Raw genomic sequence first — 144179 nt, forward strand, 5'->3', positions numbered from 1 at the left:
GTTGGGCTTAGGGTTAGGGGGTTAGGGTTACCCTAACCCTAACCTGTCCAGTTCTGCGACTAGGGTGAAAGGTGCGACACTTGTTGTTCACGCGCTTAATAGTGATTGTTTTTAAAAAACAAACATGGATTATTGTAATGTGAGTCCAAGATGTGATACTGAGCTACTTTTTTGGCATATACATAAAATCTAGCCAACGCTATCCACAAACACACGTGAAGAAAACCCTAACCCATTTGACCAGTTCTGCGACTAAGGTGCCTCAAGGGTTAAATGAATGGGTGGGGTGCTGCCGGACTAGATGTGTCAATTCACGCTGTAGTTTAGTAAAGCATTACATCACGCGCAGGAGTGGGTTATGAGAATTAGACCATGCCTAGGGGTGGTTGTTAGGCCCGAGGCGCAGCTGAGGGTCGTTAGACCCCCCTAGGCATGGTCTAATTCTCATAACCCACGACTGCACGTGGTGTAATGGCTTTTATACAATGGCAGATGTCATCCAACCTTATTGCTATACAATAAACACACATTAATTGAAGTTTTATTGAAAAAACCATCCGCAGAAAAAGTAGTTCCCAAAAAAAATAAAGAGAAGTTGCCTCCATGTGGAAGCAGCTCGGAAGTGCATCCAACTGTTCGTAGTAAGACATCCAACAAACTAACACATCCAACTGTCTCTCAACTAAGACATCCAACAAACTAACACATCCAACTGTCTTTCAACTAAGACATCCAACAAACTAACACATCCAACTGTCTTTCAACTAAGACATCCAACAAACTAACACATCCAACTTTTTTTTTTACCTACTTTCTATAGAACTTCATTCTTAGATGCTTCTATAGAAAGTAGGTAAAACAAAAAAAAGTTTTCTTTGCCCTATAGGGGAAAAAAGGAAGTTTTCTTTGCCCTATAGGAGGGCATATTTTTTAAACCTACTTTCTATAGAAGCAGCTGGGAGGTGCGCTGTTTTAAGTGAGCGTGGATTATTGAATTGATTGATTGATTGATTGCTAATTTTATTACTGTCTGCCTTGTTTCCAACTGGTTAACACATTCGGGGCCAACCACGTATATATACGTGTTTCTGCGCCATGCTTAAAGGGACAACCACGTATACGTGGCAAGGTTGTTTTGGCTTAATATCCTACTCAATGTCACCGAGCGGCACTGCAGATTTACCCTACTCTTGGAATTCGGAAAAGTGTATTACCGACCAGATCCTCGTAGGGGCGCTGTCTCGATAATGCAGTGTTCCCTGTTACAGACCGTGTTTTTTAAATTCTTATTATGAATGGACTTTTCTGTTAGCCTAAAGCTATGCGTGTAGCCGATGGCCTGGAATAGTTTTTGGGACGCTGAATTCAGTATGCAGTAAAGAAATAAATCATCAGCAAATGGACATATGGATCTACCAGATGGCGATCGATAACTGGGAAATCCTTTTTGCAGTCCAACCGGCCACAGGTAAGAGCGATTTGACGTCAATTACAGCCCGATCGGGCCTTGCTCTCATAGCCATCCACCCGGTCAGCGAATGAAGCTACTGAGGCTAATGCCGTTATTGGTAATCAATAATCAGAAACAACGTCCCCCGCCCCCCCCCCCCCTTTCATGCATTCATAGTGGACCATGATACCGACAATATGCATTTTGAGTTTTAACTCTAGCTTGTCTATAGCCGAAACGCCATTCGATTTAACGTTATTAGCTTAGCACCCTATATCTCGCGTTCCAGGAAATACCCCAGAACATTCTGCTATAACGTTCATATTCAAGACGCTATAAAATGGGAACGTATTGATGAAAAAAATATTTATTTAAGGCATATTGAAGGGATGGTTTATAGTGTCAATTGACAATGAGAATGGACAGATAGCAATAATATAAAGTATAGATTTAGCTCTACAAACAGCCTCACGCACAATGAAAGGTTGTTATGATATGCTGGCCGTATAGAGTGGGCCCCGTCTAATCCCAATGGCCCCGAATGTGTTAAGCTTGGCGACTCTTTCGAAGTCGCTCTCTTTCGAAGTTGGTTAAGGTTAGAGTTTGGAATCAGGGCTGGTGGTCTATCGCCCTGCTCTAAAGACAAACTCTAACCATAACCAACTTCGAAAGAGAGCGACTTCGAAAGAGTCGCCAAGCTTAACCAGTTGGAAACAAGGCGGACAGTAATACAATTTGCAATCAATCAATCAATCAATCAATCAATCAATCAATCAATCAATTCATGCGATTTTTATTTTGTTCCACAATGACTCATGACCCACTAATTACATAATCCAACATTGTGTAAGAAACTAACACATTCGCCGTGACAGAATCGTTTTTGATTTAGTCTTTATGACCCTATCAACATATCCATTTGTAACGTTTACTGTCCGCCATCTTGCTTGCATTTCTAAAAACTCGCACGGCGGAGTGATAGTAATTCGGTTGTGGGCGGGTCCTGGGACCAAGAGCGTGGGGTTATGACAAATAACCATGTGTAACTTGACTGTTTCAGCCAATCAGAATCGAGAAATTTGCATGCCATTGTATAACGTCCCGTACATTCTCAACAATGGTGTCACCAATGACCATGTCTGGGTTTGGAACACCCCGTGGATCTTTGCTTTTAAGCAAATCCAATAACTCCAACAGTGCCTGGGCAAATTCACGAATGGATTCATTTTGTCGTTGCTGCCGCTGAAAGAACTGTTTTTGCAGCGTCACGTATGTCTGATCACAGCCAAAATGATCCAACAGCATAGTAAAGATTGCCTCCTCCGGGTTAGCTCCATCTGTAGCAGAGCTAAACTTAACCTCCCTCTTAGCCTCTCCATCACAGAGGAATGCTGTCTGTAAACTCGTTGTTGGCGGGAATGAGTTAATGTGTAACATAAACACAAATGTATGGTGAATTGTCCGGAGGAGAATGGCGAGGACGGAGACGATGATCTCTGGAGTCCTGGTCCAGAGGCTGATGTAGGAAGACCGTCAGGTAGTCGCTGCTGGATAGGAGGGTCTCATACGGACCGGGTTCTTATTGTCCAAAAACGCCCGAGCTTCAGGTACGATAGCTTGTTAGCCCTTTATACTGGGGCTAACTAGCATACAGTCCATTGGTGGCTAGCTGAGTTCAGCCACAACCGAACTCAGTCCAACATCTCCTCTGTCTCCGCTATCCTCAGCCCGTCGGCAGATCGATGCTGGAGTATGGTACTCCACCTCTCCCTTGGTGACACCGTCACACCACAACACCATTTCCAACTAATAACCCACCAATGTTACCACCACAGCGCTGTAGCAAAACCAATGCTCTCCTTATACACTTTTCTTCCCCAACTAACGGTAACACTTCTCCGTCCCAATATGCAGGTGCGTGGGCTCGCACTGTATACAGTGCACGATACAAGGAGCATGTGAAAAGGGCGAATAATAAAATACTATAAGGTCTATAAACAGAGTAAATATATCTTATACAAATAAACAATATATAAGGTATAGAAAATAATAAATGTGGACTTTAGGTGATAGCCTAATCTACCTTTTTGTTGAACTAATTCTAATCATTAATCTGGACCTTCAGAACAGGCGCCATGGATCTGCTTCATGCCATCTTCAGTCTGACCACAACGTCTAACCATTCCCGCTCTACTTCAACTTATTCTGAGTGGTTCTCCTGCCCCTCTGGGGAAATGGCCTTGAGCCATCATCTTGTGTTCCATCCTGTATACCTATGCTTCTTTGTTCTTAGTTCTATTTATTACTTTAACTTTCAAATGTTTTAATATACTTTAATACTATTGCTACTATGTATGTGTATCCCTACTTTATGAGAGTAGATGTACACTGTCACCAGGTAGTGGGAACGCAGCAGATCTGAGTCCGGCTGAGTCCCCGACTGTAGTGCAGGAGTATTAGAGTGGAGCTTTAGCAGAGGGAGTGGATGGGGCCTAGGATTTACTAACCTAGGGGTGGTGTGCTGGTCCTTCTTGCCCTTCAGGGTGACTCGCAGTAATTCCCCACACACCCACACTTCTCCCAATACTTCCCGCACCCTCCCACACCCGGTGGCAGTAGTGATAGATGATATACTTTCTCCCCAAAGCAGTACCTTTCCTTGCTGATGAGCAGAGACCTGTCCCAATGATGTATAGGCCGTGGGTAAGAAGGGGTTAAACAATAAAATGCATTACCCGGACAGGAAGGGGTTACGACCACAGACACAGTAACAGACACACACACAGTGCTCCCATTTAGTTCTCTTTACTGAAGGATTTATCCTGTTATTAACACAAGGCACAATAAGTAAAGCTCTTCCCACCCCGGTCACTATACAGTAATGCAGGGGTCGGCAATAGGCGGCCCGCGGGCCGACATTGGCCCGCTAGCAATCATTTCTGGCCCGTCAGATTATTTTGAGAATATGATATTTATTTTACGCACAGGAAATATTCACTCGGGACGCCAGGGTGTCTTTGTGAAGCTGTATCTACCGGTAGTCATCAAAAGCATGTCTGTCACTATAGCCAATTGAAATACTAGAAATGGTCACGTGGACTGGGAGAACCAACTCTGCGGCATACTCACCATCAAGCTGGAGAATAGAATCTGTAAGGTCTTGCAACCGCTTTCTCTGGGTTCTGTTCGCATGGGCTACATGGGAAATAATTTCACCACGCAGAACCACTTTTAAAGTCCCCCACAACAGTGAGTGAGATATTGAATCCGATCTATTGATGAGTAAGAAGTCATCAATTGACTTTGAAATGTTGTCGCAGAACCCCTTGTCGGAAAGTAGCAAGGTATCGAATCTCCAGGGAGGGTGATCTTTTCTATTCGTAGTAAAGGAGATGTCCATTTGTATGGGCGCATGGTCCGAAATTACAATGGCTAAATAGTCAACTGAGCGGACAGAGTCTAACAGGGTTTTATCAATAAAAAAATAATCTATCCTGGTATAAGAGTGGTGTACATGTGGCTTCCGGTGGAGCTCCTGGTCAAATTAGTGAAAAAACTGATAAATAAGGACCCGAAAAGAAGTTAAAAATAACGATGCACACGAGAAGCAAGGAGGAAACAACAAATGCGAAGGAGAGAGAAATGGAGGAATCACGAGAAGAGGTGAATTTGAAGGAACAGAGACCCCGAAACGAGGACGGGAAGGGACAGGTGGAGGAAGGGGGAGGATCGGCTGCGCCCGACACGGGAATGCCAGGCTGGGCCGTGATCATGCAGGCCGGAATATTGGCGACTATACAAATGAACATGAAAATTAACACGGACTCGATAAGAAACGATATTGGGAGGCTAAGGGAGGAATTGAGGAAGGAACAGGAGGATTTCAGAGGGGAAATAAATACAAGACTCAAAGCGGTTGATGAGAAGATGACGGAGCAGGGTGAGAGTGTAACCGCGCTGGAAAGAAGAATGGCGGAAGCAGAGGAATGGAACACAGAGATACACGAGGTATTAACGATAGAGATTCAACAACAAAAGATGAAGACAAAGATGTCGGACATGGAAGGGAGATCACAGAGAAATAACATCAGGCTATGGGGACTGAAGGAAGGAATCGAACGGGAATCGATGGCCCAATATGTGGAAACGCTTATCAAGAAGGAATTGAGAGACACAGGACTGGATAAAATGGAGATACAGAGGGCTCACAGGGCGCTTGCTTCGAGACCACAAGCGGGCAGACCCCGAGAGCGGTGATTATTAACTTTCTGAGATTCGAGGTAAAGGAACTGGTACTTAGAACCGCGTGGAGCAAGAAAATAGAAATCGAGGGGAAAAGGCTGTCGTTTGACCACGACTACTCAACAGCGGTGGCAATAACACGCTGGTGATACGCGGGGCTTAAGAGAACTCTGAAGGAAAGCGGAATAAAGTTCCAATCGCCCATGACCTCGCTACGGATTCACTGGAAGGAGGGGACGTGACATACGCGACGGCGCAGGAAGCGGCGAAGGAGATGAGACGGAGGGGGATGGAGGCAGCGGAGGAAGGAGACGGGAGGGACGAGATGGAGCAGCCGCTGAGCCTACAACGGAGATTGGAGAAAGCATGCGTGTGGACCAGGGTAGGCGACCGGGGTCCTGGAGCGGAGAAAGGAGCGAGAGGAGGGCCGGAGTGAACCGAGGCAGACCGAGGGCGGAGACAGACGAGGAGGCGAGAGATGGAGTCGGAGAGGAGACACGGGGAAACGAACGGGATGAGTACACACACAAGGAATAGAATAAGCAGCCCAGATAGAGACAATGTATAGGAACTGACATAACATATGCATGAACACACATTACAAACGCTGAAGGAGGAAATAAATAGGAATATAATTAGACGATGACACGTGAAATGAAGGTAAACCGACAGTGGCCAGTAGAGGGAGCCATCGCTCCAGCGAAAGCCTAGGAGGGATGCCATAGAAGAGACACACAATCACAATGAGAAACTACAGGGTCGAACAGACATGTCCTGACTATAGGCAATGCATAAAGCATACTGAAACAAATACATAAACGCACATTGCGAGTATCACAGATAGAAGTAATTAAGAAGATAAATAAGCAGCACATAAAAAATAGAAGGGGAAAAAAAATACATGGGTGCACACAGAGGATACCACACGTTTGACTGGGTGGAAGGAGGGGCAATGGAACATGTGAATCACATTAAGAAAGACCTAGGAAGTGGGGATCTTTAGACAGGAAGAAGGACACATAGAGCACTTTTGACCAGGAGCTCGAAAGCACTAAAAACAGCAAGAAGGCTGGTGGAGAGCTTCGTGGGGTGGAGCGACAGCAACCACCTCCAACTCAACACCAGTAAGACCAAGGAGCTGGTGGTGGACTTCCGGAGGGGCAAGAAGAGGCCCCCCCCGATTCCCATCTCCATCCGAGGGGTGGATGTGGAGATGGTGGACTCATACAAGTTCCTTGGGGTACACCTGAACAATAAACTGGACTGGTCGGACAACACAGAGGCCCTCTACAGGAAGGGACAGAGCAGGCTGTTCTTCCTGAGGAGACTCAGGTCCTTCAATGTGTGCAACAAACTGCTGCAGTCTTTTTACCAGACTGTTGTGGCCAGCATCCTCTTCTATGCGGTGGCATGCTGGGGAGGCTACATCAACTCAAGGGACACCAACAAGCTCAACAAGCTGGTGAGGAAGGCTAGCTCCGTGGTGGGAGTCGAGCTACCTAGACTTGAGGTGATGGTAGAGAGGGGGATGATAAGGAAGCTGGATGCCATCATGGAGAACCCCTACCACCCCCTCTACGACGAGCTAGTCAAGATGAGAAGCTCGTTCAGCCACAGACTCATCCCCCCCCGACACTCAACTAACCGCCTCGGACAGTCCTTCATACCAGCGGCCATCAGGCTCCACAACAGTGGGCAGCGACTAGCAGCCTCCAGGCCCCACAACAGGGGGCAGCGACAGCGACTGCTACCAGACATTGACCTGGGACTTATAGGAACCCAAGGGGGACAAAGTAGACTACCCTGGTACTTTGATTAATGTATACTCAGTAGATAGTAAATTATAACACTACCTCATGCATACTGCACCTTATGTGACACTGTGAATAATGTGAATATTCCTCAGCTAGTCAGATAGTAAATTATATTGACCATATTGATCAAATTGTTTACACTGCCTGTGTTGTCTTTTACTACCTGTATACTGTGTTGTTTTACTACCTGTACCCCTCCCCCCTCCCCCCCATGCTGCTATGATGCCTGAATTTCCCCAAGGGGATCAATAAAGGAATATCTTATCTTATCTTATCTTATCTTAATTATGGCGAGAAGATGGGGGCCAAGGCCAGGGGGGGACACAGGGACCCCTTGGGAGCACTTTATGTAGAGTTTATGTTTTTTCTTTTTGTTAACTATTATGGGTATTCGGTAAAGAGAGCGGAGGCTACGACCGAAGGTAAAACTGTATGTGACATGGGGGGGACTGACAGACGAGCAAAGAAGAAAGATGACAAAGGTTAAAGGTATAAAAATGATGTTGTTAAACGTTAATGGAATGAATAATCCGATAAAGAGGGGTAAAGTGATGCTGAAATGTAGAAAGAGTGAGATGCAAGTGATATTTTTGCAGGAGACGCATCTGATAGCACAGGAACACGAGAAACTGAAAAGATTTGGATATGAGAATGCATATTATAGTTCCTTTAAATGGACCCTGAGGAGAGGAGTAGCCATATTAATCAAGAACACGGTAAAATTTGAATTGGTCAAAGAAATAAGAGACAAGGAAGGGAGGTTTTTTCTGGTAAAGGGGAAAATGGAGGGTCAGATGGTTACGTTAGTGAATGTATATGCCCCCCCAGAGAGTGAGAGGTGTTTATATGAGACCATTTATGACATGATAGCGATGGAATTGGAAGGGATATTGATATGTGCGGGGGATTTTAATGTGGTATTGAATCATGACTTGGACACTACGAGTACTAGAAAAGGGAGACCACAAATCAGTAGGTATATGAATATACAGATGACAGAAATGGGAATTACAGACGTTTGGAGGGGGATGCACGCCTTGGACAGGGAATACACGCATTACACACATCCACACGCGACATATGCGAGAATAGACTATTTTCTTATGACGACGGGGGACAGCTACAGGGTTCGGGAGAGCAGAATAGGGGTAGCGGACATATCGGACCACAGTGCCACATATCTGACAGTAGATCTGGAGGGGAGACGGAGGAACACGATCTGGAGACTGAATGTGGGAATATTAAATAACAAGGGGGTGGTGAGTGAGATTAAGGAGGAAATAGCCAGGTATAAGGAGGAAAATGACAACGGGGAGGTCGACCCGAACATTCTATGGGACACACTGAAGGTGGTGATAAGGGGGAAATTGATGGAGAAAACAGCACTACTGAAGAGAGCCAGAACGGAGACATATCACAATCTGATAGGGAAGCTGAAGGATTTAGAGAGGAAGCACCAGATCTCGAAAGAACAGGAAATGCTCAGAGAAATCAAAGAAGTAAGGGCCAGGATAAATAGGGAATTATTGACGGAAATAGAAAAGAAAGCGAGGTTTATGAAACAGACGTACTATGAGGGGGGACCAAAGGCGACTAGACTGTTAGCCAGGAGAATCAGGACGCAACAGAAGTTAAACACGATACACACAATAAGAGATACAAAGACTAATGAAATATTGAGAGACCCAGCTGAAATAGAGAGGACATTTAGAGAATACTATAAGACACTATACACACAGCCAATGGCAGCGGGAGAAGAGGAAATAGACACTTTTCTGGAGAAGCTGGAGTTACCATCGATAGGGAGAGAACAGAATGAAGAATTAAATCAAATAATTACAGAACGGGAACTGGAAGAGGCAATTAGTAGAGCGAAAAACAACAAATCTCCGGGGAGCGACGGATTCCCATCGGAATTCTACAAGACATTTAGAGTAGAATTAGCGCCCATGTTAGGAGCGGCATTCAGGCACACGATGGAGGAGGGCAAAATGCCTCCCTCATGGAAGGAAGCCATAATCACCACGATACCAAAAGAAGGAAAGGATAGAGAATTATGTAGTAGTTTCAGACCTGTGTCCATACTCAACGTGGATTATAAGATGTATACATCAATAATATCAAAGAGATTCGAGACGTTTATGCCAGACATTATAGATGAAGATCAGACTGGATTCATTAAGGGGAGACAGACGCAGGATAACGTAAGAAAGACATTACACATAGTGGAGGAGATACAAAAACAGGGTGGGAGTGCGGTACTGATTAGCCTAGATGCAGAAAAGGCATTCGACAGTGTTAGATGGGTATTTTTATATAAGGCGCTAGAGAAATTCGGACTAAACGAGAGGGCAATGAAGACGATCAAGGCACTATATCAAGAGCCGACAGCGAGAATTAAGGTGAATGGCAGCCTGACGGATAGAATCAGATTGGAGAGGGCTACCAGACAGGGATGTTGTCTCTCGCCGACGCTCTTCGACGTTTTCATAGAACCACTGGCACAACTGATCAGACAGACCGATGACATCAAGGGGGTAGAAATAAAGGGGACGGAACACAAATTAGGCCTATTTGCGGACGACGTGATAGTGTACATGAGACAACCAGATAAGAGCTTCCCGGCACTGATGGATCTACTGAAAGAATATAGCCACTACTCCGGATACAAACTGAACGTGACAAAGACACAGACCTTAGCGTGGAACTATACTCCAACAACAGAAATTAGGGAGGAGTACGGGATAAGGTGGGACATGGACAAGATTAAATACCTAGGGGTGAACATTACGAGAGGGGTGGGGAAGTTGTATGAGGCGAATTATACACAGATTAATAAGAACATCAAGAGAGACATAGAGAGATGGACAGTAATGCCCCTGGACTTCAACTCAAGGATAGAGGTTATTAAGATGAACATACTGTTAGATTCTGATCAATCGGCCAGTATCACGTCTTCATCTGTTTGGCTTGTGTAATCATCTCCCCATCTGCGTTGTGTACTTTTAATGGTCCTGACGTCTCATATACTGGCTGATACAATCCTTATCTCTCCCCGTTAGTGCGATCCGCAAACCATAATAATCATCCACCTTCATAAGAATTCGACACTTTGACCCAGCGTAATACCTTTCTTGGAAGAGCGTTGTTTATTGATATAAACAGTGGCCTCAGCCCAGATGTTATCAGATTGTATTTCCATTGCTATCGTCTCTGCTGTTATTCAGTCCAATAGTGGTCAGGCCTGGTCGTTAGCCTGAACCATCCTCGTGTTAGCCGAAGCTAATTATGATATGGCATTCCCCCCCCCCCCCTCTCCGTGATGAGAGGAGAGAGTCTCTTCTGGTTTCTTCCCTCTTAGTCTCAGTCAGATCTTAGTCTGCCCTTAGCCGCTCTTGGTCTGGCTTACACCCGGAACCACTGTCCGCTTTATAGGATCTTCGCCATAGCAACGATGGCCCGCCCCTCTTCTGGTTGTCATGCGCTGTCATGACAACTGCTAATAACCTTTCACACATTTCAAAACATTTCATTACTGTCAAAACCTCCATCGCGCTCTGCCTCTGTGCCCTGCCACGGTATCAGCTTGTTGTGTCTTAGATCGGAATTCAAAACATTCTGCTGGCTGCTAAACATTCTGCTGGCTATGCCTCTGAACCGCTTCTTCTATCACCGTCTGCATGCACTTCGACCTCACCGTTACATGCTACCATCTCCCCCCAATCTATACATCACATACATTGAAAAACACCCCAGAACCCTGTTTTCTCTCAATACTATCAAGGCTACTATACTTGTTTCAGTCACTACCCATACAGATACCACAGAACCAATTCAGGGAGTGGGACAGAATGATATCAAGGTTCATATGGGCAGGGAGAAGACCACGGGTCAGATATAAAACGCTGCAACTACCAAAGGAAAAGGGGGGAATGGCAGTACCCAGCCTACAAGACTATTATTATGCAGCACAGCTGAGAGCAGTGACGTGTTGGTGCAACGACAACTATGAGGCTAGATGGAAGGACATTGAAAAAGAAGGGGGGGGGTACAAAGTACAGGCTCTGGTAGGGGACAGGGAACTATTCAAGGAAAAAGAGGAACTGTTAGATCCAATCACCAAGTGCACCTTGATTATATGGAACAGAGTAGTAAAAACACACAAATTGGAGAAGCAGTCAGGGGTTCTGAGATGGGTAGCACATGACAAGAGGTTCAAGCCAGGGAGGTTGGACCATGGATTCAGAAGGTGGGAAAGGGGTGGGGCAACAGCGATATGCAAAATGATAGATAAGGGGGAAATGCAGACCCTACATAAATTAAAGGAGAAATTTGGATTAGAGAACAGGGACCACTTCAGATATCTACAGATTAGGGATTACTATAACAAAGAAATAAGAGGGGACAAAGATGAAGAACAGAATGGGATAATCAGGATAATAGTAAGGGCGTACAAAGGGGGGAAAGGAAGGGTAATATCAGCACTGTACCGGGCTATAATGGCCAGCAAGGGACACACGACCGATTATATAAGGGAGAAATGGGAGAGAGAACTAGAGATAGGAATAACAGAGAAGGAATGGGGTAACATATGCGAGGTGCAACACTCAACAACAGGTTCAAGGGTATGGAAGGAATTTGGATGGAAGAACATAATCAGGTTCTTTATAACCCCGGAATTGAAGGGAAAGTATGCACCAACACAAAAGACATGCTGGAGGATGTGTGGGAAGGAGGGGGCAAATCACACACATGTATTCTGGGGATGTCAGAAGCTGAAGGAGTATTGGGAGGAGATAGGGGAGGCAATAACCAGAATAATAGGATACAGGTTACCCCAAATGGGCCTGGGGCTATACTTAGGGGACCTGACGCATGAGGGTATACAAGGGGGGGACAAATATCTAATAAAGATAATGCTGATATCGGCCAGAAAAGCAATAACGAGACTGTGGTACGAGGAAGATCCACCAACAATAGCACAATGGGTAGAAATAGTTGAGGAGATACAGGATAGATAGAGGATAACACACATGCTGAGGCTGCAGGAGGAGAAATTTGAGGAAAGATGGGGAAAGTGGGAGGATTATAAGGGGAACGAGGACGACATCACAGAGGAAGATACGAATGCAACACAAGAAGGCAAAGGGTAAAGGAGGAAAGAGGTTCAAGGAGGGTCTCTGAACCCATGTCGCACATTTTTGCTTTAGTTAGTATTTTCTATTTTTATTTTTTGGGTATGACAATTGTTTTATGTTTTTTCACTTTATTAATTATGTCTGTGGAATTTTTGCTTAAGTCAGTATTTTCTATTTTTGTTTTTGGGTATTAACATTTTTTCTTTATTGTTTATGTCTGTTTAACGGTGTTGTACATTATGTCTTTGTATTATGTACCTGGAAGACCGACTGATATGTAAATAATATTCAAGGATGATGTTGTTTGTATGCTTGTAAACCAAAAATGCAAATAAAAATTTAGTTTAAAAAAAAAAAAGTGGTGTACATGTGAAAAAAAAGAGAATGCTTTTAATAGTGGGTTAGCAGATCTCCATGGGTCCACACATCCATTTTCCCTCATAAAGGCTGATAAGGACCTGGACATTTTAGAGAGTGTTGAGGGTCTTAGAGAAGAGCGATCCAAAACCGGGTCCACAACACAATTCAAATCTCCCCCCAAAATAAGTTGGTGTGTGTTTAAGTTTGGGAGGGAGGAGAGGATCTTGTTCATAAAACCAACATTATCCCAGTTGGGCGCGTAAATATTGACTAAGAGCACTGGGGTTTGGAATAGAGTGCCTGTTACTATTATATATCTGCCATCCGGGTCAGAGATAACGTTAGAGGATGTGAATTGAACTTTTTTGTTTACCAGTATCGCAACACCTCTTGCCCGAATATTAAAATTGGAGTGAAATACCTGGCTGATCCAAGGCTTGTGTAGTCTAATTTGATCTGCTTTCAATAAGTGAGTTTCTTGCAAAAACATGATATCTGCCTTCAAGTTTCTTAGGTGAGCAAAAACCCTTGAACGTTTGACTGGCCCGTTCATAGATTTGACATTCCACGTGATCAGTCTAACAGAGTTGTCCCTCCCATTATTAGATGAAGTCATGATTCAGTTCAAGATTTGAGTGGTCTGATTGTCCCATATACAGGCCCCCTGTACAGGGGTATTGTAGACTCCACAAAGTGATAAAGAAAAACAAATAACAAATAAGTAACTATAAACATATGTAGAAGGGTGGATTATCCCTGCTTGTGGGAGTAGTATTACACAGCCACTGGGTAGCAGGATACTATAGAATTGGATCTATATGTACCCCCATCTTTGGCCCGGAACGTCGTTCTGGAGGGCTTGCAGCAGGAGTGGATGGGGCCCAGGATTTACTAACCTGGGGAATGGTACTCTGGTCTCCCTCGCCTTCCAAGGCGATCAGCAGTAGCTCCCCACACACTCTCACTTCCCCCAGTACCTCCGACAGCCCTCCCACACCCGGTGACTGTCAGTTCAATAGTATTATTGGGCTTCCCTGTAAGCAGTACCCTTCCTTGACCACCTGTATAGACCCTTCAAATGCTATTCTGTGAATGGGGTGTAAGGGTTAAATAATTATGCAGTCACAGTATTTACCCAGGGGTTAGGTTAGCAAATGGAAGAAACAGACACACACACAGTGCTCCCAATTATATCTACTTTGTATTTAAGCCTGGGCAGGTTATCAGTTACAGGTTGTACTTCAGATTTATTCAGATAGCACTTATTCATGAATGGCACCGGGTGCTCTCACTGATAATGTAGGGGAACACTATTCCCACCATAGGCACCGCATGCTCAATACATTAATAACACCCCGCTTGTACTAGGGGAGAGTTCGAGTTCACGGTCGAGTTCACTGCCGAAGAGAGCTTCCTGGTCCTCTCGCCCCCAGGTAATTCCCTCTTCCTCGTTGCTTCCCTCTCTCCTCCGCTCTACCTGCCACCACTGCCACTCCGCCCCCTGCTGGCAACCGCCACTGATCCCACTCTAGGACCACTCCAGAAAGGGAGAAAGGTGCTTCAATGTTATTGTTAGTGATCCATACTGAAGCCGGAGAAGAGTAGCACCTCACCTCGTTATTAGACCGGGCGAGATATCAAAAGGAACACTGTTTATCACACTTTATACACACACAGGGAAAGTAACAGTTAGTCAGCACTTCTGAATACAGTAGAATATTCAGGCTGCTACATTTCCCCCCACTTTAAACTTGCCAAGTCCTCTGCAAGTTACTCAATGAAACCAGTTTAATGACATGAAAACGGTCCTTAGACCAACAGTTTCACACATTGTTTCATTAGTTTCACACACTGTTCTACAACCACACTCTTCAGCACGTAGTCCTGGCGATACCGAGCGGGTAGCCGACCTCTGGTGCTCCTCTGGGGCCGGGTTCGTTCAACCTCCCCTGCGTCTGATTCTGTGTCAGATTCGTCCGTCTCTGTTGGTAGGCCCTCGGCCACGGCTTCGCCCTCCGAGGCCTCTGAGGGGCCGCCCGCGGCACCCTCCTCGCCCCTGTCTCCGCCGTCTTCTCCATCCTCGTCGGAGGGAACTGACTCTACCTCTCCTCCCTCGTTCGGCACTGCTTCAGCGACGACCCGCGGGACCCTGGGTGGGTTACACGCCCTAGGGTGCGGTTCTCGAGAGTAAACGAAGGCACCCCCCACGTCTGATTCGGATGAGCTCCGCGCTCTCCTCGGGATCCTTCAGGGAGTTCTCATCCGCTCTTCCGGGTCGGAGGCCGGGAAGGAGCAGATTTTGAGTTGATCCCTATGCACGGTTCTTTCGGGGGCCCCCTCCTTCGGGGCGAACCGTGAACACTGCCGTCCCCTCATGGCTCTGCTCAACCACCATGTAGGGCGTGGGCTCCCACTTGTCTTGTATCCTGTTGCGACCCTTGGGTCGGTGGTCGCGGATCAGGACTCGATCCCCCGCTCTCAAGAGTGCGCCCCTGGACTTCCGGTCCTATATCCGCTTGCGTCGGTGCGACGCATGTTTGGCGGTGACATTCGCGGCCTCCGCAGCGGCCTTCAGTCGCTCGTGATGTCCCTGAACCCATTCATCTAGGTTCTCCGCACCGTCGACGACGACATCCCTGCCCCCCCGGACGTCTCGGGGCATCCTGGCATCCCTCCCGAACAGCAGGTAGAAGGGGGAGTACCCCGTGGAGGAATGTATGTGGCAGTTGTAAGTGAGTACCAACTCCGGCAAGTGCTCTTTCCAATCCCTTTTCTTGTCGGCGGGCAGACTCCTTAGCATGTCGTGCATGGTTCTGTTGAATCGTTCGCACTGCCCATTCCCTTGGAATAGAGCTTACAGAGCTCCTTAATCACGCTGGACTCGAAGTTTCGCCCCTGGTCGGCATGGAGCCGAGCGGGGCAGCCGTAATAGACGAACCAGTGTTTGATAATTGCGACGGCGGTGGTCTTGGCGGTCTGGTCCTTGGTCGGGATGGCGAAACGAGTGAACATATCTGTTAGCACCAATACGTTCTCGTACCCGCCCGCCGACATTTCCAGTAGGGTGAAGTCCATGGCTAGGACTTCCATGGGCGCTGTTACGTTGGTGCAGGTCATCTGGGCCTGCGCCTTCGGGAATACGTCCCGGGCCAGTGCACACCGCTTGCACCGCTGCACCCAGCTCTTCACCTCTTCGGCCATCCCGACCCAGTAATAGCTCCGCCGCATCAGCTCCACGGTCCCCCTTCCACCGAAGTGTCCCCCGTCTTCATGCTGAGTCTCATATATCCGCCGCCGCAGGACTGCCGGCACTACCAGCTACAGGACCTCCTCTCCGTCTCGGGGGTCGCTGACAACACCTGTTGGTGCAGACGGAACCTCTCCCACTGTCCGTATATTTTACGGAGTCCTGCGTCCATCTCCTGTAACTGGGCCTTAGAGGGCTGGACTCCCCCAGTCACCGCACGCCACACCGGTCCCAGTTCGGGATCGTCTGCCTGGAATTGCCGTAACTCCGCCCAGCTGTATCCGCTGTTCCCCTTCTGGGTCACGATCTGCCTCGCCACGACAGTCGGAACCCCTCCTGGTTCGGTCCGTCCCTCCGGACTTAGCAGGGCCCAGACTTCGTCCGCTGGGATCACCACATAGCCTTTGTGTGCGAGTGGGGCGGGGGCCCTCAAGGGGACGACCCGTTCCTCGGGGACCAGCCGAGTAGGAGTGCTCTTCGAGCACGGTATTGGTGCCGTTATCGTGAGGAAGTCCTTCTCAGTATCCTCCACTTCTGGTTCTGGCCTCATCGGCCTGCATGACAGGGCGTCTGCGTTCTGATTGAGCTGGCCGGGCTTGTAGTGGACCACGAAGTCGTACTCAGCCAGCTGACCACGGTGAACTGTGCGTACAGCAGGAGGTCCCTGAACTTCTCTGCGATCGCCCACTTCAGGGCGAGGAGCTCCAGCTTGAACGCGCTGTAGTTCTGGTCGTTCCTCTCCGACCCTCGTAAGCCTCGGCTGGCGAAAGCAATGACGCGCTTTACGCCCTCTTGTTTCTGGCTCAACACTGCCCCCAGCCCCAAGTAGCTACCGTCAGTAGTCACGATGAAGGGAAGGCGGAGGTCCGGGTAGGCCAACACCGGGGGCTTCATGAGGCACTCCCGCAGGTGATCGAAAGCCTCTTGGCACTGGGGAGTCCACTTGAATGCCTCGGTTCGTCCCTTAACGAACCCCTTTTTTCTTTCCCCATCAGGGCATGCAGGGGCTGGGCTACTTGAGCGAAACGGGGCACGAACCGCCGTTAGTAGGACAGGAACCTGATCACCTGTCGTACCTCCTTCGTTGAGCGTGGCACCGGCCAGTCTTCCAGTGCCTTGACCTTGTCAGTGTCGACCTGGTCTCCGGCCGCTGACACGATGTGTCCCAGGAATTTCACCTCTGTCTTGAGGAGAAAACACTTCCTGGGCTTGAGCTTGAGCCCATGTTCCCGGAGACGCCCGAACACCAGGTCCAGTTTCTGGCAGTGACTCTCAAAGTCGCGGGCGAACACCAGCACATCGTCCAGGTATACTAGCAGGACATCAAAGGCCAGGTCCCCTAGTACTGCGGTCATCAACCGCTGAAACGTCGCCGGGGCGTTGCACAGCCCAAAGGGCATACGGGTCCACTGATAGAGGCCGAAGGGCGTCGTGACGGCCGTCTTCTCCTGGTCTTCCTCCTTCACCGCCACTTGGAAGTAACCTGCCGTGAGGTCGAGGGAAGAGAAGATCCGGGCCTGCCCCAGGGCGTCTAGGGACTCCTCTATCCGGGGTAGAGGGTACGCGTCCCGGTGCGTCACATTGTTCAAGCGACGGTAGTCGCAACAGAACCGCACGGAGCCGTCCTTCTTGATGACGATCACGGCCGGGGACGCCCATGGACTACAGCTTTCCACGAGTACGCCTTGGTCCACCAGGTCCTGCACGTGCCGTTTCACCTCCTGGAAGACGTGGGGCGGTATCCGGCGGTGCCGTTGCTTGACGGGGTGTGCGTCTCCGGTGGGGACGTAATGTGTGACCGTGGTTGTGTATCCGTAATCCCCGTCGTCAACAGAGAACACCGTCTTATGTTTCTCGAGTACCTCGTTCAATCTGCGTACTTGGGCCGGGGTGAGGTCTTCAAGATTCGCCTGAACGGGCACGACGAGCTTCCGGGTCCTCTCATCGGCCGCCGCCGGTGTCGGTTGGTCTCGGGTGTCGATCGCCGTCACCCTATATCCCCCGGTGACCTCCTCCACAGTCGCCCTCTCCTTGGACCGCACTTGTTTGGGGCAGTGGAGTTCCGCCAGTCGGGACCGGGGCTGGAGTACGATCTCAGCGTCTGTCGGGTTCATTAGACACATGGGTACTCTTCCATTCCGGGCGTACGCCACTACGTTTGCTACCAGGAGGCCGGGGGGCAGGTTGGCGCTCGGAGTGTTCTCGACCATCACGGGACGCCGCATCCCCGCCGACGTCTCGCAGCGGCCCGAGACGATCATCTCGCTGTGCGGGGGGACGACCACCGGGTCTCGGCCGGCCACCTTCACATAGCCCATTTTTCCCGGGGCCGTTCTCTCTGCTCCAGGGCCGCCACCACCCGATGTAGTGCGACACTTCCGGCGTCGCGCCGGCGGCTACTGGCGGGACGCATCCCCTTAATCCCCTTGAAGAGGCCGTCTACTCCGCCGAGCACGTTCATCCCCAGGAGTCCCGGAATGGCGTCTCTCTCGGGTCCTCGGAAGTGGTCGTCCTTCATCACAAATATGCACTTCCCGGGGAACGTCAGGTCCAAGCACTTCACCTCTGCATACAGGCACCCCACCACAGGGATCTCCAAACCGTTGGTGGCGGTGAGGGTGATCCAGTTGGCGGCGGTCAGCTTCTGTTTTGAGAAGTTCCGCTTGAAGTGGCTCTCCGTCATCGTCGTCACCTCGGCTCCAGTGTCAAATAGGCAGCGGGTGTCCACGCCATCTATCTGCACGTCCAGGGTGAAGCATCCCCCGTATACCTGGTGCTCCTCTGGGCTCTCGGCGACCGGGTCGGCGGCTCCGGTCGCGACAGCGTCAATTGCCCGTTCCGGTCGGAGTCGAGGCCTCAACGGGCTCGGCGCTTCGGGAGCGGGAGAAGGGGCGGGGCGTGTCCTGCTTGCGGGGCAGGGGCAATCTCTGGCGATATGGCCTGGTTGTTGACAGGCGGAGCATATCCGCCTCCCGTCCTCCTCTCGCCTGGGCATTCCCCGCGAGGTTGTGGGCACGTCTCGCCTGGGTCGCCGTCCAGCGGCGCCTCTCTGGGGCGTGTCTCGCTCTTGGTGTAAGGCCTGGAATAACTGTTCCTGGCGCGCGCTCAACCGCTCTTGGCTGGCGAACAGCTGTCGGATCGACTCCTGGAGGGGGTCGGTGAGGGGAGGGGTCTTGCGTCCCTCTGCGGCGGCGGCGTGAATCATGCCTCGGGCGGGACTCTTCGTGGGGCCCAGGACCATCTCTTCCTCGGACCAGTCTATCGCCTCCTTCATCAGGTCGATAAACGTCCGTTCCCCGTCCTCTCTCCCGCGCCTCCTCATCTCCCGTCTCAGCGCCTCGTCCCTCAGGCCGAGCGCGAACTGCTCCCGCAGCCGGGCTGCAGGGTCGGGGACCTGTCCGGGGTCTCTGTCCTGAATGCGCCGCATCCGCTCTTGCAGGTCATATGCAAACTACCGTATTCTCTCCCCGTCCGATTGTCGGCGGTCGAGGAACTCCCTCAGGCGGACACTGACTAGGGTCTTGTCTCCGTACATCCCCTGCAGCAGGTGGAACAGGGCATCTGGCTCTGGGCCCGTTCCTTCCATGGCAAAGCGTACCGTCCGCTTAGCTTCGCCCTTTAAGTGCTGCTGTATGAACTCCGCCTGGTCGTCGCCGGGCACTTTGCGGCTTCGGAAATAGGCCTGTATTTCTCGGATCCAATCCTCCACCGGCGACTCCCCTCTCTCCTTTCCCCCGCCGAACTCGCTGCAGTCTCGGTCTCGCTGGACATACACGGTCTGCGAAGGGGCCGGGCAGGGTTCACGGCCTTGGTTCCGTTCCAGTTTCTTCACTGTTTCTTCCAGTGTCTTCAGTCGTGCCATCTGCATCTGGCACTTCTCCTGCAGCTCCTCAATCTTTACCGCCATCTCCTGCGCGGTTCGGGTCCCTTCGTCGGACGTCATGGTCTCTCTACTGGTCTGTCAAGGAAGTGGAGTAGGATGTTGATCCTGTTCGTGACGCCAAATGTAGAAGGGTGGATTATCCCTGCTTGTGGGAGTAGTAGTACACAGCCACTGGGTAGCAGGATACTATAGAATTGGATCTATATGTACCCCCGTCTTTGGCCCGGAACGTCGTTCTGGAGGGCTTGCAGCAGGAGTGGATGGGGCCCAGGATTTACTAACCTGGGGAATGGTACTCTGGTCTCCCTCGCCTTCCAAGGCGATCAGCAGTAGCTCCCCACACACTCTCACTTCCCCCAGTACCTCCGACAGCCCTCCCACACCCGGTGACTGTCAGTTCAATAGTATTATTGGGCTTCCCTGTAAGCAGTACGCTTCCTTGACCACCTGTATAGACCCTTCAAATGCTATTCTGTGAATGGGGTGTAAGGGTTAAATAATTATGCAGTCACAGTATTTACCCAGGGGTTAGGTTAGCAAATGGAAGAAACAGACACACATACAGTGCTCCCAATTATATCTACTTTGTATTTAAGCCTGGGCAGGTTATCAGTTACAGGTTGTACTTATTTATTCAGATAGCACTTATTCATGAATGGCACCGGGTGCTCTCACTGATAATGTAGGGGAACACTATTCCCACCATAGGCACCGCATGCTCAATACATTATATCATATAACACCCCGCTTGTACTAGGGGAGACCCAGGCATAAAGTAGAGAAACATTGGGAATTCAAACAACAAGAATAATAATAAAAATATAAAAGAAACCAAGCAAATGTGGGCCCACGTTACCAAAATAAAACCTACACTAAAGCCGGCTTATATTGTTTGGGGTACCCCTTAGACACTGGTTGTTAGCGTTCACTTGAATGAACGTTGATGTGGATACACGAGGTACCGTTCGTACTTAGCCAAGATGGCGGACCCACTCTTATCACCTCTCGTCCAGGTGAGCACAGCCAGCAGGCTGGGTGAACAGCATGGGCAGTGGTGAACTGGAGGAGCGGGCTGTGATGGCGACCTCTGCTGGTGGGAAGAGGCGTCCTCTGCGACGTCGGGGAGACGTCCACTGCTGGCTGTTGCTTGCTGCTGTTGGCTACCCTAAACACAGCTAAACTTTGGGTCTGGATGCACCCTCCTGCTATATCGGTTGTACTACTAACGCAACGTGGCTGACTGTACCACCGGTCTTCAGTGCCGCGCGCCCGGTAGTCCACTGGAGTCAGACGGAGCCGTTAGCAGCATGCTAATACACTGCACACTTACTACTATAACCCGTTAACTATAGACGTTAGTCCCGTTAACTATGGACGTTAGTCCTTCGTTCTGTATCGCTTACTCACACACTATCGCTGGTACTTCTAGGATAACACGTCAACTAGCAAGTACTTCTTATCACCCGTCGCTCTCCAACGGGGCTCTTCCACATAACTTCTGCAACGGGGCTCTTCCAGAGCACACGCCCGCCGCAACTGTTCACGGTCGAGTTCACTGCCGAAGAGAGCTTCCTGGTCCTCTCGCCCCCAGGTAATTCCCTCTTCCTCGTTGCTTCCCTCTCTCCTCCGCTCCACCTGCCACCACTGCCACTCCGCCACCTGCTGGCAACCGCCACTGATCCCACTCTAGGACCACTCCAGAAAGGGAGAAAGGTGCTTCAATGTTATTGTTAGTGATCCATACTGAAGCCGGAGAAGAGTAGCACCTCACCTCGTTATTAGACCGGGCGAGATATCAAAAGGAACACTGTTTATCACACTTTATACACACACAGGGAAAGTAACATGTATGTGTAACCACAACATCTGCAAAAACAACAATAACACCAGAAAATACAGACCTTTCCCGGACCGCATATGGTGTAAGTAACCCCCAAAATAATCCCCTCCCCATTCCCATCCTAGGTTCCCTTCTCTTCTTCCCACATCTAGAGAACCGCAGGTAATCGCTACTAAACTTCCGGTGCATCCACAGACCTTAACCTAACCTATAACCTAACCTAGAACCTAACGTAACCTAGAGCGTGAGCTCCCAATTTACTAAGAGTGTAGAGAGAAAAAAATTATATATCAAAGAGCATTTCGCTGTGACAAGCGACACATTATAGAAATAGAAATAACTGTAAGATACAGAACTTGAATAACAACTCGAGATTTGTCAAGTAAAGAAAAGAGTGGAGGGAACAACAACAAGTAGGCTGGCATGTTAACGTCATACAGTCCAAGCCAGCTGTTAGCCAGCCTACGTTAAAGCTAGTGTGTAAACAAACCCCGACCGTTGTGTAATTACCTCAGTCATGCCAATGAGCGTTGTAGAATGTCTGAGCAGATGCGGGAGAATCAAAGTACAACGTTTGGTCTTCGAAGTCCACGCGGAGGCGAGCTGGGTACATAATTCCAAAACTAATGTTTTTCTTGTACAGTCGGGCTTTCACGTCGTTGTAAGCTGCGCGCTTTCGGGACAGTTCGACGCTGAAGTCAGGGTAGAGTGAGATCTTGTGGCCATGGTACCGCAGATCCTCCCTTCTCTTCCCAAAAACACGCTCCTTGTCTTGATAGTTGTGGAAGAGTACGATGAAAGCTCTGGGTCTGGGGTTCCTTCCTCTGGCTTTATTTTCTTTCCCCAGCCTGTGGGCGCGAGACAGTATGAGCGGCGTGGGGAAAAAATTAGCACCACAAATAACCGAAAACAATTCGGTCATGAATTGGATTAGATCCGCGCCTTCCATTTTTTCAGGGATGCCGATCACTCTCAAGTTGGCTCTACGCGAGCGGTTTTCAAGATCATCCAACTTGTCGGCTAGCAGAGCGTTCTCCGTTTTGAGTTGAGCATATGCGCCCTCCACCTCGACGACTCTGTCGCTGTAGTCAGACAAGCCCGATTTGACGGAGGTGATCCGTTGTCCGTGCATATCCAGCGTGGATTTTATTGCCTCCAGGGTTCCATTCACCGGTGCGAGAGCTGATTCTAGCAGCGAGGTGACCACTGCCGTCGTGTCGGTGAGTATGGCAGTACGGAGGTTCTCCATGTCGCTGGGCAAGGCTGACGCCGTGTTAGCTTTGGCTGGGGAAGCAGGCATGTATTTAGCCCCGCTAGCAAGTTCAGTAGCTGGGAGGCTAGCAGCAGTTGCCTTCGACGTTTTTTCAATTTTCTTTGCTCTTCCCGTCATGTTGTGAAACGTAGTGCAGTATTAGTCTTTTAGTCTTAAAGTTTAGATGGTGAATTGTAGCATGTTGCTTGTCAAATAAATAAATAGCAAGTTGTGCGGGAGCCACTCTAGACACGTCTATCCCGTCGCCATGCTAAACCGGAAGCCTCTCACACAACACATTTAACCAAAAGACAGTGGGCCCACAGTTGAAACAAAAAGTCCTATCTATAGCCGGCTTCCCCAAAATAATAAACGTCGGGCGCCCCTAATCACTGCTACCAGTGTCGGTTCAAAGTACTGATTCTCTTCGCCCTTAAAGGGCACGCTCCGCACAAAGAGAATGTCTACCGATAAAGTTCCAGCACTCGGAGCGCTCACGGTAACTGGCTGGAGGGTACTTAACCAAGGGCTGGCCTTCTCTCACCACCGAACGTCCGTGTGGTGAGATGGCCATCGAGAAGTCCCGTGGTAGCAGGAGGCGGGGCTGGGTTGACGTTAGGCAGGTGACTGCTGGAGGTGCGTGCAGTGCCGCAATGTCCGTTGAGGGGTCCGCTGCTGGGCTGGAGAGGTGGAGTGACACGCGGGCTAAACTGTGGTGCTAGGCCTAACTGAAGCTAAACTGTGGGTCGGGACGACCCCCTGTCCTGTCGCCTATACTTTAACTAAAACGCAACGTGTGCAATATCTACCACACTCTTCGGCAGTAACACGTCTGCTTCTTTGTTCACAATGTCTCTTTAGCATTAACTGGAAGCTAAGCTATCGCATATTCCATTACTAACCCGCCTCGTGCCTGGGTTTATATTCCGCATGCTTAATGTCTGGAGCTCCAGCTCCAAGCGACCTCTTGCTTCTCTGGAAAACGATGAAGAGGAGGTTCCGCCGCGGGCGCCGCGCCCTGAGCCCATCCTTCTTCACCTGTGTCTCCCCTGCCCAACGTCGCCACCAGCTCCCCCTGGCGGTACCTGTATCATGTCCCACTATTAAGTGTCAATGTTAGGATATGGAGGATCAAGAGGTGTCAGCAAGTTACACAACGTCATCGTGAACACAGTAGAATGCAAGGAATTAAAGTTAGACACATTGAATTATTGCTAGACATATTCAGGTGTCTACATTTGCATGCAGATATGCTTATATAACATGTATTTATTGCTCCCAGGTCTGCCTATTGAATGTCTCGAGTGATAGTGTGTAGATATACAAATATAGAGCCAGCCCTGGTCCTGCCCCCGTTAGGCCTGTCAAGGTGGTGTGATGGTCAAAGTGGCGTGATCTTCCTGCGCCATCGTTGATGTGGCAAAAAGCGTCGATTCTACCTAAAACCAGATCCGACTACCACAGGCGCGATGGATCTGCTCTACGTCGCCCTCAGTTGACCGGCATCTAAACATGCTCGCTCTACTTCAACTGGATCTGAGTGGTTCTCCTGCCCCCTGGAGAATATGACTTTAAGCTCAGGGCCTTGACTTTTAGCCTTTATCTTATTTCCATATCAGCGCACGTATTCCTATGTTTTATTTTGTTCTTAGCTCTATTTATTTAAATTTTTATGTACTTAAGATACTATTGCTACCTGTATGTATATGTTTCATTACATGTATATACATACATACCAATTATTCGCCTGTTCTATTCTCCATCCATCTATCATCCATAGCAACACTATATTATCACCGACATCCTGAACATCCCATCTGAGGTTTCTCTCCTCCACGCCGCCTGTGGTGCTTTTCCCCCCTATTGCTAGGTTTTAGTGAGTCGTTCCTCATCTTCATTGAGGAAAGTCTGGGAGTGTTGCATATATGGATTTTATTGTGTTTTTTGTTCTGGATCTATTGTGATGTTTCTGCTTGACTTGACATGTTATAATGGATGGTTCCCTGGATTCTAGCTTTGAGAGTTATTCATGTTCATAAATGTTGATAAGATATTCCTTTATTGATCCCCTTAGAGAAATCCAGGTGTCATGGCAGCACAAGGTAGGTATGGTAAGGGTAATGGGAAGACAATAAATCTATAGGCAATACAAACATTTGAATTACGTGTTAGGCTTTTATTTTAATTCACAAATGAATGTCAGTTGACAGCAACATATTCAATGCACAAGTTGGAAGCTAAGAAACTTGCTGCACAGTTTATGGGATATATGGGTTATTTGTTGTCTAATATGGCTTGTTAATTTCCCTAAAACATGAAAACTGACCTTTGATTTACATTGTCGTGTTATTCTATACAATACCTAAGGTTATTTGCAGCACAAGGAGGTCGCTAACTGGAAGGAGGAAAAGGAGAGCGATGGAAACATGGTCTTCTCCCCTGACTTAGTCAGATGAGAAATAAACGTGCAGTCCAGACAAAAGGAACTATATTTCAACTCAACTGATTTATTTGCCAAAGGGCCAAGGGTGGATAAGGCATCAGTTTACACACAGGAATTATTCAACATAATACATGATTGTACAGAAGGTTTGATGAGGTTAATATAATCAAAATAGCCCAAAACACTGTGGCTGCTTCACATCAAGACAGTTCTGCACATAAATAGTGGTCATGCTTATGTATGAAACGAGAATGTACTAAGCCACACACATGAGCACAACCTGGTCTAAGGTAGGAATTACATGTTACTCTAGCCAACAATAATGAGTCCATGATTCTACTCACATGTATAACAGCACATTTCTCTGGTGGTGTGGTTGGAGGCTCAGCCGGACCCCCCTGGGGACGGGTCGGTGGGCTGGCCTTGTCCTCGTGTGGGGGTTGGTGTCGATGGCCCCCTCCTTTGGGCTGTGGCTTCTCAGTTGGACAGAGGCCTGTGTCTCCTCTGAATGCATCTTCCAACATTCCTTCATGTACCATTTTGATTTTCCCATATATATGGTTTGTGTAATGATCTATAGATCTCTCATATCATCCCAGTACAGTCATTGCTTCTAGGCTGATACCAGACATCATATAGGAGACCACACCAACCTTTATTTACCAGATAATATAACTGTGATAAATATACCAGGATTTATAACAAGAGTGAAATAACACTATTACTTTCATACTCGGGTGACATTCTAAATGGTATTCTTCTTTGTAAGTTACCTTCTACATTGATATGGTTAATGTAATAAGTTACATATTTTAATACCAGATTTCCTATATAAAGTATACTGACTTAATAGTTCCTTGGATGTGTCTGCTAGTTATCTGCTAGACCAGCTGTCCCTCTGCTAGTTAGAGTGAGCCACCGTTTCCTGTGGGGTGTGACTTATTTACATAGTCTTGATTGTCCCCTGCGGGCTTTTATGACCTGCAACTGTTGTTCTCTAATCCAGTCTTACCCTGAGCGGGGGTTGTAGAAATGTCTATTCTAACACCAATAATCACTTTTGGCTAAGCCCTGCTTTTACATGATGGATTCTCTAATTATTCACACATATTAGTTATGAAATTCAATGTCAATATCACCACAACATCATATAAATGCTCTTTTGAGTTTAGATGCAGCAGTGTAATAATTTTAACCCTCCCCCATAATACAAATAAGTAAATGCTCCCCAGTAGGCCTATTGTTACAAATTATATATTTTATTTTCGTGATGTGACCAAATGAGAAATTAGGCAACAACTGTCCTAGACATGTCCTACATATCTCACATTGCCAATCTGTATGATTAAAGAACATGAGCTGATACCCAAGTGAGCATAGATTGATAGGTCATGTAAACATAGTAAATGGATGGACTGCAATTATATAGCACTTTTATCCAAAGCGTTTGTGTGCCAACCTGCTCATTGGAGCAGTTAGGTGTTAAGTGTCTTGCTCAAGGACACTTTGACACACTGCCAGGAGGAGCAGGACTCGAACCGGGAACCTTTACGATTACCTTTACGACTGATCTATACCTCCGAGTCCTGAGCCACTGTTCTCTTATATCAGTCTTATATCTTAAGTTGCCTAAAGCTTTTCCTTAGAATAACCTATCCTGATGTAAACAAGACGAAAGTCTTTATCTGGTCTGATTGATTGATTGATTGATTGATTGAAAACTTTATTAACAGATTGCAGAATGGGTACAATACAGTGCAGCTCAATACACACAATTGTTAAGGGGATGCAGACCAGAGAAAGACTTTCGTCTTGTTTACATCAGGGTCCCCCATTTTCAATTCATCAGGACATATATGACATACATGACATACAGATAGACAGTACTGCTACATCTATACATTTATGACATACCAGATTTGCCAATACAGTACTGGTTGTGATACAAAAAGAGTCCAGAAAAGGGAGTATATACATTTGACGTAAAAACTGTACATTGGAGGAGGTTGGGTGGGGTTGTGTGGGGGGGGTTGGGTACATTGGGATATTGACAACCATACTGGGTAATTTACATTGGAGGGGGTTGGGGGGGGGGGGAGAAACACTGTACAAACAAGCAAAACTGTACATTGGGGGGGGGGGGGGGGGGACACTGTACAAACAAGCAAAACTGTACATTGGAATATTGACAAAACCATACTAGGTAAATTACTGTACATTGGAGGGGGTTGGGTTAGGACATTTACAGGGGCCAGTTTCGAATTGCAGTCTCTGCAGTCTGCATCCCCTTAACAATTGTATGTATTGAGCTGTACTGCACTGTACCACAGTGAATACCACAACCACTACACCAGAGGAAGCTCAACAAATCATGTTAAACCCAGATTCGGCTCAAACAAGGGACTAAACACGTTTCGCAATTATGCCACATCAATGTGGAACGCCCTACCCAAAGCTGTAAAGGAATGTGAATCCCTACCCACATTCAAAACCGCTCTTAACACTTTGGCTGCCGGAGGTTAAATTCATGATATACCATCTGTTGCCAGCTCTATTTGTCTATGGATAAGTTCCCCTTCTTTGCAGGGCTATAACCTTTTAAATCCTATTGCTAGATTGCCATTATTAGGGCCCATTCAAAGTCCTATATGTATTGTTCATTGTGTAGCAACGTTAAACTTTTTCATTCACATATTCATAGTAAAATATGGTCTAAAGTATAAGTATGTTTTTATCGTTTTCTGCAGCTTTCTTCAGAACGTGATTTATAGCTCCAAATGCATTATATTGATGATGAAATACAGTTTGGTAGGAATCTGTGCGAGATGAAAGATTTCAACTGGATGTACTTCTAGAATGATCTACGTATGATCTGATGATGACCGGATGGGCGGGGGATCGTTTATTATTCCGTGGGCAGCGTTAGATGATTCATCCAGAGTGGGTCATATGTTCATCATAGCAGTTTATATGGAACACGTTAGAATAAAACGCTGAATCTTACCGTATGTTCCTCGCGCCGTTGGACGATCAGCGTGGTGTAGACCGTTTTCGATTATGGGATGTTTATCCTGATGAACCATTTCCAGGTTGTATAATACTATATACGTCCAAATAACGTTGTTTATTGAGTTAGGGCGAGCGATTGATCATCCAGTGTGTTGAGATGGAGTCCGGCTACCGATCGCGAGTGCCCGGAGCACATATGGATGAGCACTTCCTGTTTGGCGCGCCCCTCCCTCTTGGCCGATCTGCCGATCTGCCACCAGATGGCGCTCTCGAACCGTTAGACAGTTGATGGGAGTACATCTCAGGGCTCCGGAAAGAAAATATGATTTTGATCACAGATTTTTGAAATATTGATATCAAAGACGAGTTACGGCGTCCTCGGCAACTTGAGCATGGCGGGGAAGGACGCCTAAAAGCGTCTTCCGGCAGTTAAAGTGTTAAAGAGCACCTACGGGAGGCTGCAATTCGAAACTGGCCACCGTAAATGTCCAAAACCCCCACCACCTCCTAATAGACAGTCTCCTCCCCACCGCATGTATATATTCCCTCCCCGCCGTATGTATATTTCTCTCCCACCCACCCACCCACCCCCTCCTAATGTACAGTCCCTTCCCCATTATGTATATACTCTGTCAGGATCTAGGGGTAACAGTACTTTATATTTGAATACCGTTTAAGTCACAAATGTATCAGTACTAAATACCTATATGTCCCTATGCCATAAATGTCATGTATGTTGTGTATGTCATAAATGTCTACATGAATTGAAAATGGGGGACCCTGATGGAAACAAGACAAACGTCTTTCTCAGGTCTGCATCCCCTTAACAATTGTGTGTATTGAGCCGTACTGTATTGTACCCATTCTGCAATCTGTTAAATAAAGTTTTCATTCATTCATTCATTCATTCATAATCATACCCATTCTGTAATATGTTAATAAAGTTTTCAATCAATCAATCAATCTAATAGCAAATTAATTCTATTCGGTTCTCTTTGAGCGTTCACTAAATAATGTAGTCTATATCCTGCACTTAGGTTTTGCTTATTGTCTGTAGCCATACTACAGTAAAAGAGGAAAGATCGACACTTCCTTTAAATAGGCCTATTTGCTTGTGCCTACAACACTCTCGCGATGAGAGCACAATATTGTCCTTACAATCATATCACTACGCGCATAATAAACCTCTTTCTGTTTATTTATTTTTTATTATTTCACCTCAACGAGTGCCATTCGTACGATATAACATCCGTCCGAGTATTTTCCATACTCCATCCACCCAAAAAATACAATGAAAAACGTTGTAGTAAACCATTTTCTCCCTTCTCCCACGAGCTCACCTCATAGTGCAAAATATGTGCAGGAAAGACATTTTGGCTCGGCTCAGTCAATGCGAGCGAAAGACGTGCCCGTCGCTTGCGTAGAGCCAAAATGATGCCAGTTGCACTCATACGCTGCCTTCTAAATGCCGTGGTCGGCGCGCATTGAGAGTCCTGTTGGGATGCGCGTGTCGGCGGAAGGGTTCCTACGAACAGCGCAGCAGAGTGAGTGATTTGGTAGCCGCTGCAGTAGGAGGAAGGACCGCGGTTCTACCCCTTGTAACGTTACCTTTCAGCTTCGCCTCACATTTATATCGGTGGCCCCCTCTAAAGAAGCAATCGGTGATTTGAGTATTCAGTGACTGTATTCTACGATATATATTTCGTAGTATCACCCACCGGGCAGTGACACCAACCGCCATTTTAATCGACTATAGCACGTTTTCCGTGACAGCAGCGCGAGCACAACAATGGCTCTGAAAAGAATTCACAAGGTAAGGAAGTCAACGACAAGGCCCAATATTTCGCAGTTTGGGTAGGGGTTTGTTTTTAACGGGTACGCATCAGATGCTTGACAGTGTGCTTTATTGTATTGTGAATAAGCTAAGAATATTGGCTAAATTGGGAAGCCAACGAAACGGCAAAGTCGAGTGGCGACCGTGAAGGAAGCAATGCGCCGATGTCGGTGTTCACTAGCTAGCCACAAAACGGCCCAATAGAGGCTAACTCCCCAGCTTCCTCATGTTAGCTAACTAGTATTCCGTTGATCACGTTTATACAGTGTTCAGGGATAACCATTAACTTTAAACGGGTAACCTAACGCTACTATTTACAATTCACGATAGCTAGCTTGTCTGGTAAACGGAATGTAACCAACTAGACTACCTGCCACTGCCGCTAGCTAACGTCAATAGCCGAGTTGGCTAACGTTAGCAGCTAGCTAGATGTGTCTCGGTGATATGCTATGTAGTTAAGCTAACGTTAGCGGTTTCCATTCGGCATAGCATACTATTAAATTATCAAGAGCGGCTAGCTTGCTAATAATTATAAACCAAAGTCACTGTTTGCAACTACTAGCGCTCTACTAGCATTAGCTAACTAAATACACCCTCCTTGTAAAAACAGGCCCCACGCGTCGTTAGTCTTTCATGTCATGCTGCTGACAGGGCAGAGACGAATAACAGCTCGCTGTTATTTTGGCCTTTGTTGGACTGAAATCGATTATGCTGCTAGTTAACGTTCGCGTTACCAAAATGTACTCCAGGCCCGCTATTGAACATTCCCCCCGCCTGTCCCTGTCATGGTCATTTGTGACTGGTCATCATCCCGCATGAGGTCCCGCATATTACATTGCAGATCCTAACAAGGTTTAACTCTTATGTATCGCCAGGTTAACATTATGTTTGACTCTGGACTAGGCAGCTAGTTTGTCACGCAATTGGAAAAAGTGATTACGTTCGTGTAAAAGTTATATCATTAGTCATGATCTTAGTCCGGGTGTCGCATGGTGCTACCTGTTACAGTACCTGGGGACACGCCATTTATGTCATGGCTGTCATTACAACTATCAAAGCGCAGTCATGGTTGGTTGTATGTTCTGTTAATGTTGTTGTGTATTGAGTTACTAGTGTAAACTACTAACGAGTCGGTCGCAGTCAACCAGCATTTACAGGTAGTAGAAAATACTAGTAGCCTACCAGACACAGTAGCCAGTAGCCACTACAGCCACATTGGTATTGGAAGTTGTTTACAAACAGTAATGAGTGAAGCGTTTAGCTTCCTAAATTAATATGAAGGCTGCAGCATTTATCGATAAACTCCAAAGGAGAACTGTATATATAGATAATTGTTCAAATGAGTTGTCCATCTTGCTATTTTAGTCCCTGGCGAAATTGTGTCCAGTTTGCAGTTTGACATCGGCTTGAACGAATTGCTGTGAAGACAATTAGCCAGAATCACAATAACTGTGCACAGGAGCTGACATCTTATTATCTGTCTGTCTGTTTCAGGAATTGAATGACTTGGCACGGGACCCTCCAGCCCAGTGTTCTGCAGGTCCCGTAGGAGATGACAGTAAGTGAGCTGACCAGGCCAGCGGACCCTGCTCACATCATGATTAAAGGATGATTCCTCTTTTCAACCGAGACCCTATTTAAATCTTTTTATTTCTATCACCAACCGACACCCGACCAAAACCCTGTCAGTCGGACCGCGATTGAGTGAGTTGTACTGTCCTGTCCTGGTGTTGAAGCTCTTCCTGCTGCTATTCAACCCAGTGGCGACAGACGAAGAATATTACAGAAGATGCTAAATGCTCTTTCAGAGTCATTTCAGAATAATAATAAAAAAGTATAATAGTAATAATTAGAGAATTAATTATAAAAGTACTTGTGCTCTAAAGATAAGGTGAAATCCATCGCCAGAGGACAGTCAAACATGCCTAATAAACAGTTATACTATGGAACTACAAATTACGCCCTTAGAACATAGCCCATAATGTCTCCCAAACAGCATTGAGAGAGAGATGTTGGGCTGCTTTTGAGGATGTTTTTTGGACTGTTGGATTGAAATGCAGGACAACTGTAGGCAACTTTGATTGTACACAACATACACCATTTGCTAATTTGTGGTCCAGTTGATGAGATTTTGGTTGTCTGTATGATGCTAGATGCCACATAAATAGGGTCTATGTTTTAAATATAATAGAATAGAAATACTTTAATCATCCCAAGGGAAATTTGGCACTACAAATCACTCTGTAAACATTTAGGTAGACAAAACGAATCACGAATAAAAATAACAAATTGCCTAAGAATAAGGAATAAAATAAGCCTAAGAATAACATGATAATAATAAACTACGGTCCGGGATTCACATTTCCTCTGTTATGTATGTACAATCTAATATAAAATATACAGTAAAAATACAGAGATCTACATTAAGTGTACAGTAAGTGTAATATTGACAATGTTGTTTTAAATGTAAAAGTCCAGGAAGATGGTACTGTCACTTGTGCTCAGTGATGCAGTGAGGCACAGACTAAAATGATCCATACGGCTTTAATTTACTCTTTCATATGGAGCATTCCTGCTTCTTTGCCATCCACACGTGACTATTCCTTAACGACCTGTGCCCAGTCAAAATTCCAGCTTTTCTTGATTGTCAGTGTTGCGTGGATCAATGGCTAAATGGAACACCACTCGACACCCAGCCTCAGGGGGAAAAAACACATTGAAGGCATCAATAGCACACTCGTAACCAAAACACTTTCATCAAAAGATTAAGCTGGTAAATAGTAGGCTTGTAAGTTATTACACTAGGTATAGTATGGGTGAAGTGTGTTTCCATTTTTAATTTTCCGCAGGTGTGCTTTTCCAGAATACACTCTTGGGTAATTAGTCCGAATTGGATGCTATATTTTGGTTACCTGAACTGGACTCTTTAACACTATGGTACTCCCACTATGTTCGATATGTTTCTGACCATTACCCCAACAGCTGTTGTAAGTTGGAAGCAAAACTCCCCAAATATCGTTGACCGTTTTGAAGGTTGGGAAGTCCAATGTGTTTAAACTAAATTGAGGAAACACTCATGTGATTTTCCACCCAAGTAGATTCAGGAAATGACCTGGCACGGCTTCTTGTGAAATGACAGTGTTGTTATATAAGCCGTCCCACCTCCTTGGCAGTGGATCAGTTTAGCTTTTTGTTTACAGGGTAGGTGTAAAGTTTTCACACAGAACCCCCCCCCCCTCCCCCTCCAGTAATGTGCAAGTAACCAGATTTGTCTATTTCCCAGGAAGTTTTCCTTTTTAGACAACACCATTCATTTCTAATGAACATTCCTGTTTATTAGTTCCTGTGGTCCTGATCCCACCACAGGCTCATCTTCAGGGCATGTGGCTCTGTCTAGGCAGGTCTCTTATCTATTCCTATTTTATTACCAGTGTTCTTGGCCTACTTTCTGTGTACATTGTAGATGTAGCTTATTAAGTAGGGCTGGGTGTTGCATGGGGGTGTCACGTCAAAGTCGAATAAATCGAAATGAGGGTTCAATTTCCACCATTGAAATCACAAGGAGATTCCCATTTCTCTCACAATTTGTATTTCTCTCCACCCCAGCTACTTACTTCAAAGAACACAGTGTACACAGTGTAGCTGCTAGTTGACGTTAGTTTATTCGTAGTTTGCATAATTTTTCGAGACCATGGATGAAGAAACAGAACTGGAGAATCCTCCGGCTTCCCTATCCTATTCTATTTTGCATTGATATTGTGTGTGTACGGGTCAGATGCGGCACAAAAGGAAGCCTTTCCAAACAACTTGCTTTATCATCAAAAATAACTCGTCATTCGGTTAGCGAGGCTCTACACTCTCTACTCTCTTATCAAAACAAACAATCCTGCATGCCGTTTGGCTGGAAACTGGCTAAACAGGAGGTGACAGGTAGGGCTGGGCGATATGACGATATTATATAAATATCGGGTACAGTTCATTAACAATACACTTTTTAAACGTATCGCGGATATCGTGATGTTTTGCCCTCGCGTTAGAGGCCGCCGCGGCTGAGATGAGACTTACAAGCGCAGTGCTAAATGCTTTCCTCTCTCTCTCGCCTCTCCCTCTTGCAGAAAAAAAAAGTCAGTCACACACACACTTGCCAAAATTACGTCATCTACACGCACATACACGCACGCAAGCGCACACACCTAGCCAGAGAGGCGGTGGTGGCTCGGTGCTAGGGATGCCCCCTGAAACCCAGGAGTAAACTCCGGCGTTAACGGTACTGCTATCTGTAAGTTAGTTTATGAGCGGATTAGCTACGGAGCTAACAGAGTGTACCATGCATCTGCGACGCAACAGTGGCAGCAACAGTGGACACGGAGTAATGTTAACGTTATGTGGAGTTCATACTACACTACACGTATGAACTCGACATAACGTTAACGTTACTCCGTTTCCATGAAGTGTTTAATTAGCAGCAATCTGTTGTTGAAAATGTAACGTTAACCGGAAAACCGGAAATGGAATGAGAGGACAGGAAGCCGTCATGAAGTGGGCTTCTGGCCCTTGTAGTCATATATATTGTAGTCTTTTAGTCTTATTAACTAAAATTTTAACAAAATAAAAAGCAGCAGCACTATTGGATAACTGAGTCATGTTTGCTATGTATTTCTTTCTTTAGGGGAGTAGGACATTTGTTTCACAGTTTTAGCATGATGTTTTATAGATGGCTAGGTTAAACACAGGTTTTTGTTTTTAAGAGGGGGGGTTTGATTTGATTGAAGTTTATTTCAAGTATGCAACACAACAAACAAACATCAAGTACAGATATAGCCTTAAGCCGTTCAAATAATAAATGTATACATACATGTAAATAAATAAATAGTTACAATATGTAATCTAATCATCTAAATCTAATCTAATATATAATATAAAAAAACGAAAGGCTAAAATGCTAAATATATAATCTAAGAATCCAATAATCTAAATCTAATATATAATATAAAAATGCTAATTGCATGAGTCTTTGGTCTTTAATGTTCGCTTGCAAACTCAAATACTGTCTTGGTAAGCCTCATAATGAATTGTTTGGGTAAAAAAGGAAAAACATTGTGATGTGTATCGTGTATCGCCGAAAGGTCAGAAAATATCGTGATATCATATTTAGGCCATATCGCCCAGCCCTAGTGACAGGGTTTATGGGAAATGTGGTCTTACGAGATTTGGGCTACCATTTGTTTCAGCAATGGTCAATTTCTTTTTTCACTGTAATTATACCAAGGCATCACAATCAATATAATAATGAAATATTTAGAAGCCTATCTTTTTAAAACAAATTGTGACTGTAAAATCTAAAGTCGAATTGTGACTCGATTGATGATTTCTTTCTCTCATTTTAAGTCAGTTATTTGCATCCCTTGCACTCCAGTTTTTTATTTTTATTTATTCTTGAATGGATGGATATGAGTCAAAGATCATAATGATCTCCTGCCATGTCATGTGAGAACATTTAAAGCCCATTTATTCTTTTGACTGCGTTCTCAGTGGGATCATTCATGAAAGATGTGTTAAAGGGCAACTTGATTAGTTGAGATTCATCCATGTGTTATTAATCTTTGATTAGCAATTAGTAACTTGTTCTCTATTCACTGTCAGTCAGGTCATGGCAGATATATAATTGGACACTGACACTTTTGGCTGGTATTGTCTCAATTTGAGTTATTTTCTTAACACTTTGACTGCCGGAAAACGCTTAAAAGCGTCATTCCCGGCCATGCTCAAGTTGCCGGAGAAAGCGTCCTTATATCAATATTTCAAAAATCTGCGATCGGATTCATATTTCCCCTCCGCTGGCCTGAGATCCACCAGGAGGACCCACTGAGCTCTCTGGCGGTTCAGGAGCGCCATCTGGTGGCCGATCGGCGCAATCGCTTAACAGGAAGTGCTATGGAGGTTGTGCTGATCGGCCGTATTACTTCCGGGCACTCGCTATAGGTTCCGGGACTCGATCTCGACACACTACATAGCGATCGATTGCCAATAACTCGATAAACAACATGATTTGGACGTATATACCATTATACAAGCTGGAAATGGACCGGGTAAATCTACATCCAATAATGATAAAATTTCTACTCTACGATGATCGCCCAACGGCGCACAGAGACTGGGGTGAGTTTTAGCGTGTAAAATTACCGTCTTCGATACTAACTGCTATGATCAACATTTGACCCACATTAGATGATTGGTATAACGCTGCCCACGGAATTATAAACGCCCCCTAGCCCATCCGGTCAACATCAGATGATGTGTAGTAACTTCTAGAAGTCAGTCTAGTTGGAATTTTTTATATCGCGCTGATTGCCATAACTGTATTGCATCATCAATATAATGCATTTGGGGCTATAGATCACGTTCTGGAGAAAGCTGCAGAAAGAGATGAAAACATACTTATACATTAGACCATACTTTACTATGAATATGTGAATGAAAAAGTTTAACGTTGCTACACAATGAACAATACATATAGGACTTTGAATGGGCCCTAATAATGGCAATGTAGCAATATAATTTAAAAAGTTATAGCCATGCAAAGAAGGGGTACTTCTCCATAGACAAATAGAGCCGGCAACCTATGGTATATCATGAATTTAACCCATGGCAACCAAAGTGTTAATATTGGCTAATTGGTGCTTGTTGATAAACACAATGTCATGTTAACTCATTGGACGCCATGCATTAGCCTCATCCTGTAGTAGCTACCGCCAGCGCTGTAAACGGTGGGAGTCGCTCACCTTGTTTGCAGGGCTATAACTATTTATATATTATAGCTATATGCAATACTATGGCCCATTTTACACCAAGTATCTATCGTTCAAGATGTGAAAAAGGAATATTTTTTCCATCCATTCTCGTTTTATACCGTGGTGAATATAAGTATAGTTTTAAAGTGGAAAATCGGTGATCCATGGCGGCTTTGGCACCCCCGGCTGACATTACTGTCAGAGGCCGTAGCTCAGTTTAAAGGCTAGAGAGTAAAGATACTGGTATCATATGAAACTGTCATGCTAGCTTGCCAGGGAAGGGGCTAAACCAGCGCTTCTCAAACTACGGGTCGCGACCCAAAGTGCAAGTAAAACATTTTATTATTATTTCTTTTTATTATCAACACTTTGACTGCCGGAAAACGCTTAAAAGCGTCATTCCCGGCCATGCTCAAGTTGCCGGAGGACGCTTTACAGCGTCCTTATTTCAAAAATCTGCGATCGGATTCATATTTCCCCTCCGCTGGCCTGAGATCCACCAGGAGGACCCACTGAGCTCTGGCGGTTCAGGAGCGCCATCTGGTGGCCGATCGGCGCAATCGCCAAACAGGAAGTGCTATGGAGGTTGTGCTGGTCGGCCGTATTACTTCCGGGCACTCTGTTTGGCTACCGGGACTCGATCTCGACACAATACATAGCGATCGATTGCCAATAACTCGATAAACAACATGATTTGGACATATATACTATTATACAAGCTGGAAATGGACCCGATATTTTTACATACCATAATAGGTAAATGACTGTTCCACGCTCATCGCCCAACGGCGCGAGGAGGATACGGTAAGATTCAGCGTTATTTTTGATCGTATTCCATATAAACTTATGATGAACATATCACCCACACTAGATGAATGATATAACGCTGCCCACGGAATTATAAACGATCCCCCGCCCATCCGGTCATCATCAGATCATACGTAGATCATTCTAGAAGTACGTCCAATTGAAATTTTTTATATCGCCCCGATTGCCATCAAACTGTATTTCATCATCAGTATAATGCATTTGGGGCTATATATCACGTTCTGGAGAAAGCTGCAGAAAGAGATGAAAACATACTTATACATTAGACCAGGGGTTCCCAAACTTTTCAGGCCGGGGCCCAGAAAATAAGGCGTCAGAGAGCCGCGGCCCAATGCACATCGTCAGGCTTTTTTTTTTTTTTTTTTGCCATGCGACCGATTTTTTAAGCCAAATATCACTTCAATCCTATTAAGTTAGTTCAAGTTAGTTATTCATTTATATGTGCTATTTATGAGAGGGCTAACTTGTTGCAAAATAATGATAATAATAATAGCCTCATTAAAATACTATTGTTGCTTCGGTTGTTTTCAGCGTTTTATGTGCATAATCTGTTATTTAGTTTGAAATGTTCGTTGAAATAAGTAGATTTTTCGTTTTTGTTTATTTATTAAGTTAATATAAAACCATATAGTCACATTTTAGAATACAATAGAATAGAATTTTAGAATACAACTAGAAACACTGTCCTGGCCTGCTTCTAAGTTCAGTGGCCTGACAAAAAAAATAAAAAAAAATAAAAAGAAAATAAAAAAATTAAAAATAATAATTTTTTTTTTTTTTTTTTTTTTTTTTTTATCATCTCGCGGCCCACCCGTGGCTGCTCGCGGCCCACCTTTGGGTCGCGACCCCGACTTTGGGAACCACTGCATTAGACCATACTTTACTATGAATATGTGAATGAAAACGTTTAACGTTGCTACACAATGAACAATACATATAGGACTTTGAATGGGCCCTAATAATGGCAATGTAGCAATAGAATTTAAAAAGTTATAGCCCTGCAAAGAAGGGGAATTTCTCCATAGACAAATAGCGCTGGCAATCCACAGTCATTTTCCGGATTTCTGGCCGGCACCCATAGTGTTAATGTTCTGGCAACATTTAGGCTAAATATGCCTTGTTTTATAGATGTGTATTGATAACATATGGCTGTAATAAAATGTTATAATAAATATGCATGATCCAAGTTCAACAACCTTAAAGTCTCCATAATAGAAAATAACTATTTACACTAGATTTCATTCACGGTTCTTGCTGCACGCCTGGTGATACTAAATCCAAAGTGAACTCTGCCATTGGAAAGAGTAGATTGATCCATAGATGTGCAACTTGGCTGTAATAGATGTGCAACTTGGCTGTAATAATGTCATTTATAGGCCTGATATTCTATAATAATATTTCAAATTGCATGTGTCCGGGTGGCAGAATTCAGTACTGTATTTACAAAACCTTCTGTTTAATCATCTTCCCTTTATTCATTTGCTTAGATCTTTTGTACACGTGATCTCAAAAAGGTGCTGAACGAGCTCAGTGACCGTTTTTCATGTCTGCCCATTTTTAGCATGGTGTTATTCACCGTCAAAGATGCAAAGAAAAATCATAATTTATATTATCCTTTGTTTCATCACAATTTACTCAAGCCTAGTAACAGACAATATTTCTGACACTGGGAATACATTCCTTGAGATCCATAGATGTCCCTATATACCAAGAACATGCAAATGGGCCTTGTAGAAGTGGATCAATCTTCCATTTTCTTAGGTATGTATTTTTAGGCAGATTTTCAAAAAAAGTTAACGGGTTAATTCCATGTTCAAATTACGCGATACATTAAGTGTGGGGTTGCCAAAAGAAATCCTAATTAAAATTGTTGTGGTATAAGTTTGAGAACCCCTGGGCTAAATAATGCTCCAAAGCTAGGCAAAAACCTGAATGGCAAATTTAAAGTGCCCTAACCTCTCACCTCAAGATATCAGAATGAAAATGGGTTCTATGGGTAACTAGTAGGGGTGGAACGGTTCACAAAATCAACGGTTCGGTTCGTATCACGGTTTTGTGGTCACGGTCTTCGGTTCGGTTCGATATACGGTGTTTTTTTTATTTAAAAAAAAATTTAACACCGAAAATGTAAACATGTTTCTCATTTATTTGAAAAAATTAAGATTTACAGCGGTTTGCCTTAAATAATGTTTGGCACACAAAGACCGAACTGACTGAAAAATATAGGCTACATTTTTCAAAGTATTATTAACTTAGTGCAAACAAACTAAATAATTAAACCTTTCTATTTTTGTGGCCACATTATAGACTAAGGCCATCAACAAAGTATGCATATGCTCAACCAGCACCAGACTTTCTTATCAAAAAGGAAAATTCACAGAAAAGATTATTAGGGTTTTAAATAAGGACGTTTATGGGGTTTCTTGTATTAATAATAATTTGCACTAAGGAATGTTGTAACTGTTGTTATCAACAAAAAAAGGAGATGTTACAAGGGAATGGGGAATGTTATATAAAGTTGGTACGTCCCAACAGGGACCAGGATGTAAACAGACGCAGTTGACACACACAGCTCTAGTCTCCTGGCTCGTTATTTTACACAGACAGACACAACCTCTGTTGTCAAGCTTCGTCAATATACCCCCTTCCCCAAATGGAACTGGTGTCGTGGAGTCACTTCGCTGTGAGCGTTTGTTTCCACAGTTAGCTTGCAGCTAAAGTTAGTTAACGTTAGCTCGTGGCTAATGTTAGTTAGCTCGTGGCTAATGTTAGTTAGCTCACGGCTAAAGTTAGTTAGCTCGTGGCTAACGTAACGTTAGCCTAGCTCGAGGCTAACCGTTATAACCGAACAAAATACACCCATGCCCTGAACCGTGGAGGTCGTGCCGAACGGTGTATGGTTTGAATGTGTACCGTTCCACCCCTAGTAACTAACATACCACGGCGAAAAAGAGGACACTGGTTACTACAGACTGGTAAAATGACAGCCTGTTCTGATCCTTCCTGTTAAGGACCTCTGTGTTCGCCGTCCAGTTAAGTGTACTCTAAATATCTTGTAGGTGGTGTCCTCTACCATCCCCTGGGATAGTGATGGGAGTCTTGAGACCTCTTCATAGCTCCTTGGTCTTGCTGATGTTGAGTTGGGGGTGGTTGTTATTGCATTACCCTACGAAGCTCTCCACCAGAGCTCTCTACTTAGGGCTGGGCGATATGGCCTCTAAATTATATCGCGATATTATTCAAAAATTATTTACGTTTCTAAAAATCTAAGTAGTCTACTGACGCACTAAAACAAATGTATTAACATCTAAGACAATTTTATATAGAAGCTATTGAGTGCCTAAGACTTTTGCACAGTACTGTGTTTTCTATCCACTTTAGCCAAAAATACACACACACTACTGTGAGAAAAGAATAATAATTTTTATTATCAGCAATGTTATAACACCCTACTGGTAAACAAAACACTAAAGGTGTGTGTGCATCAAATATATATATATATATATATTATGTATATTTACTTTTTAATTGCATGAAACATTATGAAGTATTCTCTTATGCCGCTTTTCCACGGCCTGCATGGTACTACCTACTCGACTCGGTAGTAGCTGGTCGTCATAGCGTGGCCACCGTGACCTCATCTTCAACGCGACAATAGAGGATTTCGACGCTAGCTAGCTATGAAACCAGTGCCTTATTAGCTTATTTACGCTAGCCGCAATGCTAACGGTTAGAACGCGAGGTTATTTTTTGGAACCAGTTCGCCCGCCCCGGCTCCTCCATATTCCATTGCCGTTTCTGAATAAAACACGTAGGGCCCGGCTAACGTTTAAACTCTTCACTGCTCTCGTATCCCCTTTCGCTGTTTCCTCCAAACAATAACAAACATGCTCTCGCTGCCTGTGGCACCGCCTCTCTGGGTGTGTGTGCGTGTAAGTTGGGAGAGTGACTTTTTTTTCTGTGAGGGAGAGAGGAAAGCGCTGCGTTAAAGCAAGTCTCATCTCAGCCGCGGCGGCTTAGAAACTGACGTGACAACAAATACAGGGTTTGTGCAAAACATTGCGATGTCCACGTTTTAAAAGTATCGTTAATAAAACTGTACCCGCTATTTATTTAATATCATCATATCGCCCACCCCTATCTGTACTCCTCCTTATTGTCATCTGATGTAACTGACAATGAAGGAGTCGTATGAGAACTTGGGTAGGGCCTAAAAAAAAATAATGGTTTGTTTCCGGTTGCCGACCCTGCCGATTTAGGTGTGACCCAAGCAGTTTGACGTATTGTGGTCTGTTGGTGAGGTAGTCTGTCATTCAGGCCAGTACATTACATTTACATTTACATTTAGTCATTTAGCTGACTCTTTTATCCAAAGCGACTTACAAGTTCTGTACGACAAGTCATCAGGAAGGGCACAACTCTATCGGCTGAGTAACAATGTTCATCAAAGTGTTGAGTGCTACACTGTAGCTGTGTGTAGGTTAGTTTATTAGGACAAGTGCATGACAGTAAGGTTAGTTAGGGTTAGATATATTTTTATTTTATTTTTTATTTCAGATAATGGTTGAAGTGCGTCTTTAGTTGATGGCGAAAGATTGGACGAGTTTCGGCTGTTCTAACTGGGGTGGGTAGTTCATTCCACCATTGTGGGGCAAGGACTGAGAATAGGCGGCTTCTCCTTGATGACCCTCCCAGAGCTCGGATAGGAGTAGGTCTGAGGCGGCCAGAAGATGCAGAGCGTAGGGGTCTTGAGGGTGTGTAGTTGTAGGCCACCAGGTGTTGCAGGACCAGCCTCTAAGGTCTTCATGATGTGTGATGTAAGAGCAACTGGCCTGTAGTCATTGAGGGCACTTGGGGGTCACTTCTTGGGCACCGGGGCAATTATGTAGGAGGTCTTCCAGACCTAGGGCACCATCTCCAGCCTCAGGTAGGCCTTTTCCACCAACAGGGAACTGGTTCAGTTCCGGTTTGCGCACCTAATTTTGAACTTTTCTGTGCATTTCAGCCAAAAATAAATTGGTTCGGAACTTAAACTTGGTTTGTAGCTGAAACCAAATAATAGCAGGTTTTTCCGCAGCTTTCTTGGGTGTGTCCTACTGGTTGGAAAGAGAATGGAGAAGCAACTTCCAGAACAGAAGTGCTCACCATCCCAAGAAATGTCCCAAGTTTTTCTTAAAGTCAAATTGCAGTATGACTTTTTCATGGTGTTTTTCAAGGTCATCCATGTCTGTGGTATTTTGGAGGGATTTCTTTTTACCATGTTTATAATTTTTTGATTGTGTTCAGAAATTGTTACATTTGCCCCATATCTGTGTAACAAATGGTATCAACCCAAACTTATGGGAATGGTCATCATACACTTCAATCATAATAGTTCTAAGGCTTATACACTAAACCTTCAAAAGCTGAATAAGCACCTAACCAAAACACAATGTTTATTTCAGATTTATGACTAGAACAGTGCTGAGCTGCATCTCACATTAATCTTCAGCCAGGTTCCCAGATCACCACTTCTATGTGGCATCTACTCTTGATGCGCTATCTCTCCCTAATGTTCCCCTGTCACCCCCTGAAAAGACAGAAATGGGTTTATGGTGGTTCTCTTAACACATTGAGCGCCACGCCCCTTCCAGGAAATTAGGCCTAGTACGCCAACGCTTTAATCAATGGGAGGACAGGGATATTTGCGAGTGCTTAACATATATCTTAAATTATGGCTATGGGTCTAATACACCCGTCGCTTATCAATGACTTGCTTGCAGTCAACATGTACGAAACGGATTGTTTTTTCATCTGTACATTTCCGTTTTATACTGTTTTGAATATAGTTTTGGTGATTTCTAGTAATTCCAGAGAAAGACGCGATAATATCCATTTAGTGGAATACACAAAACACGTTGTAATTATTCGGCTGATTTATGAATAGTTTTCGTTAGGCGGCTGTATTTGCCCTTTTGCGAGCTCAGACCCATTCCCAACGATAACATCAGGTTGCATGGATGAAAATGAATGGAGATCGCTAATAAAAGAAATAACGATTAAAACCTGACTATACTCGTGATTGGCGCTCAAGCGATGGCGAGTTAACCCGACTATACTCGGGGTCGGCGCTGAATGTGTTAAGGGTTAAACATTACTGCATTGATGATGCTTCAAAACATTTAATTGGTGGTAGTTCCTAATTGACTACTCTAATGGATATGCAAAACAAGATGCATCATTTCATTCACTAAAAAGACCCTGTTGAAGTGCATCCTTTAGCTTGATTTAAAAACATCCTGTTGAAGTGCATCCTTTAGCTTGATTTAAAAAGACCCTGTTGAAGTGCATCCTTTAGCTTGATTTAAAAATACCCTGTTGAAGTGCATCCTTTAGCTTGATTTAAAAAGACCCTGTTGAAGTGCATCCTTAGCTTGATTTAAAAGACCCTGTTGAAGTGCATCCTTTAGCTTGATTTCAGTGCGGGTTCATGGGAAAAATACAACTCAACTTAAATGTTCAATTATCTGGTATTTTTGGGATGAAAATATAGTTTAGATGCAATGATTAATCAATAAAATAATGATTGGATGAATTGTTTAATTCTTTTTTAGTAGCAGCTCTTTTTAACAAATGTCTTTACTTTCTGTTTCAGTGTTCCACTGGCAAGCCACAATAATGGGACCTGTAAGTATACTCTTAACAGTCTGAAAGGGGAACAACTAAATTAAGAATCAACATAATTATGTTGTCTTCATGGCCTGGGACAGTTCAATCAATATTTGTGAACATGAGCTATTGTTTCCCAAAGCCAGAAACCAGAGAAGTCAATAAGGTGATGATGTCATCAAACTTGTGATGCCATCAGGTATAAAGTCTGGAGCTGCTCCACTGACATTGAATTGGAGACCCACAGAATGCTTGTTTTTCTTTTTATACCCAAATGAGCTTCATTCTCGAATAGTGTTATCTGTTCTAAGACAGAATATGTACCTGTATACTCAGAACATTCCCTTGGGTGCTCTCTGTGTCATCTATAAAAAAGATTGTCCATGGAGCAGCCTCAGACGTTAACAATTAATCGAAGATCGATTGATTGTTAAGGATTTACTTGGAGCATGTGACATTTACTCTTATCAAACAATGATATGTTACAATTTTGTCTGTCTCTTATTACATTATAGCTGTCCGTAGAATGATGTATTTTCAAAGCATGTTTCAATGAACAGATAGAGGGTGCAATATAACTCTGACGAGGAGGCAAGCACCTCTGTCTGGAACATAAGTGTGGAAAAAAACCATGAGCGGGGCAACTTGCAAAATTAAGCAGGCTAAGGGAAGCGTTGTGTGTGACCATTTTGAGCTGGGACCCACAGCGGGTGAAAACATAACTCAAGTCAGTCTGCGCATTTATCGAAAACTACATGATCTGTATGGTTGACGGTGAAGGATTTCGGCAAATGATACTTACTTGAGCCATCGTCCCATATCCCATCCTGAGGCACAATCACCTCGTACACCGATGCAAAGTTCAGAGTTTGTTGCACAGCTAGCCAACGTTACCGCTGCTAGCAAGGTTGCATTGACGACAGCCAGCTGGACTGTCCTGACGACCGGAAGCTATATTACCGTCACTTGCCACTACATCACGAGGACTGGCGAGTCACCACTGCGGTGTTGCTAACTAGAAGTTGCCCGGGTCGGCATATGACGACCACCTCGCCTAATAGTTAAAACAAGCCATTCCCAATCCCTGGATACAAATCCGACTGACAATGCAGGGATATTCCCCAGGCTGGCAAAGCAGCCACACCAGTACCTCTGTATACCAGCGACATCTGTGCCATCTGAAGAAGTGTTTTTGGACTGATTGTGACCAGGCTTCATGAGCTCCCGTCAGACATCCGACCATGTTGATGTGCTGTTTTACCTCAACAAGAACAAATAAATTGGGACGATGCGAGTAAATCTGAGACGGGCTATTTATGTTCTATGTAGGCTGTATATAATAATTATAGCCTCATTAAAATACTTCTTGGTTTTTGCGTTTTATACGCGTAATCTGTTTAGTTCAGCCTTTTTTGTTTAAGTTCATATAAAACTTAAGAAGATTTGAGTTTGTTAAAATACATGCTTTTGTGGACTGAATTTCTTTTTTTGTAGCCACATATGCAGCTCGCCCGCTTAGTCGACACAAATGTTTTTTAATATGTCTAGGCCTCTATATTTCTATGTTTCATATGCCATGCAATGTTGTGAGAATGCAATATGTTGCTGCTGTGGAAATAAACCCTTTGATTGACGAAACAAATACATTTGTTATTGTTTGATACATTTGGTATTTTGTTACAAATAATTGATGGTTAATGTTATCAATGATCGAGTAAGGTGCATGCTTACAATTTGAAACCCTAATCTCGTGACATCACAAATTATAGCACTCTAGTTTTTTTTTAGTTTTTTTGTCTGAACACACATTTTCGACTGTCATAGATCATAGGAATAACATTACTTCATACTCCTAGACTCTACAGTTGGGCGATGTGGGCAAAATATCAATGTTTTGAGTATAACTATTTGTTATGTTTTCCAATTCAAATTACAATGTTATTTTTATTTTATTTGTCAATGCAAAAGAAAACATTTTAACAGGATACAGATGTATTTCATGTAGGATTTCTAGCCAAGGCTTATTTGCAACCCCTGTCTCTGGTTTTCTACTTAAAAGTAGTCATACCATATCATTACCAAAGTACATTAGTTAAAATGAGCACATAATAAATTATATTCTTTACATGATCATACAATAATTAAATCACATTAGTCATATGAAAATAATCTTTTGGTTCTTTCTTTGTAAAACAGTTGTCTCGTCACGTTACCATTACCAATTCTGTATTACTGCTACAAGGTTCAAGTTTTATATAAATATGGAGTAAAATTTTTAAACTATGAATCAAACATGTTTTATTGCACAATGTCGTTCTATTGGATTCTTATTATATATTACTATTGTATTATGCACATCGTTGCGGGCAAGACCCCCCGCATTTCATTGTATACTTGTATGCCGTGACAAATAAAACTCTTGACTTGACTTGAAACATCACCAATTGAAGGGTTCTCTCTCTGATTTCTAGCTTTATGGGAGTGGTGTGTGTTCACATATACTGACTGAACTGTCCTGGGGCACTGGTAAATGGCTGCATTTATATAGCGCTTTTATCCAAAGTGCTTTACAATTTGTTCCTCACATTTTACCCATTCACTCACACATTCACACATCGATGGTGGATGCAACCATGCAAGGCGCCAACCTGCACATCAGGAGCAATTAGCGTTAAAGTGTCTTGCTCAAGGACACTTTGACATACTGCCCGGTAGGAGCGGGAATCAAACCGGCAACCTTCGGATTACCAGACTGCTCTACCTCCCGAGCCACTGTCACTCCATAATGGGTGATATGCACATTTTTAAGGGGAACATCACATAATAAAAAAAGATTCAGGTTATTCCTATGATTGTGGACCGTCTTAGAATCAATATTTGTGACTTAACAACTCTCACAAAGCCAGAAACCAAAGACCTAATGCCAAAAACACACTATTAAACAACTCACCATAAATTACAATGGAGAGCCAGGTAGGTATGGGCATAGTCGGGTCTGTTTTGGAGGGACGGATACAACTTTCACAGACCGTGGAGAAGTGCGATGGACGTGTTTATAAATCGACACAGAAAGCTAGCTTCTGCCCCAAACTGACTGACTGCTGAACCCTATTCAACATGTTGAGTCATCTGTCAATCACTGACCCCCACTAACTCCCCTGGACCATCGCTGCCAGCTGAAACTACGCAAATGTAAACAAATTAATTATTATAATTACAGAAAACAATCAATCGATACAAAACAATACCGTACATTAGGGCTGCACAATTTTGGGAAATCGAATTGCGATTTTTCTGACGGATATTGCGATTGCGATCAAATGTGCGATTAGAATTTTTTTATATATAAAGCAGCCCCACATGGGTTTATTGTAAAATGTGGCTTGCATCTGGCCTACGCAGTGGGTCTGTTCGAGACACCGAGCCTGAAAATTTTTCTTTTTACCTGGGAATCTATACTGGTACCCAACGGTACCTTTTTTCCCCTGTACTTTACTCTCCCTACACAATCTAAAACCCCTTACCTCCCTCTCCCAACTGTTCATACAACAAATTTTTTAATGTTGCATGATCATGTATATTTATATTGTATTTTTTTATGTTTAAAATATCAACATTATCTGGCAATCCTCAGTAAATACTATCAAACTCCTCTGATGTCAGACCAGATATGAGACGCGTGCACACACACACACACACACACACACAGAAAAGAAGAATGGCATAAATTATTTTAGAATACTTCAGCTAATGAAGTTAAATGTTTATCATCAACTATCCAGTTCGTTTTTATAGTGCAACGTTTTTCTACTTAAACATTAATTAAACCAGTAGAGAGAGAGAGACGGGCTTGGAATGGGCTACAGGACCATATCCACTTAGACACCCCGGTCTCTCTTGGTGAATTCAAATCTGTATTACATAACTTCCTACAAGAAGAATGTAGCTGCTTTCTGTAGTCAGTCCCAACTGCAAAACTGCTAAATTACTGTATTATACTGTCATACACTTTTACTATCATGTAGACTATTCTGCTTTGTGTTTTTGTGTTTACATGTGATGTATTGTATACATGCACTTGTATTATGTTCTTGTGTGATGTATTGCACATTTTATTGCTGTGTGATGTATTGCAAATGTTATTGCTGTCATCTTGGCCAGGTCTCCCTTGCAAAGGACGTATTGTATCTCAATGGGACTTCCTGGTTAAATAAATTAAAAAATATTTAAAAAAATAATAATATTTAATTGCAGGATTTGCTAATTGCATCATTTCAAAATTCGATTTAAAATCGATTAATTGTTCAGCCCTACCGTACATGTATTTAAATTACATCCCTCTTGTGCTTCTGTAACGTCTCGGAAACTACTCGAGGGGAGGAGAGTAGCCCCTCCCCGACCCAAATCTTCACTCTCAAACATCCACTGATGCGGTAACGTTAGGCTACTTTATCATCGACTGAGGTGTACATTGCTGATGTAAAATGGGAAGTGGGGGAGTAATAATGAAGCACAAAAAATATTTTAAGTGTTTTTACTGTTTTAAGCAGGTGTACTCAAACTTTTGACTAGCACTGTATATCATAATATAGTGGAGTGCAAGTGATTCATAGAATTATGAAAGAATTACGTGTGCGAGTGGTGTCTTGCAGACTGTCAATGCCACGTGTAGGGAAAAAAATATTAAAAGATTATGGCTGCTACAGATTCAATCCCTAGAATTAACTCATTCTTCCTACAAGCACAGGATTTTAGACCAATTTGGGCAGAAACCCTTTACACTACATTCATTGTAGAACACAACTTGTTCTACAACTTGTAATATGTTGAATTATGGTAATATAGCGGTGAGTGGGGAAATGACGTGATGCGAAAGTGCGTGAAAGTTACACTATATTGTGGTACTCAAAATATTTCCCCAAGGTTGGCAGGTTTATCATCTGGGCAGTGTAAATTCTTGAGCTGCTCTGGATAATTAATTGGGAAAGATGGTAGAAGTGACCTTTCTGGCGATAAAGCCAGTAATTGATAATACTTCCATAGAATAGAGCTCATTTTGACTCCAGTCTCCCATTAATAATTTATGTAGCAGCTCCAGATTTTAACCTCTTGACGCCAATGGAGGTTTGAATGTTTTATATTTCTGGATTCAGGAGATCACAGTTGATGCATATTGTTTGGACATTGGAATATTGATTGAAATTTGATAACCAATTAGAATAACATACAAATTCTGAAATTGAGTGTTATTCCCCTTTTTTTACTTTGATATGTGCAGTTGCACACTGAAAGCCATAACCTACAGGGCATCTCTACTTCTAAATGCAGTTTCCCTTTCATCTCTTTGTATGCACGTGCCCATCTTATGAGTGTTGAGATGAATGGTTTCCTCTCAAACGATACACGTGTCTGTAAAGCACTGCAGCTCTGCACTTTTTGACTGAAGATGCAATCAGCTGCATTCTAACACACTCCTATGTTTTCATTAATTTCTTTTTTAATCTTTGTTCTCTTGGATGCAGGCTACTTGTGAGTTTTATATCTAGTCATTCATCAATTTCTCTCAACAGAATGACAGTCCTTACCAGGGAGGGGTATTCTTCTTGACTATACACTTCCCCACAGACTACCCCTTCAAACCGCCAAAGGTGAGTAGGACACACACCAGGGTACAAAATGTAGAATAATTTAGGGCAGATTTTGTCCGTGACTAATTTCTAGGAACATTTTGGGTAATTCTAAGGAAATGTATTTAAATAACAAGTAATAATTAAGTTCCAGACTTAAACTATGTTCTGCATAACCTCAGTTTTATATGCTATAAACTTGCTATTGGGATATTATTTATGGTACAGGAGATGTTTAATTTAAAACATAACTAAATGTACATCGATCTACAGATATCTGGGAAGAGTGGGGAGTGGGTCACTATTTTCCCCTGTACCTGCTAATTTGGAGCAATATTTGATTCACATGAACAGTTTTTGCCCTTTGCCTACTGTGTATTTCCTACATGGACACACACCCACAAACAAACAGGCACACTCTCATGCACATGCTTTGAAGTGATAGGACTCATAGGAGACATAGTGGCATGTGTCCTGTGACCTCACTGTGAAGTCAGTTTCCTGTCATTCTCACTAACTCCCACTTTGACACATTCTCTCTCTCTCTCTCTCTCTCTCTCTCTCTCTCTCTCTCTCTCTTCCTCCTTTCTTTATGTCTGCAGGTTGCATTTACCACAAGAATCTATCACCCAAATATCAACAGCAACGGCAGCATCTGTCTGGACATCCTGCGATCACAGTGGTCCCCCGCTCTCACCATCTCCAAAGGTAGACTGTCTAGTAGTCTGCAGGGTTCTCCCCACGGTTCTCTCAGGAAAAATAGATTTAGGATTTTTCTTATTAGGCACATCCATACCATATCATATACAGAAGTGACATTCTTAGTGTCTGCCTTGCAGCACCGACATCAATAAAATAGGACAAAAAGAAAGAAATTGCATTACAAAAAAATACGAAAAAGCTACTAGAACAGTAGCCTTCTTTTGCAGATGGAAATAAGTAGGGATGCTCCAATACTCATATGGAATATTGGACTAAAATTTGATGTCATGAAATGTGTGAAATATGTCAAAACAAAATGACTTGATTTGCTGCAATTTCTTTACGTATAGAAACCTGTTGGATTTCTAATGGAGGAGAAATTAGGGGTGGGACGATACAAGTAACTCACGATACTGTGACGATATTTGGCCCTTGATAATGATATCTAACTGAAGAAGAAAAGATGCCCATAAAAAGCTTATCGGAACCATAATCAGATTATTCAGTGTGCATCACAAACTGGCCAATTGTACACTGACTATCTCTAATGAGATAATGTTTTCAGTATGTTCACAAAATGAATATAGAAATTATTTTCAAAATAAGCATCACTGAATCGATATAGCGGCATGCAAAATATTGTGATATATTGCTGTATGTAATTTTTCCCCCACCCCTATTTAACCTCTTAAAGCCTAGCCATATTTTCAGAAAATTCACCTAAAAATACAAAGTAAATGGAAGATTGCGCCACCTCACATTTCCATTTGCATGTTCTTGGTATCTAGGGACATGAGTAAATTGTAATGAACCAAAGGAGAATATACATTTTTAATTGTATTATTTTTGACTGTGAATAACACCATGCTAACATTGACCAGACGTGAATTTCCACTGAACTTATTCAGCACCTTCTTGAGATCAAGTGTACAAAAGATCTAAGCAAATGAATAAAGGGCAGATGATTTACAGGTTTTTTTGTAGATGGTCGTGAATTTTGCCATCCGGACCATGCAATTTTGAAATATGAATATAGAATATCAGGCCTATAAATGACCTTATTATGGCCAAGTCATACATCTATGGATCGCCAAATCTCCTCTTTCCAATGGCAGTTCAATCTGGATTTAGAGATGACTGTTGATTGGACAAGGAGTTGGGTGGCTTCTTTTGTCAGGAAGGGGCGGATCCTTCGTTCTGACGTTGCTCAGGAGGAATCTGCAGGTTCTGGTTGTCGCTGCGATGTGAGCGGAGAAGTTCAACTGGTCGTTGAGGACAACACCAAGGTTCTTGGTGGTCGGGGACCCGGTCGCGTGAATATTAAAGGCAACCAACTTGTGTTCAGCTTTTCTCTGATTGGCCACGACGCCCCGCCCCCTTTTTCCGCGAGCGCGGCAGAGGTCCCAAATGAAATGAATGAAGCGTGGAGCATAATGTATAATGTTATTTCGCGTTTGTAACGTCATAACATCAGTGGAGGCTGCTGACTGATTAATAATAAGCTCTCTTTATTTCGCGGAGCATAATGTATAATGTTATTTCGCGTTTGTAACGCCATAACATCAGTGGAGGCTGCTGACTGATTAACTCGTAACGTAATATAAAATACAATGGTGAGTGAGAAATGTATCTCCAGTGATAAAACCCAGTGCTCTATGATACACAGCGTGGATGGGCTTTCAGGTGGAGGGAGAGGCATGCATGTACATAATTTCACCATAATCAAATACAGACATAATTGTGGATTATTGTACAATGGTCTTCTTACTGGCAGCAGAAAAGCATGATTTGTTTCTATACATATTTTTACTTTCAACTTTTTAGAAAGGTGTTCCACATGGCCCATGGGTGTAAAAAGAGAGCTTATTATTAATCAGTCAGCAGCCTCCACTGATGTTATGACGTTACAAACGCGAAATAACATTATACATTATGCTCCGCGAAATAACATTATATATTATGCTCCGCGCTTCATTCATTTCATTTGGGACCTCTGCCGCGCTCGCGGCAAAAGGGGGCGGGCGGTCACGTGGCCGTGTGGCCAATCAGAGAAACGCTGAACGAAAAGCTGAACACAAGTTGGTTGCCTTTAATATTCACGCGACCCGGTCACAGTTGCATTCTCGACTGATGGAAAGGTCGGTCAGGGGGGAGGATTCGGCCGGCAGGTGGAGCAATTCTGTTTTGCTTAGGTTCAGTTTGAGGTGGTTGGTCGTCATCCAGGCGGAGATGTCGGACTGACAGGCCGAGATCCGCTCAGACGTGGATATCCGAGGGAGGGAAATTTTTTTGTTGTTGAAAATTTAACATTTTTTTCATACATTTTCAGTTGACTTGATACAGTTTTAATTTGGTTGCTGTACGATAACTATGGTATTAATTAACAAAAGTTTATTAAAAAAAAAAAAAAAGGTTAGGAACCGGTTCCTAATTAGAACCGGTTTTCGGTGCCCAACCCTACGCATGTTGTTCAGGGTGTAGCAACGTTATACTTTTTCATTCACATATTCATACTAAAATACGGTCTAAAGTATAAGTATGTTTTTATCGTTTTCTGCAGCTTTCTCCAGAACGTGATTTATAGCCCCAAATGCATTATATTGATGATGAAATACAGTTTGATAGGAATCTGCGCGAGATAAAAAATTTCAAATGGACGTGCTTCTAGAAGTTACTACTGATCATTTGATGTTGACCGGATGGGGGGGGGGGAGGGGGGCGTTTATAATTCCATGGCCAACGTTATATGATTAATCTAGTGTGGGTGATATGATCATTAGAGCAGTTAGTATTGAACACGGTAAAAAATAACGTTGAATCTTACCGTAGCTTCCTCATAGCCTTGGGCGATGAGCGTGGAACAGAAATTTTCCTATTATGGGATGTAGAAATATGCGATCCATTTCCAGGTTGTATAATAGTATATACGTCCAAATCATGTTGTTTATCGAGTTATTTGTAACCGATCGATGTCCAGTGTATCAAGATGGAGTCCCGCTAACGATAGCCAGTGCCCGGACGAAATATGGGAGAGCACCACTTCCGGCGCATCACTTCCTGTTTGGGCGATCCGCCGATCGGCCACCAGATGGCGCTCTTGAACCGTTGGAGAGTTGAGAGGGGATCAACAGTATATCTCAAGTGTCCGGGGGAGAAATATGATTTCGATCACAGATTTTTGAAATATTGATATCAAAGACGTGGTCCAGCGTCTTTGGCAGAATAAGCATGGCGGGGAAAGACGTGTCCCAGCGTTTTTGGCGCTTAAAGTGTTAAAAGAAATCCGGTGTGGGTGGATTGGGATGAAGGGCGGTTGTTTTTACTGTAGGCTCCTCCCGTTTTGCCAGTACTGTGGTACGACTGATGGCGTGTGGTTTAGGAAGAGGGAGTTTTTCACAAATCCAGCACTCCCTTTCTCATGCGTGGCTGTGAGCAGCACAGATGGTAAACAAAGATGGCGTCGTCTGACTTTTTCAAAGTTTCAGAGGAAAACAGTTCCCTTGCTATTTGTAACAAATGCAGAAGTTCCACGAGGAGGGAAAGGGGCAACAAGCTATAACGCATCCAACATAATAAGTCACCTGAAACATCACCACCGCTACGATGGTGTATTAAAATATGACGCCGAGCAGCTAAAGGCTAAGCTAATCCAAAGCCAGCTGCAAAAGGAGCCGGCGGCGTGTAGTCTTTTACCAACAAACTTGCAGTTTGACGAGGCGTTTGCAAAATTAAAGATGTTTGACAGAGATGATTTGTTTGGTTTATTTAATTCTTTTTGAGGCGTGCTGTCCTATAAATGCCAAGTAATAGTTGTTTCATGGACCAAGACCACAACAGTCTCCTCTCCTATAGCGTCAAATGTTTTATCTGCTGACAGTGACAAAGCACAATACCTGTTGGTTTTTAGTTCACTCATTGTTCAGGGAAACACATTGTTAATGACATTGACGGATTGTGAATTTTGTGATTGACTCAAATTATATATTTTTGGAAAAATAAATAGTCACTTAATTTGAAGAGTCAAAACTGTTCTCTTGGCTTTGTTTTGTTCATAGTAGTAACGCTCATGTCATGATAAATCTGGTTAGGTCAAAACTACAGGAATATACATTAAAAAATAAATTATAATACAATAAATATATATATATTATCAGTTATCGACCTTGAGGAGCAGAAAGTTATCGGTATCGGGGTCAAAAAATCAATATTGTGCACCCCTACTAAATACATTATAATGGCTTAGTGCAATGGAAGAGTCATCATCAGATTTTTTTTTAACCATGATGCTGTTATTACTATGACATCTGGATCTTTAAGTAGTCAAATTTTTGATGTTGCAATATACTCTTCACATTTAAATGTATAAAACCCATGCCATTTATTATTATTATTATTATTTTTATTTTTTAAGTACTGGTAAGTGGATTCAGACCGACTGGATTCAGGTGAAATAATTGGCAATTTAGAAGGTGTAGCAACAGATGATTTGCCTAAGTTAGAGATAGTAGCTATACAAATTGTAGTCCGATCCGTTACTAGGCTACTCTGGCGATTAGTGTCTATTAGGGGTGCACCGATGTATCGGTATCGGCCGATAAGTGCCTTGTTGACTGCAATCGGCCTATCGGCCGATAAGCTCAAACGTGCCGATGGCAGTAGCCGATAAATATCCATCAATTTGTGTCGCGTCAAAAGGCAAAAAAAAGTTGACTGACAACGCCGCCCCCACACACACAAGCTACTGCATCAAAGTTACTACTTATGATTAACAAAGGCATTCGTTTTGTGGCATTAACGTTATGTAGTTAGTGTTACACGTTCAATAACATCAGCATATTATTTACCCGAACATAGCAAGTAGCAAGCATTACTCAATTCATAGCTCCGTTCCTTCCGTTGCTCAGAGCCCGTACTGAGTTGTACCCATTCTGCAATCTGTTAATAAAGTTTTCAATCAGACAAATTTATAGAAAAGCTTTGTTTTATTATAACATTCGTTGCAGTAAAATCATTATGCCTCCTTTGGTCATCCTGCAGAGCGCTGGTAATCTACTCGTGGCCAGCGGGGAGCTAACGTTATTAGCGCATTGGTTTGTTGTTGTTCTCTCGCTGCAGATCAATGGCGGCAATCCAGGAAGTAAAAAACGAATACGCGCTTGCTGATTGGTGGTAACAGCAGAGGCGGGTGCAAGCGGTGTGACGTAATTGGCAGAATCGACTGTCAATCAAAATTGTTCTGTTGCATTGCATTGGTTGAGAGCTCTGGTTGAGACAATAGTATCCAGCTGCAGACCATACTGGGAGAGAGATAGTGCTATTTCTTGATGTTTCCTTTTTTTAAGTAAGTAAAGAGGCCTATGTTCATATCGGTGAGCACAATTTGTAACACAAAAAGAGAGACGTGTAGCTTTGTTATTTGGTTATAATAAGGGCTTTTCTATGCATTTGTCTGATTGATTGAAAGCTTTATTGACAGATTGCAGAGTGGGGTACAGTACAGCTCAGTGGACCAGAAAAAGACTTTCGGCTTTTTTACATAAGGGTCCTCCATTTTCAATTCATATATATATATTACAATTTTTTTTTTAAATGATTACAAATATTATAATTTTTTGCCACAAATATCGGTATCGGCCGATTGTGTTAGTTGAACAATCGGTATCGGTGGCAAATTTTCATATCTGTGCATCCCTAGTGTCTATCCCCAAGTTATGGTTTGTAGGTCTATTATTTATGACATGTATATTTGAAACATCATTATTATCATCAATTTTATACGAGTCAACACGGCTCGGACTCACCCCATCTCATGGACAAGAAAGACAGGACTTCATGACAAGGATCATGTTCCTTGCAAGGAGGAGAGAGCCAGTCCTGTTTGCGTCTAGTTTTTTACCAACCGCGATCTGATTGGCCACTGGCGTTTCTGGTCGTGTGACATGTGCGCCCAATCGTGTGACGCCTGTTTCTATCACCGGTTAAGCTTAGGCACTCTTTCGAAGTTGGTTAAGGTTAGAGTTTGTCTTAGAGCAGGGCGATAGAACACCAGCCCTGATTCCAAACTCTAACCTTAACCAACTTCGAAAGAGTCGCCTAAGCTTAACGGGTGATAAACTAGGTGTTAAGGTAGTTTGCAGGCTGTTCGAGGCGGAAATGGGCGCAGGAACAGGCGTCGCACGATTGGGCGCACATGTCGCATGACCAGAAACGTCAGTGGCCAATCAGATCGCACCAGAAACGTCAGTGGCCAATCAGATCGCAGAACGCGAACGCGGAACTGGGTTGGTAAAAAACTATACCCGTCCTGTTTGGATGCTGTCTGTCTGTGGACAATTTTACAACTTGGACAGAAACAAGCTCTTTGCCCCAAACGGGATCCCCAGCGAACAACAGTAGCCTTTCAGCCACACATGGAGGTTTCTTATGCGGCTAAACTTCATGTCCCAGTAGCGAGGGGAAGGGTCCCGACATGATGCATGATCTGTGTCTCCAGAAGAGTGTTTACGAGAGTTTTGAAGTCCGTCTTTAGCTGTTCTGATTCCTGGTTTTTGATGTAATTGGCTCCGATATGCATGACGACTATTGTAGCAGAGGGGAACTCGTTGAGCAGTGGACTGATGGTTTTGTTGAGGTCTAGGACCTTAGCACCAGGGTAGCAGCATGTTTCTGCTTTGGGGATGGCGACATGCCGGACCATGGAGGATCCCACAACTAGTACCAGAGGGGGGCTCAGCGCTTGGAGATGTGGGCCTCTCCCTTGAGGACCTCCTGGAACCCGTCGCTGCGAGGAGACCGCTGAGACCTGAGCTGGAGTGAAGCGGTGGCTGAGGGCTAATGTGTCAGCGGGGGCTGCAGCGAGGAAACTCCATCTTGAGGTCGGAGTGGCAATCCGGGTCGATGCGGGGCAGCTGGAGGGTTGGGCGGAAGGCTCGTCGGGCACCCCTGTATGGAGAGATTTCGCAGGTCTATGGCCTCAGTGTTTCCCCCAGGGCCGGACTGGGGAAATAATTCATACCGGGAGATATAGCGCGAAATATAGCCCCAATCAGGCCACTTTTTAAGTGGGGGGTCTGGGGGTCCCCCACCCGGAAGATTTTTGTTACAAAGACTTAATTTCCTGCATTCTGGTGAATTTTAGTGCATGTGAATCACAAACTAATGAGCCAACAATTGCTTAGTACAATGTACTGTTATGAACCTCAAATAAAACTGTTGTGGCACTAGCAATGGTACTCTCTCCACCTTCAAAAAGAAAAAAGCAAGAGCACAACATATTTTTCTATTTACTATTATAATACAGTTAACCACTCTCCACCTATTCAAACAAGGCAAGAGCACAATACCATATTCACTTTACTGATGCACTACCCATCAACAGTTAAAATAGCCCTTTACACAAACATTAAATAACAGACCTTTGATTACAATACTATAATAACAGTAGCTACTGCCAGAATAGTGACACATGTATCACGTGTGGTGAGCACACGCATGCATGCACAACGAAGACAGAAGATTGCGTTGTCTCAATCATTTTAACTATAAAATGAGCTCAAAGTATGAGCTCACTGACTGAAATTTCCAACAAAAAGCATTAATTGTCAAATAATATTCATCACATTAACTAGACTAGATGTTTTTGAGGAAATTAGAAAGGGAACAACAACTTAACCCTTGTGTCTGATCAGATTCTTATTTTTTTGATAACTTTGCAGTGATTATCTTTGTAGCCAATGTGGCAAAGGTGTGTAATCTTTGAATTATCTTGGAATTATTTTGACTCTCTTTCATAAATTGTTTATTCAACTTCAGCCCCAATCATAACCACCACATTGTTTTTTGTAATGTCAGATTTAACAACTCCTTTTGGGAGTGTGCCATCTGCCATTCCATTCGCCGCCTCCACGGTCAATCAGTTGTATCGCCTGGTCCCGCCTCCACCAATCACAAGCGGCAGCACGGCTCCATTGTGTGTGTGTGTGTGTCCGCGTGAGGGAGAGAGAAGTCAGATAGTTCTCCAACTCTCGCAGACAGTGAAATCCTAGTTGTTCCCCACCCACCTGGTTATCTAAACTATCGCGCCGCGCCGCTGCCACAACTAGAAACAATGGCCTGGCAAAAAATAATAATAATAAATTATAATAAAACGAATATATCATTTTTTTTTTTTTATCTGTGCAGGCCAGGCCACGGGAAAACTCCCGGTGCTCCCGATGGCCAGTCCGGGCCTGGTTTCCCCTATATGCATTCAGCTGCTGCTGAATTAGGACCGCCGCTGCTATGAACTAGACCAGGGGTTCCCAACCTTTTTTCCCCCAGGGACCCCCAAACATCTCTGATGAAATTCCTGGACCCCCCTCCTAATAAAATACCATAAAATACTTTTTTTTGTCATTTTAATAACAAACTGCTTATACACAGGCATATGCATCATAATTAGACCCACTATGCTTCTTTGACTTGTGCCTTCAATCAACAAATCTCATCTTGCACCATATGTATTTCAAAATGTTGGCCAATATTCAAATCCTGTATTCATCCTCTCAAATCAGGCCCTAATGGTGAACGGTTTGCATTTATGTTGAATGAAGTAAGAATCCACTGCAGTAAAAATATCCTCACCTCGAGTGGTGGTAGTAAGGTTGACTGACATGAGAATGTCCTGCTTCAGATCCTCATTTTCGATATACTGCAGTGCACATAAACGATGAGCACAGCCTCGTCTGCGACAGTTGTAGTTTCATCAAGTTGTATGGCAAATGGACCCTTTCTAAGCTTTTCTGACAGCTGCTGCTCGCAATCACTTGACATCTTATCAATTCGGTCTTTCACTACATTGTTCGAGAGTGGTACTGATTTTAGTTTATCCGCCACCTGTGGGCCGCACAGTTTCTAAACCATTTTGATGCAGGCTGGTTTGATGAGCTGCTCGCCAATATTGTGCGGTTTCTTTGCTTTTGCAATTAAAAGCGAACACTCAAAGGAGGCTTCGGTAGCCTTCTGTAAATCACTGCCACTCCTGCTCCACGCTACTCTAACATCAACAGGCTTGTTCGCCTTGAGAGACTGTTCTTTCCTCCGAAAAAAAGTCTGGATCCTTCCCAACGGTTTCTGGGTGCTTAACACTTTGGTTGCCTTGGGTTAAATTAATGATATACCATAGATTGCCAGCGCTATTTGTCTATGGAGAAAGTCCCCTTCTTTGCAGGGCTATAACTTTTTAAATTCTATTGCTACATTGCCATTATTAGGGCCCATTCAAAGTCCTATATGTATTGTTCATTGTGTAGCAACGTTAAACTTTTTCATTCACATATTCATAGTAAAGTATGGTCTAATGTATAAGTATGTTTTCATCTCTTTCTGCAGCTTTCTCCAGAACGTGATATATAGCCCCAAATGCATTATATTGATGATGAAATACAGTTTGATGGCAATCGGCGCGATATAAAAAATTCCAACTAGACGTACTTCTAGAAGTTACTACACGTCATCTGATGTTGACCGGATGGGCGAGGGGGCGTTTATAATTCCGTGGGCAGCGTTATACCAATCATCTAATGTGGGTCAAATGTTGATAAAAGCAGTTAGTATCGAAGATGGTAACGTTACACGCTGAAACTCACCCCAGTCTCCGCGCGCCGTTGGGCGATCATCGTCGAGTAGACATTTTATCATTATGGGATATATTATTACCCGGTCCATCTCCAGCTTGTATAATGGTATATACGTCCAAATCATGTTGTTTATCGAGTTATTGGCAATCGATCGCTATGTAGTGTGACGAGCTAGAGTGCCGGAACCTATACCGAGTGCCCGGAAGTAATATGGCCGACCAGCAAAACCTCTACTGCGCTTCCTGTTAAGCGGTTGCGCCGATCGGCCACCAGATGGCGCTCCTGAACCGCCAGAGAGCTCAGTGGGTCCTGCTGGTGGATCTCAGGCCAGCGGAGGGGGAATATGAATCCGATCGCAGATTTTTGAAATATTGATATAAGGACGCTGTACAGCGTCCCCCGGCAACTTTAGCATGGCCAGCAAAGACGTCTAAAGACGTGTCCCGGCAGTCAAAGTGTTAAGACGCCTGATGTCTCTTCAGCTTGCTGGGCTTCAGACTCGAGTTTGCCAACTTTTTTCCACAAATCACGTTTTGTCTGGGCCCTCAGTGAAGCCCATGGTGATGTAATTTTCGCGATTGCTGTAGGTCCTAACTTTTTTTGCAGATGAGCTGCCGTCATCTCCTTTTCGTTTGCAGTCAGCCGCCAGAGGCGAAAATGTGTGACAGACGAGCCGAGAAAGTTAACTAGCGTGCTAGGCTAGCTACGGAAAGTGATACAGTCAACTGATTCGCGTTTTAGCGGCTACCCGGTTAGCCTACTGTTAACGTTCAAAAATCATGTCTAGATGTTTATTTATTTATCTTAATTTTTTATTGTAGTGGAGACTATTCATGCTTCTGATGATAAAAATATGCTAATTAAATATTTCTCTGAAAGAAAAGAAGAATAAAAAAAAAAAGGACCTCAAATCATCTGTGGTCTGGCGGACCCCCTGCGCCCCCTGGCGGACCCCCAGGGGGTCCGCGGACCCCAGGTTGGGAATCACTGAACTAGACTATTAAAAAAAAATTATATATAAAAAAAAGAATTATAATATATATACCGGTATATATATTTTTTGTATCATTTCATTTGGGCTGTGGGGGGTGCTTAATGTAAAAGACTGACCTGAGGAAAAAGCTGCAGGAAGAAAGCACTGCAGTCTAGTCGATTTTGTGTTTTGAGCACAAGTTCATCATAGATCTAGCCTCTTTATTTTGCTCTCAAAGTGCACCAGATTGATGCATTTAACTTTAAAATGTAAAAAAAAACACTGGGCCTGGAACCTGTTTGAGAGCTGCATGATTTATTTTTTGAGAGGCGGGGTGGAACAGCGCTTGCTTTTCCATACCGGCACCTTTGACCAGACCAACTATTTGTTGTGCTACAATTAAAAATACAATCTAATCAATGGATGTATTGGTCGACACAATCCACAGGATGTTTCGTGCGATTTGAACAATAGTCTAGACTCATGTGTGCCGCTGTCAACCCAGTCCACATGAGAAAATGGGAAATGGCGAGAGATGGAGGAGAAGAAATATGGGTGATGGCATTGGCTATCTCACAGGCTGTCATCGAGATATGAGCTTTGTTTCAGTGATGGTGTGTGTATAGAGATATGAGCTTTGCATCAGTGATGGTGTGTGTATAGAGATGTGTGCTTTGCGTCAGTGATGGTGTGTTTATAGAGATATGTGATTTGATGGACTTTGCCATTTTCCAGTGAGTTTACGCTCTTCTCCCCCTTAATCACTTTCTGTCTGATTACATGGATGAAATGTTCTTACAAGACTGACCTCAGATCCGCATCTGAGCAATGTCACTTCACTCTGAATAGGAATAGTTTTATATAATAATTTTATCACCCGCTCCATCACACCACTCTTCTGTCCATGAAAACATGTTTCCTGATCTCATTTTATTTGTGCCAGACGTTTCAAAAGGCAAACTAGCCAAGTCCTTCCTGTAATTTGTCATGTGAGCTACAAAATGCACAGCATTGGCTGACTTAGTGCCCCCCCCCCTCACACACACAAGGAAACATAGGCTCTATTCACTCCAATAAGAGATGAGAAGTTTTGTGACTATTTTCTTTTTAGAAATCAAGGTAAATATTGGACCTTCTCTTACAAGTTGAAGGCGTTTTTGACACTTTTATACTAAATCAAAAGTTCTGTGCTGTAGACTCAAGAGAGCAATCTGTTAACAATAGCATTTCTAACAATAGTATAGGTCCCACACTGTTCCACTATTCATCCCACTGGTGCTGCTTTGCTTATTACAGGGTTCTCATGGGGTCTTGAAGTGTTTATGAATTTAATAATACAAATTTTAGGCCTACATAGACGAAGGTTCGCCTGGACATAGTGTTATATTGTTGCCAATTATGAGCTTATTCTTTGAGTCTGTATCAAGTGTTATACCTTTTATGATTCAGGGGAACCTACACTTTATTTCAGGTGCAGTGTAAAGTAGGGCTGCAACGATTAGTCGACGAGATATTGTTGCGTCGATTAGTATTTTTTTTTTTTTTTTGCACTACCTATCTTTGTGAAAGTGGCTTCTCAGCTCTGGTCCAGCCAGCTGAAGACTTCTTAGCTTAACATAACAGACCGACAGTAAGTTTGGGGGAACTAATGGGATAACTGGGGATGTTGTTTGGTCCTGACAAGAGTCTCAAAGCAACTCTGAGGTCATGCTCAATGTCCAATCTGTTCCTCTGCTCTGTCTTCAGCTGGACCAGAGCTGAGAAGCCACTTTCACAAAGATAGGTAGTTAAAAAAAAAAAAAAAAAAAAAAAAAAAAAATTTGTTTACATAATTGGTTTTCGATTAGTCGACTAATCGAAAAAATAATCGACAGATTAGTCGACTACCAAAATAGTCATTAGTTGCAGCCCTAGTGTAAAGTAGGGATGGGTACCGAACTCTGTACTTTTAAGCGTATCGACCGAATTACCCGCCCAGTTAGAAGAAAATCTGAATTCCAATGATGAGCAATTGTTATTTCATTATAGACACAGACAGCGTGGACCTTAGGTCGCTTTCACACAGGGGCTGTTTGGTCCGGACTTTCGGACCAGAATTCGATAGTCCGGTTTTTCGGGTCTGTGTGAATGCGCGTCGAACTCGGTCCGCGGACCAAGCAGGCGAACTCTAGTCCGCCTGAAAACGTAGGTCTCGGTTCGGCTTCAGCGGACCAAATGCGAACCAAATATAGGAAGTGATTATTATTATCACTGCTTGCAGCACTCACTGCAAAACAAGCACACTGCATCTAATCTATCTATCTATATCTATCTATCTATCTATCTATCTATCTATCTATCTATCTATCTATCTATCTATAATATATCTATATATCTAACTGTGCATCTTGGGAAGAAGGAAGAAACACGCGGCTTATTATTATTACCGAGGTGCACAGCATTAATAATGGATCAATGCCACGTCAATACTATTATTATTATTATTATATTATTATTATTGGTCTACAAGTTGTTTAGCGAGAGGATGGTGGTAATGTGCTTCAATAGAACAATGGATCAATGCCATGTCAAAACTCGCTCCGCTGATCTGGAGACAGGGCTCGCAGACAGCACACACAGACACACGCGCGCGCGCACACAGGGGCTTGCAGCCACACACATTTCCACTGTCCAATAGACAAGCGCCCTTTTCGACCGCGTGACATTGTTCAGAAGGTCTCGGTCCGCTGACAGATTTCCCTATGTGAACGCAGGCGAACCAAATGAAGAATGCAACAATGTTGCAACTTCACCCCCAGAACCGCACAGAGTCCTCAAACTCTATGTGAAAGCGACCTTAAATGACGCTCAATTATCATTTAATAATAGACAACGACCAGCACGGACCTTCAATGACATGCGATTGTCATTTCATAAGACGCAGACCGCACGAGCAACTGGTCCAATGTGTCTAACATGCTTGGCATCCTCGCCATTCCTGTGTCCACATTGCGTTAAAACCATAACGTTAGCCGCTAGCTAAGCTAACTAGCCTTAGCCGCTAACCCTGGTAATGCTGACAGCAGAGTCACTCCATGACACCAGTTCCATTAGTGAGGAAAGGGAGGGGGGGGGTGTTATATTGACTAGGCTTGACAACCAAGCTTTATCACAAGCGGTTACAAAGATAATTTATGTTTTGCAAAACATGTCTAGTCATGTCTATTCATGTCTAGTGTTGCGTGGACATCACTGTGCTTTAGAGGGTTAAAAAGTCTTTTGATTTTAAAATTGGTTTTGAATTTTGAAGTTACTTCTATGTCGCGATAGCTTCTCTGTCACGTTTAAATGTGTTGCCCCACTCGCCCATAATTTGTATGGGATTACTTCATGCATAGTAATTTTCTGTAATATTTTTTTTCCAGTATGGTTGTGAAATAAGTATTCAATTAACCTGCAGAAACCCTGATTAGAGATCATTTGACCTTTTCCCCACCCCAGTTCTCCTGTCCATCTGCTCTCTGCTGTGTGACCCAAATCCGGACGATCCCTTAGTACCCGAGATCGCCCGCATCTACAAGACGGACAGGGAAAAGTAAGTAACAAAATCGTATTTAATGGGCCCTCTACCTTTTTAAACAAAACACCTGGGCTATAATTGTCCTTGTTTACTAAGTCATGATACAATCCAATTTGATCTCGGCATGAGGACTGTAGATTAGACTACATACAATTACATGGAATAAGTATCTAATTTAAGTTTAAACAAACATGAATCGCATGAATACCACCATGAATACCACCACGCCTCTGATTTATTCTATAATGAGGTGACTGATCACTGATTCTCATCATTCTTTCCACTAAGTGGCAGTAATGCGTTAAGTTCCGTTTTTCCACCGCCATTAAATCTTTAACACTTTAAATGCCCAAAACGGCATAACACGTGTTATCAGCCCGCCCCCTGAATGCCCACCACGACAATTAGCGTGACATTTTTTTATTTATTCTGAATTAATATTTCATCAACCGAGTCTACCGTTGGGAAACCAGCCCCATCAGGAGCTCAGATGTGAAAAAAGCGCCCCCTATCGTCTCCCAGGTGGTAATGCACCCTTTTGGAATGGACTCAATGAAAATGGATGAATGAATGAAAACTTTATTTAACAGATTGCAGAATGGGTACAATACAGTACGGCTCAATACATACAATTGTTAAGGGGATGCAGACCTGAGAAAGACGTTTGTCTTGTTTCCATCAGGGTCCCCCATTTTCAATTCATATAGACATTTATGACATACACAACATACCGTACTTTTCGCACTATAAGCCGCACCTGACTATAAGCCGCAGCAGCTAAATTGAATGATGTGTACATATATAAGCCGCACTGGACTATAAGCCGCAGGTGTTTTAATGTTTAATTACCATATGTAATTAGCATTGGGACACAATACTGTCAGACAAATAACAAGAATGAACTCATTTACAAGTTGTATTAAGTTTAGCAAATAAGGGAACAGATAAATAACATTTCAATGCAGTCAAAAAAGCAATATTTTGATTTTAACATTTTCGGGTTTGGTCACGTTGAGTCACATATAAGCCGCACCGTTATATAAGCCGCAGGGTCGAAAAATGGGGGAAAAAGCCGCGGCTTATAGTCCGAAAAGTACGGTACATGACATTTATGGCATAGGGACATATAGGTATTTAGTACTGATACATTTGCGACATAAACTGTATTCAAATATACAGTACTGTTACCCCTAGATCCTGACAGAGTATATACATATGATGGGGAGGGGACTGTACATTAGGAGGGGGTGGGTGGGTGGGAGAGAAATATACATACGGCGGGGAGGGAATATATACATGCGGTGGGGAGGAGACTTGTCTATTAGGAGGTGGTGGGGGTTTTGGGCATTTACGGTGGCCAGTTTCTAATTGCAGCCTCCCGTAGGTGCTCTTTAAGAGCGGTTTTGAATGTGGGTAGGGATTCACATTCCTTTACAGCTTTGGGTAGGGCGTTCCACATTGTTGTGGCATAATTGCGAAACGTGTTTAGTGTTTAGATGACGGAGATATAAGCTTTTCCCCTATGTTTGATTTGGCTGTGCGAGCGATCAGGAAATATATCAGATCAGATATCAGATCGCCTATATAGCGTGCATACGTACACATATACTATCGATAATCTAGCGTTTATTTGAAAACGATTCATAAATAGGCAGAAAAATTAGAACGTTTTTGTGTATTCTAGAATATTCCGTTTATTATGGAATCTTTTAATTTTCCTTGAACAAGGGCTTTTCAAGATGCTATAAAACGGAAATTAACCGATAAAAAAAACAATCCGCTTCGACAATGTTGACTGGAAAATGAGTCATTGATAAGCGACGGGCAGATTAGAGACACAGCCATAATTTAAAACATAGATTAGGCGATATTAACGCTAACATTGAAGTGGATGGTGGGCATTCAAGCACTAAATTGTGCGCCCCCTGCTGGCACTGAAAGAGTTAATGAAGTAGCAGTTTTCTGAACTGGCCTCTAATTCAGATTCAGATTACTTTATTCGCCATTTCATACAGGTACAAAATGGAACATGTTTTGACATTACAGTGCATACTTTTTTCACAATTAAGAACAATACAACAGTAAATAAATAATTTTAAGTAAAGTGCAAGACAGGACAGAACAGTGAGACAACAATAAGACTGTGAAAGTGCGGTGGTTGGGGACATGGATACAGTGCAACACAAAGTTCAAGTCCAGAAGTCCAGCCCTAGCAGCTCGTGCTATTTGCTATTTGTGAGACCACTTTGGGTCTACTCTATAGATGGGAACTATTTATTGCATTGCTATTCCTTTCACTATTTGGGAAACTTTATACAATTCCTGTGAGTCTATGGAACACATCTGTAAAGTTGTGAAAATTATTGAATGAATTTATTATTTTAATGATTTTTGCGGGTCCAAAATGTATGTTGTTTACATGTTGCAAGCATGTATCACCTCCCTACTTCCCATTTTCTCACGTGGAATACACCTGATTGGATAAATGACATGTTGGTGCTCTAGTGTGACATCTAGTGGCAGAATTATCCATAGCACCTTTTTTAATCAAATAAAAGAAAATAGATTCAGCCTAAATGTATCACATTTTATTACCACCTGGTACGACAATAATAACCTTCATGGAAAGTTGTTATATGCTTTCCCCTGTCTGTTCTTAAAAATATTTGGGTGGTAACATTGATATTCAGATGACTCGTGTGGAGGTTTGAAGACGCCACAAATCGTCTAAGTATTTGGCACAGAAACCCTATGTCGTTTGGAACTGATTCAGAAGTAGTATACATTGAAAATATATGAATTGGCCTGTATTTCATGTTTGAAGATTTCTTCAAATCAGATAAATCACATCCTAAATAGCAGTCGGGAAGAATCTGTATCTATGATGCTGACTATGCAGCCACTCCATGATTTGTGATGACAACCCTGTTACTCAAATGAAAGCTATTAACCTATGTAAAGGCCTACCTGCTCTCTTATACAAAACTCCTCAAATTCAAAGATAAAGGAGAAAAATATTGATAGTAAATTTCATAAATCATTAGGTTATACTAAAACATCGTCTAAAGAAAGTGATTTGTCAACCTATGGATCGTCAAAAACGTATGAGTAGTAGTCTTTGCCTGCCCTTCTGCTCAAATTAATACATAAGCAATTTTACAAGAAAATCTGGCTAAATGAAACATAAGAAGTCACAGCAATCTGAGGGATGAAGTCTATAAGGGATTGATGAGGGAAATGTGCAATATGCCACAATATGGGGGTAATTTTGAAGGATTTGGACATTTTAAGCTTCTTGCTTAATGCGTGTACTTTATATAACTAACTCCTCTCTTTCTCTTCTTGCTCGCAGGTACAACAGAATAGCTCGGGAATGGACACAAAAGTATGCAATGTAGTGTTGGGAGGGGTAGAATCAGGGCCAACCACCTCAAGTTAGGGGAGCTTCAGAAGTAAAGAGAAAACAAAACACAAAAAACAAAACAAATGAAAAAGTTTTAAAACAAGATCTTGTTGGTTTCCATTGGAGTGCTTTCTTTGAGCCACGCCTCCCCTTCACCAGAGTACCTGTAAAAAAAGAAAGAAAAAAAATCCTTCCGTCTCCCCCCTACACCCTCCCCTTCACCAGAGTACCTGTAAAAACTCCCGTCTCCTCTCCACGCCTCTCCTTCACCCGAGTACCTGTAAAGACACCCCCCCCCCCTTCTCCTCCCTCCTCCCCGCGCCTCCCCTTCACCAGAGTACCTGTAAAGACTCTGTCCTCTTCTCTCTCCATCTCTCTTCCCCCTCAACCCATCCCACCCTCGGTGTACATATTTTCAACTTGCTATGGTAACCCACCCTCCTCCTGTTCCTCCCCTGTGACCTCCATATTCCCTTCTTACCCCATATCCCCCCCCCCCCCCCCCGTTCTCTCACCATGCAGTTTGGGCTCTCACCCCCTTCCCCCTGCCCTACATACCTGCATCTTCCTCACCGCATCACTCACTCCAACTCCAACATGTTTATCACTTTAAGCATTCCTTAGTACCTGTAAAGCTAGGGGACCTTCCTTTCTTCCTTTTCTCTTTTTGCTTTTTGACATTATTTTTTTTTGGTGGGGGGAGGGACATGAAATGGAGGTAATTTTACACTCTGTACCCTGTCTTGTTTTGTTTTCCTGATATATTCCAAGCTGTAGAGGACAGGTGACCGTTCAGGAAAGCCATTTTCGCACGTACGAGTCGAGGGGGCACTCTGTATTTTGTACAAGGATTTCTTTTTAAAAAAAAATACATAAATAAAAAAAATCATAGCAGGCTATATGAAATGTTGGGGGGAAGAAAATCGTATATATGGCCTATTTTGGTCTTCTTCTTCTGGATTCTATTAAAGGACTTGAATTTATCCTGTCAACCCATCCCCCCCCCCCCCCCTCCTCCACTATTACCATTAACCAACTCCCCCTCCCCCCACCATATCCCTCTGTACACACACATCAACACACACGCACAAACTCTTAACCCCTGTATCGCCACCAAACATTCACACACAAAGTGGAGGTTATGGACCAGGTATTTAAGCACGTTTTTTTTTTTTTTTTTTTTACCTATGTTTTTATCCCCCCCCCTTCCTATAACTCTTTAGGTTGCATTATTATTATTATTATTATTTTTCTTTTGCTATTGTTGAATTAGAGGCTAACATCTTTAAAAAAAGAAAGAAAGAAAGAAAAAAGGCTATGGGACTGGCTTGGGCTCTGGGTGTCAGGAGTACCCACTCTCCTTACACAAAAACCTGTATATTGAATTACCTGAGAGGCTCGTTGAGCTTTGTGTGTTGATTAAACTGTGTAATAAAAAACCCAAGACTCCGGTGTCCACTTATTACCATGCCCTGCAGCAGGAGACAGAGCTGGGAGGAAGTAACATGAAGCCTGCTTGCTGCCTGTTTATAGTTGAGTTTGACTGAGAAATGCAAAAATATGAGTTCTGTGTAAATTTTAAGGCATACAAATATATTTAAAGGAACATGCTAACATTGGGAAATGCGCTTACTGAGTCGGACAAGAATATGGATACCAATTTCCTCTGCTTTCAGTAGAAAGCTAGCTAGGCTAGTGGTCCATATCCGCTTACATTCATTTGTGCTAGGTTAGCTTGCAGCCGGATAGCTTTAGAGGAAATTGGTATCTATCTTTTTGTCTGACTCTGGCGAAGAGTTGGCACATTTCCCATAATGTTGGCATGTTAATTTTTTTAAGTAAACATTTTGTATAGACTGTTAAACCAGAATTCTCTTGCTAGAGTTGTTTGGACCCAAATGTATTTCCTGTCAGTTATTGCATTGGCAAACATTGCAACAGGACATGAATTTGAGTGTTTAGAATGTTGTCAAGGTGAACATTCCATAACTTTTATTTTGTAATTCTTTGGTTCTTGAGGAAATCAATTGAGCATTGTAATGCAAACTTAATTAATGTTTCACAAAAAATATTTCTCAAATAATTAAATGGGGGTTCTAAAATATTTGTGGTGGGGAATGTTGAGGTAAATCCATTTTTTGGTTTGTGGTGGGGGCAAAGGTCATCTATTTATTTGTGATTAAAGTAATGTCAATGGGCAAAATTAGTCGACATTTTTACATTCAGCCTTTTCAACCTATAGTAGTTGAATGGGCTGTACCTGATCATCTACAATGATTGGGAACATTTCCCCTAGCATTAGGCTCCATAATTACTTAATTGTGTTATATTCTAGTGGGATCTACAGTTTATATTATAACTATGCTAATTAATTGTATCCAACATATTGACTCCCATTTTAATACCATGTACAATTTATGTTGCGTAAATATTTGCAAACTATTGAAATTGTTGCTTTCACATGGTGATGTGAAGGTGTGTAATATGTGGAGCCGATGGTGGTGGAGTGGAAATGTACTATTGGAATCATACCTGCAAACTGCTAGTCACCTCTTATGATGAATTGAAAATGGGGGACCCTGGTGTAAACAAGACTGAAAGTCTTTCTCTGGTCTGCATCCCCTTAACAATTGTGTGTATTGAGCTGTACTGTATTGTACCCATTCTGCAATATGTTAATACAATTTGCAATCAATCAAACCTTTTTTATTCCAAATTAGAGTACTTAAATTAATTAAAGTGGTTTTGTGGGTCTGTCACCTTTTCCACTATGGGTTTGAAGCTATGATGATTATGTTGGTAGACCTATGTGTGGGATTCAAAGGACTAATGACATTACGACGATTTTGTAATGTTTAATTCATCATTAATCAAAATCGTGTGTGTGGTGTTAGAATTTTTTTGGATTTCCAGATATCCTTACAATAGGTTTCCCAGTCGCCCATTGGTTGCTGCGCCACTGACGTTACACGGATCGTGCCTTCCCAGTGGAGTAGGGTATATCTGCAGAGCCGCAAGCCCAACGTCTGGGCCGGACTTCGGGGCTTGTACTCTGTTTGAGGCGGGGCTTCGGGGCTTGTACTCTGTTTTACTGTGCCCGAAGCCCCGCCCAGACGTTGGGCTTGCGGCTCTGCAGATATCCCCTATTGTCCCGGTGCTAGAAAGCGCTGCTGGAGGACAGAGTTCACTTCGGTACAGCAGCAGCTCGCCGGGTCACCTTGTTGCGTCGGTGCACTAACACAGCACAACATCGCCGTCAAAGGAAAATATGATGACCCCAAATCTACCCGCAATCCCACAGCTGTCAATGCCTGAATTGCCTAACTCGGGTTTCAGGATATCAAAAGGTAACGGAATGGTCTCTGCATTGCATTCGTTAACGTTAGCTCGCCTGACACCTCTAATGTTTGCGCTGACTAGTGAAGCCAGTTTCTATGAGCTAAGCTAGTTCTCACATGCTTCGAGTGTTATGTCTGTCTAATACTAACCGATGTATATACACCACCACGTTTATACAGGGTGGTAAAGATAATAACACTGACACACAGCAGGCCATACTGATAAAAGTTCCTCAAAGTGACGTTAGCTTGCTGGGCTGCTATCACGTTATTTGATGCGTTCAACTTCATGTTAGTAACGACTAGCTAGCATCCAAAAGACATGACGTTAGCCAGCCAGCCCTGTCACATACAGCTAAGAGTTACTCTCGGATATAAAGATTAATTTCTGATTAATTGATAAATACAAAAAACACCCTTAGCGGGTGCGTCGTTCTTGCAGTTTGTCATGTGGTTTATTATGTGACCAGCGCTGCACTGACTGAGATGTTAAGCAGCTCTAGTCATTTATTTACTCTGCAGTGCAAATCTAATGTGTGTTTTTATATTAGTCATGTGATGCAAACATGACTGTGCAAACTGATCGCTGAGGTTGTGGCCTTTGTCCCGCCCCCGGTTTGATGATTTACTGATTGATGGATAAATAAATGTATCTCACAGGCAAATTACAAGACCAATAGGCTGCTTATTCCTAGTATTCTCATGATGTGTTGTGTTCAATATGGCGCAATGCCACAGCTCATTGGCGACCGTTGTAATTTAATGTCAATCACCTGCTATTTCATCACCATCACCTGTTTGCGACCAAAATGTCTACGCAGCTACGCTTGAATAACGTTATGAATTATAATGTTCCATACAAAGCAGAATGCATTACTTAAGAGAAGTATCTGAACGTGCCTCTTGTGTTTTGAGGCCTGTGTGGATTTAGTCTTCTTGTTATGCAATTAATAAAAAAAAATAACATTAAGTTGGGTTGGGACTTGGGAGTATTCAGTGTGATAGTATTGTGACAAAATTATGATTTAGTGATATTGTTTGTCATCTAAATGAATGATAAGTTTAACCACATATTGGCCCAACTGAAATGTATCTTAAAAGGAAATCATCAGTATTTGAGGGGATGTTATTTGGTTTGGTTTCACACTTTATTACATTACATTATTATTCATTACATTATTATTCAGTTCAGTGCAATGAACAACAATTGGATTAGGTGGATTAGGCTATTTATCTTGTGACTTTGCATATGTGGATGAATATTATGGACGTGATATGAATTTATTTCACATCTAACACACACTCTTATGCTAACCATAAGCACTAACCACTAGAGGTCCATACCAATCCAGGGGTTTCCTTAACTCATTGACTGCCATGCTGTTTTCCCATCTTTACTCCCTGGCGCCAGCGTTATTGACCATTTTCACGATGTTTGCAGACCCATCGTATATTCTATATTATAGCTATGGAGACGATAGTATGACTCATTTGACGGGCACTATTTATAGTCTAACATGGACGAACCAGTTCATTTCTACATACTTTCGTTTGTGCGCTATTCCACGCTAAACATCACCCAGTTTAAAAATAATCCAGTCTCGTTTTCTAGATAGTGAGACGTGTTATATGCATATGCGCAAATCGTTCAGGTTGCTCGCCTGAAACCTATATTATTTCCAAATCAAAGGTATATACCAAGTTCAAGTTCAAGTTCTTTAATAGTTGTCATACAGAAGTACAGAATACTTTCATACAAAATGCTTCTTACTGTTACGCTCCAGAGACTGTGCTAGACAAGATAGTATCAAATAACATAATAACATAATATAGCATGAATTTAGAAGAAGAAAATGAGGTCACAGTGTTCGGTATAGACATATGTACAATGTTCTGAGTTACCATATAATATACAATACACAATACTATGCAGTGTACTAATGTACAGTACTATCTAGTGCAAAGCAGAAATGGGATGAGGTACAATTTTAGGTACAATTTACAGTAAGGTGTACGAGTTGTAGTGCAATCCTTCATCCATAAATATAAAGTGTGGGGAGTGGGTGCTACAGTGTGTTTGTTTAAAGTGGGTGTGTGCTATAAGTGTGTGGAGTGGGTGCTACAGTGTGTTTGTTTAAAGTGAGTGTGTGCGTGTGGATGTGTGTGCTATGTGCGTTTGGTGGTTGTTGTTGTGTAGTGTTCATTCATTGTTCGTTTAGCAGCCTGATGGCCTGGGGATAGAAGCTTCTTCTGAGTCTTTCTGTGCTCGCCTTGAGACTCCTGTATCGCTTGCCTGACCGCAGCAGTTCAAAGAGGCAGTTGTTCGGGTGACTGGAGTCTTTAATGATTCTCTTAGCCTTGCCCTTGCAACGCTTGTAGTAAATGTTCTGGAGGGTGGGGAGCCCCCCTCCAATTGTGCGTTCGGCTGAACGTGTCACTCTTTGTAGTCTGCTTTGGTCTTGTGCAGTGCTATTCCCAAACCAGGAGGTGATGTTGCCGGTCAAGATGCTCTCTATTGTACATGAGTAGAAGTTCTTAAGGATCTTCTGGCTGACTTGGAACTTCCTTAGGCGCCTGAGGAAGTAGAGGCGTTGTCGTGCCTTCTTCACAACACTGTTAATGTGTGTGGTCCATGTCAAGTCCTCGGATATGTAGGCTCCGAGGTACTTAAAGCTGTTGACTCTCTCAACCGGTGCCCCGTCGATGCTGAGGGGGCTGTAGTCCTTGACCCCCGACCTCCTGAAGTCCACAATCATCTCCTTTGTTTTGCTGACGTTCAGGGAGAGGCTGTTTTCCTGGCACCATCCCGCCAGGACCTTGACCTCTTCCAGGTAGGCCCTCTCGTCGTTGGCAGAGATCAGGCCCACCACCACTGTGTCGTCAGCAAATTTGACGATTGTATTGCTACTCCGCTGAGCCACACAGTCGTGTGTGTACAGGGAGTAGAGGAGGGGACTCGGAACACAGCCCTGGGGGGCCCCTATGTTGAGGGTGATGGATGAGGAGGTGCAGTTGCCTGCTCTCACCACCTGGGGTCTGCCAGTCAGGAAGTCCAAGACCCACTGGCAGAGGTCATAGCCCAAGCCCAGGTCCCTGAGCTTGGCTATGAGTATGGAGGGGACTATGGTATTGAATGCCGAGCTGTAGTCGATGAATAGCATTCTCACATAGTTCCCCTGCCTCTTGTCCAGGTGTGATGCTGCTGTGTGCAGCACATGGGATATGGCGTCCTCCGTGGACCTGTTGGGGCGGTATGCAAATTGCAGGGGGTCCATGTTGATGGGGAGGGAGGAGCAGATGTAGCCCTTTACTAGCTTCTCAAAGCACTTCATGGCTATGGAGGTGAGAGCTACAGGGCGGTAGTCGTTGAGGCAAGCAGGCTTGGATTTTTTGGGTACAGGGATAATAGTGGACTTCTTCAGGCAGGTGGGGATGACAGCCTGTTCTAAGGACAGGTTAAATATGTCAGTGAATACTGGGGCCAGTTGGTCGGCACAGACTTTTAGGACGCGGCCGGGGATGCCGTCTGGACCTGCTGCCTTCCTGATATTCACTTTTTTAAAGGTCCGCCTCACCTCATGCTCTGTTACCCTGAACACTGCGCCTCCATCAGCAGCCGACCCCCCCCCCCCCCATTGCCGAGGCTTGTGAGCTGGTGTTGTTATTACCAGCATCAAACCTCGCATAGAAGGTATTGAGGTCATTTGCTAAGGAGATGTCACTGTTCAGTTTGAGGGAGGCGCCTTTGTAGTCTGTCATCGTTTTGAGCCCCTGCCACATAGCTCTAGAGTCAGCTACCATATTTAGGGCTGTACCGAATGTCATTTTTTAACATTCGAAGCTTCTATTGAAGTATTCGAACGAAGCGTTGAATGTCTGTCGTCATATTTTATGACTTAATAATGAGTATTTTTATTTATTATTTTTATTAAAGCAACTTTCTTTAACTCATTCTGCGCCAACAACGAGTTAACTCATTATTGGATCAGTTTTTCTTTTATTCGCTATTGCCATTCTTTCCCACAGGATTTTCAGAGACTATGGGGGGTGCCCCCCCGGATTTAAATTTTTTTGTACATTAAATTCATAAATCTGGTGCACTTTGAGAGCAAAATAAAGAGGCTAGATCTATGATGAACTTTGTGCTCAAAACACAAAATCGACTAGACTAGTGCTTCCCAATCCTCTCCTTGAAGCACCCCAGCCGTTCAATGTATTTGTTAAATTCCACCACCAGCACACCTGATTCAACTTAACTAGCCCTTTATTAGTTGAATCAGGTGTGCTGGTGGTGGAATTGAAAAAATACATGGAACGGCTGGGGTGTCTCGAGGAGAGGTTTGGGAACCACTTTAGAGCATACATTTGAGCCATCAGTGGTTCTTTGATGGTTCTTAGCAGTGACTAGTGCAGTAAAAATGGCTACCATAGAAGAGTTTATTGGTCACCCTTCTCATGAGCTATTAGAGAGGTTTACCAGAGATCAGATTCTGGAGCGTGCTGTGCATTATAATGTTGAGTTTAATAGCAGTGAGAAACATGTAAAAAGGTTTGTCTTAGATATTTTGAGCGCTGTACTCATTTGTAACAGGGTGCTTGTGGCTAAGTTAGAGGAACCTCATTTATCTTCGTTGTCTCCACAACTCTCAGAAGCTGAAGATGAGTTGAGGATTAACACTTTGATTGCCCAAGGTTAATTCCTTTTTACCTCCTTGAATGCCCAGGGCCACTTCAATGTTAACGTTAATATCGCCTAATCTATGTTTTAAATTATGGTTATGTGTCTAATCTGCCCGTCGCTTATCAAAGACTCATTTTCCAGTCAACATTGTCATAGCAGATTGTTTTTTTATCGCTTCATTTCCGTTTTCTAGCATTTTGAAAATCACTAGTTTTGTGGAAAAAATAACACATTCCATGATAATCTCCTTTTACTGGAATATTCTAGAACGTTGTCATTGTTCGGCCTATTTATGAATCGTTTTCAAATAAACGCTAGATTATCGATAATTAGGGATGCACCGAAAGTTTTTGGCCGAAAATGGCAAAAAATTGCCTTTCGGCTCTTGGCCGAAAGAGTTTTTTCACCGAAAATATATCACAGAAACAGAAACAACCTCGCGTGTTGTTGTGATGATGTTGCCCTGTCGGGAGTCGCGCTGCCCCTATGTAAACTCTGCGCGCAACGCGTCCAACAAATGCGTCTTCAACATGCTTCCATATCCTCATTCACTATTATGCCCGTCGCGGTAGGAGTGATCTATGCATATCATTCGCGTGTTGTTGTGATGATGTCGCGCTGTCGGGAGTCGCGCTGCCCCTATGTAAACTCTGCGCGCAACGCGTCCAACAAATGCGTCTTCAACATGCCTTTACATCCCCATTCCACACCATATGCCCGTCGCGGTTAATCACCGAGTGATCTAATATGCATATTATTCACATTTTGACGCTGTCTGTCTACTGTGCCGAGTCAAGCGAGCACATTCAGCTGGGGACTAGAAAGGTGCGCTCAGTAGAGCACAGATGTCCGCTGCGGCAGCCAGAGAAAAGATGGAATTAATGTACTGTATGCATTCAGAAGTGCTGAATAAATGTTTTATGGACCCATAATAGTGATTATTTATTATTTAAGTTAAGTTTTGCCATAATCATATATTTTTCCATAATCATAATGTTCCACAACATTGGTAAAAAAAAATCTATTCTATGAATAATTTTCGGCCTTTCGGTTTTCGGCCAACTGTTTTCTATTTTCGGTATCGGTTTCGGCCAAGAAACGCACGCACGCTCTGACCGCGAGCTGAAAATCGCTTCTCCTATTTCCTGACCGCTCGCACAGTGAATCATCAGCCATATCACATAATCACATAAAAGCTTATATCTCCATGAAATAGAGTGATTATCCTACGACTGGTAACATAGATTCCTTACCTGAGATCAGATGGTATCCAAATGGATTATTCCAATTCCTGATCGGCATTCGAAAAAATCGACCCTTTTATTGATTCAACGTGTAAAAACTAGTGCTGTCAGGCGATTAAAAAAATTAATCTAATTAATTACAGGATTTGTAATTAATTAATCTAATTAATCGCATTTTAATCGCATAACCATTTTATGCCTGATATTCTATATTCTATAATCATATTTCAAATTGCATGTGTCCGGATGGCAGAATTCAGTACTGTATCTACAAAACCTTCTGTTTAATCATCTTCCATCTATTAATTTGCTTAGATTTTTCAGGTCTGGTCAATTTGAGCATAGTGTTATTCACAGTCAAAGATAAAAAAAATATGTTTATTGATATTCTCATTTGGGTCATTACAGTTTACTCAAGCCTAGTAACAGACACAGTATTTCTGACACTGGGAATACATTCCCTGAGATCCATAGATGTCCCTAGAATCAGATACCAAGAACATGCAAGTGGACCATATAAGAAAAAGTCTGTAATGTGTATTCTACGTTCTTATGGAATGAATGAGATAAAAAAAAAAAATATTTATAAAAAAAAAAAAAAAAATCTTTTTTTTTGTAATTAATTTTGAGTTAATTTTCATAACGCGATAATTTGCTGTGTAATTAATTAATCTAATTAACGCGATAAACTGACAGCCCTAGTAAAAACACATAATCTTCGCTGCTCTGAGGCTCACTAGTGAGCTGATTGACCCCGGCTGCGTGAGTGAGAAGTAAAATGTGGAGTCAGGGATTTTTTTTCACATTGAGTTCAATCCAAAAGGGTGAATTACCATCTGGGAGACGATAGGGGGTGCTTTTTTCACATCTGAGCGCCTGGAGTGGTTGAATTTCCAACGGTAGACTTGGTTGATGAAATATGATTTCAGATCGCTAATAAAAATTGAAAAAAAGAGAGAAAATACGAGAATTCTCGTGAGTGGGCATTCAACCCGCGGGGGGTAAACCCGAGAGAACTCGGGTTGGGCCTCTCGGGTTGGGCAATCAAAGTGTTAAAGAGTTGGCATATATAGATCATAGGCTTCAATAAAAACTGTTGTTGCTGGAACATGAATGGGAGCTAGAAGATGAACGTAGGTGGAAAGAGCTGGACTTTAAACTGGCTGCCTTGCAGGCAATGTCATGTTCAACGTTTGATGTCGGTGTTCTAGGAGATAAGGCTCAGATTGAAATAAAGGATGGAGCTGATTTCAAAGGCCAATCTCCTACAGTTGTCGATACTGGCAGTCATATGAGAGATACTGGCACGCTACATACTTTGGTCTGTGACTCTGTTCTTCCATTCACCTCTGATGCAGACACAGGAGATGTCATTCTGATGCAGGGTATATGGGTATGAATATTGTTCCAGTACCGGTGCATAGAATGGAGATGATCTGTGGGTTTGTCACTGGGGAAGTGGTGGTGGGAGTGTGCCCAGCTCTGCCTGTGGAGTTGACATCGTTCTGGGGAGTGACCTGGCAGGACATAGAGTTTAGGCAGAGGCTTATGTGGTCACCTAGGTGCTGACACCACTTACTTCAGTGTCAAGAGAAAAAACCGAGTCTGCTCAACAACTAAAAGCAGAGGGTAAGGCTGTAGTACCGGTGCCTTTTGAGTCAATATCTAGTAGTGACTTGGTTCATGAGCAAGAATCTGATCCTTCTCCGAGTAAGGTTTTTTTGAGTTTGTGTCTCCCGTGCGGGACATGGAAAATACAGCTCAAGGTTGTTCTGTGAAAAATGGTGGCCTGTTGCGAACATGGTGTACACAGGGAGACAAGTTTGTGGGTGAACCAATAGACCTATCTCAAACCCTGCCCCTTTTCTTGATCCTCCAATCACAGCTGTCGCTTGTACGAGGAAGTCCGAGGTAAGCGACAGCTGTGATTGGAGGATCAAGAAAAGAGGGCAGGGTTTGAGATGGGTGCAGTTTGTGGTGCCTACTGAGTTTGGAGAGACTGTCGTTAAAACGGCACATAATGACATAGCTGGTCATATGGGTCCGGCGCGTTGTATCCTGTTCCAGCTTTGGACCAGCCTTTGGCGTGTTTAGTTGGGAGCTGTGTGGGTCCGCTGTCACCCTCGAAGTCTGGTAGCCAATGTTTGTTATCTGCTATCCAGCAGCTTACCTGTTGTGCGTTATTGCAACCAAGTCTGGGGAAGACACTGGGCGCAAACTAGGGGTGCACCGATGTCTGGTATCGGTATCGGCCGATAAGTGCCTTGTTGACTGCAATCGGCCTATTGGCCGATAAGCTCGAATGTGCCGATGGCAGTAGCCGATAAATATCCATCAATTTGTGTCGCGTCAAAAGGCAAAAAAAAGTTCAGTCGCATCGCGACCTGCACAACGCCGCCCCTGGCCCACACACACACAAGCTACTGCATCAAAGTTACTACTTATGATTAACAAATTCATTCGTTTTGTGGCATTAACGTTATATAGTTAGTGTTACATGTTCAATAACATCAGCATATTATTTACCCGAACGTAGCAAGTATTACTGTTCATAAGACTGTGCTTTATTTTGTTAATTTTTATAGTATTAGGAGTTTTATTTGCACCAACTGTTGGTGCATTATATGTGTATGACCGTCAGTCAATCATTGACATTGGATTACGGGAAACTTACCAACTGGATTACTCGCTGGATCAACTTTCCGAACCACATCAATGGCCGGAAGAAATCCTCCGGAGACTAGGACCGGATCCTTTGTCCCTAGACCCCAGGAAAAGACGTCGAGGAAAAAGGTCTGGGATCCGAAACAGGCTGAGATCCAGACGACACCGTACACCACTTCCCAGTATATTGCTAGCCAATGTACAATCAATAGACAATAAACTGGATGACATCCGAGCAAGGACTCAATACCAAAGAGACGTTAGGGACTGCAACGTTCTCTGCTTCACCGAAACGTGGCTCACGCCGGAGGTTCCAGATCACGCGATTCAACCAGCGGATCATTTCTTTATCCATAGGAAGGATCGGACACAATCAGAGTCCGGTAAACAACGTGGTGGAGGTATTGCCTTCATGTTTAACAAAAATTGGAGTGATCCAACGAATGTGAAGGAATTATCCAATCACTGCTCCCCAGAACTGGAATATATAACCATCAAGTGTCGTCCTTTCTTCCTCCCGAGGGAGTTAACGGCGATCATCCTGGTCGGAGTGTATATTCCACCGCAAGCCAACAACAACGCCGCGCTCTCCAGACTACACGACGAGGTAAACAATATACAAGCGACGAACGTTAACGCCGCCATTTTAGTACTGGGAGATTTCAATAGCGCCAATCTGAGAAAGGTATTGCCTGATTTCTACCAGCATGTGACTTGCAACACCAGAGGCGGTAACATCCTAGATCACTGTTACACGCAATTTAAAGGTGGCTACAAGGCTCATTCTGATAGTGGCTTTGGCAAGTCAGATCACGCATCCATTTTCCTTACACCAAAGTACAGACAAAGAATTAAAAGTACTCCCGTAGTCTCGCGAGAGGTGCAGAAATGGGATGTGACGTCAGAGGATACACTAGTGTCAGTGTTTCACAACACAGACTGGATTGTATTCCGCGACACAGATAACATTAATGCCTACACGGAGACAGTGCTGGACTATGTCTGTACTAGGGTGAAAGAAACAATCCCCACTACCAAAATGAAAGTTTACCCAAATCAAAAACCCTGGGTAGACAAATCCGTCCGTGAAGCTCTGAGAGAGCGCACCAAAGCATACAATGACGGCCTAGTGGCAGGCAACATGAACGACCACAAGGTGGCGCAACACAACGTAAGGAGGACAGTGACAGAGGCCAAACGACGCTACAGGGATAAAATTGAACTCCAGTTTGAACAAGCTGACTCTAGAGCTATGTGGCAGGGGCTCAAAACGATGACAGACTACAAAGGCGCCTCCCTCAAACTGAACAGTGACATCTCCTTAGCAAACGACCTCAATACCTTCTATGCGAGGTTTGATGCTGGTAATAACAACACCAGCCCACAAGCCTCGGCAATGGGGGGGGGGGGGTCGGCTGCTGATGGAGGCGCAGTGTTCAGGGTAACAGAGCATGAGGTGAGGCGGACCTTTAAAAAAGTGAATATCAGGAAGGCAGCAGGTCCGGACGGCATCCCCGGCCGCGTCCTAAAAGTCTGTGCCGACCAACTGGCCCCAGTATTCACTGACATATTTAACCTGTCCTTAGAACAGGCTGTCATCCCCACCTGCCTGAAGAAGTCCACTATTATCCCTGTACCCAAAAAATCCAAGCCTGCTTGCCTCAACGACTACCGCCCTGTAGCTCTCACCTCCATAGCCATGAAGTGCTTTGAGAAGCTAGTAAAGGGCTACATCTGCTCCTCCCTCCCCATCAACATGGACCCCCTGCAATTTGCATACCGCCCCAACAGGTCCACGGAGGACGCCATATCCCATGTGCTGCACACAGCAGCATCACACCTGGACAAGAGGCAGGGGAACTATGTGAGAATGCTATTCATCGACTACAGCTCGGCATTCAACACCATAGTCCCCTCCATACTCATAGCCAAGCTCAGGGACCTGGGCTTGGGCTATGACCTCTGCCAGTGGGTCTTGGACTTCCTGACTGGCAGACCCCAGGTGGTGAGAGCAGGCAACTGCACCTCCTCATCCATCACCCTCAACATAGGGGCCCCCCAGGGCTGTGTTCTGAGTCCCCTCCTCTACTCCCTGTACACACACGACTGTGTGGCTCAGCGGAGTAGCAATACAATCGTCAAATTTGCTGACGACACAGTGGTGGTGGGCCTGATCTCTGCCAACGACGAGAGGGCCTACCTGGAAGAGGTCAAGGTCCTGGCGGGATGGTGCCAGGAAAACAGCCTCTCCCTGAACGTCAGCAAAACAAAGGAGATGATTGTGGACTTCAGGAGGTCGGGGGTCAAGGACTACAGCCCCCTCAGCATCGACGGGGCACCGGTTGAGAGAGTCAACAGCTTCAAGTACCTCGGAGCCCACATATCCGAGGACTTGAAATGGACCATACACATTAACAGTGTGGTGAAGAAGGCACGACAACGCCTCTACTTCCTCAGGCGCCTAAGGAAGTTCCAAGTCAGCCAGAAGATCCTTAAGAACTTCTACTCATGTACAATAGAGAGCATCTTGACCGGCAACATCACCTCCTGGTTTGGGAATAGCACTGCAAAAGACCAAAGCAGACTACAAAGAGTGACACGTTCAGCCGAACGCACAACCGGAGGGGGGCTCCCCACCCTCCAGAACATTTACTACAAGCGTTGCAAGGGGAAGGCTAAGAGAATTATTAAGGACTCGAGCCACCCGAACAACTGCCTCTTTGAACTGCTGCCGTCAGGCAAGCGATACAGGAGTCTCAAGGCGAGCACAGAAAGACTCAGAAGTAGCTTCTATCCCCAGGCCATCAGGCTGCTAAACGAACAATGAATGAACACTACACAACAACAACCACCAAACACACATAGCACACACATCCACACGCACACACTCACTTTAAACAAACACACTGTAGCACCCACTACACACACTTTATAGCACACACCCACTTTAAACAAACACACTGTAGCACCCACTCCCCACACTTTATATTTATGGATGAAGGATTGCACTACAACTCGTACACCTTACTGTAAATTGTACCTAAAATTGTACCTCATCCCATTTCTGCTTTGCACTAGATAGTACTGTACACTAGTACACTGCATAGTTGTGTATTGTATATTATATGGTAACTCAGAACATTGTACATATGTCTATACCGAACAACTGTGACCTCATTTTCTTCTTCTAAATTCATGCTATATTATGTTATTATGTTATTTGATACTATCTTGTCTAGCACAGTCTCTGGAGCGTAACAGTAAGAAGCATTTTGTATGAAAGTATTCTGTACTTCTGTATGACAACTATTAAAGAACTTGAACTTGAACTTGTACTAGCTCAGTTCCTTCCGTTGCTCATAGAGCCCTGAGTTTTACCCATTCTGCAATCTGTTAATAAAGTTTTCAATCAGACGCATGTATAGAAAGGCTTTGTTTTATTATAACATTCGTTTCAGTAAAATCATTATGCCTCATTTAGTCATCCTGCGGAGCTAAACGTCGGCTGCCGCCGTGTTGTTGTTGTAGAAAACCTCTCGTCAAAATCAATGGTGGACAAAAGCGGAAGTAAAAAATGTATACGCGCTTCTGGTGGTAACAGCAGAGGCGGGTGCAAGCGGTGTGTGACGTAATTGGCAGAATCAACTGTCAATCAAAATTTCATTGGTTGAGAGCTCTGGTTGAGACAATAGTATCCAGCTGCAGCCTGGTAGACCATACTGGGAGAACTAGTATCTAGCTGCAGCCCGGCAGACCATACTGGGAGAGAGATAGTGCTATTTCTTGATGTTTCCTTTTTTTAAGTAAGTAAAGATGCCTATGTTCATATCGGTGACTACAATTTGTAACACAAATATACAGTAGTTTCATAAAAAAATACAAAAAAATACAAAAAAAAATACAAAAAAGATTATAATAATTTGCCACAAATATCGGTATCGGCCGATTGTGTTAGTTAAACAATCGGTATCGGTGGCAAATTTTCATATCGGTGCATCCCTAGCGCAAACACAACAATGTCTTGGAAATGGGAGTTCTTGAGGTTTAGGTTGGTTTTGGGACACCTTCAGTGGTGTACACATGTCACAATCCCTCACCTTTTTCAAAGTCACCGTTTTGCGGTTTTTCCCAAATCTTGTTGCTGTCTCTCTCGCGCCTTTTTAGTTACTGAGGTTACATAATTGTTGTGTTGTCCATCTGTATTTCTGCTGTCCCTCTCTCTCTTAAAATGCTCCTAGGATCCAAGGTTGCGGAGGGGTGGAGTGCTGTAGGGATGGTGGAACATAACATTTGGATGTGCAACAATAAATGATTAAAAACGGAAGGTTCTGGAGGGATGGTGTTGTAGGAAGAACAATCTTGTTACAATTTTAAAAAGTAAAATTGTTGATGGTGTCGATTTTTTGTAAAATGTACATTTTGTTGATCGTATTGATTTAGTGTAAAGTGTAAATTTTGCGGAGTACCACGGTGGTCTCCGCTCTTATGGGGGGGGGGGGGGGGGTGACAACCCCATCCTTCTCCTACATGTTAACTCGGGGATATACCTGGATCAGACCTGTACTAACCCGTCTGTGGTTCACAGCATGGCACCTTGGCAATCAGACACACTTACTCAGGTGTGTCAGGAGGAGGAGGCACACCTGTGCAAAAGGACTGGCTTCTCCAGTGTGGCTGTCTCTCTCCTCCAAGCTGGTCATGACATTTTGGTTCTGTTTTGTTTGGTTTGGTTTGTTTGTTTTCTCATCTTCTCACTTACTGACTCATCCATGCACTCACTACATTACTGATAATACTGATCCACTCATTCTTTAATTCTTTTTTGTAAATAGTTTAGCAGCAGAATTAAATTACTTTTCTTTAAAAACCTTCACACATTGTGTGCCGTAAACGCCGTAAGTCGTTATTGCCCACACACACAACAATGTGTGAATGAAAAAATATAACGTTCCCACATCCGGAACGATACATAATCGATGTTGAATGGGCCATAGTAATGCAGATATAGCTATAATATTTAAAAAGTTATAGCCCTGCAAAGAAGGTAAACATCTCCATAGGGTTACAGTGCTGGCAGACTGGGTATAATGATGTGCACAATGCCCGGCGCCCAATGTGTTAAGTACTTGTGTGGTCTCCCTTGTTTTTGTCTGACACTAGTCGAAAGGACTGGACACGGAGACAAGTTAAACATCAATCAATTAATTTAATACAACAGGTAGTTCGAGCTGCCTCCGACCACACCACGGGGCTATTATATTATATACGGCTTTGATGCGCTCTCTCTCTCCTGCCGACTAAAATCCGCAGCTCTTCCTCCTCCTCATCAACGATTGCCTGTAGCTGCATTTGCGCCACGGTGTCGTCTCTCCTATCCATTGGAAACTAGCGTCAGCTCAAAAGCACAGAACCGGATGACACAAGTTATCGAAAACAACGATAACACTTCCGGTCGGGGTTTTCAAAATAAAAAACGTCTAAAACAGGAAAGACATTTATTTTGTAAATTTGTGGCACACACTTATTTCGTGAGACAATTTCGTTTTTACGGAAACCTTTTTTTAAATGATAACGAAAAAGATCAAAATCGTTCGTCTGGACATGGCCTTAGAGACCCAGTTCAAAGGGTAGGTGATACTGCCACCTGTCGGGATTCGATCGTCATTGCAATTGTAACGTAGGCAGCGGTGCCAGGGAGATGCAGGCAGGTCCGTGTGCGTGTTTAGAATGGGGGCGGAAAAGAAAAAGGATCAAAACCCGGGTTTGGCCCTCAACGGTTGGATTCGAAACACGAGAAATCTCGGGTTTGGCGCAGAAAGATAATTGTGGAGGGAATTGATGAGAAGTGGGTCGTAATTTTGGTACCACCAATTTCTCCCTTGTTTTTGCCTTTGACCTAATGTTACAAAATGTGGTTTAGACGAGCTACACCAAATATGTAGGCATAAGGGACATGGGAACTGGGCTGGATTTTTTTTAATGGACAGCTCAAGTGGACGAGGTGAACAGTTTTTCCTACAGGTTTATTTGTGGCGGAGGCAAGCTGGGACAGACAATATAGACCTACAGTCAAGCTGGGACAGACGATATAGACCTACAGTCAAGCTGGGACAGACGATATAGACCTACATAGTCAAGCTGGGATAGACAATGTAGACCTACAGAGGTCAAGCTGGGACAGACAATATAGACCCACAGTCGAGCTGGGACAGATGATATAGACCTACAGTCAAACTGGGACAGATGATATAGACCCACAGTCGAGCTGGCACAGACAATATAGACCTACAATTGAGCAGTGAACTGTACATGTAAGACGAGACAAGATTATTAATGTTATTGTATCCGTTTGGGAAGTTATTTGTGGCAGGCCTGTTTGTGGGCCCATCTATGGTTTATGAGCTAGTAATGCTTATTATTACACGTTTAATGTTTACAAGTGTAGTGAAAGATGAGGAAACCTCCCGAATATGGGAGATTCTTAAGGGGTTAAAGTGTTTTTCTCAGTGCAGCTGCGTAGACCTTCAGAGCCCACTTTGGCCTCACGTGCCCCAAGCTCATGTCTCAAATAACATGTTATCTGGTGCTGGGTTTGAGAGCAGGGGCTGCAACAGGCTGTTAAATAAAATGCTTTTGACAGAATAGGGCAGGCGCTACAGAAAGCCTTTTGTTTTAATTCAAACTAGTGTAGACTATTCATCATATGGAAAGGGAACAGCAGGCATTGGGAGTCTTGTGTTACAGTATAGGACATATTTCCATGGATTAAGGGCACGGAGATTAGCTTGTCTAGTTACATATGACCTACAGCTCGTAGGCCCCAGCTTTTACATTTTCAAACTGCATTAGGTAGGTTTGAGTCTCAACGTCACAGGTATTCCAGTGTTTTTAATACCCATGTGTTGTGTTGCTACTGCTAGGTTTTTGCTGTTGTTGGTCATGTAGTACTTGATATACAATCCATGGAGGTACGATGTCCAGCTCTGCATTTGGCATCTAGTCAAATGCATTTCTCTACTACTGAACTGTCTGTGTCCCTCAAAGCCATCCTTTCTGCTCTGTCTCCCGCACAGTTGTAAGTTTGAAACATCTCTGGGGTTCTGCTTCACTAAGTGCAATAAAACAGCCTGCATAGAGAGTTCAAAGAGAGGGGGAGTGTGAGTGAGTGTAGGCTTGTTGTGCCACTGCTCAATAGAAAATGCCCTTGTTGAACTGCTTGGTGGCAGATGAGAGGGGAAAATGGTAAATAAATACCACTGCTGAACTGCTTTTAGTGACCGACAAGAGAGGGAAATACCGCTGCTGAACTGCTTAGTAACAGACGAGGGGGAAATAGTAATACCATTGCTGAACTGCTTAGTGGCTGACAAGAGGGGAAAATACAGCTGCTGAACTGCTCTTAGTGGCAGACGAGAGGGGAAAATACAGCTGCTGAACTGCTTAGTGGCAGACGAGAGGGGAAAATCCCACTGCTGAACTGCTTAGTGGCAGATGAGAGGGGAAAATACAGCTGCTGAACTGTTCTTAGTGGCAGACGAGAGGGGAAAATACAGCTGCTGAACTGCTTAGTGGCAGACGAGAGGGGAAAATACAGCTGCTGAACTGCTCTTAGTGGCAGATGAGAGAGGAAAATACCACTGCTGATGAGAGGGAAAATACAGCTGCTGAACTGCTTAGTGGCAGATGAGAGGAGGAAAATACCACTGCTGAACTGCTTAGTGGCAGATGAGAGGGGAAAATACAGCTGCTGAACTGCTTAGTGGCAGATGAGAGAGGAAAATACAGCTGCTGAACTGCTTAGTGGCAGATGAGAGGGGAAAATACAGCTGCTGAACTGCTTAGTGGCAGATGAGAGAGGAAAATACAGCTGCTGAACTGCTTAGTGGCAGACGAGAGGGGGAAAATACCACTGCTTAGTGGCAGATGAGAGGGGAAAATACAGCTGCTGAACTGTTCTTAGTGGCAGACAAGAGGGGGAAAATACAGCTGCTGAACTGCTCTTAGTGGCAGACGAGAGGGGGAAATCCCACTGCTGAACTGCTTAGTGGCAGACGAGAGGGGGAAATACAGCTGTTGAACTGCTTAGTGGCAGACGAGAGGGGAAAATACCGCTGCTGAACTGCTTAGTAACATGAGAGGGGAAATCAAACAATTGCACTTCATATGCACAGGATTTTCTTATGATTGTTGAGATTTTGTGTTTATTTTTAATATTCAATGTTTATATGATATCAGTTGGACAGCCAGCCTGGGCCTAGTGTAGGAATACTGGGGTGGGAGGAAGACCACACTGGCATGAATCCATACAACGTACAGTAGCTATGTTTTTACAATACCATCATTCATTCATATATATATATATATGTGTGTATATAGGCTATATACCGGTATATCCAATACATGCATAAAAGTTGCACATTGCTGCAGTAATTTGAAGAATTTGCAATGGAATTTGAATGAGAATGGACTGGTTCGACAGAAAGCCGATCTGTAACCGTTTTCATGACTCTTAACTAAACAAAATCACACCTCACCTCAAGAGTAATTTGTATTGTGAAATCCAAATATTGTACCACTTTTGCCACATTTCCAACTTCTTGTGATGAATATGAGAATTGTTAAAGAAACTGGTTTGTTTAGAAAGAGGCCCCTCCCCATCTAATATGTGTGTGTCTCTCTGCAGACCAGTTAACTCTTGCAGTGCCCGTGGCGGTAGTAGCAGCTCTGGGCGGCTTCCTGTTTGGCCGGTACCTGAACGGACGCAGCTGCAAGAAGGGCCAGGTCAACACATCAATCAGCAAAGACAGCCCCAAGGTGGTCCACAGCTTCGACATGGAGGACATCGGCACCAAGGCCGTCTATTGCCGCTGCTGGAAGTCCAAGAAGGTCAGATTACCAACGTGTTTGTCAGACAATCTTTCAATAATTAAACGGCAATTTTTCCCCTTTTTTGTTTTTCTTTCTTAAAGAAACACACCAACATTATGGGAAATGTGCTTACCTTCTTCTCCAGAGTCAGACAAAAAGATGAATACCAATGTCTTCTCTGAGTTCAGTAGAAGGCTATCCGGCTGCAAGCTAGCTTAGCACGAATGAATGGAAGTGGATGCAGACCACCTAGCCTAGCTGTAGGCCAGAACCACCTCTCCCACAGTTTTAAGCTAGGCTATTGGTCCGTTTCACTTCATTTGTGCTAAACTAGGCTAGCTTGTTGTCGGATAGCTTATATTGGTATCTACCTTCTTGTCGGACTCTGGAGAAGACTGTAAGCACATCTTGTCAGTGGGAACTGAGAAGTGTCCACTTGAATTAATTTTTCTTTCTGGCAATAACTAGGCTCTATAATTCAGTGAATCTGGAAAATTAACATATCTAAAGTCGAAGCAATTAAAACAGGAAGAATAGCTAGTAGTTCACATTGGAATTGATAGAACGTTTAACCCATGTATGGTGTTCAGGTCTGTGGGACCTGTTTTCAATGTTTACTAAAAAGAGAAATACAATTAACCTTAGACTTATTGGCCTTGGTTCATTTTCTGTGAAGAACATATAAAATTACACATTTTGCACACCCCTACAAAGTGATATTACATACATGGTGTGTGGGAAATTGTAGGTGAAAACAAGTAAATATGGTAAAAATTAAACAAAGGTTCTCGGTGTACCTTCACTGTCTGCCTCCACCTTGTTTCATTCATATTTTTCAAGATGTGATTTATTCCATTCATGTCTCGACTATAATGGATTACAGACATCACATTTTATCACAAAAAAACAATAGCACTTTTATTGATAAATGCATTATATGCTGTGTAGATTGCTTGTAATTGAGATAAAGTTAACATACTTTATGTTAAGTATCTTTACATGAATTGTTATGGCTTTATTGTTTTAAATGTTGTGGGTCCACTGGGCATGTGAATACTGTGAGTTAAATAAATGCCAACACCACACAAGGGTTCAGTGAGAGGGAGGAAGGAAGCTGAAGAAGGAAGTTGGTTGACTTCCTAAACCCTGAAGATGAACCACCATAGGTTATCAGCCCAAGTTGCAGTTGTAGTCAGTCCAAATCACTGATTGTGAATGTGATGAATGAATGACTTTATTTGACAATATAAAAATAACATGTGACAAAGCACAGTCAGGAGATACTGCCAAGGATGAACACAAAAAAGCTCATAGCTTATTTCCATTGTGGTCCTTGTAGGGGGGTAGGGGAATGTGATGCTTAGACATGCATCATACAGACATGCATCACAACACATCACATATACCATTTAACATTTATATACATAACAGACTCATAAACATGCAAGGGTGCCTTTTGCTGAGTGTCTAGGTTAAGTAGTATAGTCCCTTTTGAGCCATGTCTTGAGGCTGGACTTGAATCTAACAGCATTGTCTACGATACATCACCTGAAAGTACCTCTACTGTCTAGAAATATGAATGTACACACACCATCGGCATCACAGCATCACCTTAAAGTACTCGTCCCCTTACTGTCTATAATTACGAATGTACACGCATCATTCCAGCTCACTTTATTTTGGTGATTAGGTGTGAACTTTGCTCATCTGAACACTTAAATCAGACATCATCATCAACCTTTATTTATACTCAAAGACAATTGAGGTCACCCTCATTTTCAATGTCGTCGAGACTTTACAGACATTTCAATGCACACATTTCTACAATATAACAAAGAAATAAACTATCTATATAGTATAAAATTAACATAGGCATAAATCAGCACACAGATTGACAGAATAAAAAAAACATGCATAAATTGCAGACATAAGAATAGGTATAAAAGACAATAAAAGTAGTGCAATGTAAACGTGCACTGCAGACTTAATAATGGCATAAAATCACTCTAAGGCATGTGAACCCCCCCCCCCCCCCCCCCCCGCCGGAACAGTCTGTCCCCCCGAACACCCCACACATCAATCCCCACCACATCCCCATCCAAGACGCACCCCCCCAATAAAGCACGCCATGACCGAAGGAAAAACACAAAACAGCCTGTGCGCCACTCGCAGCGCCATGCACAGCGACGGGAATGCCACCCCTGCGGGCCGCCCCATCTCCCCCGGTCCCAGTGCCCCCACACAGATCTGTATACAGCAGTTGTGTTTCTCAGAGATGGACATTTGTTGTGGTTTTAAAGGCCACGACTGATTGTAGATGAACATCCCTGTTGCTAATATCGGCTGAAAAGCATCTTCAGCACCAAGTGGACAAATTTTGTGTGATTTTTGGTAAATTGAATTCCTTTCATCCAATGAGGCACTTGCATTGGACACTCTAGTGGGGCCATGAGAGGTTCTCTCTAACTACTGTATGTAGCAGATATGTGTACTTGGTAGGGGTGTAACGATGCATCGATTAATCAAAATGCATCGATTTTAATATGTTAGAATCGATTATAATCTAAATTAATCTAATTTCTTTTTATTTTTTTTATTTTTTTTATTGACCTATAGTCATTCATGCTGAGTGAATCAGTTCCCCCAGCCACATTTGTGTATTCAACTTTTTTTGGGGAATTAACTGATAGAAAATGTATCGAAAATTAATCGAATCGTGGTCAAATGAAGAGATTTCATGATGCATTGAATCGTTGCCTGAATAATCGTAATCGAATCGTTGTGAGATTGCATCGTTACACCCCTAGTACTTGGTCATGTTTTATATCATGGTGTTCTATGTCTTCCCCTTGACTTTGTCTATTTTGTTCATTTTATACCCGTCTTATTTTGTACTGCTGTGGACTGTAATTCTTGTATGAAAGGTGCTATACAAATACAGTTTATTATTATCATTCACAACACTGACCTTGAAAGTGCTTCTTGGGCAAGTTCACCACAAAGATTTTCCCATGCAAGGTTTTGACAATAAGGGTTGAAGGAACCTTGGCTCACAAGCTTCTGAACTAGTGGTCGACCCAAATGGATCTTTTCAATGGCCGATATTTAGAGAGCAGGATGGCCGATGCCCGCTTTATAATGCCAAGTTAACTTGGTGTATTGAATCTACTACTATCTCATTAAAGACTGCCAAGTTAGCTTGGTGTATTGAAGCACAGACAAACACACACAGGAAGAGCGAAAAGCAAGCACACAGGTGCAAGATGTGTCTACAGACATGTTTTGTTTATCGGCTCAATTAGCCTATTATCTCAAAATGTAAAATCGATTAAATCACTATTCTGGACGTAACCTGGGGAGGTGTTCTCAGTGGCTTGTCTTTCAGCTGACTATTTGAGGTTTAACATTGTGGCTGCTGCTCATTGGCAGTTCCTACATACAAAAAACTGATTGATGTGAATTGGACCAATAAATACAAAACATTCCACCTCCCTCCCTGTATGCAGATGGTCCTCCAATTAATTATCACCATGTTCCCAACAGTGCACCAGCAGCACAACTACTGCAGTTCTAAACACGGTCATGAACGCACATTTATTTACATTACATTCATTACAGAAAATAGAAATTGGCAGTATTATTCAGTTCAGTTGTAAATAGTCATATATACCAAATCTATCATGAATTGAAGCATAGTTTAATAATTAAATTGTATTCATATGATTTAGGAAATACATCCACATGGGTTGTGGTGTTTTTAATGAATAATACAAAATTAAGGAGCATATATAATATAACATAACACGTGATCATTATCCTCCTATACCATACAACGTAAAAATATCTGCTTATGTGTGTAAAATCACATGTTGGATAGTCCAATCTATGTTCATCATATTGGACTGCAGGGTAATGGGAAGAGTGATGTAGAGTCAAAATAAATGCTATGAAATATTTTCTTCATTTAGATACAAAAGTGAGTGTGGATTCAAAATATCAAAACAATGCTCACAATATAACTCTGAACAATAAATATCTGTATATTCCCCAACCCTAGATTGAACCGTAACCAAATAGGACTTTAATCACCGAATTGTGAGATCACAAAGAATCGGCAGAGAATTGAACTTCTTCGTCATACCTAAGAGTTCTTGTGATGTTGTACGTTTCTCCATCCAGTTCCCCTTCTGTGACGGCGCCCACACCAAGCACAACGAGGAGACGGGCGACAACGTTGGACCTCTAATCATCAAGAGGAAAGATGCCTAGACCGAACAAAGGGGGCTTCCGTTTTCCTTGGCCGCCTCCCGCCAGGCCCCATTTCGTATGACAGTCGCAATCACACATGCCCTTCAGAGCTATCTGCGTGCATTATCAACCGCTGCATTCAAATACAGCTGGAAAAGTGTCCGTCTCTGAACTATTGACAGTCCTGAAAATGTTCTGAGATGTTTTTTTTTTTTTTTTTTTTGTTATACATTCCACACCATTGCGTTAAAAATCAACACTACATGGGACTATGGTGGAGGGAGAGGAGCCTTTTTGCATCATGCTAGTCGGACATTATGGGGTGTGTTATGACTGTACAGTGCAAAAGATTTAATAAATGGAGTATGAAAAGCTTGCTGCACTCTGGTCGATTGGTGAAATGTATCACCCTGCATGCGTTCACTCATATCTAGTGACATCATCAAGGTCCCCTCCTCGGTGTCTAGTGACATCATCAAGGTCCCCTCCTTCTCCTAGGTGTGTAGTGACATCATCAAGGTCCCATCAAGGTGTGTAAAGCAGGTGGTGCAGAGATAACAAGCCCGGCAGCTTCACTCCCTCAAGTCGGTTTCCATTTCCTCCATTTAACTTGAATGCAGCGGAAGCCTCCATCGCAATAGTGGTGCAAAAAAAAATAAAAAAATCCTATAATCAGTGTTGGAGTCTTTCATTACATGTAACTGAAGTAGTAGTTTCACTACATGTAACTGAACTAGTAGTTTCACTACATGTAACTGATGTAGTAGTTTCACTACATGTAACTGAACTAGTAGTTTCACTACATGTAACTGATGTAGTAGTTTCACTACATGTAACTGAACTAGTAGTTTCACTACATTTTGCAGTAGCTTGCTAGTAGTTAAACTAAATTAAAATCTGCATAGTGATTTTAGTAGTCAATTACTTACTTTATTTTTAGCATAGTTAACTACTGGAACTAAAATGTTTGATAGAAAAGAAAGGAACTTTTGTTGCCTCACCTTTCTCGCTCTCTTTACCATGTCACTTCATTTTGTGTTGTATTATAATTTTGTATTACATTACAGATTGTGTTACATTATTATTTTATAAAGTAGCTTGGAACTACTTTTTTTCAAAGTTGACAACTGTATTTCTCTTGAGGGTTAGCTTTGCTGTAGTTCAACTTCTTCCCATGTGAAGTAAATGAATTGGTAGCTTCTAAAACTATGCTCTCTTGAGTACTTGAATACAAACGCAACACGCTAAGCTACTGGCTGCTGGAATCTGGGAATGGTGTGGGGGAGGAAACCCATATGAATGTTTCATGTTATTTTATTTGCACTAACTGCTTAGCCAATAAAACAGTGTTGGTTGTGAATGATGAATGAAATGTTGGCGTGAGGGGGACACGAAGCGCGCACACAGGTCCACTCTGAGGAGACTGATATCTGTCTCTTGTCATGACTACCTGCTCTCATCCTCTGTTCTGAGAGGAAGTGTTGTATTTAATCTGTGAAAGTGTTCAAACGTCTGCTTAAAGAGGATATATATATTTTGATTGTTCATCAGTGAGACATTTTCTATTGCTACGGTGTGTGACTGTCTGACTGGTGGTTAATTTGTTCTGCTGTATAATGTGAATAAAAGTTTGTCTTTTGAGTGGTCTGATCTAATAGGTTGTGTTCATTTATTTTGTTAGCCGTTTGTCATGCCCCTCAGGAGCAACTAAAGGCTTGTGACACAAGATGGAAAGCTACATTGCATTTAGGCCTTTGGAAGATGAACCAACAAATGTAATATGGTACAACAGGTATACTGCTATCAGGCAAGCTATACAATAATGGAAATCATCTTGTTATTTTATCAGTACTGGAAAATGCCCACAATACTAGTAACATCTGATGCCAAGAGGTATCGTCTCAAGCGTCAAAAGCGACTTCCTTTGTCACCCATGGAAGAACGCCAAATCTCGAAATGAAAGAAACATTTATGAGATTTCTTTGTCCAATGGGCCGGTCTGTATATTTGGGTCAATGCATTTATCAATGTTATGTATACAGTAGTTTGGTCTATGCATATATATGTATGTATATTTGGGTCAAAGCAACTTTTACTCAGAACTCAAGTCACCTGATCAAAGTTGGGAGTTTTTAATATGCTAAGTGGATGGACACTGATGCATCCCTATGCAGAAATACTCATGGAAAGATTAGTTTGAGAAGAAAATGTGGTACAAATGACGTGCGAACCTGGCCCTGTACTTGGCCCCTGCAGTGCAATCCAGGCTATTCATTGTCTAAAGGCCTCTGTCGGCCTGTTCTAGGGGAGGTGGTGAAGAGCCTTTTATGCTGCAGTGCCCACAGCCAGTGGCCATTTTAAGATGGCGCATTACCCATACTCGCCACTAGAAGACGCTGTGTTTTCATAAATAGCCCAGACTGAGTGGATGTGATTATGGTGAGCCCCCGCTCCCACTAGTGTGACACACACACACACACACACACACGATGCATCTGGCTGCGTGCCAAAACAGAGAGGACTCTCACAAGAGGTGGAGTGGACTTCACCATTCTGGTCTGAGGACTCACCTCAGCGGAGTCACCAGACAGAATGGTGCATTTCTAGGGGAGGGGAGGCCGCAGCCCTCACGCTGTCTAGACTACTAGCCGACGAGGAGTGAGTAATATACTGTCTGGCAGCCCGAGATGGGACCCCCCCCCCCACTTGATCTGTGTGAGATGTGTTTTAATTACTTAAGTGTATCTTGTACATTTTATATTTGACAGGTGTGGAAATTAAATGAAAACTGCGATTTCAAAACTACACGGAACTCTGGAACAGAAAATACTTTTGAGGACACTATCCTGATTTTCTATACATACATTTCTTTTACTGAAGATGGTGCTTTTGCAGGCCTATTTAAAAAATGCCAACATCATGTAAAGATAAGGATTTTATATAGTAGGATGTAGCATTTACAAAGCAGATTACCCCTCCTAGTGCTATTTGCTGTTTGTTGATTTAAGGGGTCATGGGATGAGACAGCCTATTAAGCAATAAAACAAAAAAGTCACGAGATGAGGTACTAAGCAGTAAAACAAAAACAAGTGATCACACTGGCACACTAGGCTACTGTAAGTTCCCCATCATAGATATACTCTGCAAGAAACCCTTCCAGGAGAATTAAGACAGCCAAGTAAGCGTATTAGGTGGCTGTACGGATGAGACTATCTTAAATCTGGAAGAGTCTGAAAAACTGGTTAGAAGAACAAAACAAGATTGTTGCTATTTTAACCACATATCCCCTCCCTAATATACATACAATCATTTAGGACAATAATAACACACATGATGGTTAACTTGTGTGTATTGAGCCGTACTGTATTATTTGTACCCATTCTGCAATCTGTTAATAAAGTTTTCAATCAATCAATCAAACTCAGTTTTTTGTCTTTGATTGAGGAAATTTGGCATGAGACTACAGAAAGGGTGTTACTGTTAATAACTTTATTTGTATTTTATTTTATTTTATTACCGGTAATAACACCATATATTTATTTAAAATGTATTGCTTTTCTAGCCATCAGTATTTTTTTTTATGTATTTGTAATCTGTAACATAATACATTTAAATGTTTTTATTTTAATGTTACACTTTTGCAGTTCGGTACAGTAGCACCCACCACCCATCACTCTCGACACTCGCACCTGCCAGGTGAGTCGTGTTGGTGACACCTGGGCTGGACTCTGTTATCATCATCACTGCAGAACAGCCCCGTCCTCTGACCTCATTCTCCATCTCACTTCACCCAATTCTACAGGACATTTCCACCGGCGATCCGGGGGGGGGGGTTATGAACGAATAGGCTTAATTGGCAGGTCAATGATATGTTTCATTTGTTAGGGTTGCAGCCGGGCTGATCCTCAAAACTCTCCATTGCCATATTAAAAAAAGACAAATGTCCACTTTGGACCAGGAGAGGTCTCGGTGTTGGTGGATTTGGGGTCTCGGGTTTACCGTCGTTTTCAGGAGCACGAGAGTCCACTTCGTATTTTGAGCGACGCCCCCAAATTCCGTGAAGTGTGTTTGCATACCCTCCGCGGGGAAAGCGGGGACGGAGAGGTGGAAGAATCGGGAGGTCCACCGTCCATAGAACGCTTAGAATCCTTCGAATAGTTCGTGACTCCACGCGATTCGTTTCGATAGGAGAGTTCGGACACGTTTGACAAGGTAAGCAGAGGCGTTTTTATCAACATTGTTTCGCAATATCGGTTGACTCCGTAGTCGCCTTTTTGTAACGCGCAGAGACGTGTCGCAACGCAAAGACCACTCGGACTGTGGTCAGCTCGCCATCGCGTTGGTCGCGCACCGTGTTCTTAGGTAACGTTAATTATGTGGAAATAACAACCAACGGGTCCGTGGGCGCGTGAGACTTCGCTATTGTCAGTCGTTTCATAATAGTGTATATACACCCGCTGTTAATTGTTTTAATAGTTTTTCTAACAAACGTGGACAAGGAATGTAGCCTAGTCTTTTTTTATCCACGGCAACCGCATCGTTGCGCACCTCGCTCCTCGTCGATACCAGACAAAAGACAACCTATTTTTTCATGGTCCACGATCTATCCGCCCTCGAGCAGACTTTTGTTATGGCTGGCACACATAACACCAGTCGTCAAAATGTATTTGAAAAGCGCGCTCCACATTTGACCTGCGCATATGCGCATATCTTTGCATATTGTTGTCGCTCTGTTATTGATTGCATTGATATACCATGAAATTCTTAAAGGGATACTGCCATCTTTGGCGAGGCATGCACTCTCAGTGTCATATGCAGGCCTATTCATATTGATTCTGGGAGTTATATTCCAAAGCATAGGCATATGCCTAGATATTTATCTTACAAAATAATGCATTCTTAATTCTAATTAAATTCCTAAATGTAATGTTTAGTCATAGAAAATGTTTGTCACTATCCTTTCTCCTGTTTTTGTCATTGTGTTTTGTTCCGTTCATATTATGTCTATTCTAACCCATCCTCTCTCCATCCACCCTGTTTTCAGCTTTCCAGGACTGCCAGGCTGCAGCAGAGAATGGGAATAGGGACCCTGGCCAAGGCTTGCCATTTTGGCTGAAGTGACAGCAGGACGGTTGTCAGCCCCACATCGGCTTCAATCCCCTTTTCCAGTACCTCCACACACACACACACACACACACACACACACACACACACACACACACACACACACACACACACACACACACACACACACACATAAACACAAGCCCTGTTATGTCCACTGCCGTCGACATCGCTGGCCCATCCTCCCCGGATCAGGCCCACAGCAGCACTAAAATCCCAAACGAGCCCCTGAGACCCAGCCTGAAGCGCTCCACCCACCCCTACACCCTCTCGCACTACATCTCCACCCCCTCCACGGCCATGGACGTTGCCGGCCTCATGCAGCCTTCCCCGGCCCAGCAGCAGGCCGCCCAGCCTGGGCACGCCAAGCCCCGCCGGGCCCCCTCCTGGCCAGATATGTGGGACTCGCCCAGCGGGCTCCACCTGGCCCATGCCGCAGAGCTGCTGATGCGGGCAGGGCTGCTGGCCTTCACCCCTGCCACGGAGCAGGCCGGCCTGGGGCCAGACACCAGCCAGCAGGCCAGGGTGGAGGCGGGGGAGAGGAGGGGGGAGCGAGGCGATGGGGAGGGGGGATCCGGGCCTGAGGAGGAGGAAGACGACTCCCTGGGATGCGGGACTGAATTCCAGCCCTTCCTAGGAGCCTGGTTCCCCCTTAGCCCGGCTCTGTTTCCCCTGGCTGGCTTCCAGGTGGGGGGAGGAGCCTGGAGGAATGCAGCCATGGGAGCCGAGGGTCTGGAGGGTCTGGTGGCTGAGGGCTACTCGCCGGGTTCCTTGGTCGGGGGCAGTGGGGGTCGGAGGAAGAGGAAGAGGTGCGGGGAGTGCGTGCCGTGCCGCCGCCAGAGGAACTGCGAACAGTGCAGCAGCTGCCGCAACCGCAAGAGGGGACACCAGATCTGCAAATACAGGAAGTGCGAGGAGTTGAAGAGGAAACCAGGAGTTCCGGGGTTTGAGACCAGAGTCCCAGGGTTCGAGCTGCGAGGGTCCGACTTTACTTTGGGTCTGGCGCAGGGTCTGGCGCAGGCGAGAAGGAACGCGGACCTGGACGGATAATGTGTGTTTTTTTGTGATGCCAGCACTTGCTAATGGTTCCTGATTGGATGATTGTTAAGGACCTGCAGTTTAAAATACACAGGATGTGATGTTATGATGCTGGGATTGTGGCATAAAGAGATCAGCATCAGATCTTGCATTAAATTGAGGACTTGCAGCTCTGTTTGAGAATGTTACCATTCACTCCATCCTTTCTGTTGACAATCAGCGACTCAAAGAGGAAAGAAGGAGAGATACCAATGTGTGTAAACACTTAGATAAATGACAAAATGCTGTAAATACTGTAAATATCTGGAAAACATAATGTCTTTTCTTTTTCTTTTTTTCAATTTGGATGTATTGTGTTTCAACATAAAAAGAGCCAAACTTGTTTTTATGGGGAGTTTTGATTCTGTTGTTCTGATGTCATTGCAGCATTAAGAGATGACTGAGTTAAGCATAGGCTAAATTATTCCATGTGCAACCTGTACTGTATAGCTCTGTTTGCCCTTTTCAAATAAAAGAAGAAATTGCCAATGTGTGTGATGTCTACAGGGTATTTTTAAACGTGTGGGGGGACACACACATTCTATTCCTTTGGGTGCATCGTGGGCGCCTCTGTATGTGTTAGTGTGCGTGCATGTGTGTGTGTGTCGTTGGATGGGGCTAATGGCCTGGCCATGAGCCTTATCACAACCCCACAGACACACACCAGAGCACATTCGCACCGCTTTGGCAAGTCCAGTGCACGCAGCACACATGCGTGTTCGCTCGCGCCTCACCTAACACATGCATAGAAGCAATCAATACTCTCCCCTATTCACACACTGATGTAATTCTCTTTCATTCACTGGCATATGATATGTAGACATATACACACACATATAAACACACACACACTGAGCCACAGGGTGAATACAGAGCGAGCCGGACTGTGGCTGTAGGGTGGGTTTTTGCTTGTTGCCGTGACGATGGTTGATGTGATAAGACCTTCTTCCTCGGCGCCACACTCCAGGGGACCGCAGGGAAGGCGTAGCCATGGCAACGGCCGGCCGAGGTGTCACGCTATAATTGGGCCACGGCTGCACTTCCTGTGCGCCTTCAGTCAGGGGGATCGCAGAGAGGCTGTGTGTGTGTGCGCGAGAGAGTGTGTGTGTGTGAGCCTGTGTGCCTGTGGGGGTGATGGAGGAGGGAGGGATGGTGGGGAGGGGGGGGGCAGTGCGTGTGTGTGTTTGTGTGCCTGTGAGAGACTGAGGGAGAGAGTGAGAGAGGGGGGGGGGACTCACAGCATGCCAACCAGCGTAGGACACTGCCAACTCATGGAGAAAGGCACTGAGCTTTTTTTTTTCTAACATCATGCTATTACAAATGTTCCCACTCAATGAGAAACACACATAGTCTTCTTTCTGTACGGCCGCGTACATAGTGTATTATTTCCTTCTCTTCCCAGACAAAAGGGGGAATTTCAAAATTCTTGGATCTGCGGCTTTTTTCCCCCTCGGTGCCTTTCTAGTGATTTGGAGCTTAATCCCTCCCCGCTCTCTCCTCGTCACGCACGCACACACACACACACACACACACACACACAGAGACACACACACACCGGAAATCTATGTCACCCGCTGCCCAGCAGGTCCAGTGGCTCCCTCAACGCCTGCAGTCTGGCTCCACTGGCCTGCAAGATGGCAGGAGGGAGAGAGAGAGAGAGAGGGAGGGAGGGAGGGTAGGGGTGGAGGGTAGAGAAAAGGGAGAGTGGGAGGAATCGGTAGAGGGTAGAGAGGAGGGGGAGGGAGGGGGGGGGTGAGAGGGTAGAGAGAGGGAGGGGTGGCGGGTAGGGAGAGAGGAATCAGTAGAGGGTAGAGAGGAGGGGGAGTGTGAGAGGAGGGGAGTGCTGGGATCGAGCAGAGAGTAGAGGAGGAGGGGGGTCAGAGCGGATATAGCATGAGGGAGGTGGTGGGGGGAGACAGATGGGGCTTGGGGGAATGGAGAGAGAGAGAGAGACGTGATGAAGGACAGAGAAAGAAGGAGAAGAAGGGGGTGGGGGGGTGGAAGAGGCACAGGGAGGAGAGAGAGAGTGAACGAGGAGGGGGGATGAAAAGCAGGGCACAGAACACCATGGAGAGGAAGAGAGGAATGGTGTGGTGGTGGGTGAGAGAGAGAGAGAGAAAAAGCAGAAAAAGAGACAGAGGAGAAGGAGGACAGAGGGACAGCTGGAGATGAAGATCATAGGTCAAACAAAGAGGAGAAAGAGAGAGATTGAGCGCAGGAGATATGGCTGGCGAGGTGATGGAGAGAGACTGAAACACAGCGAGACAGTGAGGGAGTAGGAGGTTAATGATGGATGCATTGTCCAGATATCCAATGTCTGTTGTCACAAACCCCTATGGAGATACATATGCTAGCAGGCAGCACAAACCACCAGCACAAAAAACCCAGCATCTTGTTCTGTGGAAAATGCAGCTGTGTGTGTGTGTGTGTGTGTGTGTGTGTGTGTGTGTGTGTGTGTGTGTGTGTGTGTGTGTGTGTGTGTGTGTGTGTGTGTGTGTGTGTGTGTGTGTGTGTGTGTGTGTGTGTGTGTGTGTGTGTGTGTGTGTGTGTGTGTGTGTGTGTGTGTGTGTGTGTGTGTGTGTGTGTGTGTGTGCGTGCGTGCGTGCGTGCGTGCGTGCGTGCGTGCGTGCGTGCGTGCGTGCGTGCGTGCGTGCGTGCGTGCGTGCGTGTGTGTGCGTGTGCGTGTCGAAGTGTAGAACCACTCGTCGCTCCGCAGTGGAACACCCTGCCAACCATGACAACCTGCACTGGACCTCAGCAGTCCAGTAGCCTGGAGCCAGAACCGTGAATTTTGGCCGTCGCACCCAGTTGGAGACACAACGTCTCTCCCTGTGATGCCTTTTCTTTTTAGTTTTTTTTAGTTTTGTTTTTGTTGTATTGATGGTTTGCGTCTCCAGTGGTAGAGAATGTGTTCCAGCGTTGCAGCAATGGCCGGTTGCTAAGAGCTATCACTCCCTTTTTCCACCCCCTCTGCCCTCCACTCCACACCCACATCATTACCTTTTTCTTTTTTCTTCTTTTCTTTTTTTACACATTGAGTCACTGAACCCATTTCACAGAATCCCACGGCATTCTGGATCGCCCGTCAGAAAGCTTCTTTTGAATCTACACCCTCTGGGTATATTTTCTTGACACCACAGGTCAATAGATTATTGACCTTTGACCTCAACATCTGCTTAAAAAAAGTTATATTCAGAACACCGTTGTAAACGGCTCGATCTCTTAACGCGTTGTCTCGCGTAATTCTGTTGAAAAAAGCGGAAAAGTGGGGTTACAGCGCTGATGTGAGCAGTTTGATTGGCTGTGATTTTAAATGCTGTTTGAATAGTGCTCCTCATGTCCCTACATGCCCCCTGAAGAGGCGCTTCTAGTTAATTTTTTTCTGCTCTGATCCGCCCCAAATGAAAGTTGACTGGTGTGACTTTTGACAGTGTGTCCGCCCCTTTCTAAACGACCTTTTGACAAGAAACTCTCCAGACCTCTCGGTGAGAGACCAGAGGTGTAGCCAGTGAGATTATTAAATTCCTTGCGACGGGTTCAGCATGAAAACACAAAAAACATATTATGGAGAATGGTTCTTTACCAAGTCTTTGTATAGATTTGGCTTCAGTCTGACATGTTATTTAGTTGCTGGGGGGAAATGACATATGTACTCCTTGCCATTTGGCCAGGGTTTGAAGTCTTAATAGGCCTAAACAAGCTGTTCAGAATCGCTTATCCCTTGATGATGTCACAATGGGAAGAAATAGCTTTGATTAATCAATTGGATCACTGATGTACTGCCCAGTTTGTAAACGCATTTCACTCTTACAGTATGTGTGTGGTAGCCAGGCGAGGAAGAACATAATTAATTTAAAGTTTGGTCTGTTGCTACTGTACACCCACCAAAATTGTGTGTTCGATACAAGGGAAGCAATTAAAATGAGATTTAGACTAGTTTATTTGCAAAGAAAAACTCAACAAACACGTTCCACAGATTTAAGGAAGTTGTATAAAATTGTTGAGAATATATGTCCCCTTTAAAGTAGAGCTGGAAGCAGCAATGACCACCAGAAGACCTAGATGATATCAAAATGATAAAAGGAGGGTTAAGAATAAGAAGAGGCAACAAACATGGGCAGCTGTAGCTTTAGCATCCCTCATTGAAACCAATTAGTATCGCTAACAGTAAGAAGTAAAATCCTTGATGTTCTGTAAAGTTAAAAACATATATAGCCAGCTAAAGCTAAAAACATATATAGCCAACTAAAGCTAAAAACAAATATAGCCAGCTAAAGTAAAACAATTGTTTATATCACAGCCCCACCCTAACCTGTGGAGTCACTAAAATCAAACTCTTAATTTCTCCCAAAACAATCTTGTTTTGCCAATGTAATAATTTAAAATACACAATCTTGTAACTAAGATTCACTGGGGGGTAAAAAAAAAACAATAATCTTCGTGCATGGACTACTAGATTTAAATTACAGTAAATACAACTTTCTCTTGGGCATTTCATGGTTGTTAAAGAAGGTAGGTAAATACTTCACCTACAAACGTAATACTGTTCTAACAGCACAATATTGACATAATTAAGAGATTCGCTGGGGGGGGGGGGGGGGGGGGTGCATTTTTGTTTTGAGCATGTGCATGTATGCGTATATAGTGGCCGTACAATGGATATCCATGTACTGTAACAATATGAAGGAGTCAAAGTTATATAAACGCTGATAAATATCCACTATGGCTATTTAGCAGTATGGCAGCTCTTATAGATATATAATAGTACAAAACACTGCTTTCATGTCAGCGCACATACTGTATATAGATAGATGGATATTATATATACTGTAACTGATTACAATTACCAACAAACCTAGGGTAATTTAATTGTCTTAGCAGCATGTCTTGATTAGGCTGGCTTAAATCCCATTCCAGACACTCACAATAACAATACTGTAATGCTTTCTTAATAAAGGCTTATCAAAGAGAAACAGGTAACAATAATCACTGTACCCCCCCCCCCCTCTCACACACACACACACACACACACACACACACACACACACACACACACACACACACACACACACACACACACACACACACACACACACACACACACACACACACACGCACACACACACAAAGGCAACCTCACGCCTCACCTCCAGTCCTTAACCCTTGTATTGTGTTCTCTCCAGAGTCCCACAAATAGTGTTCATCCGTTTTTGACAAGCCCTATAAAACACTTTATTAGCACCCTCTTAGTATCCTGTAGTACCCTGTAGTACCATGCAATGTAATACCCTGTACCATGTAGTACCCTGTATTAGTAATAATAATAAGAATACACTTGTATAGCACCTTTCATACAAGAATTGCAGCTCAAAGTGCTTCACAGCAGCAAACAAATACACAAAGACATAAAATGAGCACACAATTGGCAGATCAAGAGCAATGCATAAAGTGCAGACATAAAATAAGTATAAAACATCAAAAAAGTCAAGGCAAGACATAGAGCACCAAAAACACAGTTCTTAAAAATAGGATAGACAGTAATAAAATAGCAACATAGAGTAGACAGTGCAAAATAGTGCAATAGTGCAGTGAAATAAACTAGTTAGTAAAATACCCTTGCCCATGTATTGCCATGTAATAGTCTGTTATACGATGTAGTATCCTGTACCATGTAATACCCTGTAGTACCATGCAATACCCTGTACTAACCTCAGTACTACCATGTAATACCCTGTACTACCATGTAGTACTATGCATTGCCATGTAGTACCATGTATTGTCATGCAATACCCCACAGTACCATGTAATAGGGGTGTGCAGAGGTTCAGCAACAAAATTATCTATATCATTCAGATAAAAATAATTGTTTATACAGTAAGTTATTTTTTTGTACAATACAAGATGGGAACAAATGAACATTTGATTAAAGGAAGTCATGTTAAATCCAGCAAATGTATTGTCTAACGAACCTGAATTAGAAATGCAAATGTTGTGCCTTCAAACCATCAGATTAATTTAATATTAGCATATAATTAATTATGAATATATATTTCTACCTCCTCATACTGTACTTGTGCTCTCTGTTTATTTTTATCTTTAACTAAACTTTTTTTATGAACTGTCTGAAGTTGACCCCCCCCCCACATTGAACAATCAGAAACTGAAAAAAATATTTGCAACATTATTACATAACAGTATTAGTAATGTTTTTAGTTTTCTTTTTATAATTTAATAATAATTTTGTATCTGTTTGTACACAGCCTATGGATGATTATGAGCCAAAGAGTGTAGAACAGCATGCCTTGTGCACCTTCCTTCCCCTGCTAAATCAGGTGTATAGACTAATATGTATGATTTTTATGAGTTCCATCTAATTTAATCTAATATGTGTGTCATGTTCTGAAAACAAAATCAGCTTTATAGAGCAGAAATTGTTTAAGATACGTATGAGCGTCAGAAACAAATCTTAAAAAAATTCTCACGTTTATCATACAAATTCAAATTCATGTTTATCATCTAATGAATTACTCATACATAATAATTATATAATCATTTGTCGGCTGTTTGCATAAATGAGAAAGGAGCAGCAGATACCACCCCGGTTCCAATGATGTGTCTTACATGTGTCTTCCAATAACGCGTCTTCCAATAATGACCATCATGTCTGCCGTTAACCCTTTCACTGTCACACGACAGCCGGTTAACCTTTTCACTGTGACAATACAGAAGGTTAGCCGTCCGCGGAGCTAATGATGCTAATGCTGGAGCATCGCTGTCGGTTGTGTGATAGTAAAGGGTTAACCTTCTGTTGTGTGGCAGTGAAAGGGTTCAAAGATACCTTTAATCAAAATTTATTTTCTTGATTTGGAGTAGTGGAAATATTTTAAAGAATTTTTGGAACGGTGTCTGTCTGGAGAAAAAAATTATTGCAATGCATGTTTTTAACCATGATCAGCGTTGTGGTAAACACATGAACTGCCATGACTACTCATGACAACATTTGAACAGATCAATTGTATCTATAAATCATATTTCTGGAATTGGTCAGTGAAGGCATGTTGTCAGTGCAGTGACAAGAGGCCGGAGAGGAGAGGAGAGGCCAGGAGAGGAGAGCAGAGGAGAGGCTGGCAGAGGAGAGGAGAGGAGAGGTGAGGAGACGCCGGGAGAGGAGAGGAGAGGTGAGGAGAGGCTGGGAGAGGAGAGGAGGGGTGAGGAGAGGCCGAAAGAGGAGATGAGAGGTGAGGAGAGGCCGGAAGAGGAGAGGAGAGGTGAGGAGAGGCTGGGAGAGGAGAGGAGAGGCCGGGAGAGGAGAGGAGAGGTGAGAAGAGGCCAGGAGAGGAGAGGAGAGGTGAGGAGAGGAGGGGTGAGGAGAGGCCGGAAGAGGATAGGTGAGAGGAGAGGAGAGGAGAGAAGAGGAGAGGAGACGAGAGGAGAGGAGAGGAGAGGAGAGGAGAGGAGAGGAGAGGAGAGGAGAGGAGAGGAGAGGAGAGGAGAGGAGAGGGGAGAGGAGGGGTGAGGAGAGGTGAGGAGAGGCTGGAAGAGGATAGGTGAGAGGAGAGGAGAGGAGAGGAGAGGAGAGGAGAGGAGAGGAGAGGAGAGGAGAGGAGAGGAGAGGAAAGGAGAGGCCAGGGCCCTCATTCATCAACGTGTTCTACGCACAGATCTGTGCTTACCCTGTGCGTACGATCATTTCTAAGCAAAGAGTGGGATTCATCAATTTCGATTTGAACTTGACTCCGTGCTTACATCTACGCACAGGTCAGACCAGGCGTACCTGGCGCCCAGTGGTAGAATATATTATTACAACAAGGAAATGAGCTTCTGTGCATAATAACACTGGCATGTTCTGTACGAACCGTAGTTCATTATAGTTCATTGTAAAATAGCAACAGTAGTGTAATTATGGTCAAAACCCTATAAATAGCATTTGGAATAATAGATCTTTCTCTCAGAATGAATGCAGCATGGTTTATATAGCGTTATCGGAATATACGGGGTGTAGGCTACTGACTGACTGCGCTCCGCGTAGCTTGATTGATTGATTGATTGAAAAGTTTATTAACAGATTGCAGAATGGGTACAGTACAGTACAGCTCAGTACATACAATTGTTAATTGGGGATGCAGACCAACTTTCGTCTTGTTTACATCAGGGTCCCCCATTTTCAATTCATCATAAATCATAAAGCTCAACTCGTTATTATTTTGCGCACAGACCGCCGAAACACGGGAACGCTTTGATTATATTTAAAAGGCTTTACGTTAAACGAAACAAGTGGAATTTCGAAGCTGTAAGCAGAATAAGTCATATGAATATAGTGTTCTTCCCCCTTTTTACTGTATAATAAATAATAGAAAACGCATTGCAATGACACCATGCAGATAGTGGACAGACTATATGATGGGATTCAAGTTCGCGTTTTTGTTGCTCATAAGCATGCTGTCAGAGTATGATATCTTAATCAAACATTCTAGAACATTTGTCGTCACAGATCATGTCCTAATAGAACATAGGCTATGGCATGGATCGTGATATTGTGTGGACTGTTATTATTACTGTACACCGGTACCACCCATTGTGACAACAGCCTTGTGAGTCCCGCACACAAACATGATGGAATTCAAGTTCATGTATTGAAAGGCAGGCTACATCATACATGCAGTGAGATTCATTGTTCTTGTATATGCTCTCGTATTATATTGTTTATATAGGCTACCCAATACTGACATCAAAATAGATTGTAGTATGCCTCTAGAAATCATATGCAGCAGGTAGAAAATTGACGGAAGATCCATCGCGATTTGGAATAGAATTGAGGAGAACTTTAATCCCTGCCCCTGGGTATTAATCAAACAACACGGGAAAAGGCAGTCATATTCCAGCGCAGTCTTTATTAGCCGACAACAAAATAGATGCCTCTAAAAATCATATAGCCAATCGAACACAACTAATAAAGGCATTCATATTACAGCACGGTTATAATGACACACAACCAACGCCAAACAGTGGTCAACGAACGGTCTTTATTAGTATTTTGAGCTGTCCAGGCAGAATTGCAGCAATGGTCTTAGGGAGCCGTTGATATCTGACATCACCGTTTACAAATCCGCCTTTTATTTATCCCATAATACGCGATAGTGTCTTCTTGGTTCGACAGCAGTGAATTCTCCGTGGAGTTTCTCAGAGTCCCGCTCGGGTCAGTCCATTATTTCACATCCCATGGGGGGTGTTTCCTCATTTTCATGACCATATATGGATAATCATGCACGAGCATTGACGGTAGAACAAAGTGGTATTCATCAACACGAGGAGCATAGAGCCTGCTTACGCACCGTGTGATGAATCCCGACTTCCCTGTGCGTACACTAGTTCTACATTCCGTGCTTACGTGTGGAAATAGAAATGTTCTACGCACACTATTGATGAATGAGGGCCCAGGAGAGGAGAGGAGAGCAGAGGAGAGGCTGGCAGAGGAGAGGAGAGGAGAGGTGAGGAGACGCCGGGAGAGGAGAGGAGAGGTGAGGAGAGGCTGGGAGAGGAGAGGAGGGGTGAGGAGAGGCCGAAAGAGGAGATGAGAGGTGAGGAGAGGCCGGAAGAGGGGAGGAGAGGTGAGGAGAGGCTGGGAGAGGAGAGGAGAGGAGAGGCCGGGAAAGGAGAGGCCGGAAGAGGAGAGGAGAGGTGAGGAGAGGCTGGGAGAGGTGTTATGGTTTGTAACCGACCCCAATCGCACAACACAAGACAGGTATGAGAGTAAGCCAAAACAGGGCAAATATTTATTATAGAACAAAAAGCGGCACAGTCCCTTTAAGGGAGAACACAAAAACACTAGAGACAAGGAAATCTGGAAAATGCGGCACTGTGCCTTTAAGAGGCGAACAGGCTAAGGGACTAAGGCTAAGGGCCAGGGCTAAGGACCAGGGCTAAGTGTCAGGGCCAGGACCAGGGGCACTGGAGAGGGGGACAGGGACAGAGGCCCGGAGAGGCGGGCTGGAGACAGGGACAGAGAACAGGGTTAAGGCCTTGGACAGGGCGAGGGCCAGAGCTGCTTACAGGGATGAGGACAGGGTTCCGACGGCGGAGGCCGGGCACGGGGACAGGGGCCCGACGGCGGAGGCCTGGCACGGGAACAGACGCCGGGAGAGGAGAGGAGAGGTGAGGAGAGGCTGGGAGAGGAGAGGAGGGGTGAGGAGAGGCCGAAAGAGGAGATGAGAGGTGAGGAGAGGCCGGAAGAGGAGAGGAGAGGTGAGGAGAGGCTGGGAGAGGAGAGGAGAGGCCGGGAGAGGAGAGGAGAGGTGAGAAGAGGCCAGGAGAGGAGAGGAGAGGTGAGGAGAGGAGGGGTGAGGAGAGGCCGGAAGAGGATAGGTGAGAGGAGAGGAGAGGAGAGAAGAGGAGAGGAGACGAGAGGAGAGGAGAGGAGAGGAGAGGAGAGGAGAGGAGAGGAGAGGAGAGGAGAGGAGAGGAGAGGAGAGGAGAGGAGAGGAGAGGAGAGGAGAGGAGAGGAGAGGGGAGAGGAGGGGTGAGGAGAGGTGAGGAGAGGCTGGAAGAGGATAGGTGAGAGGAGAGGAGAGGAGAGGAGAGGAGAGGAGAGGAGAGGAGAGGAGAGGAGAGGAGAGGAGAGGAGAGGAGAGGAGAGGAGAGGAGAGGAGAGGAGAGGAGAGGAGAGGAGAGGAAAGGAGAGGCCAGGGCCCTCATTCATCAACGTGTTCTACGCACAGATCTGTGCTTACCCTGTGCGTACGATCATTTCTAAGCAAAGAGTGGGATTCATCAATTTCGATTTGAACTTGACTCCGTGCTTACATCTACGCACAGGTCAGACCAGGCGTACCTGGCGCCCAGTGGTAGAATATATTATTACAACAAGGAAATGAGCTTCTGTGCATAATAACACTGGCATGTTCTGTACGAACCGTAGTTCATTATAGTTCATTGTAAAATAGCAACAGTAGTGTAATTATGGTCAAAACCCTATAAATAGCATTTGGAATAATAGATCTTTCTCTCAGAATGAATGCAGCATGGTTTATATAGCGTTATCGGAATATACGGGGTGTAGGCTACTGACTGACTGCGCTCCGCGTAGCTTGATTGATTGATTGATTGAAAAGTTTATTAACAGATTGCAGAAAGGGTACAGTACAGTACAGCTCAGTACATACAATTGTTAATTGGGGATGCAGACCAACTTTCGTCTTGTTTACATCAGGGTCCCCCATTTTCAATTCATCATAAATCATAAAGCTCAACTCGTTATTATTTTGCGCACAGACCGCCGAAACACGGGAACGCTTTGATTATATTTAAAAGGCTTTACGTTAAACGAAACAAGTGGAATTTCGAAGCTGTAAGCAGAATAAGTCATATGAATATAGTGTTCTTCCCCCTTTTTACTGTATAATAAATAATAGAAAACGCATTGCAATGACACCATGCAGATAGTGGACAGACTATATGATGGGATTCAAGTTCGCGTTTTTGTTGCTCATAAGCATGCTGTCAGAGTATGATATCTTAATCAAACATTCTAGAACATTTGTCGTCACAGATCATGTCCTAATAGAACATAGGCTATGGCATGGATCGTGATATTGTGTGGACTGTTATTATTACTGTACACCGGTACCACCCATTGTGACAACAGCCTTGTGAGTCCCGCACACAAACATGATGGAATTCAAGTTCATGTATTGAAAGGCAGGCTACATCATACATGCAGTGAGATTCATTGTTCTTGTATATGCTCTCGTATTATATTGTTTATATAGGCTACCCAATACTGACATCAAAATAGATTGTAGTATGCCTCTAGAAATCATATGCAGCAGGTAGAAAATTGACGGAAGATCCATCGCGATTTGGAATAGAATTGAGGAGAACTTTAATCCCTGCCCCTGGGTATTAATCAAACAACACGGGAAAAGGCAGTCATATTCCAGCGCAGTCTTTATTAGCCGACAACAAAATAGATGCCTCTAAAAATCATATAGCCAATCGAACACAACTAATAAAGGCATTCATATTACAGCACGGTTATAATGACACACAACCAACGCCAAACAGTGGTCAACGAACGGTCTTTATTAGTATTTTGAGCTGTCCAGGCAGAATTGCAGCAATGGTCTTAGGGAGCCGTTGATATCTGACATCACCGTTTACAAATCCGCCTTTTATTTATCCCATAATACGCGATAGTGTCTTCTTGGTTCGACAGCAGTGAATTCTCCGTGGAGTTTCTCAGAGTCCCGCTCGGGTCAGTCCATTATTTCACATCCCATGGGGGGTGTTTCCTCATTTTCATGACCATATATGGATAATCATGCACGAGCATTGACGGTAGAACAAAGTGGTATTCATCAACACGAGGAGCATAGAGCCTGCTTACGCACCGTGTGATGAATCCCGACTTCCCTGTGCGTACACTAGTTCTACATTCCGTGCTTACGTGTGGAAATAGAAATGTTCTACGCACACTATTGATGAATGAGGGCCCAGGAGAGGAGAGGAGAGCAGAGGAGAGGCTGGCAGAGGAGAGGAGAGGAGAGGTGAGGAGACGCCGGGAGAGGAGAGGAGAGGTGAGGAGAGGCTGGGAGAGGAGAGGAGGGGTGAGGAGAGGCCGAAAGAGGAGATGAGAGGTGAGGAGAGGCCGGAAGAGGGGAGGAGAGGTGAGGAGAGGCTGGGAGAGGAGAGGAGAGGAGAGGCCGGGAAAGGAGAGGCCGGAAGAGGAGAGGAGAGGTGAGGAGAGGCTGGGAGAGGTGTTATGGTTTGTAACCGACCCCAATCGCACAACACAAGACAGGTATGAGAGTAAGCCAAAACAGGGCAAATATTTATTATAGAACAAAAAGCGGCACAGTCCCTTTAAGGGAGAACACAAAAACACTAGAGACAAGGAAATCTGGAAAATGCGGCACTGTGCCTTTAAGAGGCGAACAGGCTAAGGGACTAAGGCTAAGGGCCAGGGCTAAGGACCAGGGCTAAGTGTCAGGGCCAGGACCAGGGGCACTGGAGAGGGGGACAGGGACAGAGGCCCGGAGAGGCGGGCTGGAGACAGGGACAGAGAACAGGGTTAAGGCCTTGGACAGGGCGAGGGCCAGAGCTGCTTACAGGGATGAGGACAGGGTTCCGACGGCGGAGGCCGGGCACGGGGACAGGGGCCCGACGGCGGAGGCCTGGCACGGGAACAGGGGCCCGACAGCGGAGGCCTGGCACGGGGACAGGGGCCCGACGGCGGGGGCCTGGCACGGGGACAGGGGCCTGACAGCGGGGGCCGGGCACGGAGATCCTCCTCCTCCTCCTCGGATGCTGCAGACGGGCAGCGCAGAACAAAGGGGGTCCCAGGGGACCGGGGCGAAGAGACGCCATCCTCCCGTGGAAATAGGGAGCGATGCGCGCCGTCTTGACGTCTGGAGTGGGAACACCACTCCAGGCTTGGCACGGAGATCCTCCTCGGATGCTGCAGACGGGCAGCGCAGAACACAGGGGTCCCAGGGGACCGGGGCGAAGAGATGCCATCCTCCCGTGGAAAATAGGGAGCGATGACGCGCCGGCTTGACGTCTGAAGTGGGAACACTGGAAAACCTCCCGTAGAGAATTAGAGAGCGAAGACGGTGTCCCACTCCAGGCAAACGGCGACAGGTGGTGATGGCTGGCACGTCGTCTCACGCCGGAGACGCGGCAGGTGATGGTAACGTACAGGATGGTAACGTACAGAACTCCATGAACACAGAGTGAACACAGATACAGAACGACCCGACCAGGACTGGAAGGGAGGTCCAGGTATATAAAGCCCTCTGGGGCGCTAATCATAAACTATGACAGCTGCGTGAAGGTAGTCCAAGGGTGGGGGCTGGTGAAGAGTAGAGGAGAGTAAATCATCGCAAGGGTGGGGGCTGGTGAGGGAGAGTAGACAGGGAAAAGTTCAGGGAACAGGCGAATCCTCACAAGAGGAGAGGAGAGGCCGGGAGAGGAGAGGAGAGGTGAGAAGAGGCCAGGAGAGGAGAGGAGAGGTGAGGAGACGCTGGGAGAGGAGAGGAGAGGTGAGGAGAGGCCGGAAGAGGATAGGTGAGAGGAGAGGAGAGGAGAGGAGAGGAGAGGAGAGGAGAGGAGAGGAGAGGAGAGGAGAGGAGAGGAGAGGAGAGGAGAGGAGAGGAGAGGAGAGGAGAGGAGAGGAGAGGAGAGGAGAGGCTGGGAGAGGAGAGGAGAGGAGAGGTGAGGAGAGGAGAGGAGAGGAGAGGAGAGGAGAGGAGAGGAGAGGAGAGGAGAGGAGAGGCTGGGAGAGGAGAGGAGAGGAGAGGAGAGGAGAGGTGAGGAGAGGCCGCAAGAGAAGAGGAGGAGAGACCGGAAGAGGAGAGGAGGAGAGACCGGAATAGGAGAGGAGGAGAGACCGGGAGAGGAAAGGAGAGGCCGGGAGCACACGTGTAGTGTGTCTCAGGGTTGTGGTTCTCAAATAGGTCTCCAAAGATGCAAGCACCCTGTGATTAATGTAAAACCATTTGACATGCATAAGACAAACTGTAATGTGTAATTGCCATGTAATACTCTGTAGTACCATGTAGTACCCTGTATTACCATGTAATACTCTGTATTACCATGTAGTACCCTGTACAACCATGTAGTACCATACAGTATTACCATATAATTGTAACATTTGGGGTTCGCTCTCCTCTGGGAGCAAACCTCTAGCGTTACCTGGTGGGTAATTTCCCTGTCTACCTGTCCTAATTACACTCATTGGTAACTGGTGTGACTCGTTAAATGTCTCCTTATATTCTCTCCTGTGTCACACAAACACCGTCAGTCGATCACTGAAACTGTCCGTGAGTATACCTACTGTACATATTTAGTCTTATCGCTCCTTGTCACGGAGTATAAGTTTGTTCGCGATGTGTTTGAATCGCCGTGCCACTTTGATTGCAGATTGAATTTCGTTGTTGAGAGATTATCTTATCATGTGTATATGCAGCACCGTCGTTTGACGTAATTACTATTTAGCGTGTTTTGGATACCTTGCTTTCTCCCCTTTGTTTTCCCCGATTACTGTGCTGAGTACCTGTGAATCATAACAGCGTGTTTTGGAGACGGAGATTTCTCCCCTTTTGTTGATCACCATCGTGTGCGTGTTCATTCTGCTACTCTAAGGGTGCGGTTACACCTTTCGTTTTATTTTCGTATCATTGTCATATGCGTTTCGCCGCGACGTTGTGCGCCTCGAGTCACACTTTCGTTTTTTTTCGTTTTTGTCACCCGAGCACACTGATGTAGTATACTGCCAAAGCAGTAGGTGGCAGTAGGTGGCAAACATGAAGGCAATTTCAACCAATCAGAACTTGAATGTGCTAATACACTTCCTGGAAGCTCCAGCAAAGAAAATGTCAATAAGGCAGGCGCCTATGGTGCCGCGCCACCATATTTACTCAATGCAGCAATTATTTTTCAGCAAAGCCTAATAAAAGTGCAATAAACAAAACGGATACATTCACTGTGTGTTCTGCCTGTCATTTGTTGATGAAACAAAACTAACATCAACACAAGTGACCACCAAGAGCGGATAGTTTAGTCTAAAAAACGACGGTAGCATTGTTAGCTGCATGCTAACGTCAATGGAATTTGCCATTATAACAGTATAGCATTGTGGCTAGAAGCTAACGTTAGCTCACGCTACTTAGCCAGCACCAAACTGATGATATCGGGAGCTATCAGTGGTTAGATAACATTAGAGACAACGCTGTGTGTATTAAACAAAGGTGAATAGATGACTGGGCCATTTTGTTTAATGCTTGTTAAGTTGAAAGAGGAGCTTTGAGCTAACAGGGTTTGATAGCTAACACTAGCTCATGTTATCCAGTGGCAGTGCCAATCGGTAATGCTAGCAGAATGAATGGATGTAAACTTTCTTTAACATATTGCATATGGGTACAATACAATACGGCTCAATACAAACAATTGTTAAGGGAATGCAGACTGTTGTAGCTTGGACTGGGGTCCTTATAACAATAACTTGACAACACATAGTAGCTGCAGCTATTTGGTTTGGGACAGCTCTCTGTCACCAGAAGGGCACGCAGATGGTATCTACTGCGCATGGGCGTTTTCGCAACAACGGCTCATGCAGACTACACGCTGTTGTCTGCGCGTTTTTTAGCGTTTCTCCAAAACGCAAACACAATTTTGCGTTTCAGCCGTATCCACAAAAAAACGCCAAAAAACGCATTTCTGTGTAATAGGGACATGAAACGTATTCAAAAACGTATAAAAAAACGCCACAAATACACTAGTCTAACCATGGCCTAATTAAAGACGTAGTGCTTTATTTGAAAATCAACATCTGTCTCTCGTCGTATCTGTTCTGTACTGCACCTGGGTCCAACACACCTGCCAAACTGTAACAGATTGACTGACCATTATGGACCCAGCAGAGGCAGAACAGATTCGGGCTAAAGTAGCCTAGGAGCGCACCCAGCAGGCAATGATTGCCGAGATCCATCACCTGACCTCCGCCGTCACTAGTCGAATGAATGCCCAGGCTAACCACACATCACCAGCAGCGACGACAGTAACAGCGGGATCTCCTCCAACACCGATGAACACTCAGGAGCCCCGGCTTCCTCCTCCAGAGCGCTACAATGGAGGTCCAGAGGGCTGCAGAGAATTTCTCACCCAATGCTCACTGATCTTCAGTCTACAACCTCTGACCTTCCCCACAAGCAGTCCCAAGTGGCCTTCATCATCACCCTGTTGACGGGCCGTGCCCTTTCCTGCGCCATGGCAGAGTGGGAGAGCCAGTCACCGGCATGCGCCAACGTTACAACATTCACCCGGGAGTTAGGCAAAACTTTCGACACCTCCCGGGCAGGGCCCGTGAGCGGATCAGCGTGGGCGAGAAATCCGCTCTTCGCTCTAGACGGCTTGTTCCGCTCCGCTAATCGCTCATGTTGACCCCGCCCCCAAGTCGCTCTCCACTCGCTCACCGCTCACCTTGAATCGAGCGCTCCCCGGTCCCCGCTCCACATCGCTCTGCAGATTATTATTATTTTTTGGAGCATGATGTAAATTTGCTTGATTTGACCAAACTACAACAGTCTACACCCCCTGGGCCCCTTAACAATTGTTTGTATTGAGCCGTATTGTAATTGTACCCATTCTGCAATGTTAAATAACGTTGTTTATAGCTCTACTAAGCGATGATAGCTAGCCTAGCCACAATACAATGGTCGCTGCCATTAACGTTAGCATGTAAGCTAACGACAACAACAATGGCGTCATATACTTTTTCTAACAGGATGTGAGTGACGGTTCACCCTTCTCATTGGTTGAAAATGGCCTTCATGTTTGTACATCGCCATCTGTTGCTTTGGCATTGTACTACATGTATATTACATCAGTGTTAAACCACTGTGAGCGGCCCGGAGTGGATTGGAGCGGAGGAGAACTCTTGCTCCGGACGTCGTGCCGACCCATTTTAAAACCCACTCCGTCGCTCACGTCAAAAACGCCCGCTCCGCTCCCCGCGCCGCTCACATGGCCTGCTCCCGGGTGATATCGGTGCACGAGGCCGGCTGACGGCTCACGGCGTGTCGACAGAGGAATCGCTTGGTGGCTGACTATGCCATCGAGTTTCGCACCGTAGCTAAGGAGGCGGGTTGGGAAGAGAGAGCCGTAGTCGTTCTCTTTGCGGTTGGACGGTATCGTGGAGCTCTCGATACGAGTGGACAATCGACGCCGAGAGCGATCACGGGAGAGAGGCTCGTACGGGGTGCTCTGTCCCAACCTCCTTCCAACAGAGAGGCGACTCACTGGTTCCCGGAGGGGAACACACAGGACGAGCCCATGCAAATGGGCGCAGCACAGCTCTCCAGCACTGAGAGGTGGCGGCAGCTGGAGGAGAGATGCTGCTTTCACTGTGGGCACAGTGGTCACCGTTATGCCACCTGTCCAGAGACCTCGGGAGAAACGGGGCAGCCCGTTAGTATCGGGAGGGGTACTAGCAGGTGGGGATCTACCCTCTGGGTTTAACGACCCACGAAAATATTTTGGTGTCATTATATGGTGGGGGCATTGTATCAGGCAGATACAGGCTCTAGTTGACTCAGGATCAGCGGGTAATCTAATGGATGAAGGCCTAGCCTGGGGTTGGGAAGTTCCGTTAGAGGAGTTGGAGGAACCTGTTCAGGCTCTCTAACCGGTCGACCTTTAGGTACAGGTAAAATTACACAGCGAACGGCGCCAGTATGTCTTCAAGTGGGAGGGGGACAGTGGGAACAGATACAGTTTTTTATTGTAACCTCACCAGAGTGCCCTATTGTGCTAGGTCACCCTTGGTTAGCTTCAAATAATCCCTGCATTGACTGCTCGACAGGTCGGCTCTCGCTGGAGAAGGGCTCCGTGTCAGTCTCCAGCGAGTTCCCGCCTACCAGACTCCCATTTCCCTCACAGCCCAAGTTAGCGATTGGTTCTGCAAGTCCCTCCTCTCTTCCCAGTCCCGACCTGACAGGTGTACCCAGCATGTATTGGAATCTAGGGGTGGTGTTTAGTAAGGCTTGAGCTAAAGCATTGCCTCCCCATAGATCTTATGACTGCACGATAGATCTCTTGCCAGATACCTCACCACCTCAGGGGCATCTGTTCTCCCTCTCTCGTTGTTGTCTATGATGTCTATGAATAGCTACATTGAGGAAGCACTAGCCACGGGTCATATACGTCCCTCCACCTCACCCGCTGGCACAGGCTTCTTCTTTGTGGCTAAGAAGGACGGAGGACAGCACCCCTGCATAGACTATCGTGGGTTAAATGACGTATCCGTCAAGAACCGCTACCTCCTTCCTCTCATGGACACCGCCTTTGAGTCTCTGCAGGGGGTTCAGGTGTTCTCCAAATTAGACCTACGTAACGCTTACAATTTGATCAGGATTAGGGAGGGGGATGAGTGGAACACTGCCTTCAACACACCCAATGGCCACTATGAGTATCTGGTCATGCCATTTGGCCTGGCCAATGTCTTCCAGGCGCTGGTGAACGACGTGCTGCGGGACTTGATAGGGGTGTCTTCGTATACCTGGACGACATCCTTATCTTTTCCAAGGATATGACACAGCACCAACAGCATGTTTTCCAGTGCCTCCTCCAACACCAGCTTTTTGTCAAAGCTGAGAAGTGTGTGTTTCAGGCCGACACAGTGTCATTCTTGGGGTTTATGTACATTGGAGGGGGTTGGGTTTGGACATTTACAGGGGCCAGTTTCGAATTGCAGTCTCCCGTAGGTGCTCTTTGAGAGTGGTTTTGAAGGTGGGTAGTGATTCACATTCCTTTACAGCTGTGGGCAGGGCGTTCCACATTGATGTGGCATAATTGCGAAACGTGTTTAGTCGCTTGTTTGAGCCGAATCTGGGTTTAACATGATTTGTGGAGCTCCCTCTGGTGTTGTGGTCGTGGTATTCACTGTCAATCACTGACCTTTGGAAAGTATTTTGACATGTACATGGGTACCTTGGTCGTGTAGTGTATCTTGTAGACCAGGCCCATTGCAAGTTGCTGTACTCTGTTGTCTACTCTAACCCATCCTAGGTTGGCAAAGTGGGCAGGGGTGAGGTGGGTTCTAGGAGTCAGGTCAAGCAGTAGTCTGACTAGTTTGTTTTGAGATGTTTGTAATTTGGTTTTTAGTGCCTTTGAGGTGCTTTGGTACTATGAGGTGCAAGCATAGTCGTAGTACCCTTGAATGAGTGCTCCTGCCAGAGTCTTCAGGGTATTCTTGTTTACCAGAGAGGAGATCCGGTACAAGAATCGAGTTTGTTGGTTGACTTTTTTTATTACATTGGATGCCATTTTGTCACAGGAAAGATTAGCCTCTAGGATGGAACCCAGGTAGGTAATTTCATCTTTCCTTGTGACAATATTGTCACCCACTGTAACTGAGAAGCCGTCGGTCTTGCTGAGTTTGTTATTTGAACCGAAGAGTATGGACTCTGTTTTGCCCACGTGTAATGATAGTTTGTTATCGGCGAGCCATATGCAGATTTTGCCTAGTTCTGAGCTGAGGGTTTTTTCAACCTGTAACTTGTTCTTGTCAGAGACCAGCAGGGCTGAGTCGTCCGCAAACAGGAACAAGTTGCAGTCACAAGCTGACGACATGACATTTGCATAAATTAGGAACAGTAGCGGTCCTAGTATGCTTCCTTGTGGAACACCACAGCTCACTGTGAGGGGGGGGGGGGATAGGGTACCGTTTACCTCCACCATCTGTTCTCTCCCCTCCAGGTAGGATTGTATCCAGCTCACTGATCAATGTCACTGTCAATCAGAATGGTTGGCTCTTGACCCGGGACCTTTCCCTTCTGGTTGAGTTTAGGAAACTGGCACCCCGGTTTGTGGGTCCATTTAAAGTGGTGTGGCGGGTGAACCCGGTGGTGTACAGGCTACTACTCCCGACCTCCATGCGGATTCACCCAACGTTCCACTTATCACTCCTTCCTTACCTCGCCCATGTCACCGCCAGCTCCCCCTGTCCCTCCGCCCAGCATCATTGATGGACAAACGGTCTAGGTACGGAGGATCTTGGGTTGCCGGCAGAAAGGTAGGGGGTTTCAGTTTTTAGTGGACTGGGAGGGGTACGGGAGCAGGAACTTGGTCTCACAATAACCCCAAGGAGATCGAGACGACACCCCGCCATAGTCCTAACAGACCTTGACTACGCGGAGGACATCAGCCTGCTCTCTGACCAGGTGGAGCAGGCACAGGCACCAAGGTTGGCCTTAGGCTAAATGCCAAGAAAACCGAGGTCATAATGTATAACATCCTCCCGGATCATCCACCTCTAAGGACAACAGGAGGCTCTGCTCTAAAGGAAGTCAGTGATTTCAAGTACCTGGGCTCGTGGGTCAACTCGTCCGAGCAAGACCTTAAAGTGAGGAAGGCACTTGCGTGGAGGGCTCTGAACGGCATGACCAGTGTGTGGAAATCCAACCTCCCCCGTCAAATCAAGCTCAACTTCTTTCATGCAACAGTTGAGTCTGTCCTTTTGTATGGCAGTGAATGCTGGACCTTGAAGCCCACCCTGCAGAAGTCCTTGGATGGGTGCTACACCAGAATGATGCGTGTGGTGCTCAACATCAACAGGGATGAGCATGTCACTAATGCAAACTTGTATGGGGGGGTGCTAAAGGTGAGCGATAAAGTGGCAGTCAGGAGAATGAGGCTGGCAGGTCACTGCCAGAGACACCATGAGATGCCAACCAGCAAACTTGTACTGTGGGAACCAACACACGGGCATCGATCACGAGGACGTCCCACGTTAACCTACGTGGACGTACTCAGGAGAGATGTGGGAACAGAAAGCACCGGCGAGCTAGCCAGATGCATGGAGGATCGGGATGACTGGAAGCACCGATGGAGGGCCCGTCCGAGGACGACCTAGATAGGGGTACGGACTGGAGGAACGATCCTGGGTGCCTCAGAGGGACATATTAGACCATAGGCTGATTAGAGACTTCCGCCAACTACACCCTGAGGTACCCAGTTGAACGTCAGGTGCTGTTTGTCGGGTGGTGGGGGGGGGGGGGGGGGGGGATACTGTAACATTTGGGGTTTGCTTTCTTCTGGGAGCAAACCTCTAGCGTTACCTGGTGGGTAATTGTCTACCTGTCCTAATTACCCTCATTGGTAACTGGTCTGACTCGTTAAATGTCTCCTTATATTCTCTCCTGTGTCACACAAACACCGTCAGTCGATCATTGAAACTGTCTGTGAGTATACCTACATGTTTAGTCTTATCGCTCCTTGCCACGGAGGATATAGTCTAGAGATGGAAAAATAGGTCCACCTGCATAGTCTGGATTTTTTTTCGCCACCTGTTTTTTTCCTAATCCTTGAAGTGTCTATTTTAAGATTTTAACAGGTAACAGGTTGAAATAATGTCCCATGTTTTTTTTAACCATTTATTACACCTATCCTGAACGAAGAAAAAGAAAACAGCATAACCTTTGAAGTTAACAACATATAGAGACAAATTAAAACATTTCCCCAAACAATATTCAAATTTTGATTCTATTTAAGGACAAGAAAATGCAAAAAAAAAGCTGAAAATGTTTAGATCACATTTCCCACTATACTCAAATGTAGTCCATCGGATGAGATACATTTGAGGTTAATATTGGAAATACAATGTTAATAAAGATTGTATCATGCTGTTATGCCCTAAATGTTGTAGATTTTGTGTAAACAAGGCCAAAAGTGGAAGACTAATGTGAAAAGACTAATTCGTCCTACATAATAATAATAATAATAATAATAATAATAATAATAATGGATTGGATTTATATAGCGCTCTTCTCTGACTCAGAGCGCTTCACAGAGTCCATTATTCGTTCATACACAGTCATACCGGTGGTGGTAAGCTACAATTGCAGCCAGAGCTGCCCTGAGGCAGACTCACGGAAGCGTGGCGAATAATCATCGCCTACGGCCCCTCCGACCACCACCAACATTCATTCACATGCATACACATTCATACGAGGCAATTTGAAATCCAGTGAAATATGTTTTGTTAAGGTTCAAACAAAGTACTATTACAGTACATCTTCTCTGTTGGCACAACATTAAAACCTAAACTACTAATCATCATCATCATCAAAGAGATTGTCAAAGTATATCTCTCCAATCTCCATCTCTTCCTCCTCCTCATCACACTCGTACTCTCCATCCTCCTCATCCACTTTATGTTTTGCATAATCTGCCTCCTTATTAAGTTCAAGTTCAAGTTTCAAGTTCAAGTTTCTTTAATAGTTGTCATACAGAAGTACAGAATACTTTTATACAAAATGCTTCTTACTGTAGTAGCATGTAAAAAGAAGTAAAAATAGAGGTCCCAGTGTTCAGTATAGACATATGTACAATGTTTGATGCAGACTAGAAGTAACTGAGTTACCATACAATATACAATATACTATGCAATATACTAATATACAATACTATATAGTGCAAAGCAGAAATGGGATGAGGTACAATTTAGGTACAATTTACAGTAAGGTGTACAAGTTGTAGTGCAATCAATAAATATAAAGTGTGTTTAGGTGATCTAAAGTGTGGAGAGTGGGTGCTGCAGTGTGTTGTTTGTTTAAAGTGAGTGTGTGTGGGGGCGGTCAGGTGGCGTAACGGAGATTGCATTCATCACCAAACCCCGGAGCGGCTAGATTCGCCTGTTCGAATCCAGCTCACAGCTCCGGGGTTGTCACCAGCTTGGCTGGCCGTTCACACTAATACAATTGGCAGTATTAGAGGGTGGGAGAAGCTGGCGGGGTGGGTCCGGGTCGTTGTAAACAGCGACTCCTACAGTTCGGTCGGGGCGCCTGCTAAGCGCGGATAGGACTTGAGTGGGATAGTGTGATCCTTCCACACGCTACGCCCTCTCAATGAGAATCCGCACTGCCAGGTGAAAAGAAGCGGTTGATTGGCTGGATGTGTGTCGGAGGAAGCACGTGATAGCCTCCACTCTCCCAGACCGACTGTGGGGGGTAAGTGCGCAGCGACCAGGAAGGGGATTGGGAATTGGCATAACGACTAACATTGGGATGGGAGAAAATCTGAGGAAAATGGAGGGGGAAAAAGATCAATAAAAAAATAAAAAAAAGTGAGTGTGTGCGTGTGGATGTGTGTGCTGTGTGCATTTGATGGTTGTTGCATAGTGTTTATTGTTCGTTGAGCAGCCTGATGGCCTGGGGATAGAAGCTTCTTCTGAGTCTTTCTGTGCTCGCCTTGAGACTCCGGTATCGCTTGCCTGACCGCAGCAGTTCAAAGAGGCAGTTGTTCGGGTGGCTGGAGTCCTTGATGATTCTCTTAGCTTTACCCCTGCACCGCTTGTTGTAAATGTTCTGGAGGGTGGGAAGCCCCGCTCCAATTGTGCGTTCCGCTGAACGTGTCACTCTTTGTAGTCTGCTTCGGTCTTGTGCAGTGCTATTCCCAAACCAGGAGGTGATGTTGCCAGTCAGGATGCTCTCTATTGTACATGAGTAGAAGTTCTTAAGGATCTTCTGACTGACTTGGAACTTCCTTAGGCGCCTGAGGAAGTAGAGGCGTTGTCGTGCCTTCTATACAACACTGTCAATGTGTGTGGTCCATGTCAAGTCCTCGGATATGTGGGCTCCGAGGTACTTAAAACTGTTCACTCTCTCAACCGGTGCCCCGTCGATGCTGAGGGGGCTGTAGTCCTTGACCCCCGACCTCCTAAAGTCCACAATCATCTCCTTTGTTTTGCTGACGTTCAGGGAGAGTCTGTTCTCCTGGCACCATCCCACCAGGACCTTGACCTCTTCCAGGTAGGCCCTCTCGTCGTTTGCAGAGATCAGGCCCACCACTCAAGTCAAGTCAAGTCAAGAGTTTTAATTGTCACGGCATACAAGTATACAATGAAATGCGGGTGGTCTTGCCCGCGACGATGTGCAATACAGTGGTACAACATATAATAGAATCCAATAAAAATACAGTGGTACAACATATAATAGAATCCAATAAAAAAAAAACATTGTGCAATAAACAGGTAACAGGTAACATGGTGTGACATCTCGGTATCTGTACATAGTATTTACAGAGCATATAGGACATGCTAGGTAGCTTTAGTAGTGCAATACACTGTTCCTGTTGTTATACTAATTTAAAGTGGCCTTTCCTCTTGGCCATAAGTGTGCGTGTGTGCGGCATGAGTGTGTGCCCGCTCGTGTTAAAGTGTTAAAGTGGCTGCTAGTGTGTGAGCGTGCACAGCGTGCGTGTCGTGTGTGTGCTCGTGTGTGCTTGTGTGTGGATAGTTCAGTTTCTGTGGCACTCAATGTTCATTGTTCAAGGCTCTGATGGCCTGGGGGAAGAAGCTGAGCCTAAGCCTCTCCGTCCTAGTAGCTGGGGTTCGCAGGCGTCTGCCTGACCTCAGCAGCTGGAACAGGCTGTTATTGGGGTGGTGGGGGTCTTTCATTATTCTGCAGGCTCTGGATTTGCACCTCTTGTTGTATAGAACCTGCAGGGGAGGTAGCGCAATACCCGTGGTACGCTCGGCTGAGCGCACCACTCTCTGTAGGGCCTTCTTGTCCTGTGCCGTGCTGTTTCCATACCAGGCAGTGATGTTTCCGGTCAAGATGCTCTCTACAGCTCCTGAGTAGAAGGACTGGAGTATCTTCCCCGATACTCTGAACTTCCTTAACTGTCTCAGGTGGTAGAGGCGCTGCTTCGCTTTCTTTACTACTGTGTCTATGTGTGTTGACCATGTCAGATCCTCTGAGATGTGGACCCCCAGGTACTTAAAGCTGCTCACCCTGTCCACGTTAATCATCCGTGGTGTGTGTGTCTCCTGCTGTCCTCTCCTATAATCCACGATCAGCTCCTTGGTTTTACCAATGTTCAGGAGCAGGCTGTTGTCCTGGCACCAGCGTTCCAGTACCTCAACCTCCTCCCGGTAGGCCTTCTCGTCGTTGTCCGAGATCAGCCCCACCACCACGTGTCGTCTGCGAACTTCACTATGGAGTTGGAGCTGAACTTGGCCACACAATCGTGTAGAGTGAGTACAGCAGGGGGCTTAGAACACAGCCCTGGGGGGACCCGATGCTCAGGGTGATGGTGTTGGAGGTCTGACCCCCCAGCCTGACCGCCTGGGGTCTTTCACTCAGAAAGTCCAGTACCCAGGCGCTCAGGGCGGAGCTCAGACCTAGCTCGATCAGCTTGTCCACCAGTCTGGTGGGGACTATGGTGTTGAACGCTGAGCTGTAGTCAATGAACAACAGTCTCACATAGCCCCCCTTCTGACGGTCAAGGTGGGAGAGAGTGCTGTGCAGTACCTGGGAGACCGCGTCGTCAGTGGACCTGTTTGTTCTGTATGCAAATTGCATAGGGTCCATATCACTGGGGAGGGAGGCACAAATGTGGTCCTTGACCAGCCTCTCGAAACATTTCATGACCACAGAGGTGAGTGCCACCGGTCGGTAGTCATTTGGACATGTTGGGGAGGGTTTCTTCGGTACAGGGATGATGGTAGACATCTTGAAGCAGGCAGGGACCACTGACTCCGCCAGGGATTGATTAAATATGGCGGTGAACACCGGGGAAAGCTGGTTGGCACAGGACTTAAGTATGCGTCCTGTTATACCATCTGGGCCAGCAGCCTTCCTGGTGTTCACCTGCATAAATGCTCTTCTCACACTGTGTTCCGACAACGAGAGAGCGCCCCCGCCCCCCCGCGGTTGCCCCCCCCCCTCCACAACAGCCGGTGCATCTCTTGTTGTATAGAACCTGCAGGGGAGGTAGCGCAATACCCGTGGTATGCTCGGCTGAGCGCACCACTCTCTGTAGGGCCTTCTTGTCCTGTGCCGTGCTGTTTCCATACCAGGCAGTGATGTTTCCGGTCAAGATGCTCTCTACAGCTCCTGAGTAGAAGGACTGGAGTATCTTCCCCGATACTCTGAACTTCCTTAACTGTCTCAGGTGGTAGAGGCGCTGCTGTGCTTTCTTTACTACTGTGTCTATGTGTGTTGACCATGTCAGATCCTCTGAGATGTGGACCCCCAGGTACTTAAAGCTGCTCACCCTGTCCACGGTAGCCCCGTTAATCATCAGTGGTGTGTGTGTCTTCTGCTGTCCTCTCCTATAATCCACGATCAGCTCCTTGGTTTTACCAATGTTCAGGAGCAGGCTGTTGTCCTGGCACCAGCGTTCCAGTACCTCAACCTCCTCCCGGTAGGCCTTCTCGTCGTTGTCCGAGATCAGCCCCACCACCACCGTGTCATCTGCGAACTTCACTATGGAGTTGGAGCTGAACTTGGCCACACAATCATGTGTGTAGAGTAAGTACAGCAGGGGGCTTAGAACACAGCCCTGGGGGGACCCGATGCTCAGGGTGATGGTGTTGGAGGTCTGACCCCCCACCCTGACCGCCTGGGGTCTTTCACTCAGAAAGTCCAGTACCCAGGCGCTCAGGGCGGAGCTCAGACCTAGCTCGATCAGCTTGTCCACCAGTCTGGTGGGGACTATGGTGTTGAACGCTGAGCTGTAGTCAATGAACAACAGTCTCACATAGCCCCCCTTCTGACGGTCAAGGTGGGAGAGAGTGCTGTGCAGTACCTGGGAGACCGCGTCGTCAGTGGACCTGTTTGTTCTGTATGCAAATTGCATAGGGTCCATATCACTGGGGAGGGAGGCACAAATGTGGTCCTTGACCAGCCTCTCGAAACATTTCATGACCACAGAGGTGAGTGCCACCGGTCGGTAGTCATTTGGACATGTTGGGGAGGGTTTCTTCGGTACAGGGATGATGGTAGACATCTTGAAGCAGGCAGGGACCACTGACTCCGCCAGGGATTGATTAAATATGGCGGTGAACACCGGGGCAAGCTGGTTGGCACAGGACTTAAGTATGCGTCCTGTTATACCATCTGGGCCAGCAGCCTTCCTGGTGTTCACCTGCATAAATGCTCTTCTCACACTGTGTTCCGACAACGAGAGAGCGCCCCCGCCCCCCCGCGGTTGCCCCCCCCCCTCCACAACAGCCGGTGCGCCAGTGACGTCACTAGCCAGAGGGCTAGCGGCGACACTGTCTACACCGAACCGAGCATAGAAGGAGTTGAGTTTGTCCGCGAGAGAGGCGTCATCGCTCCCCATTGAGGGGGCGCTGACTTTGTAGTCAGTTATTGTCTTCAGTCCCCGCCACAAGCCTCTTGTGTCGTTTTGTGCCATTAGTGTCTCCAGTTTATCAGCATATGTCCTCTTAGCAAGTTTAACAGCCTTGCGCAGAGTGTAGACTGAAGCCTTGTACTCTTCCATATTTCCTGACTCTCTGCCCAGGTTATAAGCCTTGGTGCGAGAGTTCAGGGCTGCTGTAATAGTGCTGTCCACCCAAGGTTTCTGGTTTGGGAAAACCCGCACCTTTTTCGTGAGGACAATACCGTCAGCTACTGTTGTTATGTAGCTCACAACGGTATCAGCGTACTCGCTGACGTCACTGGCGCTTCCTTTAAACATGTCCCAGTCCGTGTCTGCGAGCGCATCCTGGAGCGTGGCCTCTGATTCGTCAGACCACTTTTTTGTCTCACATGACACGACGGCGTCACGTGATCTTTGTTTGTATGCAGGGATTAAAAAAATGGAGTCGTGATCGCTCGCGCTTGCCGCACCCATCAATGGCGGAGCCACTACAGCTTTGTAGCCGGCTCTGAACGGGGTGTAACAATGGTCGAGTGTGTTCCACCCCCTCGTGGAGCAGGCGATGTGCTGAAAAAAGGACGGCATCACTTTCTTCAGATTCGCCTGGTTGAAATCACCAGCCACTATCATCGCGGCTTCCGGATGCTTGATCTGTTGTCTGTTGAGGTGGTCGTGTAATTCCACCAGCGCTTTGCCAGTATTTGCCTGTGGGGGGATATATACGACGGACATGATGGCCGCGGTAAACTCACGGGGTAGGTGGAACGGACGGCACAGGATTGAGAGATGTTCCATATCTGGGGAGCATGAACTTGAGAGGACATGTACTTCTTTGGGATTAACCCAGAGATTGTTCGTGAGGATGCAGACCCCACCTCCGATGCTCTTCCCAGAGGCTGCCGTGCGATCTGCTCTCAAGACGGTGAAGTTGTCCGATGGAGAGACGCTGTTGTCCGGCGTCGCTGGCTTGAGCCATGTCTCCGTGAAACACATGATGTTAACGTCTCTCATCTCCCGTTGGAATCGGACCCTCGCTCTCAAGTCGTCCATCCTTCCCTCCAACGAACGTGCATTCGCCAGAAAGATGGATGGAATTGCTGGATGGTAAGCAGATCTTTTTTGATGATTAAGCAAATTTGATGATTGTGTTGTTGCTCCGCTGAGCCACACAGTCATGTGTGTACAGGGAGTAGAGGAGGGGACTCAGAACACTGCCCTGTGGGGCCTCTATGTTGAGGGTGATGGATGAGGAGGTGCAGTTGGCTATGAGTTTGGTATTAAGAGCTTCTTGCTCTTCTGACTCCGCTTTCTGGGCCAGTACCTCAACAAGAGAAGGAGGGAGGATGGGTCCAATCGTCCAGACAGGCTCTAACAACCCCTCATCCATCATCTTCTCCCAGCCCATATCCTGATCATAGGGTTCAGGCATCTCAAATATTGGCTGGTCTGCTCTTTTGTAGCAGGCAACTCTGAAGTTGACTCGGGTGCTCTAGTAGCACACCATGTATCGCGCTGCGTCGCGAAGCGGCCGTCCCGGGTTCGCTTCCCACTCCCGGTGTCTTCCCCGCCTCTTCTCCAGCTCATCCTCTCCTCATCTGTCTGTCATGTCTGACCATGAAAAGCGATAAACGCTAAAAAATGTATCTTTAAAAATAAAAACTCTGAAGTTGACTCGCTGTACATGTGGGATGAGACAGACCTTGGGAGGAGGCAGGTGTTCAAGGTCTTCTTTGGATCTGGATAATGCCCATCAACCTCCAAGAACTCATGCATTACCCCCTCTCGCCTCATGCACTTGGCTCTCCCGATGGCTTTTTTGCCAAGACAAACAATGATGATTCTTCTCTACCAGCATGACCAACCTCTCCATATACTGATGATCCTCCTCCACCATGTCAGCATGACCTACCTCTCTATATACTGATGATCCTCCTCTACCATGTCAGCATGACCAACCTCTATATACTGATGATCCTCCTCTACCATGTCAGCATGACCAACCTCTCTATACTGATGATCCTCCTCTACCAGCATGACCAACCTCTCTATATACTGATGATCCTCCTCTACCATGTCAGCATGACCAACCTCTACATATACTGATGATCCTCCTCTACCATGTCAGCATGACCAACCTCTCTATATACTGATGATCCTCCTCTACCAGCATGACCAACCTCTCATATACTGATGATCCTCCTCTACCATGTCAGCATGACCAACCTCTATATACTGATGATCCACCTCTACCATGTCAGCATGACCAACCTCTATATACTGATGATCCTCCTCTACCATGTCAGCATGACCAACCTCTATATACTGATGATCCTCCTCTACCATGTCAGCATGACCAACCTCTATATACTGATGATCCTCCTCTATACGATGTCAGCATGACCAACCTCTATATACTGATGATCCTCCTCTACCATGTCAGCATGACCAACCTCTCTATATACTGATGATCCTCCTCTACCATGTCAGCATGACCAACCTCTCTATATACTGATGATCCTCCTCTACCATGTCAGCATGACCAACCTCTCTATATACTGATGATCCTCCTCTACCATGTCAGCATGACCAACCTCTCTATATACTGGTGTGACACCATATATACTGATATATGGTGTCAGTAGAGGAAAGGTCACCCTGTCAACAAAATCAACAGGTTTCTCCCGCTAGGGGTCATGAATATATTTTGACTGCACAACTTTGTTTGGCCTGATGGGGGCACAAGAGGAAAGTTCACAGGGTCAACAATAGATGTCTTCCACTTGGGGGCATGAATGTGCACAGCAAACGTTATGGCAATCTGGCCATTGCTCTTCTAGATATATCATTCATGGGACTTACATACAGACAGGACTAGGGATGTCCGATATTATCAGCCGATATTGGCATTAAAATGTAATATCGGAAATTATCGGTAGGCCTATCGGTTATCAAAAAAAGAAAATAAAAATATTTATTTATTTATTTAACCTTTATTTACCCAGGCAAGCAAGTAAGAACAAATTCTTATTTTATTTATTGTCAAAAGTATGCATAATGTTGTGTTAATTACATGACAAGAGATATATAATGTTAATTACCTGAAATTATTCCGTTTTGGGGGGGGGGGGGGGGGGGGGGGGGGGACCCGCATATATCGGTATCGGTTGATATCGGTATCAGAAATTAAGAGTTGGACAATATCGGTATATCGGATATCGGTAAAAAAGTCAATATCGAACATCCCTAGACGGGGGACTGATTACATACACATACGTAAAGCAGGGTAAATACTGGGTAAGAACAGAATAATTGGTAAGATCTGGTAATGACAAATAATTATTTGTAATAATAAGATCTGGTAATGACAAATAATTATTTGTAATAATAAGATCTAGTAATGACAAATAATTATTTGTAATAATGGACAAATGCTTTCTCAGGTGAACCATAATTACCGTACAAATAATTACCTGACAAGGAATCCTTTAATATTTGGGCTTCTACAGTCTGGGTCAGGCCTACCAGCACATTCGGGCCTCATATTGTTCACTTGAAGAGTCCAATCGTTGACCTCTGCATCTACTGGCCAGCTGTTCAACAAAGCTCTTGTATGCTGAACCAGAAGTTCCCTCAGCCATCAGCTTTATTATTATAATAATACAATTATATTAATATAATGAATTATTCATAAGACACTTGAAAGCAAAACAAGTACAATCAGAACAAATACAAAATATGATCAGAGATTAAAAGCAGATTCGAAGAGGTGTGTTTGAGTGCATTTTTGTGCGTTATATCTAAAACAGACGCAACGACTATAACTAAACACTTACACTTAACAGGAGACAAGTCTGTATGAGGTCAGTCTCTTTGTGGTAGGTTGGCGTCTCTCTGCCAAGCCTGCTTGCGTAATATCGACACCACTGACATCTACGCCACAACTGTCCTCAGAGCAAGAGGAAGGAAGTAGGTTAGGTCTGCCCTCAATTAGCCTTGTCCAAAATGGCTATAGGCTAGCCTGTGACCATACATACATACTGTACATACATTCATTATAGGCCTGTGCCAATCAAAGTCAACTGACCATCACAACTATACAGTTTACTCAAATGAATTGGTCAAGAGAGGCTCTAATTTTATGGACAGGTCAATGAAGAAGTGTTTTGTTTCGGTCTTAACAAAAGCTCTTCCTCTCCTTTCTTCAAAACATTGGACCTCATGATCGAAAGTGTACGTAACTATCTTTGTAACTATCTTCGTAAGTAGTTTGTATGAACACATTTATGAAAGACCACCTCCGGATGCCTGTACGTGTGAAATGGTGTTCGTAAATGGCCAACATTTTCTCAGCTGCGATCCCCTGAATGAAGTCACTCATTCTTAAACTGAAAGCACATTCTCGCACACCTGAATTTGCATACAGAGACGCCCGCCAGCGCCTTAGAGGCTAAGCATTGCACTCCGGTTGTGCTGACCCCTGTGAATTCCCCACATGTGGGAATCTCGATTGCATACTGTAATTACAATACAACGAAAAAATTTGGCATCTAACAGAAGTAAAGTGCAATAGTAACATACAATGCACAGGTGAACTGGGTATAAAATATATAAATACTACTGAGTAATAGTGCTCATCAGATGCATGTACAGAGTTGTAGTCTTAATACAGTGATGATTATCCCTCTTGCTCCTACCCAGGTCCAGTTTGAAAATTCCTGAACTTGAACTGTTGTATATTCCTAATGAATATCTACGGTTAATTACAGCACAATGAGGTTGCTATCTGGAAGGAGGGAAAGATCACAGAGTGATAGAATGGTCTCCTCACCTGACTTAGTCAGCTGAGAAATAAGCTTGTATTAGCCAGACAACAGGAGCTATGGTCCAAACTCTCATTTATTTGCAGCGCGGCCAAGAGTTAATGCATTGGTTACATACAGGAAATGTATTCAAGCATAATACATGATTGTACAAAAGGATTGATGAGGTAAATCACAATAGCCCTTACACGTTGGCTCTCTACATCAAGACAGTTTTGCACATAAAGAGTAGTCATGTTATGTTATGAAATAAGACCATAGTACTTTGCTGCCGCCACATGGTAAACCTGGTCTAAATAGACATCTTCCTATATAGTTATCACCAACAGTGATTATCATACAGTTTACTTACATAGTGGCAACGTAGAAACCATGGTCTGTGGAGGTGGTGGAGACCAGAAAGACCCCCTGGGTGTGGGTGTGGTGGGTCTGAGCTGGCCTCCCTCTCAAACACAGCGCTCTCTCTTAAATACTAATCCTAGCACATTCTAATAATACGTTTGGTCCAATCCGGTGTGTCTTCTGGGAGGCGGTCCCAGTCAGATGATCTCCAGTGTGTGGTTTTGTTTCACAGTTACCCAACTGTCTTCAAGACTCCTTGAATGTGTCACAAACAGTTTTAGCATGAGGGGGCTTTTATGACCTGCCCCCTGTGTCTCCAACTGTTCTTCTAAATACAGTTGAGTAAGTAGTTTTAGCATGGGGGGTTTGCCTGAAGGCTCCCCAGAATGTCACACAACACTGACGCCTGCTACTGTTTGTTCCATCACTCTGAGAGTCCATGTAATGAACTATTTACCACAGATATTTTCAGTTTTCAGGGTTGATCTAACAGTTTTGATTATGAAATCTCAGTCAAGGGTACCACAATTCCTCCCTTTGACATTCTAATAATGTCATATACAAGTACCTTGACTTGATTTCTATACATACTAGCCATACAATTTTTAACACAATAACAAAAATCATAATTTCTTCAAATTATTTCAATTTTTTCTTTTCTCTCACATCTTTTTTCATTATTCTTTGGTACATATCATCAATGAGTTTCTTCTCCTCAAGGCTCATTAGCCAGAGGCCCACCTTTTAAACAACAAATTTGGGGTTTGTTGAAAACAATAAAACAATTCAATCTAAACATTATACCTTAAAATAAAACACAATTTTTAAAAACCCAATTTTCTTAAGTTATAGAACGTTTGGTTCCACATTCTTTTATATGATCTAGGGGAGACAACATGCATTAGTATTCATTTTTACATTCATTTGTTAATTCCTCCTGTTAATTCCTTTTTAAAATAGTACAATCACATTTGCATAATCAATCAATTGCTTCCCACCTATCATCCCCCCTTTATGACACATATAATGGTCATAACCTTACCACCTTGGTTTCCACAGCCCAGTCCGGTAGAGGAAAGCAGATTTTCAACGAAAATTTGTCCACTTACTCTGGCCATAACCTCACTATGTGAATGCGTCTTTACCTGTCCCTGCGTTGTGTAATTTATCCGCCCTTTGTTTGCGCGTCCTACCAAACAAAGCCCATCAGTAGCTATTCAGTCATGTCCCTGTCCCCTACAGTCCAATCACAACTTCATAACTCCCCAGAGACACTTGTCCACACATTTTCAGCTCAGCCCTCAGACCGGCTCCGCCCCCCCAGGCCAGGTCACATGTCCCAGGTCTAGTCATCCATTATCTCATGACAGCCCGTCGTCAGACGACTCCTTTAGCGTGGAAGTTCCTCCAAACTACATCTGTTCTGTTATTACAACCTGGCCCCCCCTGTATGGGGTCTGTATAGACGGGGGTCTCCGCGTACAAGAATTCTCTCACCACAATTTGTAATTGACCACCATTGGACTGCAGAGAAGCAGGGAAGCTGAAATTCTACATTACCGTGTTAATGTAATGTATTCATGTGTCTCCCACCGCTGATCTGCAATCCCCCTCCTTGACTGAGCTGTTGAAGAAACCCAAGCACAAAGCAAATCCCATTACACCATATGTCAACATACTTTATAAGGGAAGCCATTAATTCCATATGCAAATCGTGGTGGCACTACTTATTTGTCATCGATCCGTTCCAATGCATCCCAGCCTTCACCAGTCCTCTCCTCTCACACCCAGACCATAACAAAAACATTTGGGAAGAAAAAGAGAAAAAATCAAACAAAGCCACACACTTCAATAAACAAACATCTCCAGTCTGTTGTGGCCCCAGTCTATGTAACAACCATGCACACCCAAAAACATGAAAAAAATCCACGAATCTTTAAAACATGAAATAAAATAAAAACCACGTTTCCAAAACCATCCATTTACCTCTATCATTCCTGCTGCAATTCTCACACACACTCTCAACCGGAACAGCATCCTGTCCCTGTGACTTGACACCTCTAACGCTTTGACCTATTCAACCTCCTTTCAGTCCACACAATTACAGATCAAAAATTTAGAAAATAAATCTAAAAATGTACATTCAACCGCTCACCCATACATTCAATTTTTTTTTACTTAAATTAAAGCAGTGTATCTGTATCAAACCCACCACTGTTTCTAAAATAAAACTTTAAACCTTGACACTCAACCAAATAACATGACATAAAGCAAACGCTTTCATCCAATATCTCACAGTTTCACAACACATTCAATCCTGAACATTAGAGTCCTCAGAACAGAAAGAAAAACAAAAACCAATCAAACATCACAATTCAACATCATCCATACATTCTGAGCATACCACAGTGGCTGTTACTTAAACAAAACAAACTCTTTCATTCAAATGATATGAACTGAAATAAAAAATGACACAGCCAAACCCAACAGCATCTCAATCATCCACCGTTCTACTTCATCGAAATCCTCACAAAGAAAAAACATTCACGCTCTGCTTCACTCCTGCATCAACACCTTTTCATACAACATAATCTCTCAACCACACAAAATAACCAACACTCTCTCAATCATTCACAGCCACTCTGATCATTTCAACCTTGTCCTCTCCAACATACATCACTCATTTTATAAACAAATACTTTCAACCTGCTCCCACACTTGTTAATCACCCACAAACAGACAAACAATGGTTAGTTGTTTCTCCCTCTCCTACTTCTAACTCAGTCTACACTCATTTCAGGCTAACACAATCTACACTTAACCTCTACACTCCTACCTACTGCCAGAAAGAGTCTAGGAACCCTCCCTCAACGACAGAACCTCAAAGCATTCCTAGTACCTTGAGAGTCTACCGCTATTCCCTCTAATCAAAAAGCTAGCCATCCAAAAGTCATAATCCCATTGAATGAATGACCTTATTGATTTTCTCACTCACTCACCCAGCTGTGTTCTGTATTAGCACTCTTCCTGTTGTAAAAATAGCTGCATCTGTTATCACTCTCTGACCCTCACTCCCTATCTCCACCAGCTGTGACCTCTCTCCTGTTGCATCTAATCTGCTGCCCCTTCTTGACCGCCTAACATCAGCCCTAGCTTGTCCCTACAATATGACTAATAACTACTCGTCGGGCCGTCATCTTTATATAATCAACAAAAAATTAAAAAGTTCCATCCTCCTGTTTACCCTGGCACTGCACAAATACGCCACTCGTATTTCCTGCAATAAAACCCCAAGCAAGCAGGTCGACAGTCTAAATCTAACATCACTCTACCAGTCCTGTACGCAAAGAATACATCCACCCTGGGCCCTACTGTGGCTTATACTTGACCAATTCACCTCTTCACCCCACGTTCCCTTCCTCTAGACAGCCACCATTCTGCACCGCAAATTCCCAACTCCCGGCTCTTTTACTGCTCGTTCATTATGTGAACAAATCAGAACGGGTCTTTAAAACGGCACCAATTTGTCATATATTCCTAATGAATATCTACGGTTAATTACAGCACAATGAGGTTGCTATCTGGAAGGAGGGAAAGATCACAGAGTGATAGAATGGTCTCCTCACCTGACTTAGTCAGCTGAGAAATAAGCTTGTATTAGCCAGACAACAGGAGCTATGGTCCAAACTCTCATTTATTTGCAGCGCGGCTGTGATGTACGTGGGTTGGTCATTATCATTATTACTGTATTTGGAAGACCATGTGAACATCAGATTAGTATCATGAGTATGGGTTATGTTATTCCTGGTTGTGTGATGTGTCATCTTCTAATCCTGTTTCTTTTCTCTTTTCCCAGATACCTCTCATCCTCCTGATTGAGCTGATTGCACCTGCTTGGTTACACCTGTGGGCAGTCAGTTGGATGAGTGGATATAACCTGGAAGATGGCACACACACGGGGCGCCTTATTGTGACTTGCCGGTGATCACGGTGTTGGAGGTTGCCTGTGGTTGCCACTGTGGTGGAACTATGCTCTATTTTTCCCTGTTGTATTATATTGGCCTTGTCTCCATAATTATATGGGACTGTGTGTTCCTTCTGTTCACACTGCTACCTGGTAGGTGTCTCTGCTAGCGTTGCTACCAGGTAGCATATAGATATATATATATATAGATTGGCCTCTGTGTAAATTGACACATTCATGGGGGAGCACATCTATATGATTGGCCTTATCATTTGATTCCTACTGTGGCTGTTTGTCTGTATGTGTACCGTGTTTGTCCTCCCCTTACCTTTTTCCCATGTGTGATCTGGGTTGAAATCCCCACTGACAACATCCCTTTTCCCTTTGGGAAAAGGCCGTGGGTTGGAAGCCCCACTGTAATAAACTTAATTTACCATTTGAAAACGTCTTTGTTTACTATCTGCCTACCCGGGACTGTTTGAGAAGCATTTTTCTACTGAGGGGGTTGTTTTTTGCTCATGTAACACCTGCCCAGATTACTATCTTGTATGGTCAATAGACCTCTGTACATGACATGGGGGCTCGTTAAGTTGCGCAATTGTATGGTTCCTTGTTGGTAAAATAACGGGGTGACTTGTCGATTGAAGCATGTCAGGTGTAATAAGATAGCGTTTTCTAAATTGGTATTGGTAGGGGTCCATTGTCCGTGCACAGTTGATTGATGTAACCATTATTGTTGTGATGCTCTTAACCATTCTATTTTTCTGCCACATAGGTAACGGGGGGGTCACCTGCTTGGCTAGAGGGTGGGGGGCACGAGTCGTGATTCCGGTGGAGTGCGCAATGAAATCGGTAAGCGACTGAAGATATTTGTAGCCTTTCATCCATCTAGTGGAGTAGTTTATCTGGGATAGGCTAGAGTGACACAGGTGACTCCTAGTTGAGTGGTTAGGACCACTTGTTATTATTTTCATTTAGTAGATGTGGTCAGTTGGATTGTTTTGGTTAAGAGGTATGAAAGCAGAATGTGTCTATTATTATTGTGCACGGTCATAGTTAATTAAGTGAGGACGTAGATTTTATTTTGTTTTCTCACGCACACATAAAAACATAATATGGCTGTGTCGGCATTTGTTTTGGAAGCCTTTATAGCGGATCCGACAGAGGGTCAAGTGGAAGTTTGCACTAAGGCGGAATTAGGCCTTATTGCTAGGCATTATGCTATTGCTGTACAAAATTCCCAATCCAAGGCGGATATGAAGGCAGCTGTTATAGCGGGGTTGGTGGAGCAACAGGTGTTTAGCCCGGCTCAGGGAGTAGTGCGTGATCAGGAGGTTGCACACACTGGCGAATGGGTTAACTCTCCCTTACGTGATCTTGACATGGATGGGGGTGCTATTAGGAAGGATGGTAGTACGGCCGGAGCTGAAAGTGAGACCGCGGGCGATTCGGATAAAGACTCCACGTCTTCTGGCCATGCGCGCTCTAGTCTGCGTTTGGTCCGTCTCCAGATGGAGGAGAGAGCGCTGTTGCGCAGAGAGGACAGAGACAGGGAGGACAGAGCAGCTGACAGAGAGGACAGAGCAGCTGAGAGAGCAGCTGACAGGCAAGCTGTACGAGATAGGGAGGACAGAGCAGCTGACAGAGAGGACAGAGCAGCTGTATGAGAAGCTGAAGAGAGGGAGAGAGATAGAGAGCTCCAGATTACACTGAAGAGGATGGAGCTGGGGAGTGTTGGCTCTTCTTCACCCTCATCTGAAGGTGGCCATGGCAGTTTTAATGTTGGGCAACATATTGCTATGGTTCCTGTGTTTCGAGAATCTGAGGTGGAGATTTTTTTTTTTAATTTTGAGCGGGTAGCGGGGGCTGCGAATTGGCCGGAGGATCAGTGGGCACTATTAGTGCAATATAGGCTCACGGGTAGGGCTCAAGACGCATGCCAGTTTTTATCAAAGGAGGACAGCATGGTATATGAGAAAGTGAAGGGTGCTGTCTTGCGCGTGTATGAACTGGTGCCGGAGGCTTATAGGCAGCGGTTTAGGGGACTAAGTAAAGCCCCCTCGCAGACACATGTCGCATTTTCCCATGAACAACGGATGGTGTTCACTCGTTGGTGTGAAGCGTGTAAGGTGGATGGACTCGCGGCTTTGAGCGAGTTAATCCTCATGGAACAATTTAAAAAATTTGTGCCCGAACACATGATAATACAGTTAGAGGAGCGAAAGGTTTCTACCCTCCAGGAAGCTGCAGTTTTGTGTGACGAGTTGGCAATGATCCACAAGAATGTTTCTGCATCACATGTTTCTGTACGAAATGGTGTGTATGTAGGAGGGGGCGCGTTCTCTCCGTCGGGGCCGCCGTATCGCGGAGGTGACGAGCGACCATTCCGACCTCGCTCACCGCCGTCTCGAAATACCTTGGGTGACGAGCGAGCATTCCGATCACGCTCTCCGCCGTCTGAAAGGGTGTGTCATTATTGTAAAAAAGAAGGGCATTTTGTGAAGGACTGTCATGCGCTAAGGGATCGACAGGAGACCAGGGAGTCAGCCCAGGAACCGAAAGGGGTGGGGTTGATTGGTACGGTGTCATGTCCTGACCAGCATAGCTCTTTTGAGCCCTTTTTGTTTGATGGTTGTGTGTCCCTGTCGGGTAAAGTTGGGGACTACCATCGGGTGAGAATACTCCGTGATACAGGGGCCTCTCAATCGTTCATCCTGGCTGATGTATTACCATTGGATGTGGACTCCTGTCGGTCGAGCGAATTGGTGAGAGGTATTGGCATGGGGTGTGTGCGCGTGCCGTTGCATAAGGTGCATGTACAGTCTGCACTGATCACAGGTTGTTTTCCGGTCGCGGTTCGCCCATGTTTTCCCGTAAAGGGCGTTGAGTTTATCATGGGGAACGATATTGCTGGGAAAAGTGTGATCCCTGTGTGGGAGGTTGAAAACGCTCCATTAACTGACTTGTGTTCTGATGTATTGATTAATAATCACCCCAATGTCCCTTCTATTTGTGCTGTCCCTAGGGATTTTGAGGCGGGGGATGAGGTGTTTATTGTGCTGCCCACGCCTAGTACGGTGCTCACTGCCCGGTTCTCAGGACCTTATGTGGTAAGAGGAAAGGTCTCTGCCACTAAGTATATGTTGCATACGCTCGGGCGGCGGAGGAGGACACGCTGGTGTCATGTGAATAGGCTAATGAAAAGTCCTGCCTGCGTCTCGTCGGAGTTGAGATGTGACAGGACTGTTGTTTCACATGCTGTGTTGTGTTCTAATGTGCCTTACAGGACGCACGGGGGTTGATGTTGGGAGTGCGAACACCATTGAGCAATTTGCGTATGGTTGACCGTGTGGGCCCAAAATAGGGGCATGTGGTCTATATGGAGTGTGATTTTTATTTATTTTGTTCTGTGGGTACTAATCGGATGTTGGTTGATAATAAGTGATAATGTTTTGCTAACCCTGCGGGTTCGCTCTTATGGGGGGAGGTGTGATGTACGTGGGTTGGTCATTATCATTATTACTGTATTTGGAAGACCATGTGAACATCAGATTAGTATCATGAGTATGGGTTATGTTATTCCTGGTTGTGTGATGTGTCATCTTCTAATCCTGTTTCTTTTCTCTTTTCCCAGATACCTCTCATCCTCCTGATTGAGCTGATTGCACCTGCTTGGTTACACCTGTGGGCAGTCAGTTGGATGAGTGGATATAACCTGGAAGATGGCACACACACGGGGCGCCTTATTGTGACTTGCCGGTGATCACGGTGTTGGAGGTTGCCTGTGGTTGCCACTGTGGTGGAACTATGCTCTATTTTTCCCTGTTGTATTATATTGGCCTTGTCTCCATAATTATATGGGACTGTGTGTTCCTTCTGTTCACACTGCTACCTGGTAGGTGTCTCTGCTAGCGTTGCTACCAGGTAGCATATAGATATATATATATATATAGATTGGCCTCTGTGTAAATTGACACATTCATGGGGGAGCACATCTATATGATTGGCCTTATCATTTGATTCCTACTGTGGCTGTTTGTCTGTATGTGTACCGTGTTTGTCCTCCCCTTACCTTTTTCCCTTTGTGTGATCTGGGTTGAAATCCCCACTGACAACATCCCTTTTCCCTTTGGGAAAAGGCCGTGGGTTGGAAGCCCCACTGTAATAAACTTAATTTACCATTTGAAAACGTCTTTGTTTACTATCTGCCTACCCGGGACTGTTTGAGAAGCATTTTTCTACTGAGGGGGTTGTTTTTTGCTCATGTAACACCTGCCCAGATTACTATCTTGTATGGTCAATAGACCTCTGTACATGACAGCGGCCAAGAGTTAATGCATTGGTTACATACAGGAAATGTATTCAAGCATAATACATGATTGTACAAAAGGATTGATGAGGTAAATCACAATAGCCCTTACACATTGGCTCTCTACATCAAGACAGTTTTGCACATAAAGAGTAGTCATGTTATGTTATGAAATAAGACCATAGTACTTTGTTGCCGCTACATGGTAAACCTGGTCTAAATAGACATCTTCCTATATAGTTATCACCAACAGTGATTATCATACAGTTTACTTACATAGCGGCAACGTAGAAACCATGGTCTGTGGAGGTGGTGGAGACCAGAAAGACCCCCTGGGTGTGGGTGTGGCGGGTCTGAGCTGGCCTCCCTCTCAAACACAGCGCTCTCTCTTAAATACTAATCCTAGCACATTCTAATAATATGTTTGGTCCAATCCGGTGTGTCTTCTGGGAGGCGGTCCCAGTCAGATGATCTCCAGTGTGTGGTTTTGTTTCACAGTTGCCCAACTGTCTTCAAGACTCCTTGAATGTGTCACAAACAGTTTTAGCATGAGGGGGCTTTTATGACCTGCCCCCTGTGTCTCCAACTGTTCTTCTCAATACAGTTGAGTAAGTAGTTTTAGCATGGGGGGTTTGCCTGAAGGCTCCCCAGAATGTCACACAACACTGACGCCTGCTACTGTTTGTTCCATCACTCTGAGAGTCCATGTAATGAACTATTTACCACAGATATTTTCAGTTTTCAGGGTTGATCGAACAGTTTTGATTATGAAATCTCAGTCAAGGGTACCACAGAACTTCATCGGTCTGTGATAGATTATTAGTTACTGGGTATTTGGTACCATTTTGAACAACTAGGGATTTCCAATGATATAAAACATGTGTGATTATCATCATTATTATTATTATTATTGTATTATCACTCTCCGCTGCTGAAACACTGGTTCATGCATTCATATCATCAAGACTAGATTACTGCAACAGCATCCTCTACGGCTCACCAAACACTATTCTCAATAAACTCCAATATGTCCAAAACTCTGCTGCCCGCATGCTCACCTCCACCCGTCGCTCTGATCACATCACCCCTGTCCTCCACGACCTCCACTGGCTTCCAATAAAATACAGGATACATTTTAAAATACTACTCATCACATTTAAAGCCCTCAACAACCTTGCCCCTCCCTACCTGTCCGACCTCCTCCACCGTCACACGCCCACCCGTCGCCTTAGGTCTGCAGATGCCAACCTCCTAACACCTCCCACGACCAAGCTCCGGACCTGGGGCGACAGGGCCTTTGCTGCTGCTGCCCCCTCCCTCTGGAATGCCCTCCCCAGCCATATCCGTGATGCAAACACCCTGACACCCTGACATAAAATAGATGTATTATTATTATTATTATTATTATTATTATTATTATTATTATTATTATTATTATTATTATTATTATTATTATTATTATTATTATTATTATTATTATTATTATTGTTATTATTCTTCATATGTAGTTGAACTTGAACTTGAAGATAAAAATGAATTTTCAACCCCTTTACTCACATTTGATTCGAAATATTATAGTGTATGGAATGTAGACAACCTTGTGGGCAATACAGCTGACACATTAGAAATAGCATGTATTGTTCAAAAGTTATGAAGGAATGAATGAAACTAAATATAAAACATTTCAATTGACCCCCAAAATTTGCTCTGGTTCATGGGCTAGCTCGACGTTAGCTATGTGCCAGCTACGAGGAGGCCGCAGCTAGCCTCGGAGCTAGCTGGGCTAATGAATACTTGCCGGCTAGAGGCCTCATCTCTGGGCATGTGGGCCGCACCGACCCGATCACACTCATCGTTCGTTCTGGGCTGATAAAATGAAATATATTATATATAGAATATGACCCAGTAATGAATAAACTAATAACAGCAATGTGGCTATTTGAAAACATTGCATTCGCTAAATAAAATACGTCAATGGGCACGAGTGCCGGCGCGCCCTTTTTTCGGGCTATTTTTCCACTCGCCTCGCTGCTTTAGGAGCGGAAAATATTACCAAAATCTCTGCACAAACACCTCACAAACACTATAGACTGTCAGAAACAGAATGAATACTATAATATGTCCAACAACTGCCTATAATTTATTAAAAACACTACTTACATCGGCATTTCAAAATGCACGCTGCAGCTGTATTCCTGGGTAGAATTATTTTTCAAGACCGGGCGCTCTGAAGATTTCTTCAAATGACATGAGCGTTTTAAATGTCATTAAATGTTTTAAAGAGAGCTCCCCTAGCGTCCCTGTTGGGACTTGCTGAATGAGACTATTATATCAATTAAAGGGGAAGTCCTCTCCTTCAAGAATCTGTTGAGATTTCGTCCCTCTGACAAAAATTTACTGAATGGGACCAATCTGCATCACAAATTGGATGAAATCAAACAAATATTCATAAATGGTAAGGCAAACATACTGTGCTTCTCAGAAACTAAGCTCGACGATTCTGTAAAAGATCCAGAGATAGAGATTGAGAACTACTCAATAATCAGGAATGATAGGAACAAACATGGAGGTGGTGTCTGTATGTACATACACAAGGACACCAAATTCATCAATAGAAATGACCTGAATCATAAATCAATTGAAACTGTATGGGTGGAAATCCTATTCGAAAGGGCGAAATCCCTACTGGTTGGCACAGTCTACAGGCCGCCAGATCATAGTGGCTTTTATGATACACTGGATGGGTGTTTAGCTGGAGTTGAGGATGTAGACAAAATTCTTATTGGAGACTGGAACACGGATATGCAACGAAAAGATGCACCCGTCTTCAAGGCCTTCAGTAGGTTTTGTGATCTGCATGGCCTCAGCCAGCTAATCACCCAACCCACACGTGTATGTGAATCAACTCAGACTACCATTGACCTCATTCTGACCTCCGACAAGTCCAAGATCTCAAATAAAGGGGTTATAGCATGTGGGTTAAGTGATCATTATATGATATTCTGTACCCGAAAAAAACTAAAACAAAAGGCTGGCTGCCACAAAACAGTCACATCTAGAGACCTCAAAACCTACTCTAGCGAGGCCTTCAACCTTGAACTGGAGAGTCTGGACTGGTCAGATGAACTCAATGGTACACTGGTTGACGAAACATGGCTAGGTTTCAAAACCAAATTC

At 44.4% G+C, this 144179-nt stretch overlaps 3 protein-coding genes across 3 annotated transcripts; all 3 read left to right on the forward strand.

Annotated features, from left to right (window-relative positions):
• Positions 1-30189: 30189 nt before the first annotated feature.
• ube2d2 (ubiquitin-conjugating enzyme E2D 2) lies at positions 30190-69294 on the forward strand. Its single transcript, XM_084331757.1, has 7 exons — positions 30190-30491; positions 32007-32070; positions 44766-44797; positions 50350-50427; positions 51009-51114; positions 65179-65272; positions 68610-69294. Exons 1-7 carry the CDS (start codon positions 30468-30470, stop codon positions 68653-68655), a joined length of 444 nt encoding a protein of 147 aa, XP_084187883.1. The 5' UTR covers positions 30190-30467; the 3' UTR covers positions 68656-69294.
• A 2568-nt stretch (positions 69295-71862) lies between these two features.
• LOC311242357 (CDGSH iron-sulfur domain-containing protein 1) lies at positions 71863-94375 on the forward strand. Its single transcript, XM_084331308.1, has 3 exons — positions 71863-72007; positions 89271-89473; positions 93635-94375. The coding sequence occupies exons 1-3, from the start codon at positions 71929-71931 to the stop codon at positions 93722-93724; spliced, it is 372 nt and encodes a 123-aa protein (XP_084187434.1). The 5' UTR covers positions 71863-71928; the 3' UTR covers positions 93725-94375.
• Positions 94376-97779: 3404 nt separating this feature from the next.
• Positions 97780-100249, forward strand: cxxc5b (CXXC finger protein 5b). Its single transcript, XM_084331256.1, has 2 exons — positions 97780-97915; positions 98748-100249. Exon 2 carries the CDS (start codon positions 98978-98980, stop codon positions 99875-99877), a length of 900 nt encoding a protein of 299 aa, XP_084187382.1. The 5' UTR covers positions 97780-97915; positions 98748-98977; the 3' UTR covers positions 99878-100249.
• Positions 100250-144179: the final 43930 nt, after the last annotated feature.

Source organism: Notolepis coatsorum (genome assembly GCF_963971535.1).
Source record: "Notolepis coatsorum genome assembly, chromosome: 16".
NCBI classification, from domain to species: domain Eukaryota; kingdom Metazoa; phylum Chordata; class Actinopteri; order Aulopiformes; family Paralepididae; genus Notolepis; species Notolepis coatsorum.

Coding starts and splice junctions, on each gene's coding strand:
- cxxc5b (XM_084331256.1), top strand. CDS start 98,978: ATGTCCACTGCCGTCGACATCGCTGGCCCATCCTCCCCGGATCAGGCC.
- ube2d2 (XM_084331757.1), top strand. CDS start 30,468: ATGGCTCTGAAAAGAATTCACAAG. Junction 44,798..50,349: donor AAGCCACAATAATGGGACCT/GTAAGTATACTC, acceptor TTCTCTCAACAG/AATGACAGTCCTTACCAGGG. Junction 50,428..51,008: donor ACCCCTTCAAACCGCCAAAG/GTGAGTAGGACA, acceptor TTATGTCTGCAG/GTTGCATTTACCACAAGAAT.
- LOC311242357 (XM_084331308.1), top strand. CDS start 71,929: ATGATGACCCCAAATCTACCCGCAATCCCACAGCTGTCAATGCCTGAA. Junction 72,008..89,270: donor GGGTTTCAGGATATCAAAAG/GTAACGGAATGG, acceptor GTCTCTCTGCAG/ACCAGTTAACTCTTGCAGTG. Junction 89,474..93,634: donor GCTGCTGGAAGTCCAAGAAG/GTCAGATTACCA, acceptor TTCTCCATCCAG/TTCCCCTTCTGTGACGGCGC.